At 38.8% G+C, this 144,179-nt stretch overlaps 3 protein-coding genes across 3 annotated transcripts; 2 read left to right on the forward strand and 1 right to left on the reverse strand.

Annotated features, from left to right (window-relative positions):
* Window positions 1–1,134: 1,134 nt before the first annotated feature.
* PKHD1L1 (PKHD1 like 1) lies at window positions 1,135–62,917 on the forward strand. The gene is made up of 76 exons (XM_089477260.1): window positions 1,135–1,381; window positions 2,199–2,279; window positions 5,860–6,004; window positions 6,739–6,850; window positions 9,009–9,066; window positions 10,727–10,820; window positions 11,623–11,676; window positions 12,467–12,540; window positions 12,626–12,668; window positions 13,317–13,387; window positions 14,158–14,268; window positions 14,871–14,960; window positions 15,396–15,658; window positions 16,327–16,418; window positions 18,399–18,558; window positions 18,748–18,877; window positions 19,418–19,561; window positions 19,995–20,152; window positions 20,257–20,370; window positions 21,076–21,234; window positions 22,002–22,123; window positions 22,464–22,618; window positions 23,532–23,680; window positions 25,183–25,330; window positions 25,684–25,841; window positions 26,344–26,466; window positions 26,914–27,019; window positions 27,438–27,557; window positions 27,816–27,940; window positions 29,333–29,465; window positions 29,697–29,886; window positions 30,672–30,811; window positions 31,353–31,457; window positions 32,120–32,308; window positions 32,773–32,943; window positions 33,269–33,483; window positions 33,635–34,619; window positions 35,039–35,284; window positions 35,524–35,673; window positions 36,063–36,237; window positions 36,801–36,957; window positions 37,046–37,202; window positions 37,780–37,859; window positions 38,129–38,258; window positions 38,869–38,998; window positions 39,324–39,565; window positions 39,807–39,943; window positions 40,768–41,797; window positions 42,069–42,260; window positions 42,554–42,705; window positions 43,063–43,222; window positions 43,695–43,920; window positions 44,662–44,750; window positions 45,332–45,477; window positions 45,599–45,728; window positions 45,843–45,961; window positions 47,974–48,103; window positions 49,403–49,576; window positions 50,139–50,242; window positions 51,059–51,185; window positions 51,841–51,962; window positions 52,088–52,178; window positions 52,624–52,772; window positions 52,972–53,094; window positions 53,749–53,860; window positions 54,170–54,286; window positions 56,532–56,697; window positions 57,915–58,147; window positions 58,676–58,843; window positions 59,221–59,378; window positions 59,826–59,961; window positions 60,755–61,099; window positions 61,467–61,618; window positions 61,964–62,113; window positions 62,217–62,373; window positions 62,712–62,917. Exons 1-76 carry the CDS (start codon window positions 1,135–1,137, stop codon window positions 62,915–62,917), a joined length of 12,702 nt encoding a protein of 4,233 aa, XP_089333386.1.
* A 26,305-nt stretch (window positions 62,918–89,222) lies between these two features.
* LOC149305633 (receptor-binding cancer antigen expressed on SiSo cells-like) lies at window positions 89,223–94,862 on the forward strand. Its single transcript, XM_089477401.1, has 6 exons — window positions 89,223–89,305; window positions 89,501–89,585; window positions 89,842–89,991; window positions 90,485–90,592; window positions 91,762–91,853; window positions 94,742–94,862. The coding sequence occupies exons 1-6, from the start codon at window positions 89,223–89,225 to the stop codon at window positions 94,860–94,862; spliced, it is 639 nt and encodes a 212-aa protein (XP_089333527.1).
* Window positions 94,863–98,841: 3,979 nt separating this feature from the next.
* On the reverse strand, window positions 98,842–115,927 carry LOC149305634 (syntabulin-like). Its single transcript, XM_089477262.1, has 8 exons — window positions 115,904–115,927; window positions 113,340–113,520; window positions 110,840–111,037; window positions 105,132–105,237; window positions 103,002–103,055; window positions 101,627–101,830; window positions 100,150–100,299; window positions 98,842–99,937 (listed from the first exon to the last, which is right to left on the reverse strand). The coding sequence occupies exons 1-8, from the start codon at window positions 115,925–115,927 to the stop codon at window positions 98,842–98,844; spliced, it is 2,013 nt and encodes a 670-aa protein (XP_089333388.1).
* Between the last annotated feature and the right edge of the window lie 28,252 nt (window positions 115,928–144,179).

The raw sequence follows: 144,179 nt of genomic DNA on the forward strand, positions 1-144,179 counted from the left end.
TGGAGCAGAAAGCCAAAAAAAGGGGAAAGCTTCACCAAGGCAACATAGTAAGCAGCACTGCGTTCCCGAGCTTCAGCCATATATTCTAGAAGAGCGAAAAACTTTGTGGAGGACTACTGCTTAAACTAATAATTATTAGCAGGAAGTTAGACATCTTTTATTTTTATAGGTATTCAAGGAAAAACATTTGTGAACTTTCTGGATATTTCAGTTTAACGCAGCAGTATCAATAATTTTGAAAAGGTGAGTGGACAATAATTATTTCACTAATATAAAGAAATTGTAAAAGTTTACAAACGAATAACATATTTCCGGGGTTTTATATGCATTATAATCCATAGATGTGTATAAGCTTTATCGATCTATTCATTTATCTACGTATCTGACAGAAAAGCAAATTACCGCTTTACCAAAAAGTAAAGTTACAAAGGAAAGACATCTGTCAAAAAGGGTGCAGATATTCCATCTCTCCTAATTCCAAATGTCGTTACAGGTACAGGATTGAATGATGTACTCATCTCAGGTATCACTTATCTAAAAGGTTACGGTAAGTTTTCATAAAAAATATTGGGACTATTTGTCTGGAAAGTATATTATGTATCTATCTATCCATCCATCCACCACAAATTATAAAAGACCATATGCAATGTGGGTTATCAGGGCCAGACTGGTGATGAAAAGTTGGTGGTTGGCGGCACTTTAAGGCCAGCAGTTGCCTGATGACATATCCAGCCTTGTGTAGAACCATGTAAAAGATGTAAATTTCCCCAACCATTATAGTAATAAACTATCCACTCAAGGGAAGTAGCGTTCATTGGATGAAATATAAGAAGTCTGTCTACAGCTGTACAATAGCTTATTAAAGACAATTACCGCTACTTAAGAAATGCATAACAAATTTAAGAATCTCATATTCTAACATTATTATTAAGGTAGTTATAGTAACTCTATTAGAAATCGTGGGTGTTCTATGTAACTATCGTTACTCGCTACTGCCCATAGAACATATTGTTTCACAAATTGTCACAGTTAATGCCCAAAGAAACCTCAAAGCAGCTGATCTGACACTTCTAAATCTGGTCCTATCAGTAACTCTTTGATGCACTGGTAGAAAACATCTACTCACCTACACTAATGAACATCTACTCACCTACACTAATGAACATCTACTCACCTACACTAATGAATATCTACTCACCTACACTAATGAATATCTACTCACCTACACTAATGAACATCTACTCACCTACACTAATGAACATCTACTCGCCTACACTAATGAACATCTACTCACCTACACTAATGAACATCTACTCACCTACACTAATGAACATCTACTCACCTACACTAATGAACATCTACTCACCTACACTAATGACAGGTGCAGATTATATCAATGTGTAAATACAAGTTTATTTTAAATTTTTTTCTGAGTTATTTAATTTTAGAATGTTTTTTCTTTGCAATTCAGCATATTATGTAACTTTTTTTTGTAGCCACTGGCTGGTGGTAGCCAAGCTCTGCTTGGATCATGAATATGTTCCTAGTTTACCTCTTTGCTGTCATCATTCAAGCCGCGTGTAAGTTTTTTATTATTATTATAACCTTTTATTTATTAAGCGCCAACAAATTACGCAGGGCTGTACAATTTAAATGGAGCTTAACACACTATAACAAATAGACTTTAACACATACAGATACATCAGGAGTTGAGAACCCTTGAGTCGCCATCGAGCCTCATGGTACTTTTACACAAGGTTCCAATCAGGAATGGCGGGCTTTTGAGAGACTCGCTTGAGGCTTTTCATGCTCTCCCGAATACAAATGCACAAGTCTAATAATAATGCAGTGGGAACTCGTCCCCTCATCCCACAAGAGCTCCCAGGTATGGTTATATGGTGTCATCTCCTGGCATTCTGCTTCAGTACATTGGGTGGTTGCTAGATGGGTAAGGTAGGTGAACCCAACACAGATACACACACACATATATATATATATAAATATATATATAAAATACATGCAAGAGATAGAGATTACAATATAGAATACAGCATTATATGTACAGCATTTTTTTCACCACTTTTAAAAGGTCTATAAAAATATGTCAAAGAAGATTTGTATGTTTTTAAAACGGACTTTAATCACCGATTATCTGCTCTACGCACTCTGAAACCCATTTCCTTTGTATTTCATTGCAGATGGACAAGTGAAAGTTTCCCAAATCATTCCAAGCTATGGAAGTGTTAACGGAGCGGTCAGAATTACAATTAAAGGACAGGGTGGGTACTGGAACAAAATTGTTCATAAATGCTACCTTTTTACCCTGCAGACCATACGAATTTTACACACAAAGTACAGTTGTAAAGATTCAGTAATGTTTAACTGCGTGTTTCGATGTCTCTTTCCCAAGTCCTGCACTTTAAAGTTGGGTTATACAATAAATCTAGTAAAGGTATTGGAAACATCATGAGTTTGCCCTCTGAGCAGTCACTTCCTACATGATACCCCCCCCCCCCCTCGTTAAGATATTTCCCCTGGTAATTGTTGTTGATTGATTCAGATAGCACTTTGTTCCTCTGAATTATAAATCTCCAGAAGAATAACACCAAAATAAAAAGAAACACAAGCTATTTTCTCATATATTTTCAGATTAGTGACCAGGATTTGAAACGGTCTATCTTCTGACTTGGCACAATCATGCTTGATCTGCAGTTCAGGGTCTTATTTTTAATTATTAAGCAGGGTGAGCTCGGCCCTTCTTGCAGGATATGCTCACTGTGGTTTGGCCCTTATAATATGTTTTAACATTTATTCCTAAAATAATAATAATAATAACAATATTATTATTATTATTATTATTATTATTATTATTTCATATTGGACCTAAGATGAAAGGTTACAAATAATAATAATAATAATAATAATAATGATACAATATTATTATTATTATTATCATTATTATTTCATGTTGGACCTAAGATGAACTGTTACAAATGGTAAAGAGGAATCTGCTCACGCTTTTAGAATCTTACAATCCTTTTTTTACTTAATGTACCCCATTTATGTCATTAAAGTAGGATGACCAGGTGTCTCTGTTAACCTCATAAGCATAAGCATAGTCTGTATTGGTTGCATGCTTTGCACCAAATTTAGGAAAAAATGGCTTTGGGAAAAACATTCTTTATTATGGCACTAAAAAGGCAAAGTAGAGCAGCCCTTAATTGTCTATATTACCAATCTATTTTTGTAATTGAAGCCTTGACCTTCTGCTATATTGGTTCAGGGGCTTGGATGTATGGAATTGATCTTTCATTGAGAGAGTGGTAGATAAATGGAACTACATTCCAGCAAGATGGTAGATGTCAATACAGTGAGAAAATAAAAACATCCATGGGATAGTCATATGGCTATTCTGAACAAAACACGCTTTAAGTTTTTACAGCAGGGCAGACTAGATGGGCTGAGTGGTTCTTATCTGCCGTCAAATTCTATGTTATTAATCAAATAGACTGCCCAAGCACTTACCGTATATTATTGATACCGCAGTATGGTTCAGTTTTCCTTTGAGTACATTTGTTTTAATGATCCATAGTTACCGAGTAATACTATGGTAATAAATGACTCCGTTCTATTCAGATAAGAGTAGAAAAACCTTAAAAATGTTCAAGAAGCTCCTGGAAATGTTCCATGCAGGCTCAATGTGGATGTCAGAGATAAGCCTGAAGTGATAGATAGTCATGTCATGGTGTGCTTGTACCGTAGCCTTTTCCTCTACACCCTTCTGGATAATTTCTTAAGATACTAAGATATATTTTACTTAAAGTATGATTCATTATTTAATTTTCTGAAAATATACAGTCATGAAATCCAGCATAATATGAATGCTACATTGCACAATACTGTTAAAGGAGAATTACTTTTAGCCGTAAATGGAGGTTTGACTCCTTCCCGTGCATGAAAACTGAGGACTTACTTGTGATGCGGCTGCTGTACCACCTGGAAATCTCACTTTAAATAGAAGCAGCTTCATTTTTGACTGTAATGCTATAAATAGGACACTATGGAAAAACGTATGCTTTGCATGAACATTTTGCCTGCTTTTAGTTTAATGCAAATAGCATTATTCCACCTATGACAATATGATGATGACTTTTGCAAGAATGAGTTGCCTTTGCTGTTGCCGCCAGCAGATCGCTGCATGCCCCTCACATGCCCCTTTCCAGACAAAGTCCTTCTTCTGGAACCCAATGAAATGTATTATTATCGTTCTAAATGCCCTAGAAAAATAAATACATAACATTCCAAAGCAGATAAGTATCATTTGAACCATCTAGTGTGTCTATGTCTCCTGTGTAACATCTTTAAACCACAGTCTATGTCTATCTTTGCCTCATCTTTAGCCAAATGCCTATCCCGTGCGTGTCTATTTACAGTATATGTTACTCAACTACATATTATTAATAGCTGTCAGTAAATCACAAAGTCACACACTAAAAAAAGGCAAATGACATTAGTGTTTGGAAATTTGAAATCTTGGCAGGAATGATGTTGGAGCATATAGCACCCATAGTTTTCACCTGTCCTAATATAAGTGGGGCAGTGACAATTTTTGGACATGGTACCACTGAGCTGCCTCAATGTGGGAATCATAGGCTGGTAAGGAGGAGCAGAAGATCTCCTCTGACCATCTTAAGCTTTTTTAGCACATACTTCAATCACATCTCCACCATGTCCTTCTTGTGGCACGCTAAAGGTGTGTGATGGGATATGACATATAAAGTATTTAGGGTCATGAGAATACCTTGAAATGAGAACCATTACCATCACAGGTTTTATGAGATTTATTAAAAAGAACTACTTATAGCTTGTGCTTTTGATTGAAATCAGTGTGATTGTTTTGGGGAAGTTTGATTTAAAAGTGAGTGATCATTTCAACAGACAATACGATTTACTCAATACTACAATTATGTTAAAAAACAAGAACGTAGAAAACTGCAAAATACATCAGGGAACAACACACAATGTCCACCAATACTCTCCATAGCTGAATTCCAATTAATGCAAAGCATTTGGCTGCATTTTTTTTTATTTTTTGTAAATTCTGTTTATTTATAGGTTTTCACAGACTAAGAGATACTATTACAGATGATAGATACAAAAGAGTAATAGCCCAAAGCTAACATAAGGGGCATTACAAAGGTGAAAGTTAGAGAGTATCCCCACATAGGGGTAGGCTGTTTTTGTGGTAAGTACAGAAGATAAGACCAGAAGAGGGGAAGGGGGAAAAAAGTGGAGGGGTCAGAGGAAAAGAGAGAGGGAACAAAGAACAGGCCAGGAGGAGAGAAGCGCCCAACTATAGACCTTATGCAGGGCCAGCCGAAGACTTAACGCCGCCTGGGGCGAAGTTTAAAATGCCGCCCCCGCCGACGCCAGGGGGGGGCGGCATTATCTACCCCCCCCCGGTACTTACCCTTAAACAGTCCTGCGGGGAGTCTCCCTGTGCTGCCACGGTGCCAGCTTGTAATGCTGAGCGCCGGAAATTCACGTCACTTCCGGCGCTCTGCATTACAAGCCGGCACAGAGACCGAACAGGGAAACTCGCCGCAGAGGAGAGTGCCGCCCCTTCTGAAGTGCCGCCTGGGGCAATTGCCCCAGTCGGCTCCATTGTAGGGCCGGCCCTGACCTTATGGAGAAAAGGTCAGCCATGGGGACCAGACTTTTTGGCATGACCTATGGGTGTTGTGGAACTGTGCTGTTAGTCAGTCCATCTCTACAACTTCTAAAATCAGACATTAGCTGCAATTTTAATACGTTTCAGGGCTACCTGCTAAGATTGATCATATATTTTCTTTTCTGTAGGCTTTGCCGAGGCAAACCAGTTTAATTATGGAGATGGAAGTGACAATTTAGGTAATAGCGTCCTGCTGGTATCAGCCGTGTCATCAATACCCTGTGACGTGGAGAAAGACGCGAGTCATGCGACCCAGATCACCTGCTACACCAGGTAATCATTTTCTTACCTGAGAATGCTCAAGGTTCATATTCCAATTTAGACTCCAATCCCACCAATGTCTATGAGCGAAGCTGGTAGTGAAGTCAAATAAAAGGCATTGCATAAATATGTAACATTCTGGGGACCTGTCATGTAAGTTATTCTTCCAATGTTGTGATAAAACTGATGAACCACTGGAAAGATTAACCCCTTAAGGACAATGGGCCGTCCCAAAACCCATTGAAAACAATGCATTTTGAGCTTGTACATGTACGGGCTTTGTCATTAAGGGGTTAAGGACAACTCTATATAAGCTCTACCCACACCACCTGGTTTTTTTCTTTAACCACTTGACATACAGTGCGTACATAATATCACAATTCACCCCTAAAGAGTAGCTTTAGGTTTTTAGAGGACCTAAGTAGAAATATTAGGTCAGTCACTTATTTTGCAATTAATAGTTTGCTTTAGAAAGAAACATTGTAGTCATTTGTGTTGAATGAGGAACACTCAGAGATTGTGTCACTTAGGCTAGAACTAAGTTCCAGCTGGTCATTGAGGAGACTCCGGACAAAACTGTATGTTCTAGTTTTTCCTTGATGGTAAGGCGTTTGGTCTCATCTCGCTACAGTGGTTGGCCTTGCCGTGGTTGGTTATGTACAGGTTGCAAACTATGAAAGATGCACATTACTGTTAATTGCACAATGAGAGAACACTGAAATTGATAACATCATTGCCTTTTGCAGACCAATGCCAGAAGACAGTTATGTTGTAAGGGTGAGTGTGGATGGATATCCAGTAGAAGACACTAACACCTGCGGGGGAAAGTTGCAAGACTACAACAACTGTGTATTTCAGGTATGGGTATTTTAGGTTAAATGACTTTTTATAAACTACTTTTTCTTGTAAAAAAAAAGATAAACGTTTGGAATAATTGACTGTAATGCATCATAAAGAATTTTATTGCACAGCCATTCACAGGAATCACAGTTAGACTTTGTAAAATAATGTGACATATAGCATCAAAACTTCAAAGCCCTTGTTCTCCACTTACTTGTCATCAAATATATTTTCTTTTTAATTAAAACCTCCCTACACTATGGAAAACTCTTTGTTTTTCATCAGCACCCTAGCTATAAACAAGGGGAAGGCTTTAACAATATCCACAACCAGTTCAAATGAATATGATAGGTGCTGTCCCAAAAATGTATTGTAATAAATTATTATTATAGTATTAAAATGGACATGACACTTTCAAAATATTTTCTCATCATATATTTGTACAGTGCTGTATTAAGGGTTTTCGGCTTTAATTTTAGGGGATAGGACTTTGCTTTTAAGTTTAGTATCCTGATTATGGGTTCTTGTCCTTAAACATTGTTGCTACTGCACACATCATACAGCTGCGGTGATGCAGAAGGGAGCTGTGTGATCCCATTCTAGACATATTTTACCCTAAATCCTCAGACGGTGATTATATTTTGGTAATAACTACAAAAGCATACCACGGCGCAGCAGAGGAATGCAGTCTATCAAGACACGACACTTGAAAATTGTTAAGTTTGACTCGATATATCCATTGATAGGGGTCATTTCATGCCCTTTGAAATAGTTATTTTCCACAATGATTTTTTTTTAAAGTTTTTATTTGCATGCTGAAAAAATAACTTTATATACACTCTATGGCCAAAAGTATGTGGACACCCTCCTATTTATTGAGTTTCGGTGTTTCTGTCATACTCATTGCTTAAACATTGGCTGTAAAATGGGTTATACTACAGAGCCACCTCGTAAAATATCTGCCCTGCAAGATTTACGTCGGCTATTATCGTGGTGTGGAGGTACCTAGGAGTGCCAACAGCTCAGCCATGAAGAGTTGGGACTTATACACTTATAGAGTGGGGGAGCAGAATGCTGATGTGGGTAGCGTGTAAAAATTGTTTGCCCTCTGTAGCATCGCTCAAATGGCCTCGGTAAGCATCAGGAGATTCATGAAATGGGTTTCCAAATTGGCTGAGCAGCTGCACACAAGCCAAAGATCACTATATGCAATGGCAAGCATCAGCTGGAGTGGCGTAAAGCACATCGCTACTGGACTCTGGAGCAGTGGAAACGTGTTATCTGGAGTTATCTGAAATCTGTGTTGGAAGATGAAAGGAGAACACTACCTACCGGAATGCATAGTGCCCAGTGTAAAGTTTGATGGAGCAGGGATAAGGGTCTTGGGCTGTTTTTTTTCAGGGTTTGGTCTCGGATCCTTAGTTCTAGAGATGGGTAATGTTAATGCTGCAGGATACAAAGACATTTTAAACAATTGTATAATTCCAACTTTTCGGCACTGGTTTGGGGAAGGCTGTTTCTCTAGCATGACTGTGCCACTGTGCACAAATCAAGCTCCATAAATGCATGGATAGCCAACAAACTCATATAGATGTGATGGTCAGTTGTCGACATACTTTTGGTCATATGGTATAAAAAAATATGTTGGTTTTAATTCAAGGAGTTTTTGCCAGCACTCACATGGGATTTACAAAAATGTTCTAGGTGGGACCAAATACCGTAATTATCAAATAGGATATGTCATCTTAGGCCCTAAACATCTCAGTATCTCAGCCCAAGACTCCCCCATTCTCTGCCATTTTTGTACAACCCACAGTTTTTTTTAACACACACACCTCATCCTTTGAGTAGGCCTGGACACACCACCCAGTTTCAACTTATATCCCACCAACAACCTTTTTATTATATTTCGAAATATTGTCTTAGTGTTTGGTGGCATACCAATAGCCTGTACTTCCAGAACATCTACAATGCAAAACCAGATCTTCCTGTACAAAGTGAAATGGCCCGGTGAAATATTCACTGTTTGGGCACCAGCAACTCTGAAATGTTGGTGCACCACTCAATGGCCCAAAACGTTCCCTCTTTTATTTTAGTGAAGACATCACTTTAACTAAGACTACATTTCTCTGTAACCAGACAGCATAATAATTTGTATTTTTGTCTTTTTTTGCAGGCATTCCTTTACATTACCCCAGTAATATCTAGTATATCACCATTAACCGGAACACCAGGTACATGCAATATCTCATTTAGAAAACTTGTGATTTTGGGGTTTTCGATATGTAATATTAGTTAATTTTGAGCTTCAATACCCCATTGGTCCAGTGAGCAGCTCCATTACGAGTATGCAAGATACCCTGCATTAGATGTCTTATATAATGGATTTTTCTTGCATTGAGTGTTGCGTGACTACAGTTGAATACGTGTATAACAAACAAAAAAACAACAAATATTTACCAGCAATGATATATGTGACTACAATAAGTGTTAATAGGAAGTGATGAGAACATTGTTTAATATCCAGTGATGGTTGGAATGCTCAGGCTTGGACTGGTAACAGTATTCCATGTTCACCCGATCTGCCATCGGGTGCTTGAGCCTTGGGTTATGTCATTTAGCAGCAGTTGCCCTTAAAGTGCCGGGCAATCCCCAGTGGTCACCGACAATGTTGACTATTCAGTAAAGCAAACAGGCTTTCAAATAGTCAATCTTCTTTTTCAACCTGTGGCTACGTTAAAAGGTGTTACTTGAAAAAAAAGGTCAAACTAGATTTTCTTATGCAAACAAACCCAAAGCTTTTAAATACAGACATTAACAAAGTTATTCTATGATCTGTCACAGACTGTAGCATTTCTTCAGAGACAGACAAGAGACAGACACTTCATTTGTATAAAGGACGCCAATGTGTCACATAAACAAGAAGGGTGTTTTTTATGGGATATACAAAGCATTCAGAAACAAATGTTTAGACAAGCTATTTAAAGTAACACCATATCAACACAACATCGTGCTTAATTATTGCATGTTGAGATTTTGTATTTGTTTTTCTCTCATCAACAAAATGTATTTTAATAAAAAGGTTTAGTATTGCGGAAGCCAATAACTGAATGGAGTTACACGCAATAATACAGAAAATCTCAAATACAGAAAAAATACATTTGGTACTTCATTTGGTACAACGTTTCAACATAAAGTCTTTCTCAATGGGCTTGTTCAATAATTTGTAAAAAGAAACTAATGTAAATTTCTTGTGGATCGGACCATCCAATTAGTCGCCAAGCTTATAAGACCTCATCTCAAACTTTGGAACAATATGGCTATTTATACACAAGCCTCAATGTTGTGTAATTTTGTCCAGAATGGAGAGCTGACATGTTTTCTTTTCAAAACCAAATACTGTGGTAAGCAGGGCTTTATTTAAAGGTCAGGTACAGGTACGCATGAGTGCTAGCAGAGACAAAACATAAGCAATAAATAAGTAAATTCCTGGTAGAAAGGCAATAACTGTAACTGGATGGGGTATGAAGTAAAATGACAATAATCACACTGTAGATCTGTTTGAAGTTATTTCAAAAAAGTAATTTTAATGTAACATTTAAAAAGCAACAAATGTTACAAAAGCATCCGAATAAAATACTTTTTTATACTCCTATTTTCATGGAGTGCCGGCGTTCCTTTATTTGATTGATCCCAGGAGCAATTAGAATGGATTATTAAATACTCCCGCCTATAGGTTCGGGGATTAAATGCTTTTTTAGGTTATCACTTTTTTTTTCAAGGAACATATGAAGGAATGAACAGAATCAAGAAGGAAAGTTAATATGAGTCTTGTTTGATGACTGTATTCGAATGAATCTTTCTAAGGCCAAAAACCATTCCGTTTTGTTACAGGCTCCATGGTAACAATCAGAGGCAGAATCTTCACTGATGTGTACGGGAGTAACACGGCCCTGAGTAGCAACGGCAGGGATGTTCGCATATTAAGGCAAGAAGCAAAGTATTTTTATGTACAATAGTAATGGTGAATTTTAGACTTGTGCATTAATATTAATACAAATTAAAATTTTAATGAAATTTAGCAATTTCTGCAAACGAGCAGGATCCCCAGTGAAAAAAAAGGAAAACGATGCAGAGACCCCTCTCTTATTCACTCGTATTCATGCTTCTTACACACTCATTCTCTCTCAATCTTTCACACTTTCATTCATACCCTCTCATGCTCTCTCTTAATGTCTCCCTACATTCTCCTCCAACTACTTCCATGTCCCTGTCTCAGTTTGTTCTCTCGCCTCTTCTTGTTCTTTTGTCATCTGTCTTCTTTGTCCGCTTCTCCCCTCTATCCACTCAGTTAACCTGGCCTCTCAGGGCACTTCCACAAAATGGCATAGCCTCTGGCACAACCTCTCCCCCTTTGGAGGAAAGAGAGAGAGGCTGTTCCCATGTGGAAGTACTCCAAGAGGCCAGAATAATGCAGACAGATTCACGGAGAAGAGAAGCGCAGGAATAATGTGAGAGATTGTGTGAAAGAGCATAAGCAAGTCTTAGAAAGTGTAAGTGAAGTGAGTGAAAATAAATGTATTTTCCGAATAGAAAAAGGCCCATGAACTTCGTCCAAACCAAAGAGCGAGATACAAAATCATTGTCTGAAAATGAATTGGTCAGAAACAGTCTAGCAGCAGCTTAGATCCTATATACATGTTTTCTGTTAGTGTATACATTAAAAGTGTAAACTATACTTATTAATTTGGCACTACATTTTTTATGATTAAGTTTTATTTTGGTTTCAGAGTTTACGCTGGTGGAATGCCTTGTGAACTACTCATGCCTAATTCAGACACGTTGTAAGTAGTGTTTATATATATATATATATATTTAACAAGTAGAATTAGAAATATTTCAGTGTCTTTTTATATTAAAATATTTGGCACAATAATATATATTTTTTCATAATAGTAAAATCTTAACACAGACTATGTTTAGTAAATATGATAAAAGGAACTCTTAACAAAATGCAAAACAAAATGTCTATACTTTCTATGTATATAATGTGTAAGCCAATAGAACAGGTTTTTGTATTTAAAAATTAAGTATTTAATTTTGTTTAGACATTCTCTTTAGAATGATAGGTAAGTAAACAATGGCAGATCTTTAATTTTATTCAGTTCTAATGGTTTAATCATATAAAAAAAGCAAAGGCTGCTTTTTTGGCATATTCGAATTAAGCTTTCTCTTTAAAATTCTGAATTATGCAAATGTTTTCATGTGGAAAGGGCGGTTTTAGAATTCAGGAGTAGCATGAATAATGTTTGTAATGCTGTATTTAGCTTTAGAACATTTTGTTTCATTCAGCACAATAAGAGAAATAGGACCAGAAAAGCCAATTTTTCAGTCAATGAGTTTTGGACTTTAAAATCCTGTTTGTTTGTTTTTTATTAAATTGTCATGTTTTTATATTGGAGCTTAGAGTAATCAAGAAGATGAGTAGATTTAAACTAAACAATTTTTTAGGTATACAGTCTAAGGGGATGGCATGAGATTTACAGAACTCTCTAGACGTACTTTTTGATGACTCAGTTGTAATGTAATTGATCTGGAAATATGGTTGCATAATTCATTTACATACTTTTCTAGATATGGACTGCAGCTTGATGGAATTGGTAGTGATTATGGGTCAATGATTTGCAAGTTTACAGGAACATATGTTGGTAAGATATCCATAGTTTTCTTTCATTTGGCTTAAAACGCAATAGTCAAAGGGTTTATGATTACATTTTACATATTCTTTTGCAGGGCAACACAATGTCAGCTTTATTCTGGACAGCAACTATGGAAGGTAAATTGCACTGAAGATAACATATATAAACATAATAGAATTCTATTTACATAACACATACCTTCTTAAAGTGCATTTCCTGGATTACTTTAAAGAAGGATCCTACTTGAATGATGGTCAAACCAAAGTAGGCATGTGACTTAGGTGCAGCTTCTCCTCACCTTCTATAAGACCTCCTTGAAAACTTTTCATCATCTTACTATGGAACCCCTATTCCATGAAACACCCTTTTGGTGAATTTATGTTGGACATGATTGGACACTGAGTGTGTTGTATCCCAAATATGTCCTGATCTACTTTGTTACTGGCCCACTTGTCTGGGTTTCCTCCTGGACCAAAAATTGCCTAAAGTTAACTTTTACGTGATAAGGGAGATTTTCAAAATACTGTAACACGATCAGGGCTGGATTTACCTTCCAGTTCCAGCTTTTAGGGGTTAAGGGAAAAAGTTTTTTATAGGTGGGATCAAGAAAAAAAATAGAGCATGAATGAAATTAGTGGATCATATGGCCTATAAATCTGTTGTCCTTGGTCCTGGAGTTGTCACTGCCTTTTGCTAAGTTCCCGTAGGATCTCAGGCTTGCAAGAACATAATTTACTAACAAATACTATTTTTAAATGACATTTATAGTTTATTTTACTTTACAGGAGTTTTCCAACAATATCCAATTATTTTGTGTCTTCTTTCAATAAGATTTCTATGTTCCAAACCTATGCAGGTATGTTTGCCACTTAAGAATAGAATGTCAGAAATCAAAATATTGAGTAATTAATGTATTGACCAGCTCAGAAACATGCACACATTGCCTTGAGATGGCAGTCGGATAGCTCTAGCCAACTTGAGTAGAGACCAACCTGCCAGGAATGGCAACAGATGCGGAATATGATGGCGCTTTATAGATCAATAAATAATAATAATGTTCAACCCAGCTTCGTCGAGTCTTGTTGAGTGTTTTTAAGTGAAGTCAGTGGAGTTAGCCAAGTAACTTGAGTGAAACCTCAAACCTTTTCATTCAGTGGGAGATATTTTTCCAACCGCATGTTTTAGTAATAGGAGAGGTTTTAATATGTAAGAGATTGTACACACACACCATAAAATAATAGGCAATTCCTCTCCTAACCTGAAAATCTAAAACTCGCCAACATATTAGTGCGCATGCCATGTAGAGGGTAACACAGATATAAGGTTCACTAAAATGTAATATGTAATGTGAAATTATTAATAAATCATGCTAAAATACGTGTCATTACTGTTATGTGCCTTATAATAATATTAGTACATTTATATTTTATTATTTGACAAATCTTGATCAACAGCAACTGTTTTGATTTTATATTTACATTTTTTAAATTTGGTCAAAGAACTGATTTACAGATTGGAAAAAAATAGCTACAGAAGTGTTGGCGAAATGAAACTTGATTGCTACTTTGTTTAATCAGTTTAAAATATTCTACATAAAAGTACATTCTTCACGTGTTTTTGTTCCAGAGATTACTGGCATATTTCCCTCCAGTGGAAGTGTAGAAGGGGGCACGGTTATTACAATCGATGGACGCTTCTTTGATCAGACAGATTCTCCAGCCAAGGTCCTTGTAGGAGGTATGTCTAACCCTGTCTGAAGCCAAGAAACACATGCGCAATGTGAACGGAATAAATAGGCCTGATTTGGCCTAGTCTGCATGGGTGCTAGACCCAGATCCAAGCTGGAAGTGGCAAAATTTCATCTCGTTCCATTATTAAGTCCCCTGGTCAAGCAAAAGTACCTGTCTCAGGGGGATGAGCCAGCTTGGCTGGTGTATAATTTCAGCAACCTGGGACAGGTATGGCTCAAACCCAGCTCACCTTGTACCGCAATATGGCTGGCTGGCCCATCTCTAATATTGTGCAATAATTAACATCAGCCCAAAATCTAAGAATACAATGGTTTGTTTTTTTGATCTAGGTATCTACCAAATGCCTATTTTGTTATCTCTGTCAATAGTGTAATTATAACTAAATCTAGGCTTCCAACTACTATGATAAGTACAAAGCGTCAATGTTGTATTTAAAGAACTATCATGTATATTTAATGCATTATTGGGGGAGTTAACATGCTATATAAAAATAAAAAAGTTGGCACATGTTGCCCAGGTATCTTTTTACTTTCTCAGATCATTGCAAGGTTTCTTAGTTTTTCTTGTTTTTCTTTATGATTTCTGCAGGTCAGGATTGCGTTATTATTGAACTAACGGATACAAGAATAACATGCAGAGCTCCGAGAAAGCCCCTCATTCTCCCTGCTCTGTACCCTGGTGCGTGATGTGAACAAGCATTCAATGACATATACACAGGCGACTGTTATGTTGTTTCTATTTGGTATTTAGTATGTTTAAACATTTTCAGTTTTGGGGCCCCTATTTTTAATGTGTGTTAAAAAAAATTATTGCATTTCATATAATGATAAATTCCAGCGACTTATAGCACGTAGCCACCCTGGGGGGGTTTCTCAGTGGCAGATCAATACAAAAGGATCGCTAGGGGAAGATAAACATATAGAAGCAGCTGGCGTTTGGGGGTCAACAATTAGTGTAGTAGTTGATGTCCCATAGACTGGCCAAAATTCATGGGACATCTAGTCCAATAGATAGTCTACAAGATCATAAAGTTTGTTTGTTTTGGGTTTTTTTTAACACTGTTTGAATCTGTGTTTTTTTAAATCAGATTTGTTTTCTTTTTAACATAAAAAGGTGGCAGGGGGCTGAAGTTAGAAAGATGGATCAACTCACAATCTTTGGACTTGGCCATAACATTTAACGAAAGCACTACTGGATATGTGGGAGCGATCTGGGTGGACAGCGCCTCAAAAACATGGCCAGATGAGAATTCCAGATTTATTGCTCGATTCAGCGGCTTCTTGGTGGCGCCAGAGACAGACTACTACAATTTCTACATCAAAGGATATGATAACTACGCTCTGTATTTCAGTGAATCCGGAAACCCCGCAGATAAGGTACTAGTCAATAAATAAGTTAATATTTATTTGTGCACTCAAAATCTGCAAGAACCACATGTGCGTTTCATAGTCTTCCATATGGCAGTAACACCCTTGTACAAGTGTACAAAGATACTCTAGCAACTCACTATAGTGTTGGCTGCATCAGCCTGCCCTATGTATAATATAAGAGGATGGTTGGGAACTTATAGACACAGAGGAATGGCCCAAATGTATTTGGCACCTAGGCTACTCACTCATTCGGCCATAAGCCAGTAAGTCTTTGGCACCACCTTCTGCATGATCTTACTCTATAGTACAGGAAAGAACCTAGACCTTAATGCCCATAGGCAGCCACTTCTATTACCTATACGAGAGGGCTGGCTCTGCCATCCTGACTCTGTCAAGGCTCATTGTCCATTCCTGTCTATCAGACACTAGCCAGAAGGACTGAATAGATGGAACATAAGAAGGACCAAGTCATGAAGGAATTATGGCTGTAGTTCCAGATTATTAGCAGTTTAGGCATTTGCCCTCCTGTTAGCCACAGACATCCCCTGTATAAAATTGTTTACTGTAATATGTGTTGCGCTACCCTTTTTAATGGTATCTATTTTAATGAATTATCTGTATGTACCTGTATATATGAAGCTGTAGAGGAATGCTATTGCATGTTTTTGTTACAGGTAAAAGTTGCATATGGCCAATACTCCTCTCCTTCTTATTATAACTATGGAAGTCAAAAGTCAGAACAGTTCCAGCTTCAAGAAGGAAAACCGTAAGTTTGTGTCTCTTGGCTATAATATGGATATAGTTTATTGGTGTATTCCCATAAAGCGTTATCACCAGTAATGGAATGCAGAGCTCAGGGAGAAATTTACTCCCCTGCAAATATTTTATTCCTTACTGGCAAGTATTAGGGTATCGAGAGGACATGTACTGTATAACTGTACGCCAAATCTTAACCACAAACACATACTCCTCATTCAAAGCAAAATGTTAAAGAAAATATTAGTGTAAAGAAAATAATATTAGTGAATGTGCAGATTACATTCATGCATGTTACATTATTTTTGAATTAAAAAGCACATGTAAAATTGTGCAGAATATTTCTAGTAGTTAAAACCTAAGAACTAGAGGGCATGTACACAACTATCCATTTTAATAGATTTAAAAGACTTTTTAAAAGAATAGAAAAATCCCAGGGCAAGTAACTCCTACAATTGGCTAACCGGCTAAAACTGACCTTTCAGCTCCTTAAATTTAAAATTCTACCCATGTGTGAGAGGGCACACCTTTCTTGATGCTCTTCCACTTTGACAAAACATTGTTTGTATGTCAACATTAATTGATGCCGTCTACTTGTTCCCTGCAAAAATTGTGAATAAGGCAACATTTGACATGGTTACGTAGTTGTTTCTGGGACTACAACTGTACTAAGAACAATACCAGTTTCAATGTCTTAAAACTACATTTTTATAAAAAAAATTAAATTAAAAAAAAAGTAGCTCCCTGGGCAGAAATCTTAATAACGAGAAATAACTGAGCCATTTACACATTTAACATGTTTAACTGAGAATCACAGCTCCGTGGAAGCAGATTTCATTTGAAAACAAGTGAGATTTAGGTAGTGCAAGAGTAGACTGGATGCAATGTATCTCGGTTACTAAATATTCACCACTTTTGAAATGGTTAAATTATAAAAAAACATTGTAAAAAATATTTTATTGTGTCTGAATCAGTGATATATTTTCTCCTTTATATGGTAAATGAATAGAGCTTTTCTTTATTCCTGCCATTTATGCAAATAAAGTAATCCCTGCTCATTACAGTTGCCACATTGAACTACCTGCTACAAATGTAAAAAATCTATCTATCTATCTCTCTATCTATCTAAATATATATATATATATTACATTATTTTCTTTTGACGTTGGCATAAAGCCCAGACACATATATTTTCAAATTTGATGAAAAACTGCTTTAAAAGAAAATGTCACATGGACCAGGTTCCATTAAAATACTTTGACGTGGCAGGTTTAATTCAGTAGTGATGTTTACTGTCCTAAATCCCAGAAGAAAGACTTTGCTATACTAATGATTCACATACAGTACAAAAGAGTTTAAAATCTGACCCCTTCCAATACCTGTGCATATTAAATTAACTATTTAAGTAAAGGGTAAAATTGTCTGCTCTGTGCATGTGCCGGGTGTCACTTTTACCGATCTAACATAAATCAGTCATGTTTAAAGGTAGTTTTTGTTCATCTAGAAATTCTAGCTAATATACATTTAAGATGTTGTAACATTTGGTGCACCCCGTTGCACTGCTTGGCTACAGATTTTTCCTAAAAAAAATCTCCATGTAGCCTTTTAAGCGGACACAAAACTGTTTTAAAACACGTAGTTGAATTGCAAACATTTTTTACCACCATGATCACAAACCATGTTTCTAGTGGAACCTTTAGTTAGCAGAGTAATACATTACCTTAGTGTATGTATATCTATATACGTGTATGTATATCTATATACGTATATATATATATATATATATATATATATATATATATATATATATATTGTGTTTACATGCAGTAATCACATTTTAACATTTGTTTGGAATTTATTTTTGTTAACGGTAATTATAATGTAAATCAGGTTTTTAACAAATATTTAAAAAAAAAAAAAAATAATTAAAAAAAAATATATATATATTATTACCTTGAATATTTATCACCTTGTATTTTTGTTTTTATAGCTATTATATTGAGTTTTACATCCTGAAAATGAATTCAGTGGCAACAGTAGATGTTGGCCTGTACAAAAAAGGCAGCTCCTATATCGAACAACAGACAAGAGATGCGGTTAATGAAATACAGAATATACAATCACAAGCAACTCAATTACAGGAAAAGCAAGTATGTACATAATGAACTACGGTATTTTATTTTTTCTCAATTAACTTCTATTTCTACATATTTTTTTCTTTACGTTTTGTGTGTTTAAAGAACAAAATGATGGTATTTAGTTGTTAAAAAACTTCCTGGAGTTATTCTCTTGCTACTGTACTTTTATTGTTATTTATAGTAAATTATTTATTTTTTCAGATTATTACTTTACAAAACTGGAACAAGTCAACATCTGTAGAGGAAGTGCAAACAATCACAGTTACAAAGTACTGCGAATTGGCTTGTTCAGCCCTAAACTTCAAATTAATCTATGACAGTGAGGCGACAGGTAAGGTGTTTTACAAATATGATGTCAGTTCTTTCACGATTTGTTCAACAAATAGACGTCCTCGTCACAGAGTTGAATGACTGTAAATCAGGATATTACACGCATTAAATTTAATAATTTAATATTGTTTAACGAGAGATCGGAAATAAAAGGATTAAATGGCATCAAGTCAGAGTCAACTCTTCCAACATTAATTCCAAGGCGAGCAAAGCAAGCCTTGTTATACCATCACTGAAATGGAAAAACATTTTTTTTTTGGTTTTTTTTTTCCAAATTTTTTTTTTAGCACGTTTTAAACAAAAAAAACATATTTTGTAACATATCCCTTTTTAGTATAATATGAAAAAACAGTAGGACACTTACCAATTACATTATTACAAAATGTTATGGAATATTTTAAGACAAGTTATTTTCAGGTTCAACACCGCCATAAAGTGGTACATCAGTGACGTCATCTATTGATTTAAAGTTCTTTTAACTATACAGGCTTGAAGCTCTCATTGCTCATGTATATTCATTTATTTTGCTTGCTCTCCGTAGATTATTTGTCCGCTGATGCCACCGCTAGTGAAGTTCAGTCTGCATTGAATAGTCTGTGGTCTCTTAAACCTGATAGCGTCCAAGTAACAATGGAAACGGCTGCCCAAAGCAATGTCTATCGTGTGACTTTCAATTCACAAAGAGGTGTGTGTGACCATAATATACCCTAACGGCTTCTAGATTGTAAGCTCCGCGGTGCAGTGCTGCAGAATATACCGTAATTGTGCTTTACATTCAAGACTTAAAAGTCATTGGAAAAAACAAAAATAAATTGGGATTCTAATAAAGTTTTCGGATTATTTTTACTTGAATCGTGTATTTTTCAAAGTGTAATATTTACAAAAAATCATATTTTTTGGATTTCTCATTGCTGTGTATTGATATTGACATTATTGATAATATTGAATGCATAGAAATTGTCATTGGATTTTGATTTGCAAGATGTATATATTAAGTTGAAATTCAACTCAAAAGTAATAGCAAAATAAAACAAAAACATTAAAAACCCTATTGTTATAGTTTGACAAATTTATACTTTATTACATTATTTCTCATGTTTCATTGTTTTTTTCTGTAGGGGATTTCAAGCTTCTTTCATATGAAATCCTTGAAGGAAGCAACATGACAGTGGATATTGTAGAGACTACTCCGGGGACACCAGACATGAATTCATTTACCTTAGTGTGGGATGGCATTTACTCCAAGCCTTTGCCACTAAATGCATCCTCTGGGGAGGTTTGTAGTGCAAGCTTACAATGTCATGCAACGGGATTGTGGCAGAAACTAAAAGTATCAGGTACTGCTTGTAGTTTCTATTAATGTTCCATTTCTAATCCTAGGTTCAAGAGGCAATATTGGATTTGGTTAGCTCTCAGTGTCCTGACGCAATTAATAATCAAACAGAAGGAACTGCAGTCAAATTCTTCAGGAATTATGAAACAGATTTCACACCGGTACGTATACCAACAAACAAACTGAGTGGACATTGTATGTCTGTGGCTCACTATTCACTAAAGTGGTTGGGCTTGGCACACAGGACAGGTAGTCAGACAATGCTGGTTCGGTACACGGAGCAAGTAGTCGGGAAGCCTGGTACGGAACACGGAGAAGGTTAGCAGGATGCAAAAAATGCTAGGCAGAGAGAAATCAAAATGTCAAGATAACTGGAGTTTCGGAATGCCAAACCCTCAAACCCAAATCAAGGACCACATTAGGGTATCTGTATGCTGCAACCTAGAACATTTAAACTATGGTGCTAAGCCTGCATCGCCCCCTAGTGCACATCACAGGGATGTCTCCTGGTCTGCTCCTGACCTGTCGTGACCGTGCAGGAGATCGACATTAAGTGAGCTAGCCCTAGCTTGGATGCCACAGAAGGGTCTCCTGGATGTGACGGCTTTGAGTGTATCTATCTATCTATCTATTTATCTATCTATCATAGAAGAAGCACAAGAATAAGAATGTAAACCATTTAAATATTTGGTTTAGTAAATGCTTACTTTTAAAATAACGGGACATGATAAACTAATAGTTTTTTGTTGCTGAGGTTAATTATGTACATACATGCTGTATAGCTCCCTTTAACAAATGATACGGTAATCTATCAAGTTCCTAGATAACTGCTTGCTAATAACAGTGTCTTCTGCTTCTGCCCACAGGTGGATCATTCCCGTGGAATTTTGACATCTGATACAGAAACCTTCTGTGGGCGTTTTTCTTTAAAGAATCCAGAAATGTTGTTTCATTTTGCAGATCTTAAACCCCCGACCACATCTCAAGTGTCCTATGGTTCCATTTCACTGACTATACACAGCAAGGTATGTTAACTAATTGAGTTAATTGAGGCATCCTAATTTCTTGGCATACTGACCAGCTCATACCATGCAACAGAAATTGAATGGGATGTTGTGTACATTTCTGATGACCCCATCTCCAGGAGGATATAGATACTATAGAAATAAGGGACACAGAAATATGGTTTGCTTGATAAAATATATGAAAAAAAGACGACATGCATAGAGAGGGAGGGGATGTGATCAAAACATTTAGTTGGGTAACGTAGTAATTTAGGCGAAAAAAACACGCGTGTTCATCAAGTTCAACCTTGTATTTTTCAAAGTGTAATATTAAAAAAAAAAATCATATTTTTTGGATTTCTCATTGCTGTGTATTGATTTTGACATTACTGATAATATTGAATGCATAGAAATTGTCAAATGTAGGATTTTTATTTGCAAGCTGTACTGTATGTAACTAAAAAGTAATATCAATATAACACAAAAAATAAAAACCCTTGCTGCTGATCCAGAAGAAGGCAGCCCGGGCAGTGCAGTGATTTCGAATTGTGCCTTCAAAAAGGAAAGAAATTACTTCTTAAGGCTTAAAGTAAAACTTTTACGATGAAACGCTTCTTAGAAATAAAACTGAGTTGCCAAGTTTGAAACATCATTCTCCATAGTATTCCTTCCCATTTCATACACAACACAATCTACATGATATCCTTCTTCCTATTTGACATGATATTGTCTTCTCTACTTAAACGGATGTAGAACAGCTAATGATATCTGATATATTCTGTTTGCAGCTGTGTTTTGCATATAAAGGATACTTGTCAAACTTCATTGGTATCAATTTTCAATATGAGGACTCCACTGGTACCAGCACAGTGAGCGGCCAGTTCGGTTATAACTTTGCTCAGGAAGAGAGGTAAGGACTGTTTCTATGAATTTTAGTGTTTTCCGTTAATTTTGGATTTATAGACCAATGTCTCTGCATCTTTCATCATATACTCTACATCTGAAGGTCAATATACCACCAATATTGCCAATACACTGCCTATACCTGCAGTGAATCAGCCATCACGTTATAATGCTTTACATATCTGTTATTTGGATTATACACAATGCACTCTTCTGTTTACCTGTTTAAATATTTTAGAATTATTTTTTAATATTGTTTTCAAGTGATCAGTGAAAATAAAACGTGTGTATATTTAAATATCACGCGGTCCATAAAGTCAACTAGAATTGTATTTTCTTTTTTGCAGTTGGACATACACCTGTATAGACATGCTGAGTCTTATAAGATCGAAATACTCAGGCAAAAACTTTCTTGTTAATTGGATTAGTTTACAGCCCTCGCAAAACTTATACATTGATGACCTGTACATTGGACAGATTGAAACAACTAATAATCTAAATGGTAAAGTTTTTTTTTTCCATTTATAACTTGAATATAAGTGTCTGCTTGTAATCTCTTCAAACAAAGGGGTTTATTCAATAAAGCTGCTGATGAATCGTGGTTTGAAAACAGTGAATTCATTATGCGTTATGAAGGGCTTGGGCTGGCCCTGCAGAATGCATAATTCAATTGACAAGGAGTCTTTCAAGAAGTCTCATTGACTTAGTTTTTACCCCAGCAGAAGGCCACTGGGGTTGTTCCTCATAACCTATAGTCAAGTTGGTGAGTAGCCAACTCCCACGTTATTGAATAATGCCCCGGTGTTAAACCAGTCTGCACATATTGGTTGCCTGTACCAATATCAATGAATGCTCCTGGACTGGCTATATGTGTTACCCTCCATGGGGCAGACATTCACCAAGACCCATTCATTTTGAGTGACTTGTAAATGAGGTAGGCAAGAATTATTCAGTGTAAGCAAACATGAATACCCCAAAACAGCAGCTACAGCGAGAGAAGACTAGGTATATAGTCTACATGCAGTTATCCATACCAGCAAAAATATACATGAGAAGAAGAGGAGCTGTACAGGACTGGGTGGAGAAACTATTATATATATTAATAATAATATATATTGGTAAAACTTGATGGGTAAGAAGGAAAGATGGTTGACATTTCCGTAGATGATGTACACTCTGTTAATAGGTTCTATAGTTTTGTGCTGATGACCTAGGTCATAGAAAAACCCCTTTACGACATATTGGTATCTGGTACTACTTGGTACTGAAGATTATACCTTCAAAATGAAAGGAGTTAACTTTGAACTTTAGGAAATAAACTTTAAAGACAGACCGTCAATGACAATACTGCTAAAGATGTGTCGGTTTTCACTAGCATTAGACTGTATTCATTTTCTTTCTTGTGTTTTGTATAGTTGTAAGAAGACGTCCAGCTTTAGCCAACAAAGGAATATTTATTAACAGTGTTAGCGTGACAAGTGGCCCTACAGATCAATATACCGTTACAATTCAACCATTTAACTGTGGATTTAATCTACCACTATTTTCAGTCGGCTTTGGAGAGGTAAGTACGGGATTGATATAATAAACATTATTAGGTTTGTTTTTCAGACCTGTTAATGAAAAATAGTAGAGCGATAGAGAGATCTGTTATCCCAGTCTCACCACGACAGTATTCACTTCCCAGTTCTCCCTGTTGCTAGTTTAACTGTGTATATGTAAATAATCTCAACGTTAGCATCTTTAACTATCATGGAGAATTCAGTAAACTCATTAGGGCTTTTCCTTAAGTAGCTCAGATTCCCCAAGATGAGACAACACAATTATTGTTCTGGATTATAATGGGACCAAGATAGCCCTTTAAGTTCTTTAGTGAACATCTGACATGAAAACTTTCTGGTATTTTCATTGCAGATCTATTTGCATCCTAACTGAGCCCTTCTGATATACATAGTGTAGTTCACAGAGAATGTTAATTAAAAGAAATGAGGCGGGAAAAGCCTGCAATTAAGTTTAAAAAGGAACTTGTATTATTCCATACTAGATAAAAATAAGGGTAATTAAATTAAAAGCACTCAGATAAGACTCGTATTATGTAATAAAAGAATTACCTAGTTTTTGCAAATTCTAAAGTGTCTAACTAACTAGTAGATTAAGTAATTCTATAAAAAAAAAACTATATCCCTATCTAACATGTAAGCCTACCAAAATATCAGCTGTAATGTGGACCAAAATGAGAGATATTTGGTCCTCACATAGAGATATTGGCACTTAACTCTCGCTACATTATTTCAAACCTTACACCAAACCGCTACATTATTTCAAACCTTACACCAAATCGTTACATTATTTCAAACCCTACACCAAATCGCTACATTATTTCAAACCTTACACCAAATTGTTACATTATTTCCAACCCTACACCAAATTGTTACATTATTTCAAACCCTACACCAAATCGTTACATTATTTCAAACCCTACACCAAATCGTTACATTATTTCAAACCCTACACCAAATCGTTACATTATTTCAAACCCTACACCAAATCGTTACATTATTTCAAACCCTACCCCAAATCGTTACATTATTTCAAACCTTACACCAAATCGTTACATTATTTCAAACCTTACACCAAATCGTTACATTATTTCAAACCTTACACCAAATCGTTACATTATTTCAAACCTTACACCAAATCGCTACATTATTTCAAACCTTACACCAAATCGCTACATTATTTCAAACCCTACACCAAATCGCTACATTATTTCAAACCCTACACCAAATCGCCACTAGTATAAACACTGATATACCTGTGCTAACTACCAGGCTGAAGTAAAACACTTGAGGAGAGTATTACCTTATGGTAAAGGAAAGAAATACATTCATTGAGGAGAGCTCTTTAGTATAGTTAGTAGGTTTGTTGGGTTGAAACATTTTTGTCTGTTTAAGCTTACTATTTGGGGCCAACATGACTCTGTTAACATGCATTCATTATTTTACAATTGTTATAAATATTAATACTAAAGATTTAAAGAAAAAACTATTATATAATTTTTAACAGAACACTGAAAATAACACTGAAAATGCAGCAACTTACAGAGCACCTTCATGGCCTCAAAATGCAGTTATTCAAATAAATAGGACGCAGGCGGCCTCACCACCCATAGGAGGAACGTTCAGTGTCCAAGCTTATGGAAAGGAAATTAAAGGTGAGAGAAGGGTTTCAATCACATTTCAGTTGATTCTAGGCATTGACTCCTCTGGTATAAATGAGGTTACTCGACTTTGGGCCGTTAATCAACTTTGATTATTCTAAGTATTCCCTGGTTAATTACTGATGTCCCATGTAGGCCAGAGCCCTCATAATTATTGCTATGTATGCCTATGACATTGAAGTTTTATAGATTGGCTTATGTCCCAACATCAACAAAGTGCACTGTAGTCAGGAACTATATTGTGTTTCCTTGAGAAATGTCCTATAACACCATAGAATAAATCTGCTCATAACGATAGCAGAAAGAGTCAAAGACCATGCAGTCAATTGCGCCATTTTTGTTTTCAGGACTAAAGGCTGACATTTCACGGACAGATTTGCAATACGCATTGCAGACCATCCCAGAGCTGGGTCAGGTATCTGTCTCCTCAAGGACCGGAGGATGCTCTGGATACACATGGCAAATCAAGTTCTTAACAGCTTCTGGCTACCAACCCCTTTTACAGGTATTGGATTATAGAAATAGATTAAGGTCGTCCTGGCCAGGGAGTAAGAAGGTCTAATGTCCCTTACGCAGCTCCAAGCCCTGTGGTCCCAAAAATGGGCAAATGGAGGACCTGAAATGTAAAGACCCGATGCACAACAATTACAAGCCATCCCTTACAAATTTACTTATGTTTTTATTTTTCAATCAGTACAATACTTTTTCAGTACATTACAGCGATTATTCTGGGACCATTTTTACAAATTCTCTGTCTTGCACTTTTTTTGTGCCTTAATCCTCCTTATGAGGAAATTCTATATTCCAAAACATGCATTCACTAAATTAAAGGCATATGGGACAATAGGCATTAAAGCCAGGTCAAAATGAATGTCCATAGTTAGGGATTCTGTTGGGGTACTATAGGCTGTTGCAAGATAATTACTTTGGACGATCAAAAAAATAATATTACTTGGAATAACACAAGCTTGTAAATGCTTCTAAATGTAAATCTTTCTCATGAACAGATAAATGACTCTACAGTTACGGGTGTTAATGCAAAAATATCAGCTGTAAAAGTGAGAGATGGTGGCTTATTCCGTCAACAACTCATTGGAGATATTTTGAGAACTCCACATGAGCAGCCACAGGTACAGTATTTAATTACACGTAAACAGAATTGATGCGGGCCAGAAATCCTGGGCTCCAGGACATTCAACCTCCTCAAAGATAGTCCTCAATGTCCCAGCAGTGCAGGTGTTCCGGATCTTCTCAGAGAAGCACAGAAGTATCGTTCAGTATTTATATAAAAAGTAACAGGCGTATTTATTTGTGTATCTTTATACCTATTAGGCTAATACGGTAGGTAGCTTCTGAATTGTGAATGTCCTCATGAAGAAAGCAACTAAATAAACGTTACAACAAGAATGCTTTTAAAGAAATACGGTTACCAGTGTCTCAGCTCCTCACAAAGCTTGACAAAAGTTTTTGAATAGTACAATCGGGCCGCTGCTCCTTATATTTCGTGCAAATAGCCCAGGTTCACATAAATGGATGATTGAAATCTGTGGACCAACTATCATACTCTTTATTTATAGGTTGAGGTCTACATCAATGGGATACCATCCAAGTGTTCTGGTAATTGTGGATTTAAATGGGTTGCTGAGCAAACTCCAGCAATTGAAAGCCTTAATGTTACTGCAGGTAAGTTGTACATTGTATGTTGAGAAAACGTAATACGCTACAGTAAACTTTCCAATAAGTAGATAGTGTGCCGTTTACCTTATTAATGGTCACTTAATAATGTTGGTACAAAATAGTATTAACGTACTAGATAGTATGAAGAATAGTTCTGCTGTTCTCTTCACCAGGGATATATTTCTTGACAGAAATATATCAACTTAGATTCATTAACCGATAAAATGTATCCCTGTTTTGTTTTTTGATCTACGCAAGGTACGAAGGTCCATTGCCTTACGCCAGCCTCAGCTTGTATGCTTTATTGTTTCCCAAATAAAACGTATTGCGAATAAGAGTTTTCTATTATGTGACGGAGAAAGACAAACTTATATATGTAAAACATTTGTAATTCTTGATGATGTATAATTGTGGTTTCTTCCAGGGTTGAATGAGGATGAGCAGGTGTTAATAATGAATGGTAAAGGATTCTCAGAGAGCTCAGTGAACGATACAACCTATGTAACAATCGGTGAAGTGAACTGTCCTATTATCAATGTGACTGGTAAGTGATTTTTTTTAATAAAAATGTTGCTACTTAACTCTAGAAGCAGTTTTTTTTACTTGGGTACCAACCACCAAGGAACATTTCTCCATATCTTCATATCCATTCCTATCATATTTATAGTATTGTCGATTACCAAATTATTTGTAACACTGATGAGGTATGTAACTTTTCGTAAGTATCATTGAACTAATATTCCATTCTATTATACCTATGTGTACAAGCTGATGAAATCAGATGCCTCATACAAAAATCAAGTGCGGGAACATTTCCGATCAGAGTATACGTCGCAGGAGCTGGATTTGCACCCTCCGGGGGAAACTTTACCTTCACGCACCAAATCACCATCACTTCGGTTTCACCATCTGCAGGAAGTCTTGCAGGTAAAATAAAATGTTTACTATTCTTCATATGAAATTCAAATTGCCAAAAAGTAAACCAATTTGAGCTTATTTTAAGAAAGAGGTGGATGTAAAGCCCGTTTCATTTTTACTTTAATCCAAATAAATTAATAGAATTCATACCCTGGATAAATTGATAAACAACAAATCAGGTAATAAATTAAATAAAAATAATGACTTTGTTACAATAAGTCACAAATACAACTATGGGTGGATGCATTTTTTTGTAATTCGGCCTATCCTTCTTCTCTCTGTAGGGGGTACTTTGGTAACAATAGGTGGAAGCGGTTTTAGCACCGACTCGGTCGTACAGTTTGGAGGCGCTGGCTGTGATGTAGAATTTGCTAGTCTGACTTTTATTCACTGCAGAACCCAAACAGTAAGTTGATAATGTGTCATTGTGGCAATTTAAGACTGTTTTTTTTATATGTTATTCTTCTAAACGTTGTGTGCATTAGATATGTGACCCACACTTTTGGCAGGGTAACATATTTTGTAGGTTTTTGTAAGAAGTTCGGTTTTGGAGTGATTTAGTTTTAGGAAATGTGCAGACATCCAGCCAAAGGCAAAGCAGTTACTTACACGATCAATAACAGAGAGATTGGGACAGGATAGGTAGATCTGGGTGTCATCGGTGTGCGGGTGTTATTGAAAGCCAAAGGTTGAGATTAGTTTGAAGACAAAGTGTTATCGGCAGTGTAACATTTTTGTATTTCATATATGTATTTAATGGGTGTTCTCTTTTTACTAATTTTAGTAATTAAGTCCTTTTTATATCGCCAAAGAAATTATTAAAACTGTGCTTATTCAGCCCTATATTGCTCAGTTATCACTGAGTGATACCAAGGTTTATTACTGGATATTATAGCATGCTAGTGATGGGTAACTATTTTTTATTATTTTATTATATTATTATATCTTTTGTTTATATAGCGGCAACAGATTCTGGAGTGTCCTACAATAGGTTATGCAGAAAATAGCAAATAAAACCAACCGTGGGGCAGAAAATCTAGAGGTATCTTACACTCTAATGGGAGGACAGAACTGATACACAGGGGTGAAATATTTGAGGAGCAATGGACTAGTAGAAAATATATTGCTAAAAACACAGGGAATCCATTGGGCACGTTGTGACTGGACATAAGTGTAATGCAAAGTGTAGAGAGTAACAAGAGGTACAGAGATAAGGCGCTAGAGATGGGATAGCATAGGTTGGCAGTGAAGCCTCCATCAAATTGGTGTAGGGTGGCATATCCCTAAATGTATTAAAAGTGCTAGTTGTCACCCTTTCTGGTTACTCTCATGTCTCCTATAAATGTTTATTAGAGGGAGATGGGAAACCTTTTAAATATGTTTTTCATCTTTTATTCCCAGGGATCAGAAGGATCTGTGGACATTGTTGTTTTTACCAATGGAATGAACAGAACCTTAGAACAGTCTTTTCTTTACAGCTCTTCGTATACACCAGTCATCACCGAACTTAGCCCAAACAGCGTTAATGTTTTGGGTAAGGTTTGCAACATTGGATGTGAATAAATGAATAGCAATTCTACAATAAAAAAACTATATTGCATAATCCTTTTGTAAGTTGTATTTTTCTAAAGGAAACATAGAAAGTGTTAGCAGATAAGAACCATTTGGCCCATCTAGTCTGCCCAACCAGAGAAGGAGAAGTAAAGGCCAAAAGAGAGCACTATCTTTAGTAAATAAAACTAACTTCACATTTTATCTTTTGTAGGAAACACAAGTTTGATTATTTCTGGATTTAACTTCAGCATCCAGTCGACAGAAAGTGCAGTTTTTATTGGAAAGAAACTTTGTAAAATACTTGAGTGGAACCCAACAAATATCACGTGCATCTTACCTTCACATCTACCTGGAACGTACACTGTCTTGGTACAGGTTGCAGATTGGGGCTTTGCATCAAGGTAAACACAACACAAAATCGTGTGCCATAACTATAGTATGGGCAGTACCCAAGGCCGGCCATCTTTAATGATAATGGGGCCCCGGGTGAGATCCTCCCAGTGGGCCATGAGTAATACTTTTCGACCAGCCATCTACTTTGATGATCACCTGGCCAGGTCACACATTATTATCTGTCAACCAGGAGAAAATAAATGATAGCATGGCTGTTGAGTAGAGCCAAGGGAAAACTCCTGTGAGCCCCTACGGTAAGCCTGGGCAGAGCAGCTGCCTCTTTTGTCCTGTCTTAATGATGGCTTTAGTAGTTTTAAATAAAAAGAGGTCATTTTAATTCAAACTCAATAAATTCAACATTGGTCCATTAAGTATAAAGACTACCGTAAGAGTATAACACATCCTAAAATGTAACACGATTTGGAGCTGTAAAAAAAAAACCTTCTTCAGGTTTTCCGCACCAATTCTTAAATATATTACAAATTTAAAAAGATATTAAAAAGGAAGCCAATCAGAAAGGTGAAATCCATGGGATTGATCATCAACGGGAGACACAAGAAATATACGGTAATTGATAGTCTTTTACTGAAACATTGTTAGAACTTTCGTATGGAGGGATGAAAATGTTAACAAAATATATAAGCAGGTTGTAATATGACCAGTGTTGAAATGTTAATATTAATATTATTAATTATTGCTTAATTTTGAAGGGGCCATGCTGATACATGCAACTATTTGTTTTGAATCAGTCAATAACATGGGTTAAAAAATATCTTTCTGGATTCTTTTTTAGTGAAGGGAATACATCCATTGAGTATATTCTACAAGTGAACAGCATCTTTCCGCAGTACGGATCTCTTTACGGCGGGACTGAGATCACATTAAAAGGGTCTGGATTTCATTCAGTCCCTGAAAATAATGAAGTTCGAATAGGTATTTTAGCTTTGTGTTATTGTAATAATGTTAGCTACTATAGATCATTAATTCAACTCTATTTGGTAGAAATGTTTGGAATTATAAAGGGTCGGGTTAGTGTAGTCTGTGCTTGGTGGAGATTACCGAAAGTGAAGCACGTGCTTGATCAAGGCTAATGCATTTGATAAGTGAAGCATTTGATTGTGAAAGTGATTGATTTTCAGACGTATTAGCGTGTCTGGATCATTGAAAATTTAGTCATTAGTTGTAGGTAATAACGTTTATTGGTTCAAGAGAAAGATGAACTATCCTATTAGCTTTGAGGACCTTAAAGTTTTTTTATATGAGTCTACACTGTTTTATATGTAAAACAGTAAAATAAAAGTGTCACATACAATAAATGGCTCTTCTCCTGGACAAATATGGCAATCATTTTCTGGATTGTCACAAAAGATTTTCCCAGTCTAGAAAAGGGGTTATACTTCAAGGTGTATTGTTTCGGCTGCTTTGTAAGTAACAACATTTATATTCTCATTGCCATACCTTATTTTTTTGTTAGGTTCTGTTCCATGCAATGTTACGTCCAGTTCAGCAAGTGAACTAACATGTGTTATTCAAAGGCCTGGAAAAATATACACTGTGACTAATAATGGAAAACATTCAGGTACGTATTACTTAGTTCTAGGTAGAATGACTCCAATGGATGCCAATGTCCAGAGGAGTTAAAAGGCAAAAGTCCCAATAAACCTCCCCACTGGTTCTGTCTCCTCTACGGTTGTTTCCCAGTCATAGTTCCAGAGTAACTTGGCAAGAATAGGAGACAATGCATTTATTCAAAGGACCATGTTTTGGAGGAACTGAAAATAAGAATAGATGAGGAGATTAATTCTGGGTTTTTATCATGCTTTTGGGTCCTCTAAACATAGAAACATGGGATTTGGCAGCAGATAAGAAACTTTCAGCCCCTCTAGAACATTTTTCCTGCTGTAAAATCTCTACATTTTATTCAATAATTGGTCTTGAATAGGGTTATGCCTATGTCAAGTATGTCTTATCCTCTTTTTGTCTTAAAAAAGACTTACATACATTTACACATATATTACAGCCCTGCATAAACATGATGAGGCCGCAGGCTGGTAGTAGAATTTACTTGTAGACTTTACTTATAGTACACATTTTATAAATTATGTATTGATAACAGAAAAAAATTATTAAGTATTTGGTGCTTGTGTGCATGGCGTATAGGAAGATAGAAATATTGGAAGTGGAGACATACTATATAAAAAATCAGTGTCTGAAAGTAATTTAAGAATATATTTATTGCAGTGTATGGAGTTGGATATGCTTGGACACCGTCGAGATTGGATATATTTCCTGGGGATACGGTGGTGTGGACCTGGGGGGCGCAGTCCTCTTTAATGAACATTGGATACAGAGTATTCTCTGTTTCTGATCCGGCAAATGTCACTTATGATGGTGAAGGATTTATCAGTGGAAAGAACAAGCTTTCATCAGGTATATCTCTGGTTTCCCAGAATCACGCACAAAAGCTGCTTAGGATGCACAAACTTCTACAGTAATGTTTCTTGTGTTCTATCAATACGTCAGATGGCCAACCTGCTAGGTTCTTTACCTCCTTTATCGTTCGTAAAGAACAGTAAACATTTGGTCTTGCTAAATTGATTGGAAAAAAACATACCCAAGTATGCAAGGTACAAATAAAATGTTAGATTTGGGTACAAGATATTGTTATTATCATAGCAACCAAGATAATGATTCAGTAAGATGGGACATTATTGGCTCCAGTGATAGTAACACTTTTTAACTTTGCCCCAGAATAACTTTTTATGCATAATTCCAACACAGGTTTAACAAAGGGTATTCACCATACAAGCCACAAATAATCAACCGATTCAAAACATTAAAAAACATTTGAAGTTATTGATATATTGAATCTAACCTTTTGATTGTATGTGTAGGTGTCTTCTCATACCAGTTCACGGCTCCCGGAGTCTATTACTACAGCAGTGGTTACGTCGACAATAGCGCAAGCATTTTCTTACAAGGCGTGATCTATGTGTCCCCGGGTGAGGATAATTATGGTGCGCTTCACTTATCTGTTAGCGGAATAGAAGCCAAGTACCTTCCAGGTAAAAAAAAAACAACTCCCTAAAATTGCTTTAGAAAAAAATATATATAAAAAAGAAAGTATAAAAGGAAACATTCAAAGGGAAGCTTTTGTGACTCTTCCATCTTTTCCTGTGTTAGCCCAATAAAAAGAAGGATTCCATGTTCAGTAACGTGTAAGTTTGCAAGAGAGTTGGATATTTCTAACCCCTGAGTTAATTCAGTAACTTTCGAGATATCTCACTTTGTTCATTTGTGTAATATATACATATTTCCATATAGTATAAGTGATTATGTTGAGTATAAGTGCTTACGAGCTAACTCTTGAGTCTTTTATGTTTTGAACAGCTCCTGCCTCATTCTATCCATCACCAAACTGTACATCACCGGACCCGGACTGTCCTCGGGTTTCTAACGTTTCCCTGAGTAACAGATCGATTTGGTTTGGGTTTTCAAAGTGCTACTCTCCATCTATAACCAGCATAACCCCATCTTCTGGAACAATATATGACTTAATAACCATCAATGGAACTGGCTTCAGTGATACCCCATGTGCTATTCAGGTACGTTAACAAAAAAGCTAGTGATCTAAATCAAATGTGATCTCACATTGTTCCACAAGGTGAGAAAGGTGATAAATGTAACTATTAATTTAATTAAATAAATAACAAACATAGCCGTAAATAATGTGGGTTTTATTTATTTATTTATCAGGTCTCCATTGGAAAATACCCTTGTAGGGTTACTTATTCTGATAAAAATTCAATCACGTGTCAACTAGATCCACAGAACGCCATGTCTGTTGGTGTTGCAGAAATCGTTTCAGTAACGGTCAACAACTACGGAAACGCCATCAACACAATAAGCAATGAAATGGGCCGACGCTTTGTCCTTTTGCCTCATATAGACTTTGTCCAACCCAGAAATGGATCTAATACAGGATACACCCGTTTAACCATACACGGCACAGGGCTTTCAGACAGCAGTAACAGCACCCGCATTGAAGGGCTTCGCTGTTCTATCGTATCTGTAAATTACACCGATATTTTATGTGACACAGAACCAGGTTACTTACAGGACATAGAAGTAAAAGTTGATGTACGTGGGATCCCTACTCAATGCAAAGGCTCCTGTTTCTTCTCCTACACTAATGAAGCCACCCCGGTCATTAACAATGTGAGCCCCACTGTCGTGCGGAACATTACTACTACATTTTATATAAATGGAACTGGCTTTGGCACAGATGCTGGTGACATTTTGGTTTACGTAGGAGACGTCAAGTCGGAGATAGTAGATGTTAATGACGCAGCTATTACCTGCTTTATCAAGCCTCTTCCAGTTGGCAACTATTCTGTAAAAGTTATAGTTCTAAGTAAAGGTTTGGCATCCGGAAGTTTCAGTGTGAATAGTCCTGCCGAGGCATCACTTCAAACAACATCTGGAAGCATAGAAGGAGGCACAGTTCTGGTGGTCCAAGGAAATGGATTTGAACCTCTTAGCACTACAGTGTTAGTTGGAGGAATTCCGTGCCCAATTATCTCAGTGGCTCCCGGTGAAATTCAATGTCTTACACCACCTACAACATCCGCACGTACTTCACCAGTCTCCATCACCGTAAGATCTATCACTTACCCAGCTCTAAGCTTCTCGTATTCAGAGACCGACACGCCTACAGTAACGTCCGTTGTTCCAGAAACAGGTATCAGTATTAATATTAAACAGATCTAGCCCTTCTTGACCTACTTTTTATTTAATAATATCTATTGATCTTGCTATTTTATTTCCTTAGCTTTTAGACATAGAATTAAAAAAATATTTTATAACATTATATTACCACTGAGCAGAATTATACAGTATCTGCATTTACTACTTTTACAATGCATGTCAAAATAATTTTCACTCATTATAATATTTCTAAAATGTAAAGGAAATAATGTTATTGATAGTTAACAATACACTAAGTTAATAATTCAGATACATATTTAAGTTTTTCATTATATATATATTATATGAAAGTTTACTTTAAGTAAACTTTAAAATAAGATTGTGTGAACCACGTCACAAAGCAGACGATGTTAGTTAAACTCCGAAGTTCCTGACCATATCTGTTGTGTATAGGACCAGTGGGAACGTTAATCACCATTTCTGGATCACGTTTTGGTGTGGATGCCGCACTGGTTTACGTGACTATCGGTGGCGCCGAATGTAACATAAGCAGCGTCTCAGACGACCAGCTTCAGTGTAATGTTGGAAATCATTCTGGAGGAACCTTCTCGGTCAGGCTGCAAAACGAGAAAGGATTTGCAAGATCGACTGCGAGTTTTAAATACGAACTTACAATGACAAACGTCTCCCCAAGTCAGGGTAAGTAACACAAAAACAGAAATCACACAGCCCATTTCAGCTTCATCCGTACTTAATAATTACATCATAACGACGTTGTTCTTCCCGGGTGATAATCTCACTGTGAGTTAATATCTCCGATCTTAATGCAAATCCATGTCATATCATATATTAAATATCATAATACTCTCTCTCTATATATATATTTATATATACACTATATATCAGTTTTATACAATGTTTTTATATAATGTTTTTAGGCAGCTTTGCTGGCGGATTAATAATCACAGTCACGGGGTCCGGTTTCGATCAGCAGACGTCTAGTGTATTTGTGTGCAACTCCGAATGCAAAGTGGACAGATTAGGATCAAATTCCAATTTCCTCTTATGTGAAGTTCCACCACAGAACGGTAAGTGACCAGACGTGTAAAAAAATTATTTCCCCATGAAATATGGTCACTGGCTGGTATTCAGGTCTAGATACCACGCTGCTTTACTGTGCTGTGCATTGAATTATGTATAGAAAATACCCTAAATAGTGCACGTTTGTGGGCTGATACCTGTAGGGTAAACAATAATTCCGCCGACTTACAATGAGAACAATGATGGCAACACAGCTCACACGTTACGGCATACAGACCACCATTCAACAGAAGGAATTGGGTGGTAATGTGGTAACTGATAGGTACAAATAACAAGGTATGCCCAGAAACTTTTCTCTAAGCTGTTCCCAAAAGGGAATTATTAAATTCACGATTTAGGTGAAAATGACCGGTATTTACCTTTTTTGTTTCTGCAGACACTAACACTACAATAACCTGCGATGTCCAAGTTGTCAATGGAAATGACACGGTCCAAATAAAAAATTCATTTTCTTATTTGTCAACATTAACTCCTGAGATATACGATATCAATCCCAAGAGGGGAGGAACAGCTGGGGGGACCCGACTAACCATCACGGGGTCCCAGTTCAGGTACTGGTTAAGACAATATTGAAATTAAATGTTCCCTAAAGTGTTTCACTGGCCAAAGGGTCCTCTGGGTGATTAAGAATAAGACATTCTATAGTTTACCATAATGCCGTATGATAAAAACTTAGTGTTTTTTCTAGTAGAATGGATAAGAAAAAAAGAGACAAAAACTATACCTTTACCTAATATTTAGCTGTAAATAGTAGGTGAAACAAAATGTTTTAAGTGATACTAGAAATAAAATAGAAACAAAACCAGAAACCACTTTAATAAAATTTTGTCTAAGATGCATGATGGTTCTATGTGGTGTGCTATGGGTAATTTGATGTGTATGCTACATCGTATAAGAATATTAAAGCAACAGCATATCACAATAAAGCCCAGGTAACCAGTGTGTCACATGTGGCTCAAAGGTCTCCACTTGACCTAGGACAATAAGCTAGAACAGATATATAGCTGTGAATAGAATGTAGCCAGACTCAATAAAAGGAAACTATTCTAATTACATGTCAAAAATATTGATTTTCTTAATATTAAAAAGATTTTCATTTTTTTCGCCTATTTAGCTCCAATGTGTCACTTATCACCGTCACTATAGCACAAGCAAAATGTGAGATCCAGTCAGTCAACAGCACGCACATTGTTTGTATTACAAGCGCCCAATCCCCTTCACAGGAAGCCAAGGTTAAAGTCCATATTGAAGGTCAAGGGTTGGCCAAGATGGTAAGGAACTCCTCATTATTGTTCCATCTTTAGATTGATAGCTACTGATAAGCAATTTAACTGATCATCTTATTATTATCCATTTCAGAACAACACTGAGTTTTTTTACATTGATGTCTGGTCATCCAAATATACATGGGGAGGAGAATCGCCACCTGAAGAAGGATCGCTGGCTGTCATTACAAAAGGACAAACAATTTTGTTAGACCAGAGTACTCCTGTTCTGAAGATGCTACTAATACAGGGTAAATTAATTAAATTAAGCTTATTACCAGTTGGGTAGAAAGATGCACATGGGTGTCTGCAGTTGGAGCAAAACAAGGGCCACCCAAATAGGTAAGGGGCAGATAAATACGTGACCATGGTAAGGTCAGCAGAGCCAAGGGTGAGCATGGTAAGGTCAGCAGAGCCAGGGATGACCATGGTAAGGTCAGCAGAGCCAGGGGTTACCATGGTAAGGTCAGCAGAGCCAGGGGTGAGCATGGTAAGGTCAGCAGAGCCAGGGGTTACCATGGTAAGGTCAGCAGAGCCAGGGGTGAGCATGGTAAGGTCAGCAGAGCCAGGGGTGACCATGGTAAGGTCAGCAGAGCCAGGGGTGACCATGGTAAGGTCAGCAGAGCCAGGGGTGAGCATGGTAAGGTCAGGAGAGCCAGGGGTGAGCATTTTACACTGTAGAATACTCAATAAATCTATTAATGGCCTTTAAAGATTAAAAGTAAAAACTACATTTCCATCACAGTTGGAAGATGAAAAGTTAGTAATCATAGTTTTACATCTCTGATTTGTTTGCTTTTTCCATTTTGCCTTTTTCCATTTTAATAGGAGGAACTTTGATATTTGATGAAGCTGATATTGAGCTGCAGTCAGAGAATATCCTTATTACAGACGGAGGAATACTACAGGTATTGTTCCAGCACAATTTGCAATGCACTTTAATTACACCAATATTGTACGGCATCGGGAATAAAAAGTATTTAGTTTTAATGTATATATACTTATAGATTGTATCATGTTTCCTATGTATATTTATATGAATGCCAATTTTAAGATGTTTAGAAGACAGGGTGGTAAGCAGTCCAACTTGCTTCTCAACAGCTGCCAAGGAGGAATTATAGTCCAATATTATCCAGAAGGACAACATTTACTCGTGATTGATTATTATTTTTTGTAGATTGGGACAGAAACAGATCCATTCAAGCACAAAGCAATCATCACCCTGCATGGACAGATACGCTCACCTGAATTACCCTTGTATGGAGCAAAAACATTAGCTGTGAGAGAAGGAACCCTGGATCTCCATGGTAAAACGTGGAATATCAACTAGACAATGACATATTTAATAATTCAGCCTTGTATAACAATATGTATTCAGAATTACACTAGACAGTAAGTTGATATAATTGGGTCGCTTCAATGCTCCTAACTAAACTTGGTTGTAGTCGCGATTAGAATGTATGGAGCAATTCAATCCGTCTTACTATATGCAAAATGAGCATTCTCAGCCAAAATTCATGTAAGGAAGAAACTACGGTATCACCTAATCACACCACAACATCCCCTGACACAGCAAATGTTATTTACAGTTGTTAGATGTGTTAACAGACTTATTCCGGGATCTCGGTCGATTAAAAAATGACTGAGCAGACGTCAGTTATCGAGTTGGCTTAAAAATATCTGGGAATTTAGCCAGCTCATATTAGAAACATGTGCGTCTAAACATATATCACAGATAAGAAACGTTTGGTTATCCAGCTGTTGTAAGACTTTAACAATGCTTAGACAGTTAATAACCACTGGGGGAATAATTCTAATCGCTGGCGCACGGCAAGAAGAAAAAAGATTGCAAGTGGCATTGACCTAAATTAGGATGAAATAAAGTGATAAGTTACTAAATGCTATTTTGTTGTATAGGGCTTCCAGTCCCAGTGACCTGGACCCGTCTGGCACAAACTGCTGAAGCAGGAACATTTACAATCATTTTACAAAAAAGTGTAACGTGGAAAGTTGGTGATGAAATTGTTATAGCATCAACGGGTCACAGGTAATTTAAGGAAAGGGATGTCTAGCTTTGCTATAATCTCCATCCATCTCAGTTGTAATTGTACGGTGTAAATTTTGTATAGTTTGTTATTTATCGTTTTAGTATACATAGTACTCACAGTATGCCTTTTGGGGTTCATTATGGGCAAAATAGCTAAATACATGAATCCTAAGCCCATTTTCTGATTGGAGCATAACCGAATTCATATTTGATCAGCATTCTTTTTTCTTAACTGAGAAATCCTTTAAGCATTCTGTGTCTAGTCTGGTAAGGACCCACTCATCTCTTTTCTGAATGTTTTTCTAAATGTTTATTTTATTTCCAGGCATAGCCAAAAAGAAAATGAAAAAAGGACAATTAAGTTCATTTCCCCAGATGGCACAAACTTGACGCTAACAGAGCCCTTGACCTACAAACATTTGGGGATATCAGTCACTTTACCTGACAACACTATCTTCGAAGCAAGGGCTGAAGTTGGCCTTCTGACAAGAAACATTGTTGTGAGAGGATCCAATAATGTGGAATGGAATGATAAAATCGAAGCTTGTCCAGATGGATTTGATACTGGTATTTGCATGCTATATTATCGTTACGTAACTTAAAGGTGTGGGACATGGGACAACCTTGGATTACAGAAATAATTAAGTTCTACGATCTGGATTTGATGCGCTCTACAATAAAGAAGTGGGCCGAGAATGGTCATAGTCATGGAGTAAATGGGATGGCTGTGGTGAAGGCTGCAGTGTGGTGAATCTGTTGGCTTGCTATATTCTTACCTAGTAACATTTCTGATTCTCCTCCTTTTTAGGTGAATTTGCGACACAAACATGTTTCCAGGGAAGGTTTGGGGAAGAAATAGGAAGCGACCAGTTTGGTGGCTGCATCATGTTCCATGCTCCAAAACCAAACAAACTCCTGTCCATTGGAAGAATAGAATATGTTGAGGTATGTAAAGAAACGTCGGCTCTTCTGTTCTTGTATCCATCTTACAGTCCAGAGATACGTTCAAATTATTAGTGCCATATTTTCTGTAGTCTGTGGAAGCCGTTAAAGGGCCAGTTATACAAAATAAAAAATGTGGCTCAAATATGTCTTTAAAGGGGCAGTGACGCAAAATGTATTTCTAAGGTGTATTCCCTTTGGATATCTACTTAACGCTCGCCTTCTACTTGCCAACTGGCACATATGTGCTCCCAGTGCGTTCCACCCTGGTAGCAGGATTCAGGAACAGAAATGTCAAAACATTTACCTTCTGGAACCAAAACTATTAAAGCATAAGCATCTTATTTTGCTACACTTGATTTAATATAATATCCCAAACAGAATATTATAGAAATTGCATTTATAGAATTATAGAATTTACTACACAAGTGCCTTAGTGATGAACATTTTTACATTACATGCATTTACTGTTTAGGGATTATGTAAAGATTCTTCAGGATACAGATATAGCCACACTTATTATATGGGGTATAAATAATAAGTGGCCATTAAAAGATTTTTTAGTGGACAGTACTGCTTTTTAGGTTATATATCATTAGGTAAACCCAAAGTTTCAAATCCTGTGTGGCGGTTGACGGACAGCTTGGGTATAAGTTGTGTTATAGGGTTGGAGAAGCATGAGTTGTGGGATGTTCATATTGGCATAAATTTATTTTATTTTGTTTAAATTAACATTGGGATATCCCTTAAACCAAAAGAATTATTTAAGATGTACAATTGTATTACGTTTTAACAGACTTAAAACATATTTAACTGTTATGTTCTAGATATTCCATGCTGGACAAGCCTTCAGACTAGGTCGTTATCCAATACACTGGCACTTAATGGGTGATCTCCAGTTTAAATCGTATGTGCGTGGGTGTGGAATTCATCAGACATACAACAGAGCGGTCACCATCCATAACACTCATCACCTTCTTATTGAAAATAATGTCATTTATGACATTATGGGGGGAGCATTTTTCATTGAAGATGGCATTGAGCACGGAAATGTCCTCCAGTACAACTTGGCTGTGTTTGTCCGCCAAAGCACTAGCCTGCTAAATGATGATGTCACTCCAGCAGCTTTTTGGGTTACAAATCCCAATAACACAATAAGGCACAACGCAGCAGCTGGGGGTACCCATTTTGGATTTTGGTACAGGATGCACAATAACCCAGATGGACCATCTTACGACCCATTAATCTGTCAGAAACGGGTCCCCCTTGGTGAATTCTATAACAACACTGTGCATTCTCAAGGGTGGTTTGGAATTTGGATCTTTGAAGAGTACTTCCCTATGGAAACTGGAAGTTGCTATTCCACAACACCAAAGCCTGCCATTTTTAACTCATTGACGACTTGGAATTGTCATAAAGGAGCAGAATGGGTGAATGGTGGTGCTCTTCAATTCCACAATTTCACAATGATAAATAACGAAGAGGCTGGCATAGAAACCAAGAGGGTAATTTCATCATATGTTGGTGGATGGGGAGAGACTACTGGAGCTTTGATTAAAAATGCGATAATAGTTGGCCATGTGGATGAACTTGGTCTTGGTTCCAATTACTGCACCTCCAGGGGTGTAGTACTTCCATTTGATGAAGGATTAACAGTTTCATCTGTCAAATTCATGAATTTTGATCGTCCAAACTGTGCTGCAATCGGAGTTACCGCCGTTATTGGGCTTTGTGCAGACAGATGTGGAGGCTGGAGTGCAAAATTTGGTGGCATACAGTATTTTACCTGCCCTAACAAAGCCGGATTTAGATGGGAGCACGAAGTTGTGTTAATCGATACAGATGGCACACTTGCAGGTAACAATTTACTTTTTGCTAATATGCAAATACAGTTCTAACACACAAACTACTGTGTAATTCTAAGAATAAGGGAATGTGATCATGGGACAAAAGGAGACAAGACTTCGTTGGAATAGCAGCTGCAGAAGAAACTATTTAGCAGACTATTTTCTAGTTATATTTTTTAATAAAACAGCAAAATAATCTGCCTACACTAACTTGGTGGAATAGCAATCTATAAATTATGTATAATTACATTTTAACATTATAATGATGTTTTTTTTTCTAGGGACACCGGGATATAAAGTGGTGCCTGAAAGCGGCTTGCTGGATCCCTTACAATGTAGAAAAGGGAAAGACTGGAGTGTTGGCTTCCCCGGATACATTTGCAACGCTACTGTCAGTTTTCATCGACTGGCCTTTAACAACCCACAACCTTCCTCCCTTGCTGGAAAGGATGTCATCATTTCAAACGCATTCGGTGGGTGATTAATAATACAAAGAGCTTTTGTATCTTAAGTATTTTACTCTGACATGTACTAAATGCATGCTCAGCAGAAACCTTTTGTTTAGGACCCCAAAATACATTTGATATCCCCCAAATGTAAAAAATTAAATAACCAAAGTTTAATATATATATATAAAAAATATTTTATATATATATATATATATATATATATATATATTTAAAGAGATAGAGATGTTCATGTTTTTCAGAGACAGCCCAGGCATGGATTGCAATGCAAACCGGTTAACTATTTGTGCTCTTTCCAGGTGTCAGCGCCATTCCCTACCTGGCAAAACGTTTGACTCATAAACCCGGGTGGATGGCTTTGTTACCAAACGCTAATTCTTTCAACTGGCATTTTAAGGATGTTGATTTTGTCACTAACATCTCCTACACCTCTACTTTCTACGGTTTTAAGGTAATGAATAGGAACAGTAAAACCATTTCTGAACAATGCTTTGTCAATGTAGATGTTTTGCTTTTGTAACATTGTGAACTGGTCATGGCTACAATGGTGTGGTTTTTGCCATTTAGTAAAAGTGATTGATTAATATTCATAGTAATATTTACAGAACATTACCAGACCCTTGCTTTGGGTATTAAGAAATAGGTATCTTTTCTTGACTTAACCCTTTAGTTGGCCTCAGTTTTCATTGCTCAGATCAGTAAACATAACATGAAACGATTACTTTTTGGGTAAGTTCCTAGCACTGTTATTGCTTAGCAAGTTTTGTCATTTTAAGAACACAATTAATCTATTTTATATATTTCATAGAGTGAAGACTATGTGCTTATATCGCACAATTTTACCCAGAGACCTGACATGTTTAACATTATTGATAAAAGGAATAGCTCTCAGAGTGAACTGAGCTATAGCAGCAACAGTAATGGCGACTGGTTCTTTAACAACAACACAACTACACTAACATATCTTGGTAAGTAATAAAGCCGTGTTAATGTTTCTAAGTAGCTTGTGTGCGCCCGTACAAATAGTAGACAATTACGCATATTTAAACATAGAACAAAGTATGAAATGACAAGATGAACATCATGGAAGGGCGGCTACTGGAGAACTTGTGTAATGGTATTTTTTAATTGCAAGAAGCAATATATATATATATATTGTACAATGTATGTATATATATATATAAATATATATTAGAGTGAACAGTGTGTAAATATAGAGTGGGAGCAGGTGGATCTCTATGGTTGTTCTTCATTCAGTTGTTTATTAGTTCTGGCTGCTTTTATAATGGTGAGGTTAGGAGAAGGATAAAATGTCCTGGACAAGAAATGAATTGGATAATGCTAACTTTGACACATTCTGCATTATTTCATATATACCGGTATTTGGTGAAACATTACATCTTATATTGCAATCGCAACAAATGGGTTTTATCTTTGCAGTGTCTGGGAAAAAGAAAGTCCAAAGACGTGCTATTGCAGGAACGTTGGATACCACCATGTCCAATATTAATGTTAAGTTACAAGTTTACCAGTGCTACTTCAAGGACTGCATCGCTCCTCCGCCATCAACTACAACACCTGCCAGACCCTCTAATTACGAGTATGTGTCAGTCCGTAGCGTAAATGACCGTTCCACTCCAGTGTCTATCTCTCTGTATTGGTTATGGTACTAACTAAAGCTTACATTGAATCAGGTTTTATTTAAATTTACAATTGGCACTTCAAAGTCTGATTTTTAACTTAATAGTTCATATAGTAAATTCAGCCTTCGTGTCCTCTTCTGTATAACTTTGCCCGGCTTGATAGTTTGGGTCAATTTCGAAGTTAACTTGATAGAAATGGGCAATTTCCTCACCAGTATAATTCTAGACCTAGCAATATAATGGAGCAGGAACAGTTTATACCCGTAGGGATTGATTTTTTTTATGTTTATGGAGATCTGTAGAGTTCGAATGAACCTGTCAGGAAATAGCAGCGTTATCACCATGTTAGGTAGCAGTAGGGATGCTTCAATATGTGGCTCAAGAGCCATAATTATAATTTAAATATGTTATTAACCCCTTAAGGACAACGAGCGGTCCCTAAACCCATTGAAAACAATGCATTTTGAGCCTGTACATGTACGGGCATTGTCATTAAGGGGTTAAACATGGAATACAACTGGACCAAGCATTTTGAAACAACAATCACCCACGTGTTTGCTAATTCTTGGGCAAAGGACAATAAAGTAGAATCAAAGTGAATAGTGTTTATGGATCACAGAAAGTAGAAGTTACATTCATGGTCATGGAACCGGTTACAAATCGTATTGTCAATTGACACACGTTGCCCCTTAGTCTATAACATGGTGAAATGTTGTCCTTAATGTTTACTATTGTATTATATGTTTATTTATTTATTTTGATAGCCAATGGTCCAACATTTCCTTCTGGCAATCATCAAAAGAAAACGATTACACTGTCCCAAAAGACGGATCGAATGTTGTGATCCCAGCAGGTACTTTCTGCTTACTAGATTCTACGATTTATAGTTTACTAAGCTTGATATCCCTTTGGGTTGCATTGAGGGTGCCACGTTTCCACCACAAATAACTAATTCATAGCCAGATGGAGAGGTAAGCTTTGTAACCTCAGCAATATGATGTATCATACAAACTTGCTAATATCCAACACGGCTGGCACATCTCATTGCGTGTTAGTTTGCGTGTTAGTTAGTTGATCTAGGGGATGTTATACACTTACCATAATAGCTACTCCTTGCTACCTCCCTCCCCACCCCAGAAGATTTGGAAATAATATATAATATAAATATCAATGGGAATCAAAAATTATACCTCATTACCTAAACCTGCTAAACAGAAATCTTACTGCAAATATCTGAATGATAAAGTAACTTAAATCTGATTTGGCAGCCTTTGGTTAAGACAAAATGTATTTTACCTTAAGACTATAACTGAGATTTTAATCCCATACTTATTTTGTTCTTCCCTGGATTCCTTTTAGGAATACTACAGGTTTTAGGGTTACGGGACGTGAATGTTCTTTTTTCACCATAGCTTATATGTCATTTTATTTCAGACAAATGGGTTGTAGCTGATGTCGATTTGCCATCATTAGAAAAACTAACTATTTATGGAGTCTTGGAGCTGAGAAACCTCACAAACATGAACCTGACAGCTACATATAAGACAACTATACTCAGTGCAACATACATATCCATACAGGTAAGAAATGCAATGGAAATATAGCTATTTCTGTGTTTAGTTCATTAAAAACTTTTATGTTTATAACTAATTTTTAAAAATTCAGATTCTCATTATGTATGATTTTTCCTGCTTTATATAGGGTGGAGCATTAATAGCGGGAAATGAGAATGATCCTTTCCAGGGTGAATTACATATAATACTGAAGGGAAACCATTCAACCCCTGAAATGCCATTGCGAGATGGACCAAACCAAGGATCAAAAGTGATTGGTAAACACAGAAACATGCATTAAAACAAAATACGGCAAGACATTTTAAGTGGGACGACTGCACATATTTTGTTGGGCAAACATGTATAAAGCGTCATGTATCTTTGAATTGTAGGGGTGTTTGGGCAGCTGGATCTCCATGGAATTCCTCGATCGGTCTATAAAACCAAGCTAGCCAACACCACACTAGCGGGATCCCCATACATCACATTGGTGGATGCTGTGGACTGGCAGGTAACTACTTACATTTGCTAGATAAATATGCAGGTGATAAAAAAACGTGAAATGTGTTCAATGTATGTTTCTTGTATAGTGAAAACAAAAATGGAGAGCCTAATACAAGCTGAAGCAGAGAGTAAGAAAATCATTTTTTTGGTGTTCATTTAAAGCTCTCCTTTTACGTTGGGAACAAAATACAGGGGTGGGGCTTTTTTTTATTTTTTTGAGAATTACGGGGTGATTTGTAAAGGTACCAGAATCTCATGATAGACACAATGCCTTAAATTATTAATCAATTGTATATAGAGAATTGTATGCCTTTGTGCATACTTTTGTTGCAGGTACAAGATATGGTGGCTAATTTTGGCCTTTTTCTGGGAAAAAAACCCTAAAACATTTATAAATGAGCTGTGCTTGTTTATATTGGGTGCTTGATGAAATTCTTGTTCACAAATCGAAAATTCCCTGACAATTCTGTTATGAAATTGGTTATACATTGGCACATTTAGAAATCGTCTAGCGCAGGGGTAGGCAATCTTCGGCTCTCCAGATGTGGGTGAACTACATTTCCCCTGATACTTTGCCAGCATTATGACTGTAAGAGCATTATGGGAGATGCAGTCCACAACATCAGGAGAGCCGAAGATTGCCTACCCCTGGCCTAGTGTCTCTCAACCACTTCTACAGCATACAAAAGAACATAGAGCTGGCACCCCTTATCAGCTAAGCACTCTATGCAGCAGTCTACTCATATATATATATATATACCGTATTTGCTCAATTATAAGACGACCCTGATTATAAGACGACCCCCCAAAATCTGAATATTAATTTATGAAAAAAAGGAAAAGCCTGAATATAAGACGACCCTATAGGAAAAAAGTTTTACCAGTAAATGTTAATTCATGTAAACTATGTGAACAATTGTTTGTTAAAAGCTATGATTGAGAAAAATATTTAGTTTTTGTTTTTATTTCCTTTTTTTCAACCTGCCCCCCCAGTTATGCACATCTGCCCCCAGGCTTGACACTCTGCCCCAGAAATGCCTTATACCTTCTAAATGCCACTGTGCCCCATGATATGCCTTTTGACCCCCCTATGTGCCACTCTGCCTCCAGAATTGCCTTATACCCCTATATGCCACTCTGGCATTTAGGGGGTTAAAAGGCATATTATGGGGCAGAATGGCATATAGGGAGGTATAAGGCATTTCAGGAGGCAGAGTGGCGCATAGAGGGTTAAAAGGCATTTCAGGAGGCAGAGTGGCGCATAGAGGGTTAAAAGGCATTTCTGGAGGCAGAGTGGCATTAAGGGGGTTAAAAGGCATTTCACGGAGCACTCTGCCTCCAGAAATGCCTTATGCCCCCCCCCATTTAACACTCCCTCCCTCCTCCAAACCTACCGATGCTTCTGAGTCCCCGGTGCTTAGTCCGGGCAGCGTGTAGAGCTCTACGCGCTTGAGCGGAAGTTGTTTACGTGAATCGCGTAGAGCTCTATACGCTACCTGAACTAAGCACCGGGGACTCAGAAGCACCGATAAGTTGGGGGAGGGGATAACACAGGAGGATCCGGGTCCCCTGCATCTGAGTCCCCGGTGCTTAGTCCGGGCAGCGTGTAGAGCTCTATGCGCTTGAGTGGAAGTTGTCTACACGAATCGTGTAGAGCTCTACACGCTGCCCGGACTAAGCACCGGGGACTCAGAAGCACCGGTAAATTGGGGGGGGGGGGGCATAACACAGGAGGAAGATCCAGGTCCCCTGTATCGCTGCGGGGGATCTGGATCTTATTCTCATAGTCAGACCTATTTGAGGTCTGATTATAAGACGACCCCGATTATAAGACGAGGGTTTTTTTTCAGAGCATTTGCTCTGGAAAAAACCTTGTCTTATAATCGGGCAAATACAGTATATGGTAATGCCAGTCCTGGAAATATATATATGTATATACTTGTTTACCAAGTTCAACTTCTCTGAGTAGTTCTACACATGTGAAGGCTGACTATCTTGTATTGTCCTCCCATTTTAAAGGTAGGAGAAGATATCCTCATCACGACCACCAGCTATGATGCCTGGCAGACAGAAACCAGAAAGATCATTGCTATTTCAGGGGATAAAACAAACCTCACCTTAAATGCCTCACTTACATTCACTCACACTGGTAAGTGTCAACGTTTCAGTTTAAATAAGGATTCAATCCCTCAAGATTGTAAGCTTGCGAGCCGGGGTCTCTCCGCCTAATGTACCGGTTTGTCTTAGTCTGTCAATTCTAGTCTTGTCAGACCAATTGAATATATGTATTGTATGAAGCGCTGCTTGAAAGTTGTTGGTGCTATATAAACAAAAGATAATCCAAAAGAAAATACTATAAACCAATTCTGCAGCGGGAAAGAGCTTAAGCTAAGAGTGATACTTGAAGTTGTGTGATTTTGTGTTATATACACTAGCAGATTCTGGGGCACTATTACAATGAAAGCACAATACGAGTTTAACAATAGCATAATTAATATAAGACATACTACTACACTAGTGTAAGAGGGTCCCGCGACCATACAGTCTATTAGGAGGTTGAAGGGGGGTTGAGACTGCGTAGAATGCTTTGGCAAATATTATTTTATTTTAGGGAAAGTCATATGCTTGTAACAGTCGCCTGAAGAACTTGAATGAGAAGGGAATAGATGGCATTAAATAGCAAGGGCTGCACTTAAGGGGTAAGCGGGTCTCAGAGTCCCAGGCGCCGGCATTGCCATTGCTTACCAATCTATCTCACATCTGTGGTTTTTCACTCCGCTCAAACCTGTGCACAGTTGTAAGGGGAGAACGGGAGCCTCGCCTTTTCATTTTCCAGATCCAGAACACATTGTATTCCATAAACAACTATAGCCCAAGATGCGGTGCTTAAACAGTGTCATGGTCATTGTCACCACAGACCCATCCCTTGGGGCCAGCACTGCCCAAGCCTCATCAGGAACCCTCTTTGCCTTCAAAAATGAAAAGGGTAAAAACACATGTTACCCATCAACCAAAACTAACAAGTAAACAATAGCTGTGTGTATACTTAAAATAGACAGATGGTTAGAATTAATTATAGAGATGCCTACGGCCACCAACAGCCTCACTATACATAAATGCAGATTTAAGTACTTGTTAGGTAAATGCATCTTTGACTTGCAAAAAAATTTTGTTGGGAGCACCAAGTGTCCATCGATGTTGGGGTGGCTCTCATAAGACCTTCAAGACTGTTGAGTGCCAGCGCTGGGGCTGGCAAGGACATACATTCATGAAATCCAAAAGAGTAGAGGGCTGGGTAAATATCCAAGATGTACGCAAAGGATTCAGATTAACCTTTCTTTGCATTTGGGACACAAAATTAATTCTAAGGTGTACCTTTAAATAAATGTCTTCCATCAATTTAACCTTTGATGTCTTCCATCAATTACCTTTTTTTTCTTTCTTGCAGGGGAAACATATCAGGTGCCGAATACAAACAAGACTTATACGTTGGCAGCTGATGTCGCTTTACTAAGCAGAAACATTAAAATAATTGGCCAAGATTACCCTGGATGGTACAAAGAGTCGTTTGGAGCTCGTGTGCTCGTCAGTTCATTTTTTGCCAATAATAAGGAATATAAAGGTATAGTAAACACTCTGCACCAAATGTGGTTTCTAATGCTTATTTTCAATAACATTCTGTAGAAAAATAAGTGCTTGTTTTGGAAGACGGAGACCAAGTTATGGAACATACCTGGTCTTGTCCTTCAAATTTTCTGGCCTTGGACAGCAAAAACAGTAAATTACCTAAGTAAGATAAAAAAAGAAGTGGAAAATTAGCCACATATATGGAGGAAATAGAATACACAATGAAGGGGGAACATAAGTAATATAGGTGAAGAACTAATCAGATGGAATGACATTAATAAGGAAGGAAGGTAAAGTTGTTAACTCTTTTGCGGTGCTTAGGAAAATCATTTAACCCCTTTAATAATACCGTGTGTATCTGCAGTTTTATGGATTAAAAGTCATTAAATGTGATCTGAGCTAAAGCATTTAAAAAAGGAGAGGTCACATGATTAGAAAAGAGGCAAGCAGAAAACACAAAGCTATTGAATTAAGATTAAATAAACATGATGTTTCTTTCCAGACTAATTTAAACTGTTCTTAAATATCTCAATTTTGTTTCCTTTGTGGAATTAAAGGAAGTGCAAGGATTGATAATGTGGAATTTTACCACAGTGGACAGCTGGCCTACTCAGATCCAACAGATCCTCGTTACTCCATAGCGTTCCTCAATCTGGGAGAGGTAATTATATTTTCTTACATGTCTAAATGATTTCAGCTCTAGAAATCAAAGAAGCTTTGCTTGTTCCTACTAACGTGTTTTTGAGTGAAATAATCTATATGACATATACATTTTGAAATGAGGACTTGGAAGTTTTTTTTTACCTCTTAACGTATAAATATAGGGGTCCAGTTAAAGGTTGCAAACAGTGCACTCCAGAACTTTACCGCTCTCACTGTAAAAAATGTCCCTCTCAGGAAGTGGAGAAAAAAATATAATTTTCTGGCCAGTACATAGGTGACTTTTTTTATGCAGAACTTTAACGGAATTGTACTTTGTTAATGTTCATTATGCATATTCAGGATTGTGCGGAGTGGAAACATTTGATGTCACCACGCTCTACTTCTTTGTTTAATTACATGTTGTGCCACATCTTATCAACACAATTCTGTTAATGAATATGGACACCATATCGTGTATTGCGCAGCAGCAGTAAAAAGTTGTATTACAGCATACAGTCCAAATATTATTTACTTAGGAGGGATTCTTCCTCTCTGGGGCTCTGATCCATCTGTCCCCTCTTCTTTGAGCTCATACTGTTTATCACAATGTAAAAATAAAAATGTATTATTTTCTAAATGCCTTACTCAGCTACATATATAGCTATAAATAGGGCATAAAATTACCAAAAAAGCCTCAACGAAGGCCTGTCACCTAGCCTTTCCTGTAGCCACCAAAACAAAACTCAGTATTACTTTTTGTAAAGAAACACATTATAGTAAAACGAGCAGTGGTGTTAGTTATGTGGATCATGCAATTCTGTTGTATATTTTTAAGGTTGCCGAAAACACATCGTACGTCAGAGGCTGTTCTTTCCATAATGGGTTTGCTCCGGCAATAGGAGTTTTTGCCACCAATGGACTGGATCTTGATGACAACATCGTACATTTCGCAGTGGGAGATGGTAATGTATTTGAAATAGTTTAATGCGTACGTAAATGGCAACTATCTTCATTAGCCCCATGGCTCTGTGTGTGGCAGCTGATTACCAGATCTCTGGAGAAGCCCTCTGATTTCTGGGTGGAAGAGTGGACTTTTTAACTCTCTGCCTGGTTCCCCTGCATCACCCCCACTTTTTCCCATTTTCCTTGCTACACATTTATTATTCCACCTTTACATCATTATCCCTTTACACGTTTTAACTAAAATTATTCAAGAAGCTATTTTGCTGATAGCAGATTCCTTGAAATTTACTTTTCGGACTTTAGATTGGCCACCAAACACTCAATTGAGTTTTCTTAAAGCAAACTATAAAATAATGTCCAAAGTAGTCCTAAAGTTGATTTAAATCACACAGGAACATGAAGCGTTTTAAAGACAAAATCCATATCTGTTGGGAAATAGAAATCAGTTTCTCTGTAAAGTTCTGAATCAGGAGCAATTTCATGGAACGAAATGTTCATGCAAACTGAAATACATTTACGAAACTGATATTTATTACACGTATGACCCATTGGTTGGGTCATACGTGTAATAAACTTATTAACCATTTCTGGACCAACTCTGCTTACTTTTACATGCCAGAGATATTGATTGGTAGTCTTTTATTCATCTTATAGGTATCAAGGTATGGGGAGAACGTATTAGAGTGAGAAGGAATCTTGTGGCTCTTGCTGCGTGGCCTGGATCATATCAGGACCGAGAGGAACCAAACAATATCGTTTGGAATGCTGGAATAGAGGTTGTTATAACCAATGTTCTAAATTATTTGTTTATAAACGAAAAAAATTTAAAAACAGCATTTATTGTGGTTCTGAAACAGAACTTAATGACTAACATTTCGTTTGCGTCTGTGTGTTTTTGTAGATCAATAAAGGCAGCGACATTGTACTACAGAATAACGTGGTTGCCGGTTTTGAAAGAATTGGTTATCGTATTGATGGTGAACCCTGCCCAGGTAGGAAGCCATAAACGCATATATATTTTTCCAAGAAATGTATGAAGAAAATGCATCGCGTGCATTATTGTCTTCTTTTGAGGCTAACATGATATAATATGTTCTGACACCTTATAGTAAACTCAAACATTAGAGAAAAACAAAAAAGTAGTATACGTGACTAGGTCAGTACAATGTAGAAGCTGACGGAACATTTTTACCCTGCGGTGTAAATATAAACAAGCAGACTTTGGTCGATCTGACAACACAGATTAAAATACACTGCTTTTCATTAACAATAATTTACACAGATCATATCTAAATTTCTCCACCGCTAGGTTTTGGGAAAAGGACTCAGGATTTTCTTCTTTTCTCTGATTTTCTTTATCACAGTGATGCCATATTATAAAATAGTTAATAGCGATATCCTTGTTTTGTCATATATCATCGTGTTCTGGCTTCACAGGTGCCAATAATGCCAACGAAGAATGGTTTAATAATGAAGCACATGGGGGGTTATATGGTGTGTATATGAACGAAGATGGTCTGTCTGGATGTTCACTCATAAGAAGGTTTCATCTGTGGAAGTGCTGGGATTATGGCATTTACACTCAGGTATTGTTGCTACCACATTACAGATAAATTAGCATATTCGAACGTGAAATAGGAACCAATGGCTTCAAAGAGACACAATTTGCCTTAACCATTAGAATTCCCACAGAGTATGAGATTTGTGGATGGCAAAAATGGTCATGTCATGCCCAATGATGATTTTCTTGCTTGCCTTTTTTAACCGAGAAATATTACTCTGCAGACAATCGACCGTGTGGAGATTTCCGAAGTGGTTCTGACAGACAACGGAATGGGAATATTTCCCATCATATTCAGCCCAGCGGCAACGTCTCACCAGACATCTAACAAAACAGTTAAAATCTCAGTAAGTTAAAGAAGGTTACTGTCGTAGGTGTAATGTTCACAATGGCAATGCAAAGATTTTTCAAATTATTATACCGTGGCTTATTGGTTCAGTTTTAACCTAGATGAAGAATAAACTGTCACATCTTAAATTGTAAATAAGAGGAAAACTCAGTTTCAGGGATTCCATTTCTTTAAATAACCATCTAAAGAAAGACGTATATATCTGAGAGGGGTGTTAACTACTGGCGAACCATTTGGGAAAATAGGCAGCTGGACCTTTCTAGGTTCCTTTAGTTGGGGAGCTGGGCGACTCACACCCTATAAAAACTCAGACAAAGTTCTTCTCATTTTGGCTTCATGGTAGTCCGTCTCGTGGGAAGAGGCTAGCAAAGCAGAGCATATGTGGGCTTATAAGAACTGTAGCCTAGTAAACAGATTGTGGCAAGAGAAGAACAGTTACATTGTGGATACATACGCAAGGTCCTAACCCATAAAGCAGATATCTGTACATGGTGGGGCCACAATATGGTGTCGCCATTTCTCTAATTGTGACCATTCCCAAATGGCAGAAAAACAGCAGGTTACATAAAATGAAGGTTTTAGACGGCCAAATAAAGGTTTGTATAATGAAATTATTTGAACGTTAACGATGAAAAATCATTTGTGGTTTCAGAATTCTCTGCTGGTTGGAAGCAGCCCCAAATTTGATTGCAAAGATGTTCTCAATGACAGTGATGTCAACATAAAGCTGACTCTTCAACACCGCAGCTCCAGGCCCTTGGCAGGTAATAGCATTGCTATTAAATGATTGTAATCCAGCCATTACCTAGTAGTTAATTTGGTGATCTTTGTTTTTATATGCTCTAACTACAAGGACTATTTTCCAAAACAAAAATTACACCTCTAAGCCATGTAAATATTGTAAAATACTCCAAAAAATCCACTACAACCAAAGTGTTTTGCTAAGCATCAAACTAAATGTAATTAAAAATGTATTGGATGGATGAGTTTAAGCAGTTTACTATAGTCATAATTTAATGTGTAATGGTGACAATAATAAATATAACATTATGTGCTGCATTTCTATTTTCCAGGTGGAAGAAGTGGAATTTGCTGGCCAACTTTTGCCTCTGCTCAAAACGGAGCGCCACTAAAGCCTCATGAAGGCATAATGAGCTATAATGCAATCAGTGGGTTAATGACTGTGCAAGGTAATACCATACTGCGGAAAATAAACAGGAATCTGCAAAATGTACCTAAACCTGAGAGCCTATCCATAAAAAAATAATTTTTAAGGATACACTGATGTATAATCAACAGGCTGGTGTGTAAATTGAAAACTCTATAAATTACGCTTGGAATTTGACACCCTGGGTTATCTTCCCAGAATTCTGTGTGTCATTTGAGAGTATGTTTCACTTGGCAAACTGGTGGCCATATAACAGGTAGCAAGTAAAAACCTGATTATAACTTGTGCATTCAGCAGTCTGCTAAACTGGTAACTGTAAGGCTAGGTTTTTGTCCTGCGTTTTTTTTCGTGATGAAAAACGCCAAGAAAACTGCCACTGCATTTTCCTGCGTTTTGGCGTTTTTTTCTGGAGTTTTTTCTGGCGTTTTAGCCTTTCTGTGGAAATTGCTTTTTTTGACCTTAGGCAGTTTTTTCAGCCTTTACAAGTTAGAAGTTTCACCCATTTACTTGGTAGAGTTCTACGCCCCGGCGGACCCTTTTGTCTCTTTTCTGTGGTTTGTAAGGCATGCTTTATTCCGAATGTCTGCTCCTCTAGGAAGATTGGCCCCAAATGATGCTGCAAATTGTTTGCTGTTGCTTTTGGCACGCAAGATCCAGTTGATGCGTCGCGTATGTTTGTTTGTAATGGCATGTTTGTTCCAAATGGTGTAGAATTCAATATGAACTTTGTTTTGTGTGAAACTGTTTGTTTCCAGCCTATTTCTCGTAGGACACACAGATACTGGGTCCATCCTCTGCACTGTAACTGTGGAAAAAACGCCATAAAAAACGCCAAGGCAATAAACCCACATGGCTTTTTCATGGCGTTTTTTCTCTCCCTTAGACTTCTATTGGAGAAAAACGCCAAGATTTCCTTGCAAAAAACGCCAGAGTGTCAACATGCTGTGATTTTGAAAAACTGCCACAGAGCCCAAAAAAGCAGAAAAACGCCAAAGAGGACTGAAAAAACGCCAGACAGAAAAACGCCAAGTGGATATGGCATTGTGCGATTTCCTATTGAAGAACAGCTAACATCTGTCTGCAGCGTTTTTTCACAAAAAAAACGCCAGGTGGCGCTATTGGCGTTTTTATGGGCGTTTTTAGCATAAAAAAACCAAGTGGAAACCTAGCCTAAGTCTAATAATAAGGAAACTTGTGATCTCTAAAACGTAACCTTTAAAAGATAATAATTACAATGGCCGTAGGAAAATATAAATAAAATATAAATACCAAACCCTAAATGGATATTCCCTGATCTAGCTAATCTACTGTAGGGAAAGAGTGAATAAAAATAATCCAATACATAAACTCAAAACCGCAGGCTCTGTATCCTAAGGAGCCAGTGGAGTAGACACCACTAGCTAATAGCCGAGTTCTCTATCTATATATTTTAAATATCTACACTAAGTATATTATTGAAATTCTAAAACATAAACTACTGGTAACTAAAACTAGGGCTGGCGGATTAAAATTTATATATTGGATTATTTCTTTTTTTTTAATTCCCCCTTTATCTGTAGTTGCTTAACCGGATCAGGGTATAGCTATTTTATTTATATTGTATTTATATTCTCCTATGGCCATTTTAATAATATATTAAAAGGTACATTTCTAGACATTATTTTCCAAACATAACTTACTGGAAGCTAACATCATAGTTGGATCTCCTATGGGAAAACTCTAGTTTGAAAATGAACTTGGCAATATGTCAAGTTCTAAAATTCTAAATGGAGCTGGAAGCAATAGTAGAGCTTATTTTACAAGCCAATAATGACGAACTGTGCCAGAATCAAAGCTAAATAGTAAGCATTGTATTTACCGTATTTTGCAGTATTTTGTACTGCTGTGTGAATGTGTGCCGTAGCTTGTTAAATTATAGAGGCAGTAAAAACAATTGTATTAATTATTTTTTATTATAATTATCTTTTATTAATATATAGGGCCAAAAAATGTATGCAGCGCTTCTTGCAATACATATATTCAAGGGGTATGACAAGACTAGAATTGACAGACTAAGACAAACCGATACATTAGGTGGAGAGGGCCCGGCTCGCAAGATTAATAACCTAATATTTTAGGGCTGCATCATGTGAAAATTGATGAATTCATAATATTTATGTCATTAACAACATGCTTTTTGTGACATTAAAACTACAAAGCTGTGTTATTTTACATAATGTATATATATATATATTGAACAAAAGAAAACTATTTTATTTGTATTGTAGATACAACCTTTGTGGGGTATAAAAGTGTATGCTCCGGAGAAACCAATGTGATGTTCATGACAAATCCACTCAATGAAGACTTACAGCATCCAATACATGTCTCCAGGATACAAATCTCTGACAGTTCAGACAATCAGAAAGTGTTTATTCATAGGCCGGATGTGTCGTAAGTTGTTGATTATAATGTAAAACCATTTGGAATCTATTATGATGATTAGAGGGGCATTGTCATCAACAATAGTTGACATTATACTTGGAATGAATCAATAGAGCATAAAAAACACAACTGGCGCTCATCTATACCTCTGCCTATTCCCTCTTCTCTTCCAAACATATAAAATGTATCAAGGTGTTAAAGGGACAAATTTAAAGTGCAAATTGTTTATTGCAAATATCTTGCGTGTTAAAGGTGCCTTTCCATCTACACTACTATTGTAACTAAATACTCTTATAGGTTGTGAAGTAGAAACTGAAAAACGTTTCCGTGATTAAATCCTTCAGATGAAGAAAAAAGTGACAGGCTTGCTTGCGTAACCTATATAAAAACACACAGGAGTCCCACATCTTTGAATGTGTTCCCCAAACATCATTGTTAGTTCTACCAATGTCAGGATTCCACCCTACTAGCCCGGACCATGGATGATTTATTTTGCTGTAGTCCTGCTGCTACCACTAGTGGCCACCCTCCCCCTCCCTCTGGAGTGATCAGGATCAGATTACCAGGTCAGCTGAGTCTGATCACCTGAGTAGAACCTGCCTTTTTTAACCTGCCCTGCCCTTTAGTCAGGGCCTTTGCATTGGAGTGTTTACCGCTCTGTTTTGGCCTTGAACCAGTGCCTGTACCTGGACTACCTGCATTCCTGCCTGTACCTGCATTCCTGCTGCCTGCCCTGCCAGTGGGCTTCCTGCCGTCAGCCCTGGCAGTGGGCATCCTGCCTAGAGACTTACTGCCTTTACTTACTGGTCCTATCACCTTCATCAATACAGTACCTTTCCAAGTATTCTGTTTGTGCTGTGTTTCATTGCGCCTGTCCGTACTATCCCACTTACCGTCATGCATAGTGGGGTACAAACGGAACCCCTTGTATCCCCTGCTACTGGGCTCCTACCCGACCTGCTTACCTGGGTCCTGACAACCAAGTCTAGGTTTATGTGGTTGGTGTATAGTTGTACAACATTAGGAGAGCTTAATGTTCCTCCATTCACGAAAATGAAATAAACCTGGTAGCCTAAATCCCATAAATGAGTGCCTGGCATTATCACTGCTATCTACAGTCTAAACCACGGTAAAGCTTGAAACCCCGACTCGCTTGTCATCATTTGAAGCACCTGGTCGGTATTTTATATCACTTCTCAGCCATATTCCTCCTGTGCCCGCTACAGGAAAGCGAACCCATCTGACTGTGTGGACATGGACTGTGATGCAAAGAAGAAATCGCTTCTGAAAGATCTAGATGGCTCTTTCCTCGGGAGCAAAGGCGCTATTATCCCTCAGTCAGAATATCAGTGGGATGGAGAGCCAAGCCACGGACTTGGTGACTATCGCATCCCTAAAGTGATGCTGACCCGCCTCAATGGAAGCCGTATTCCGGTCTCAGAGGTGGCACCATACAAAGGTATTCAACAGTTACATCCTATGCTATATACAGTATGTAATAGTTATGTATATTGGTCACCAGAATTAAGTGATCTGTTAGCGTAAAATGTGTGGTGGTCACCTCCCAATATCTTAGAATTAACACAGAAGCATAGATTTTGACAGCAGATTAGAACCATTCGGCCCATCTAAGTCATGCAATTATTTTGTGGAGTCCTTGATCTTGTCAGGATGCCTATCCCATGTGTGTGGAAATTCCCTAACTGTATTAACCTTTACCAGTTCTGGATCAATTGATTTTTTTCTTTAATCCTACAACCTACTAGTACCAGAATCTCCTTCCCCTCTGACACATGAGTTTACACCATTCACGAAAAGCCACTTTTCCAGAATTGATAAATAACACTAAAGGTATAGCTTGATTTCTCCTGTTCAAAGCAGATCTGACCTAAAATTGGAAAATATATATTTGTGGACAACAAGCGAGATCTTTTCTTTTATTATCACTTTATTTTCAAACTATTTTTTGTGTGCATTATATTTTAAGGCATAATTAGAGACTCCACGTGTGCATATATGTCAGCCTGGGGGAGTTACAGATGCAATGGATTAAATTATGAAATGCTGGTAATTGAGAGCCTTGATGCTGACACAGAGACAAGACGACTTTCACCTGTAGCTGTGTTAGGTGATGGATATGTAGACCTTATTAATGGTAAGCCATATTCTGTAAACTATTTTGACCAAAATCATATTTAAGCTGAGGCACATTTTCAAAAAAACAAGTTAATTTTCTTTGTTTTTAAACAACAAATGGTTAGTTTTACGTCTATAAAATGGTAAAACATGATGGAACTGTTTGATGATTATTTAATCTGTGATTTTCACCCACATTTTGACCGTGGCTTTTACTACTTCCTTAGCAGTATTGTTTGAGTTGTTGTCTTACCTCTGCCACCTCCTAAGATCTATCTACAGGCTTTTATACAATTGTAAAGTAACAGATAAGATGTAAGGTACATTTGAAAAAAGATTTAGTATTCCTCATGTAAAAACGTTCATAACTTGATTTTTAAACTTTTTTTACTTAAGGGCCCCAAGACCACGGATGGTGCTCTGGATACACTTGTCAGAGGAGAGTCTCATTGTTTCACTCTATAGTAGCAACAAATAAATCCTACGACATTTTCTTTACCAGCACCAGCCCTCAGAACCTTCGACTTATCCTACTGAACACCGACAGTACGAAGGTAAGAGTTTTGGACAGTGGGAGACGGCAGAAAAGTAGTGTTTCAAATAGCCCTCAGCATGATGTGACAGGAGTGAGCTGATCGGACAAACGAAGATCAGCTCACTCAATGTCCTTCCTTTTAGTGCAGGCAAAACGGTGAGATTCTCCTCCTGTAACTGTAGTTAAAATAGCGGCCACGGTAGCGGAGCGAATAAACTAATGAACAAAGATTTTCGTTTGTAACCTGAATGTTACTATAGTAAAACTATGAAAATTGGCCTAGCCTTCCCAGGGGGGGGGGTGTCCTGATCCCCCCCCAGTACTGAAAGGTTTAAGCTGAACCTACCCAGAAAGACCCACTTTAAATGAGTTGAATAACATGAGACATTTCATCACGCTCATTGAACTATGCATTATGAAGTGACAACTTTTTTTTATTTCTAATGTTTGTGACTATTTTCTGCAGGCTGTTCGAGTAGGAATTTTTTTCTCTAATCCTCAACGTCTGGATGTGTATGTGAATGGTACATATGTGTACCCATCTAATGCAGAATTTAAAGGCAATGGAAAGGATTTTACCTTACAGGCACCAATCTATGAAGGTCGGTATTCTGCTCATTATAGGCAATGAGCCACTTAATGTCTGTTGGTTAGTATGTTGGCTGAATCTATTTATTGTCATTTAAAGCTAGTTTCTGTTTTGCTTCCAATGTATTTTTAATTACTATTAATTGTGCAGCCACTTATTTTCTTACATGGTTTTGAATTAAAATAATTAAATCCCCTCTTATCCTCCCTTTGCTCTGAATAGAGTTCATCGCAGAAACACTATTCCGGACACATTAGCCCCTCTTGCTTGCACAACCACCATAGCGCTTACAAATACTGGGAACGTCTCTGGGTTAACTGCTGAATACAACCACAAAATGTAGAAAAACACTGGGTGCCTCACATGCAGATACCTCATTACAATTACTGTCCCAAACCAGTGGTGTCAGGAGTAAGTAAATCAATGGAGACAACACAGTTTGCTTCAATGATGATGACAAGAATGGGTCATACCTGCCTTTCTAAAACATAAGAGCTTAAGTTATATCGGCTATTTACATGCACTGTATATTGCTAAGAATAGTAATGCCTTAAACCTTTGCAGTCTGTAATTATGCATAATTGGTGGAAATGTGCTCTAAATTACTTATACAGTGTTACATTGCTGGCAGTATATGGGAGCATTAAGGTCTGTATCTCCTGCAAGGACATCAGCAAGTGAAGTGCTGGTCTCCTAATAATTACTCATATAATAACTTGAAATGTCAGGTTTATTTCACTGCACATCATCATTTTAGTTAACTTTTATTACATTTATTTTTTTTTTATTTTTTCCCCCCCAAAAAGGACAATACTTGCCTAAGCTCAATTCCACTACTTCAGGAGAAAACTATTTTGATAATGATTATAAAATGCTTTACATCTTGGTCAGAGGATCAACACCCATTGGAATCTATACATCTCCTCTGATTGTCATCGCCTTTAATATACCTGCAATGACAGCGGATCAGTTCTATGGAGAAAACCTTGTAAAGAATCTTGCCATTTTCCTGAAGATCCCAGCAAGCAAAATCCGCATTACAAAAATTGTGCAAGAAGGAAGTCGCAAGAGAAGAGCTGCAGGGGGACTCACTGTCTCAGTTGAAATTGCAGATACACCTTCTGAACAGAGAGACACTACAAATACCACAGGCAAGTATCCCTTTGAACGGATGGGCTAACTTGTAACTAGTTTGCCATCAAAGATCAAAATTAAAAGATGCTTCTCTCAAACATGAATAACGTGAGTTTTGAAGACTGGGGGTTAATATAGCCTGATGCTCTCTCTGAGAACCAAACGTTATTTTAGTATATCAGAAAGAATGTTCAACCAGTTGCCTTGGTGATCAGATCATTTTTTTCTTACTATTTATTGGTCTAGGGGATTTATGTATAAAGTTGGGTAACAAAAACTCAGAAACGAGAAAGAGATATGAAAACAGTCATTTGTATGATGTACACAATGTGTATTGTGTTATATAAAATGTATATAAATGTATTTAAACCCCATTCTTTATAGGTGGATTGACATACTCTGATTTTCAGTCAATGAGTAAAAACCTAGCAGGAGCTGCAATTAATGGAAGTCTCAGTTCCTACCTGAATGTTACAATCTCTTCCTTGGCGATTTCTGACCCAGTTCCCTCCCCATCTGATCCTGGCTGGAGTGAGGTAAATTACTATCGCCCATAACATTCTACAAATAATGCAATACACATTCTAATTTATTTGCGCTTGGCATTTACCCAATATATAAATACTATGCCATATGGCATATAGATATATACTGTACATAAACTTATTTCTGGCATTCTTTCATATTTTATTATACCGTAACTAAAGTAGTAGAAAATGTCAAGGATTTTCAAATCCATGTAATGGCCTAGTCCAGGCACATTGGAAATACATTAATTATAAAATATACCAGGTTTAACCAAGCTACATAGTTGTACACCAAAATTGCCCCCCTTACTTTTTTTGATGTTTCTTACTGAAATTAGCCAAACTATCTTACAGATCGCATCACAGACTATAAACAGAACCCAGCCTTTATCTGGAAATTATTTAGCCACTGTATCTTCACTTAAAGTGGTCCGTGAGCCTATTGCTGGAATACTTGGCCAAACATTTTCCCAGCAACCAGCAGTGATGGCACTGGATTCTAATGTAAGATTTTTTCTTGCTGCTTCCTTTAATACTGTATAATGATGCATTGATGACCATTTTGTATGAACCTACTTCAAAAATATTTTTTTTTTTAATTTTGTAGGGAAATTGTGTCTCTGTAAGTACAAGCTCACTGTCACTGACTGCCAAGCTCAAAGATGCCACTAACAACTATGTTAGTGGTGGATTAGGGGGAAACGTCACAATAATGTTCAGCAGCTGTTGGGCCAATTACACGGATCTTGTTCTCAAATTACCAGGTATTATTATTAATGTTCATTTGTTCTTATTTAACACACTGATATTGTGTAAATATCTAGGTTCCAAATATGCATTATTAAATAAGTAAATTGTTTTAACTGAATAATTTATTTTGAAAGGCCAGCTCCAAAGTGATTCTATAATAGGAGCAGAGTTATTCCTGTAGGATAATGTCCCAGAAAGTAACAGTGAACAAATTCCTTAGTAAATTAAATAGTAAATTCAACTGGGTGAACAACTTTTGCTCTATGATGTCCGGGGCCTCTCTGCTAATCCATTCCTGCTTTTCCTTAATAATTCTGCACAAAACATAATTTGCTATACCTTTTTGTTTCAGGCAAGGGTTACATTCTTGAATTTGTGCTGAACAATGTCTATGCACAGACGAAATCATTTAGTGTGAAAGAAGTCACGTCCACAACTACAAGCCCTAACCCTCCGAATGAAGGAAACTCCATTACAGCCATCCACAGCAGTTTCCAAATACTTCTGATTCTAGCTCTTCATTTAACAATTCTAAACCTCTTTATGGACATACAATGAAAAATGCAATGCACTGAAAGGTAAGTTCTTCCTCTGCTATACCAGTGATCCCAAAATAGTTGTGACTCTGAAATTCTTAAGAGACCAGAAAAGAGGTACATGTGTGGTCATCTGGCTATTGTGCCTCTGGGCTTTGTTCTAAGGCTGTAGCAGACATTTGCTCTAAAAGGGAATCTGTGTATACAGTGGACATAGAGGAAGGAAAAGGTGATCCTTGTTAGCATACATGTTCTATGGGGTGAAAAAATCATACACCACTTGTTTCAATTTACATCACCTTACCCAGGGTGTAGGTGAAGTTATATAGTTATTAAATGATCTTGTCATTAAGTTACATTGTTATTCTAGTTAGTATGATTTTTTTTTGTTTAAAAAAGGTTAATTTCATTTATGTGATTTTGTTTTTTTTATAGACCAGTCGAACCAAGGAAAAATGCCTCCACCCAAAAAAAAACAGAAGGATGTATTGCAAAAAAAGTCTGATGTAGTTGACTACTGTAACCTGTCATAACTTCAAATTATAATACTGTAATATCAAAAGAACAGAGTATAATTTATTAAATCTTAATTAGCATGTACTTTTGATATATGAGTCCTATTGATGCAAATTGCTAGCGGAGAAGAAAATACATTGTTTCCTTACGGATTTCAGCTTATATCTGTATTACCATTAGGGATGGTGATATGTACATTGCGTGTAGACATGTTTGTATGGCCCACTCTCTGGTGTATAATTTGATCTGAACATTTGCTGTCAGTATATTCCATAGATGAAAAAGATTCGCTACCTGACACAGATTGTATAATCAGTTTATGATAGGTTCTTTTGAGAATCGTAACAATGTAATAAAAAACTATAAGGAAAATAAATGATTACATAGAATTTAGCACATAATTGCTGTTTATTAGTTTTTAGTTGGGTGATAATCATAAAGAATTTGATATGTTTCACATGATTAAAAATGATTATAAGTTTTCCAAACAAAATGATGTATACAGTTTCATATTATAAAAATATATTTTTTCTCTCAATAAATATGTAAACTAAGTCAGTTTTTTTGTTCAATTAATGTAGATAAAACCATACAACGTGTAGGTTTTTAGTGAAAATAACAAATATTATTACAGTGCTGCAATGCAGGGAAACAAAGCATACAAAGAAGTCTTAGAAAGACAGAATTGGTATTACCTTTAAACCTTCTGGTATGATACACACACATAGTATGCATTTATAATTGACAACTACAATCTTACAAAAGTGAGTACACCCCTCACATTTTTGTAAATATTATTATATCTTTTCATGTGACAACACTTAAGAAATGACACTCTGCTACAATGTAAAGTAGTAAGTGTACAGCCTGTATAACAGGGTAAATTTGCTGTCCCCTCGCAATAACTCAACACGCAGCCATTAATGTCTAAACCTTGGCAACAAAAGTGAGTACACCCCTAAGTGGAAATGTTGAAATTGAGCCCAATTAGCCATTTCCTCTCCCCAGTGTCATCGTTGATCGCCTCCTAAACTCTTTTAAAATGTTGATGCCCTGGGGAGGGGCCACACATGGCCCCTGATGGCGATCTCGGTGTTGCTGAATGCCTCGACATCAAGACATAACAGCAACCCCGTTTAAGCTTGTTTAATGAAATGACATTTCAGACCGTTTTTGCGTGACATGCCTGGCCCGTCAAAGGACGTTAAGGGGTTAAATAGTTATGGGTTTTTTTGCACTGTTATCGGTGCAATATGGATATAGATCACTCAAGGGACCTCTTGAACATATGATGCCAGTGATGTCACAATTACATCATTTAGCTCACTCTATTGTTATTTTTATTTATTTTGTCCACTTGTGGGAAGAGGGAGAAACATTATTTTTCACTCTATTCCTTGTTACCCCCCCCTGCACTGGTCACACAGTGATCACCAAGCAAGTCTCAACAGACCTGAATTGGTGATTGCAGTGTGTGTGTGATCGGCCAGCAGGGGGGACATCATGTCCTCCGATGAACTTCCAGTTCACGTCTCCTGGAAGGGAATGCCTGTGCACGTGATCTGGTATTCCTTATGTAACGGCTTACAGACGCTCACCTTTGCAGACATTACACACAATCAGCTAGCCGAAAGCCAGCCTGATCTCCCATGTAGAGACAGGGAGAGTCCCTTCTGCTGCAAGAAAGTCAGTACATGTAGGGGACTGAAGTTTTCAAATTGGTTATCCACTTAATCTCAACTGCGCCAAAACTGCAGAACCCTCTTGGTGGAGTAGGGTTTCTTCAGAAGGGTGCCGCACTAGACGAGTGGCGTGCAGGAGGCTCAGGCGAATTTGTTCTCTCCGATGCACCGAGTCTAGATACCCCCGGAGTCCCACCAGAGGATGCATGTCTCCCCGAGGCCACAGAGTGGGCTCCACCAGGGCATATTTGCCAGTACCTCCAGAAATAGTTGCGCAGGACCCCGGAGAGAGTGGTACGCAACTAACTGGGAATGGGATAACGTCAGATCCCTGGATCCTCCAAACAGTAATGGGCTATCAGATAGATTTTCCTTTCCATTTCCTTTCCCTTTCAGGGGCATCCCCCTCTGCCAGAGGTTTTCAGTTCCATATTTCTGGTAAGAAAGCGGTCGGGAACATCTTTGCAGTTTATCACCATTTCAACATGGAGGGTATCCACCTACTACGGACCTGCTGTTGACAGGGGATCGGTTTATAGGATGTCAGGATCCGCAGGGATATGAACCAGCAACCTTATGGATTCCAGATGAATCAGCTATCCACTACTCCACCAAGTGGATCTTGGGTTTCTGTTTCCGTCTCTCCTTGTCCAGGTTATTCCTGCGTGCTCTTTACACCTGCCACTCGTTCAAGCAATTATCCTAACCTCAGTGCTAGAGCATTGTGTTCCTGGTTTTTGAATTGTTTGGTTTTGATTCCTGTCTGAGCAACGTGCGGTATCCAGGGTCCTTACACAAGCTTGGACCTAAAGGACACCTACCTAGCGGTCCCTATTCACCGGGTCCATTGGAGATTCCTCCAGTTTCACTGGCAAGGTCACATATGGCAATTTGAGACCCTCCCCTTCTGCCTCAGTTATGCCTTATGGTGCTTTACAAACTCCTCAAGCCGGCCATGGCTTTTTTCAGGGCGTGAGGGATTAGTCTACCCCGACAACATCCTCCCGTTTGCTCAGCAGAGGGCCACTCTTCTGGAACAGACGGACTTTGTCATCCGTTCCCTATACCACTTGGGTTTTGTGGTCAACTCCGCCAAGTCAGAGTTAATCCCTCGCCAGAAGATCCAATTTCCGGGATTCTAAATCGACTATGTGGCGTCTTCCCGGGCCCGCTTCATTATCGTGCCCTGCAAGGCCTCAAGGCTCAACACCTTAGGAGGGCTCCATAATATGATTAGCCAGTACGTCTGATGGAGGAGGTGCGGCTTCAGTGACTCAAGTCACAGAAGGTCTATGGTCAAGTGAGGCAAGAATAATGCACATCAACTGTCTCAAACTCATTGCGTGCTCCTTTGCCATACAGAGCCTGGTAAAGGATCGGACAGATTGTTGACCTCCTCCCGATAGATAATGTTTCGGCGGTGAGGTACATCAACCATTTAGTAAGGGGCACACTCCAAGCGCCTTACAGAGTTAACAAAAGAGATCTACGAGTTCTGCTTTGACCGCAACATTGTTCTGCGAGCGGAAAATCTCCAGGGGAGGACAACCAGTTAGTGAATTGGTTCTCCAGGCACTGGCGAGATTAGAGCGACTGAAAACTCCACATGCAGGTATTCGGGTTCCATTGTCTCTGGATCTCTTTGTGTCCAGGAGTCGTTTCTTCAGTTGGCTCCTAGACCTGGCAGCCCTGGTAACCAATGCATTCCTGCAGGAGTAGCCAGTATCGGGAGTGCACGCTGCTTCTAGTCTCTCCTTTGTGGCCCTCCCAGCCATGGTTCCTGGCTCTGCTGGAGACTGGATTGGTTGTCTGGATGACATCAGGGTCCCTGAGCGAGCCTCAGCTTATCGGACTGAGAGTCCGGGGCTCTGGGCACGCGCAAGTCTTATAGGGCGGTCTGGGCAGTCTGGCACAATTGGTGTGGATCCCCATATGGCCCGTTTTACTTTTATTCTGAATTATTTGGCTGACTTATTTATGAACAATCTATTCCGCTCAGCTATTTCTAGTGCTTATGTTGGTTTGTCAGGGGAGCCAATGGCAAGGACCTGTTGGTCTATTGTTTGCTAAGAGGCATGCGGCTGGCTAGGCCCCCGGCGCCAAAATACGATTCTCTGTGGGATGTTGCCATCGCGTTGAATATTCTTCGCTCATTTTGAGAGCAGCTGACTGGTCCCGTGTTTCCACGTTTCGTACATTTTATTTCAGCAATCAGTAGCTTTGGCGTTGGTTTCTCCATGTTAAAGCTGCATATATGAGCCTCCTCATACAGTCGTAGAGAGTTCCAGAATGTGGGAGCAGCATGACAGAATGTGTTGGAGCCAGATTTTGTGCACACTTTGGGTATTGAGAGACATATAAGAGACATATGTGTGGATCAAAGGGGGCGAGCAGGGATGCAGGGTGTTAATTGCTCTTTCAGGTAACAGGGTTCCTAGTCCTTTAGGGCTTTAAATGACAACACGCCTATCAAAGTGAATTCTCCATTTAATAGGAAGCCAATGGAGACCGTAGAATAGGTGTAATATAGCATGAGCGGGGTTGATTTGTTAATAGTCTGGCTGCTGCATTCTGAGCCAACTGCAGTTTGTGAAGTTCTTTTTCTGGGAAGCCTACATATGGTGCATTGCAATAATCCAGACAAGATGTCACAAATGCATGGGTTAGGGTGGCAGTATCCTCTGGTGGGATTAGGTGCCTTATCCTGGCTATATTCCTCAAGTGGAAGAGGGCAGACTTTGTTGCAGACAAAAATTTGACATTTAAGTGACAAACCACTGTCAAGGACTACTACTTCACTTGACCTGAGTAGCTCTGAACCCCCGAATTTTATGCCAGTTTGGTTAGTATTTCCTAGGATAGGCGCAGTTATCCTTTGTCCTCTGACCAACAGGACTTCTGTTTTATCAGGATTTACCTTTAACCAGCTAGCTTGCATCCATTCTAAGAGATCTGCTAAGCATCTGTTGAAAAGAGATATTGGATCCTTAGTTCCTGATGTAAAGGAAAGGTAAAGCTGCGTGTCATCTGCATAGCAGTGGTATCTTAATCCATGTTGTCTGATGATGTCCCTCAGTGGCAGCATGTATATGGCAAATAGAGTGGGAGATAGAATGGATCCTTGAGGTACTCCACACGTTAGTGGCGTGGAAGCTGAGGAACACATTCCTGATGAAACCCTCAGTGACATGTTTGTGAGGAAGGATTTAAACCATGTTAGAACTGTGCCTCCCAGCCTGCATAGGTCTTGCAGCCGCTCAATAAGAATCTTATGATCAATGGTGTCAAATGCTGCTGAAGGATCTAGAAGAATTAGGATTGAATAATCACCCTTGTCTCATGCCATCAGGAGGTCATTCAGAACACGAACCAGGGCAGTTTTGGCTATGGCGTTTTCTGAAGCCAGATTGGAAAGAATCAAAGATATTATTACTTGACAGATGGGCCTCTAGTTGCATTAATACAAATTTTCAATGATTTTTCCCAGAAAAGGGAGGTTAGAGACGGGCCTGTAGTTCGTTAAGCATTCTGGGCCTAAGGAAGGCTTTTTTAGAAGAGGTTTCACGATTGCTTCTTTCAGTAGGTCTGGAAAAACTCCAGAGTCCAGAGAACATTGGACTATTTTTGTAAAAACTGGGCCTACTGTTTCTGAGCATGCAGGGAGGAGATATGTAGGTGCATGATCTAAGTCACAGGTGGTTGCCCGCAGGTTTTGTGAGATTGAGATAATTTCTTCCTTGCCCAGGATGTTAAAACTTGTCCACGGGGTGGGGGAATTTGAACCTCCATTTTTGTACTTCTGTAATGCCTTTGGCTGTCCTTCTGCAATAGAGGTCCAGATGGAAGCTGTTATCTGAAAATTAGGCTGCAAAATCTTCTCATTTGAACTGTGTGAGATTTGTGGAGGTATGCAGGCAAGATGGCTTGCAGAGCCTTTCTATTGTGCGGAAGAGCTGGGCCGGTCTGTTGTGTGCAAGACTGATTTCACGAGACAGGAATGTAGATTTTTTCTTAGTTATTGTGAGTTGGTAATCGGTAATGTGCTTGGTTATTGCTCACCCTCTTATTATACTGTCGGACTAATAAATTGGGGTCTTTGCATGTGCCCAGTAATTCTGTGAAGGTTTGATAAAAAGATTAGTGAAGTCAAACCCTTTAATGAGCAACATTTGGCTAGCCTTGGAGGGGGGAGTTTGGTTAGCTCTAAGAAGATGGAAAAGTTTAAGCAGTGATGATCTGACCATACTACTGGGTTTATTTTTACAGCAGGGATTTCAAGTTCAAGTTGGAACACCAGATCGAGCATGTGGCCTCTTTTATGAGTGGCAGACGTGACAGTTTGTGTGCAGCCAAAACTACTGATCATGTTTAGGAGATCCTGCCCAAGTTGGGAAGCTGTGTCATCAATCCTGTCATTAAAGTCCCCCAGGATTAGCCATCTTGGGTGTTACAGGATTAGCCCTGTCACAAGATCTGCGAGTTCCTCTATGTATCCCTTCCCATCGCGATATTCTATTTTTTACCAAAAATACACAAAAACATCACTGCGCCGCCGGGTAGACCCATTATCAGTGGGATCAATTCCCTTACTAGCAACACCTTGCAGTATGTAGACTCTTTCCTACAAAGATACGTACGTCTCATTCCTTTGTACATTAAAGACACAAAGCATATACTCAATATTTTACAAAACATCCAAAGGCAGCCAGATTACTTGTGGAGCCACGACTGATGTGTCCTCTCTCTATACCAGGGGTGTCCAAGTTTTTTCTGCAGTGGGCCACTTCATCAGAATTGTATACGTGCGAGGGCCGCACTAATTTTTCACCGTGAGAAAATATAGCCTTTAATAAAATATGCAGATTAAAATAAAGTAAACGACACAAAACCTGGTTGGCTGGGCATGATAGGAGTGTGATTGCTGTCAACACTCATATAGAAATTAATGGTTATTGTATTTTTTTGTCCAATTTTTTATGCGTTAACCACACTTTTGTTAAAAGTAACACCACAATTGGACAAAAAAAATCAACAATATGACCTGGCATGATAGGAGTGTGATTGCTAACAGCAAACACACTCTTTTTATACCAGGCGACCAGTAAATGCTGGAACCTAGGCATGATGGGACTGTGACTGCTGTTAGCAGATTGCTGTTAGCAATCATACTCCTATCATCCCAAATCAGCCAGTACATGGTGGCTGTAAGTGCAGACCCCATACTGCTGGCAGCATCAATACACAAGGGGGGCAACTAGCCAGGTTTCAGCATGTACTGGCTGACCTGGCATGATAGGAGTGTGATTGCTAACAGCAAACACACTCTTTTTATACCCAGGGAACCAGTAAATGCTGGAACCTAGGCATGATGGGACTGTGACTGCTGTTAGCAGATTCCTGTTAGCTGTTAGCAATCACACTCCTATCATCCCAAGTCACCCAGTACATGCTGGTACAGTGTGGCTGTAAGTGATGTGCAGACCCCATACTGCTGGCAGCATCAATACACAAGGGGGCAGCTAGCCAGGTTTCAGCATGTACTGGCTGACTTGGCATGATAGGAGTGTGATTGCTAACAGCAATCACAGTCCCATCATGCCTAGATTCCAGCACTTACACATCCATGCTATCACACACACACAAATTCATTCATTCACAGATTCATTCCCTCAATCAGGCATACTCATTCAAACACCCACCCCCACCCCCACCCCCTTACCTGCACTACAGCTCTCGATGCCGCTCACAGACTTCGGCAGGGGGCGTGGCCTCCCGCTTCCTCTGTGCAGGACAATAAGACCTCCCACAAGTAAGCAGCAGCAGGGCTCTTGTGATCCTGGCTGCCGATCTCACGCGGGCCGCACCTCAAGGTCCCGCGGGCCGCATGTTGGACGCCCCTGCTCTATACCGTTATTCCTCACAACCTAGGAATAGAGGCCATAAGAAAGGTTCTACAAAGTGACGCCAATATGGACGCCTTACAAAGCCAATTTATTCTAAATTGTATAGATTTTATTCTTAAACACATTTTATTTACAACTTTGTGGCACCACCATGGGGACCAAATTTGCACCAAGCTATGCCAATTTATATGTGGCCGACTGGGAAGCTGATTCTATCTGGTCTAACAATCCATTTGGTGCAAATTTGGTCCTCTGGCGTCGCTACATTGACGACATATTCATTATTTGGAAGGGATCGATAGGTGAGTTAAATGAGTTTTTAAAATATGTGAATGAAAACCAACATAATTTACAATTTGCATCCTGTATCGATAAAAAGGAGATTCATTTTTTGGATCTCACACTCTACACATTAGACGATAAAATACAGTCTAAAACATATTTTAAGCCCACAGATGGGAATAGCTACATTGATTTTTCAAGTTGCCATCACCCTCTGTGGCTACAAAATATACCAAAGGGGCAATTAGCCCTTTTACGTAGAAACTGCACAGAAGATGCTGATTTTTGTATCCAAAGTCAATTACTTATGGATACGTTTAAAGAGAGGAAGTACCCCGATGAGCTATTATGGAGTAGTTTTAAATCCATAAAAGAAAAAAAAGGGATTTTTTCTTGAAAGACAAAAAATGTAAACCAGATAAGAAGTTTGATTTTGCATTTTTAACAAAATACAATGACAAGGCATTTGATATAAAAAAGGCCACTGCTAAATGCTGGCCCATTCTAAAGCAAGATAGTATTCTAAAAGAGTATCTTCCAGAAAAACCCAATGTCATTTATAAGAAATCAGAAAACCTAAAATCAATGTTGGCTCCAAGTGTTCTACCTGAGATAAAAGAAGTTAAAGAGAATGATAACACCTTATTCAAGAAAACTCCAGGCTTTTTTAAGATGTAGGAAGTGTAAACTGTGCACATCGTGTTACCGACAGAACAAAAAAAATCAGTAAATTTACATGCACAAACACTAAAAAAGAATATATAATTAAGCACTTTATTCACTGTAAGTCTAAAAAACATCATATATCTTCTTGAATGCAGCTGTGGGACCCAGTATATAGGCAGAACCACTAGAGTTTAAAATTAGAGGTCTTGAACATCTGGGTGGTATACATAATCAGAATCCCAAACACAGTGTCCCAAAACATTGTAATCAATGTAGAGATTTTTCCTTACCAGATTTTAAGGTTATAGGAATGGATGTTATCTCCCCTCACTGGAGAGGTGGAGACCTGCAACAAGAGCTAGCTAGGAAGGAGACGGAGTGGATTTTTTAATTCCAGACCCATAAAAGAGGTGGATTAAATACTGACCTTGACATCCTTGCGTTTATGACATAATAATATAATTTAAAAAAAACCAAAAAAACTTACCTTGCACGCAGCACTTTCTTCTTTATCGAGACTGCACTTTATTTCTCTTGATATTGCAGTTTTCTCTAGGAAATTGCACTTTAATATATTGCACTTTAATATTATGCACTGATGAAATTAAATCAAGTCTATTCTCTTTTTAAGTGATATGGTTATAAAACCAACTCCCAGATATTTGATAAGTAATTTTTTACTAATATAAAAATATTTTTTCATAAAAAATCAAATATATCTTAATATTCACTATAACTGAATATTCTTCTACATATATATAAAAAATTAGGTATAACCTAATATTCATTATTATTGATAATTGCTTATGACTATTGATAATTGCATATTTCATAATATTAAAATATAAGTGTTTATATAATCTGATAAGTATGTCTATATAAATTCTCTTAATCTACACAAAAAAGAGAATCCACATTCCAAATAAACACAAAAAAGAGTTTTTAGATATTTTTATTTGTTGATTTTTTATTGAGAAATATTTATGCTAAACGAATCTATGTATATGTGTATTCATCCTTCGAGATCGAGAAGGCAATTGACCTCTCTCTTTTTAATTCCGTACTATACGTTTTTGACTACAAGCGGTAGAGTTGCACGACGTGATCTAAGGACGTCCGGATGAATCCGAGATGTTCCGAGAGGACAGTTGCTTTTTTCATCCCTCACAACGTACGCGATGACGCAATTCCGTAGATCACGGCAACGACGATCAGATACGTTGACGGATAGCCGCACGGCATACGGGATGCCGTGATACAACTGAAACCCGGAAGTCTCCATGTACTTAACCCCTTAACGACATGTACGGGGTTGCCGTGCAACGAGATAACGACAATGCCCGTACATGTACGGGCTGCCGTTAAATAGCTGCATCACCGAGATCGCGGCATTTTCGCCGCGATCGGCGGCTTTGCAGCATCCACGGAAGCCTCACAAGTGAGGCTGACCGTGGATCCGGGGAGGAAAGCCCTCCCCAGAAGAAAAATGGCCGCCGGAATCGCTTCCTAAGCATAAACTGTGTTGCTGACATGCCTCGATATCGAGGCATGTCAGTAACAATACCCCCCTACCACGATCGCCTTGTGATTGCTCCGAAGAGCAACCACAAGCGCCATCCTGTAAATGACGTTGCCGTCATTCACAGGATGGCATTAACAATAGAAAATTAGTTCACAGAGGGTCTATCCAGACCCTCTTGAGAATCCTCAAGTTCCTCCTGCAGGATGAATGTAGGTACTGCATCCAACCATGCAAGGTCAATGGAGCCCAGCCCACTAATGAGACTAAAAAAAATAAATATATGGTAACATGTAAAAAGCCCCACTGTCACCGAAAAAAAAATTACAAATTAATAAGCAAGTCCTAAAATTCTTTATCTTTACAAAAATTCCAGCATGGAGTTAAAATATTGGCATTACAAATGCCCATAGGGTGTCTCGTATTAAAAAATGCATGAGTGGATGGGGTAAATTGGCCGGGTTCAAAGATGTCCCAAATATGGGACATGGGGGCAGTTGGACCAGATGTCTAAATGGCATAAAAATACACACCTCACAAAGGCGGCCTTTTACCTCCCAAATAACCCAACAAACCCATGCATGGGTGGTATCACTGCGCTCAGGAGATGTTACTGAACACATATTGGGGTGTTGTTTGACACGGACATATACCAGGAGCGATAAATTTATACCTGAAGTACAACATGTGTAAAAAAAATAAAAAAAAAATTACTACCACAAAGTTTGACAAAGACCGAAGGTAGAATTAGTGCACAGAAAGAGCTAAAATACTAGCATTTTAAATACCCTAGGGTGTTTAGTGTTCAAAAATATATGGTTTGATGGGTGAATTTGTTAGAATATTCTTCGTCTTGAATATCTAAGCTTCTCCAGTGATCAAACAGCAATCAAGACCACAGCTTCTATGTCTTATTAATAAGGTTTATTCGATAACAAATTATCAATTCATACAATACCAATGCTGGAACAAATGTTGATAAAAGGTACTGTAGGCTAAGTATCTTGGTGAGATGAAGATGAGAGCGTGGAAAGAGCGTGGAAAGAGACCTTGTCCTTGTAGTCATGCCAATTTATACCCCTTTACATTTGGTTAGGGTATACGTAAAGGAATCCTATTGGAACAGTAATAGGATACACCGGCATTCCACAGAAGACCCTCTAAACTACGTCACTTAATTGATACCATATGTTCCTAGCACTCAAGTTGCATTCAGGCCTAAAATGTGCAGAACAAAATAAAAGTATAAAAATGATTTCTTACACTTCCCCCTGTTTATGGTTATGTACCATAAATAAATGTTTGCTGTCCATTCATACAACATTCGTATCACATTCATATCACATTCAGTGAGTGCAGGAAGATATGTAAACGATAATATTATAAAAAAGAATCTGTGGAAGACTGATGCATCCTACGTCTTAAAGTTTCCCTTAATATCATCTCTCCTTGCTTTATCTTTTCTCGAATAGTTAAATATGATTTTCTTATTCTACATAATAAACATATTTGAAAAATAATACATATAAAAGACACAAATAAAACAATAATAAATGGATGTAACAAAACATTGGTGATAGCGGAGCCAACAGATGATTTTGCCATAATTTCTGTTGACTTAGCAAAGTTTTTCCACCAAGATGTACCTGAGACTATTGACCATTCATGTTCTATGTTTTTGAGTTTACCTTGCTCATGTTGAAATACAATCTGTGCTTCTTTTAATTGTTTTTGCAAGACATTTAAAAATCCTACATCTTTCCTTATCTCATTTGCCCACTTTTGCCATGGAAATTCACTTACTTGTGATAAATTAAACTGTAGTGGCAAAACATTTAATTTTTGAGAATTAATTTGAGAAACATTAATCTGAGTTCCATATATATAGATTGCTATTGGATCGCCATCAATACAATACAGACCTTTCGATAATATTTCTGTATGCGTACATTTAGGAAACATTGCTTTAATCAATTCCCCATTAGACATTACCTGTACACATACTCTACCTTTCTCTATAGGCGTTACAAGATCGTTAGATGTTTTCACACTTTGAATTGTACCTGAACATGAGCTCTGGTTATGAAAACATGAATGATATATAGTCTCAGCTTGATGAGACAAACAAATAATTTTGGACACAAAATGTAAACATGCAGACAAGTCTAACTGTTCCGGTTCTGACATATCTGTGGAAAAAACAAAATCAGGATACTCTAATTTATAAAATAATAATTGTGTACTACTGACAGGTATTCCCAATACTCTCATCGGGAATAATGTTTCTTCTTTACCTGCCATTGGTATTAAAGATGTACCTTTACACACATCATTACTACATCCTAACCATTTATTTACCCATAAATCAGTATGATTTCGAGCAAATGTAAATTCTTCAGGTAAACTACGTAGAATTCCTAGAGGAGTAATACCACCTTGGAATGCTTGTGCCATTATTTTGAAGTCAGTAGAATATTCAATTTGGATTTCCAAGCAAGCTCTGGCTACTTCTGATAAATCAGCATTAGTCATTAAAGCCATGGTTGCTTCCTGGAGGACTGCAGGTCCTATCACAGAAGCTGTTTTTATTATCATATTCTCCAAGATTTTGTTTAAACCTTGTTGAATATGTGTTTCTTTACTTCCTATTAACCCTGCAGTTTCCAAATCAGACTTTAGTGTCTTAATATCCATAGTATTAAGTATACTTTCTACTGTATTTACACCTGTTAAAATTCCTTGTATTACATTTCTCTTTTTCCTATTCAAATTTGTATTATTTCTACCAAACCAGTCATCAACACCTCTTTCCATATTTAATAAATATTTTTTGCATTGTGGAAATCTAGATGAAATTTTCCATTCTGATATATTAAAATTCCAAATTATTGTTATAAATTTACCATCTAAAAGGAGAGGTTTGGAATGGAGATAGTTTACCTGAAATGGACTTGATTCTTTAAAAATTTTGTTTTCACACACAGATATTGTTGGTGAGATGACAGTAACATTTACATCTACACATTTCCTTTCAAAATTTTTCAATCTTAAACAACACTGATAATTCCCCTTGTCATTGAGAGTAGGCTGGTCTTTATGATATGTAAATCTCTTCTCAGACCATTCTACTCTACCTACTAGACCTCTATGTATCATACTCGGATTTGCATTAGAAAAACTTCCCAGGAACTCATCACCCTTAATCCATGTCATTAAAGACTCAGGAGATAACACCGACTCAATACTACATGTCAACACTAATTGATCCCTTCCTTCTAGGATCTCTATAGAATTAGGAAATACTTCTATATTAGGAATAATCAAATCTGTTACAGTTATTGCCATTTCCACATTTACAAACTTTGAATCCCTAAATGCTTGTATTTTCCATACTATAGGTGTATTTGATATGTTATTTTGTAGTATTGTTCCTGGTTGCAGAAATTTATACCATACTTGTTCCGTGTATAATACCTTTGTTCTCGTTTCTCCATCTTTAGTTACTGCCAAACCTGGAGTATTTGGTGCTAGATCTCCAGACCAATTTACTATCACATCACCATGTATAACTACACTCAAGTACGCTACTTCATTTATAATATGATCCCAAGACCCAAATTTTTCATCATCTTGTGTGTAGGTCCCTTTAGTCCAACTAAATAAATGTTTAGGCCCTATCGTAACATTTAACCTTACATTACTTTGTCTAGTAAAGTTAATTCTAATGTTACATACTGATAAGTACCCTTTCATTACACCAAAACACACATGACCATTAAAATCATCAATTTCTCTCTTCTTTCTAATAATGTCTGGGAACACTCGAGTTTCGTTAATTTGGCTAGTTAGTTGTCGAATCTGCAGATCTTCAATTTGTGGATCCTCCTTAAAACAGTCAATCATCAGTATTGTCGTCATCAGAACTGCTATAAACAAAAAAGATTGTCTCTTCTTGAAAGTCAAATGTCTTTGCCATAAGGAACTTTTGTTGGAGTCTGCATCACCCATGGATCTGTTTTGTACACACTAGGGAAAACAAAATATACAATATCAATATTTAGTTATATACAATTTACATTGATCAGAATGAACCCAAAAACATTTTTGTCTGCGTTTGTTACTCGCATTATCCAATGGTCGTTGAACTTTTAACATTATCTTGCCCATTGTATCTATAATGTTATACGGGCCTTCCCAATTTGCCTCCCATGGACCAGTTTTCCTAAAAGTTTTTATCATGACCATACCCCCCTTTGAAAACTTTGAAAAATCTGGAGGTGCCATTTTCTGCATACGGGTTGCTGCAAATGGAAGGAGCTCTGCTAAGTTATCTTGCAACAATTGTAACCATTTTGTTTTAGTAATAGCATCTTTTTGTGGCGTGGACAAATATGGTTCATGAGGGAAAGCAAGTGGCATTTTTCTACCAGTCATAAGTTCAAATGGTGTATACTGTGTAGCTGATGATGTTGTACCTCTAATACCCATAAGAACAGCTGGGAGAGCTTCTACCCACGTATTACCTTTGTCAAGTAACATTTTTGCAAGTCTTGATTTCAATGTTCTGTTCATACGTTCCACAATACCAGATGATTGTGGGTGATATGGAACATGAAATAGTTGGTCTATTCCCAAAATTGCGCATAAAGACTGCATAACCTTACCAGTGAAATGAGTACCTCTATCGGATTCAAGCATTCTAGGAAAACCCCATCTGCTGAAGATATGACACCACAAAGCTTGTGCTGTACAAAAAGAATCATCTTTCCTTAATGGTATACATTCTACCCATTTAGAAAATACATCTACTACCACTAAGGCATATTTCAACCCATTTTTTCCTGCTGGTAATGGACCTATGAAATCTATTTGCAATGTAGACCATGGACCATCTGCTGGTGCTATGCGTTGCATTGGTGGTTTTTGTCCTTTGGGCCTAGGATTTACCTGTGCACAGATGAGACATGATTGCACTACTTGCTGTACTGTTTCTTCCATTTTTTCCCAATAAAATTTCTCCTTTAGTACTTCTAACAACCTCTTTTGTCCTATATGACCTAGGCTTTCATGATTATACTGTGTAAAGAAAGTCTTCAAATGTTCAGGCATAACAGGACGTAATTCTCCATTTTGGTCATGACACAAAACCCCGTTCTCATGAACAAATGGAGGTTTCGGATCAACCCGAGAGGCAGCAAGGGATGGATCCTTTGCTTGTTCCTCTGCAAATGAGGGAGACTGCGTACTTGCCTTTTTTACCAATGCTATGACTATAGGTTCAGTTTGATATACGGGTTCACCTGTTAAAGCTGCCCGTTTGGCTAACATGTCAGCTGTTTCATTCCCTACACTGTGAAAATCTTTGTCCTTTCTATGTGCTGGTACTTTAACTATGGCATGAAATTCTGGAACTTGAAAAGCAAGTTCAAATATAGCTTCAAGTGAATCTTTGTGTGTTAACACTTTGTTTGAAGCATCTACAAAGCCTCTTCTTTTCCATATTGGTAAATGTTCTGTCAATGATCTTACTACATATGAACTATCACTATAGATCACTAGGGGGCCTTTACTTTCTTTCTCCTCAATCTCCAATGCAGTTTTTACAGCTTCCAATTCTGCTCTTTGTGCTGAGAAGTGTCCTGGCAATTTATGTTCAATTGAATACCCTCTTTCTGGATACCAAATGGAATATCCTGTGTAATACTTTCCATCTGAACAAAATCTGGACCCATCAACAAATACAGATTCATCAAATTTTCCTACCTCCTTTCTGAAAACCGAAGGAAGATCATCTTCTAAGTTTACAATACACTCATGTGGTTTACCTTCATATTGCATAAGTTGTGGAAGCACATACTTAGCCTTATGATCCACCGTGATTCTTTTAGAAGACAATGCAACAACCACTGTGAAAATCTCTGATTTGAAACACCTGGTATACCCTTTTCAAGTAAAAGTTTCAAAGGTGTATGTGGTGTTTGGAGAATGATATCTTTAAACCCCACTATGTGCTCAGATGCCATTACAGCAAAATGCACTCCAACTAAATGCCTTGCACAAACATCCAATCCTCTTTCCACTGGGGAAAGAACCTTGGAAAAGTATCCTACAATTCTCCATGTTTCTTGTTGCAATTGTAAAAGTACTGCTGAGACAGCCGTCTCAGACGTATGTACTTGAATAGCAAACGGTGCAGTAGGATGTATGGTAGCTAAAGTAGGTGCCCTTTGCAGATCTTGTTTAAGAACTTCAAAAGAATTTTGATGCTCTTCCTGCCATGGACCAAAACAAGATTCATTATCTTTTAACAGGTCATATAAAGGTTTTGCTTTTTCAGCAAATCCTTCAATGAATTCCCTGGAAAAATTCATCAATCCCAAAAACTGTCTTAATGCCTTAAGTGATGTTGGTACTGGAAGTGAAGCAAGTGTTTTAATTCTTTCCTGTACTGGCTTTCTATGTCCTGGACCAATATGAACCCCTAAGTATTGTACTTCTGGTTGCATCAGTTTCACCTTACGTGTGTTCAATTTTAACCCAGATTCCTGCAACAGAGAAAATAATTCAGTCAAAAGAATCAAATGTTCTTCTTCAGTTTCAGTTTGCAGAAGCATGTCATCAACATATTGTAGCAAGCATTCTGGTTTAGAAAATTTAGACAAAACATTTGCCAATGCCTGGTGAAAATAAGTTGGTGAACTGTGAAATCCTTGGGGTAAAACAGTAAACACATATTGCTGATTCTGAAAAGTAAAAGCAAATTTATACTGACAGCTCTGCGTGAGAGGTACTGAAAAGAAACCATTACTCACATCTAACACAGTAAAAACTTTAGCATTTGCCAGTAGTCGTGACATCATATCTGGAGTATCTGCTACCACATGTGCTGAAGCTGGTGTGTATTTGTTTAATACTCTTAAATCAATAGTTAATCTCCATGAATCATCAGTTTTTTTAACAGGCCATAGAGGGTTGTTGCATGGACTGTTTGATTTCCTTACCACCCCTCTTTGTTCCAGATCATTTACCACACTTGCAATTGAATTTATTGCTTCTGGTGGAAACCTGTATTGTCGCTGAGCTGGAGGATCAGGTCCCTGTATATCAATCATTACATCTTTGAATCTCCCACATTCATTTTTACTTTGTGCCCAAAGTAAAGGAAATTTTTGTACTATCTCTTTAAGACATTGGTTATTACCAGTATATGGCCATTGTATTTCTGTAGAAATTGCCTCTACTGGACATACAAATCCCAAATCACCGTATTCTGAGGGATCTACCAACACTGGTTTTCTACCCTTAGCATCTTTCCAAATAGCCTTATTTCCAAGATCAACAATCCAACCTCTTTTCTGCATTACATCAGTACCAATAATATTATCAACATCCTTGCAATACCAAATATCAATTTTCGTTTTTAAATATCCTGGTATTTCTAAAGGAATATCTGATATTAATGTTGCAGTAGCACCACCTGTTTTGTCAAATCCTATAACAGTACATTTAGGTGCCTCGTGTGACAACGGTAACTTCAAGCTGGTTACACTTAGCTGTGCTCCTGTGTCAATCAAGAATTCAGTATCATGACCCTTTAGAAAACCCCGTACATGAGGTCTGCCACAACCATCCAAATAAACCGGAGCCAAAAATTCAAGTGGACGCGGGGGCAGGGTCTCAGACCGTCATTGTGGAACAAGTAATTTATCCTTAGCACTGCATGTGTTATCAACATAACTATGTCTGTTTTCTAAAGCAACATTATTTGCAGTAGCTACAATTTCCCTGACTTCTCTAATGAGTGGTGCATATGGAGATTCTCTCTGTGATGTAGTGTGTACTGGATTCCTTCTATCTATTTGGTCAGACGTGTGAATAAATCCATTTGATTTCCCTTGTCCTTTACATTGCATATCATAAAAAAGTTTACGACATTGTTTTTTAATGTGACCTGGTTTGTTACAATAGAAACACTGTATAGGTTCTTTGTTCCAAATCCTTTGTCCCCTGGGAGCCAACATGTGGTTCCTTTTAAACTCCTGAGGAGGGGAAGGGGGATGAAAGGAATTAACCCTTTCCTTTCTGTGTGTGTAAAAACTTTTGTTAATAGCAGCCACATTCATTTTAACCTTTTCATTTTTGCGTTCCCTTCTGATTTTATCAATAAACGCAGCAGCAGCCTCAAGTGTTTGCATATCCGAAGCAATTGCAATACTAGTAGGATCCAAATATTTAAACTTTTTAACAAACACTTGTATCATAGAAGCAGGACATTCATCATCAGAAATTTTAAAAACTATTCTATATGCCTGCTCAAATCTTAACAAAAAAGAAAATGGATCCTCTGAAATTGTAGGTTTCAGGTTTTCTAGTATGTCAAGTGTTGGATTTTCATTTCCAGTTGTAAACTTAATCAACTGTTGGAGTCTATCCTTATCTGTTCCATGGATGATTTCATCATCCTCCACTATAGGAGTACTTATTGGAGCTACTAATCTTCTACTCATGTATGTAGGCAACCAAATTTTAAATAATCTGTTTCGTTGTTCATTAGCCAAATTATGCTTCTCTGTATTCGATTCAAATACATCTGCATTACCAAATGCATCCAAATTAGAATTATACGGCGGTATTTCTTTAAGTAATTTCATTAATTCACTTTGTATTTGTAATTTTAATTTTGCTGCTTTATTTCTAAGCTTCTTCCTTTGCAGTTCCTGTTCTGAACTGACCTCTGGTTCATCCTCTACATTTTCTGGAATTAAGCTGTGTCTTTGTCTATCTCCCCTTGTAATTACACAAACTTGTTTCAAATCTTTCTGCAATTTTGTAATTAACAAATTCTTAATTTCTAAGCAATCCGACAAATCAGAAATCTCTTCAGTTAATAAATCACATTTAGGACATTCCTTTTCTATTGCACACACATTGTGCATCTCATTTTTAACCATGTCACTACTCTGTGAATTACTTTGACTAACATCATTATTAGTCAGATTAACACCACCATCAAGTAATGTATTAAAAATCTTAATCATTTTCATTACGTTTCTCAACTTTTGTTTCTCCTTATTCACAGAAAATATCTTTTTGTCTATCTTCTTATTTGCATCTTCACATTGACGCCATAAATCATGCCACAAAGCTGAATCACTAGCCGTATAAGGAACAAACGTAAATTCAAGTTTACTTCCGGAAGACAAAGTATTAATAAAATCCATACTTACCGTAGATCAGTTGCTTGCTCAATCTGCTCTCACTACGATACACGGTTCTGGAATGCTCTTGCTTCTCACCACGTGGTCTGGTAATGGTCTGGTAGTGTCGAATTACACTTTCTTCTGATCACACTGCTAGGTTTTTTTTTTTTTAGTCAGAGGATCTCTTTGATCTCTTCAGACAACTGCACACTATCCCCCCTTTGTCGGAAGAGGAAAAGTAAAAAACAAACGTGCAGTAAAGGCTCGCCGTAGAAAACTGACTAAAGACTGGCTGGCTCGTCAATTTGTTAGAATATTCTTTGTCTTGAATATCTAAGCTTCTCCAGTGATCAAACAGCAATCAAGACCACAGCTTCTATGTCTTATTAATAAGGTTTATTCGATAACAAATTATCAATTCATACAATACCAATGCTGGAACAAATGTTGATAAAAGGTACTGTAGGCTAAGTATCTTGGTGAGATGAAGATGAGAGCGTGGAAAGAGCGTGGAAAGAGACCTTGTCCTTGTAGTCATGCCAATTTATACCCCTTTACATTTGGTTAGGGTATACGTAAAGGAATCCTATTGGAACAGTAATAGGATACACCGGCATTCCACAGAAGACCCTCTAAACTACGTCACTTAATTGATACCATATGTTCCTAGCACTCAAGTTGCATTCAGGCCTAAAATGTGCAGAACAAAATAAAAGTATAAAAATGATTTCTTACAGAATTGCATTGGCCAGGCTCAAAGATACCCAAAATAGCACATGGGGGAAGAATTACCAGATTTGGGAAAAAATGGTTTTGAAATAGCAAAAACGTTACCTGTACTTGTTGCCCCGTAACGTGCAGAAAAAAAACATAAAAACATTGGGTATTTCTAAATGCAAAACAAAGAATATAACCTATTTAGCAGTTTTTTTCATTAGCTTTTATAGATGAGTAAAAGATTTTTTCAAGTAAAAAAGTCAGAAAGTTTTTTTTTTCTAAATTTTTCACTGTATTTTATACTTTTTTATAGTAAATGATATGATACAATCAAAATAATAATGACATATTCTTCTCCTGAAAAAAAAAAAATATAACTTGTGTGGGTTCAGTAAACGGGAAAGAAGAAAATTACAGCTAAACACGAGAAGCGCAAGAATGTTGTCAAAGGGTACAAAAAATAAAATCAGCCGTTGTCACGAAGGGGATAAAAAGCACCTACCTGGCCATTTATTGTTTAGCCATTCGCTATGTCAAAGTACCCCAAGTTTGGTGAGTCCTAAGTAATTTTGCATGGCTATATTAATTACCAAAGAGCTAAAGAGATATCAGACCATGCTGTCTTGAACTCCACCGCTCATTCAGGAGAATAGAATAGCGTTGATGTTTACTGAGACCAGTTGTTTCAGTAAAAGAAGGGCTTTCTAGCATGTATCGATTAGTTTAGTAGAAAGCCTCACCTATGCCCAGGGCAGCAGTGGGGACTATAACCCCACAAACAGGTGACTGGAGTCAAGCTATCAGACAGTTTCAAATCAGTGGTCATGCCATCAGACGCTTTTTCTTAAGATTAGCAAAATGTGCCTTAGACCTGGAAATGTGATAATAATCATATAATGTTACAATTTTTAGTGGATTTTGCAGAGTTCTCACACAAATATATCTCCCTGCAAAATTAGATACGTTTATTAAACAAATTAAAGGTAAATATCCGCTCATTTCTAGCAAATTACCTTTTATAACATTTCTGCATATATTACAAAATTCCACCGTTGGACCAACACATTTACACTGCACATATCTCACACACACCCCTATATAATATCTTACAATATGGTGCATTTTTACTGTGGAAATTTAAAGATATAGCACCCCAAATAGCAGTGCAGTACTTGATAAATGTCATATTTCAACATTCTACATGGAATTAAAAAAAAATCCCCCATTGGACCAATACAGTTACACTGCAGATATCTCAAACACATGCCCCTCTATTATTTCTGAGAATATGGTGCATTTTTACTGTGGAAATTTAAAGCTATAGCGCCCCAAATATCATCCCAGTAGACAGCAACTGGCATTTTTCAGCATTCTACAGAGGGTTAAAAAAAAATTCCCCATTGGACCAATACAGTTACACTGCACATATCTCAAACACAACCCCCTCTATTATTTCTGAGAATATGGTGCATTTTTACTGTGGAAATTTAAAGCTATAGCGCCCCAAATATCATCCCAGTAGACAGCAACTAGCATTTTTCAGCATTCTACAGAGGGTTAAAAAAAATTCCCCCATTGGACCAATAGCTTTAAATTTCCACAGTAAAAATGCACCATATTCTCAGAAATAATAGAGGGGGTTGTGTTTGAGATATGTGCAGTGTAACTGTATTGGTCCAATGGGGGATTTTTTTTTAATTCCATGTAGAATGTTGAAATATGACATTTATCAAGTACTGCACTGCTATTTGGGGTGCTATATCTTTAAATTTCCACAGTAAAAATGCACCATATTCTCAGAAATAATAGAGGGGCATGTGTTTGAGATATCTGCAGTGTAACTGTATTGGTCCAATGGGGGATTTTTTTTTAATTCCATGTAGAATGTTGAAATATGACATTTATCAAGTACTGCACTGCTATTTGGGGTGCTATATCTTTAAATTTCCACAGTAAAAATGCACCATATTGTAAGATATTATATAGGGGTGTGTGTGAGATATGTGCAGTGTAAATGTGTTGGTCCAACGGTGGAATTTTGTAATATATGCAGAAATGTTATAAAAGGTAATTTGCTAGAAATGAGCGGATATTTACCTTTAATTTGTTTAATAAACGTATCTAATTTTGCAGGGAGATATATTTGTGTGAGAACTAAAAATTGTAACATTATATGATTATTATCACATTTCCAGGTCTAAGGCATAAGGTCTGATAGCTTGACTCCAGTAAACAGGTGGCACATTCCAAAGCAAAAGGTGGGGAAGCATTTCGTAATACAAATACGAAATACCCCTGAACAAGCCAACGGAAAGGACACCAATGAAAAAAGGCAAAATGAGTAATCATCAGATTAATATAACTGTAAAGTGTCTACGTACTAACTGGGCTTTAGTCAGGGAGGCGCTGATATAGTTAATGCTGCATTTTGTGCCTAATTTCAATTTTGTACACAAAACGTTGTACGCCAAAACGCGCTATTTTGGCTGACAGAACACAGGAAGCTTTACTTCGCCTCGCACCCCTCGTTCTGCTGACTCCGCCCCGCGACGTAATATCGTCGACAGCGAGGCGACGTCATCAGCGTGCAAGCTGCTAACGTCCTCACGGGGAACGTCCGGGCCCATTCAGTTGCTTGTTCGCCTACTCTTCTTCAGCCAATGCAAGTCTTGTGCCGCGCACGTTCCTCTGTTATGGCTGCACTCTTCGCCACGGTCGCGCACACCGCCTGCTGAGCGGGCACGGACTGCTGGGTAATTGGAACATCCGGCTTCTGCTTCTGGGTTACATGTTGTGCAGAGCTGTCCAGAGAGTGGTTTGCAGGCGCATGCGCATCCGCGTTTCTTGTGTAAATTATCGCTTTTTGCTTTTAAGTGATGTGCATTGTAACGTCTGATAGCCCAGATGCTCCGCTCCAGCGCCTCACTGGTCCTCGGCAAGCTGAGATTCATGGGAGTCGCAATCATGGCTCCTGGCAATCCAAGCATAACACACTGGGACCCAGGGGTTTGCTGGTTGATCTGGTGCTTAGTATTCGGACTGTTAGGGCTTCCTGCACATGCAGTCCGGGCTATTAGTATATGAATTATAGGGGTGCAGTGCCTTGAATGCCTTCAGTTCAGGAGAAAAGACATGGATGTTTGTGTAGCCATTGTGTACAGATTATAAACATTAGATCCATTTTAAATGGCATCTAGAGACCCAGCCAGCAGGCCTTTGTTTAGCAAAGTGATACAATGTGTGTTCTTTTTTCCAGTGGTACAATTAGTGGGCTATGTATACATACAATCACGATGAAAGATGATTGTAATTGTGTGTATGTCTGTGCTATAATCCTAATTATAATTTCACCTTTTCCAAAATCATTTTGTACATAAAAAATGAAAGGAAGTTGAGATGTGGCTATAATTTCCTTGGTTGAACGACGTGACTGCTTGCTGATGTTTATAATTATAATCTTAAACACTGCATATATGTATTGTGTCTTGGCTACTTTTAAGTCCTACAGCTAGAGCAAAATGTTTTAATATGTACTCTTATTTGTTTCTCCTTCTCACAGTAAGAGCCTGTTGGTGTAGCAGGTGCTGTTACTATATGTATGTCCACTAACAGGCAGTTAAAGGGGGGGCGAGCATTATATAAACATTTGTTAATTGGGCCTAGGAGGCAGAATTGTGAGTAGCGTGCGTTCTTAATTCATTATAACATTGGGGCTTATCTACTAAAGAGGGAGTTGGCAGTTAGTTTGCTTTAACTAACTGGCATAACTATATATTATGAGGGGCAAACCCAAGTGGGTACCTGCTCAAAGGCAGCTAGTATAGCCCTGTATAATGCATGCTTTTGTCAGTATTTTTAAATTTCCTAAATGAACCTTGGATTATTCTGGGCCAGCTCAGTCGCTTTTTTAATGCATAGTAAATTCAGTGTGCTCGCCACTTCCACTTTAGTGAATAAATTCCATTGAAGAGTGCCTTCAGCATTCCAGTTGGTTTGGTTATGTTCGTAAAACGTGTGTGTGTGTGTGTAAACGTTTCTGTGCAATCCACAAGTGAATAGCGCATTCAAAATCCTCAGCAATTATGCCCTGGTGCTTCCAATGTGACCAAGTAGAAGATACTCACAAGACTTGTAAAAGTAATTCTTTCAGTCTGATAAGGAGACACATTATTTTTAATCATTGCAATAAGATTACTTTTATAAAAGTCCTGTATAGAGATATATATATATATATATATATATATGTATATATATTGTGTGTGTGTGTATATACACACACACAGCATCATACAGAACACTAATTTGTCTTTAATTTACATTGTTGTATATAGATCCTCATCCTATTTCCTATTCCCCTCTTAGGGTCCATAGGAAACGGTCTATCAGCCCTGCAGAACTGTGCATGAGGCTAGAGGGAACTGTGCTTCTTGGGTAATCAAAGACTTTCCTTTTTAACTTTCAAAATATACATTACTGGAATTACTTTATAGGTAAAGCTTTACTTTTATACATGTTTATGGAGAACATACATGGTACACGTCAAATAAATCACACGTACAAAAGCATGCCTGGTTAATAAATGGTAAATAAGGGTCCTATGTGTCTCCAGCATCACATCAATATTTTATTGGAGGAAAAACAAGGATGGATATACCGTATTTTTCGCTCCATAAGACGCAGTTTTTTTCCTCCCAAAGTAGGATGAAAAATCAGCCGCGTCTTATGGAGCGAAGATGCAGGCAGGGAGGGGGGGAGGGGGGGGGGCAACGATATACCGTATTTATCGGCGTATAACACGCACTTTTTTAACTAAAATCCGGAGCTTAAACCCTACCTGCGTGTTATACGCCGATAAATCCGGGGTCGCAACTGAGGCAGGCGGCGGCGGCCGCCAGCAGAGGAGTCCTGGATTTCTGCCAGTCAGGGGGGCCCAAGGGGTGCCGAGCGGTTGCTGAAGGCAACTCTCGGGCCCCCCTGCCTGACAGATATACAGGAATCCTTTGCTGGCGGCGGCCGCCGCCACTGCCGCCTGCCTCAGCGCTTCAACTCCTGTGTTGGAAGCGTTTGTCTCGGGTGCCGGCGCTTTACGCTGGGCGCCGGCATATGACGTCAGACGCCGGCGCTCAGCAGTGAAGCGCCGGCACCCGAGACAAACGCCTCACGCTTCCAACACAGGAGTTTAAGGTAAGTGACCGGGGCGGGGGGGGGAGATCCTGAGAAGGGGGGGTTAGGGAGTTAGAGGGGAGATACTGAGAAGGGGGGTTAGGGAGGGAGGTCTTACTGTGTGTGTGTGTCTTACTGTGTGTGTGTGTGTGTGTCTCACTGTGTCTGTGTGTGTCTTACTGTGTCTGTGTGTGTCTTACTGTGTGTGTGTCTCACTGTGTCTCACTGTGTCTGTGTGTGTCTTACTGTGTCTGTGTGTGTCTTACTGTGTGTGTCTTACTGTGTTCATAGCTTATTCAGTTATTGTAATAAATATTTTAGCCCATTTTTTAGCTCAAAATATTTTTTCCTTTTTTTTCTCCTCTAAAATCTAGGTGCGTCTTATCAGCAGGTGCGTCTTATAGAGCGAAAAATACGGTATATATATAGTCGTTCAGATGGGACTCTGACATGTAATTAGAAGGCCACCTTACCATCAGAGAAGCCAATGTAACTTGTTCTCGGGATCTGCATGATTTTGTCCTCTGTTTTTATCTCCTGTTGAGTTCATGATGGTTGTTGTATGGTTTGTGTGATATGTAACAGTGTAGGGTTTTGCCATCTTCTTGTCTGCCATGAAAATAAAGGCAGCACATTTAATAGACACTTTGTTTGTCTTTCTAGGTAAAGAGAGCTCAGGATGGCAATTACACAGTTTCGGTTGTTCAAGATTTGCACTTGCCTTGCATCTCTGCTTTCTTTCTTCAAAAGGCTAATATGCAGGTATCGTGCACAATGTACCCATAATAAGAAATCATATTTTTAAAAAACTCCACTAAAACACCTGTTTTCACTTGGATGTAAATATGCACAGGGACTCATACATATATTTTATAAGATTTGTACTGTACGAATATAATTACATAATATTAACTGTGTGCTCTGTAGACTTTTTATTTCTCCCTATTTCATTTTTAGATCTGGCCGAGGTAGAAAGCTAAGCGGCGATCAAATCACTCTGCCAACTGCTGTGGACTACGCTTCTGTACCAAAACAGGTGTGTGTCTAAAATATCCTTCCTAAGACATGAATTTCTATGGGGGCTAGAGTGGGCATAACTGGGAACCACACAGTGATATTATACAACCTATATACCTTGCCTCTGCCCTGGCTTGACTTGTGCCTCCAGCAGCTGACTCGCTTGGCTCAATCTCAAGTGAACAACAGTGTCCAGTTTTTGACCTTGCATGATGTTTCAAATTAGTACTAAATAAAAATGGCTTTTTATATAATTGCAATCACTTGATGTTTTAAATCAGGTAGAGGACTGGAGCTCATGGGATGATGAAGCTCCCACAAGTGTAAAGATAGAAGGTGGTAATGGCACCCTGTCTACTCAGAATTCAATGGAGCCAGAGGAGCCTGATTTCTTCAAAGATATGGCTCCGACGATCAGGAAAACACAAAAGGTGAGCTAAATGTAAATAATTTTTTTTAGGATGGTAGATAAATGGAACAGCCTCACATCAGAAGTGATAGAGGTACATAAATAACACAGTAAGTGAATAAAGCATAAAACTATCCTGAATCTAATACTACCAAGGGCTGCTCAAAGTCTCTTTTTATACCAAGAAAAATGTGCCCGTGAGCTTTTCCAGGCATTGCTTGTCCTGCTTAATACACAGCTGATATGGGGAGGTTTCTTGAAATTCATCTCAATGATTCATCTAGACATTGTGCAGGTAAGGTCAACTCCTTACAGGAGAAGCTCACTGTTTCATAATTTACAGTGAAATTAGGAATTTGGAATCATTTAAGAATTAGAGAATCCTTACATGTCATGACCCGCTCTTGTGGTTTGCTTTTCAATCAAATCATCTTCTGAAAATGCTGTTTGCAGATCTTTTTATATCCTGTTTCCTTCTTTTGCCTTCATTTATTGAGTGCTTTCTATTTATGTAGATTGTTATAAAGAAGAGAGAGACTGTAAATTTTAGTGTCCCAGATGGCAACTTTGGGTTTTCCAGTAGGCTGGCAGCCACTCAAGATATTCCTTTTGTTCACCAATCTGTAAGTATAATTTCATTTAGTGCTGATTGAATAATGGTGAAATGCTTTAAACACCACTTGTCTCCCATGATTCCTTAACCCTCTTGCGGCCAGGGATGTTTTATGTCATCCTCAAAATGATGGCCTGTCATAACCATGAAGATGGTGTAGAAAATCCTGTGTTGTGCGGTGAGTGTAGCAACATCATGTAAATGCCTAAACAGACATTCTGGCATTTGTTTCCTGCAGTAGCATCACAGGAAACATTGGACAGTATACGCTTCTGAGTCTGTCTCAACACACAGAAAGACGAATGGTGGGGGAGAGTGGAAAATACTTGAATTATCTTATTTTTTTTTTTATTTTTTTTCTTTAAAAAAAAAAACTATACAAGCATATTGAAGGCACTGGCTTCATTAGGGGTACTTGCTAGTTACTGGTTATCTCTAGTGATGTTGGACTGCTCTTTGAATTCTTAAATGGTGCACCTAATTGACCTTTGAAAGGTGTTTGGATAGCTCAACCAGGTGCTCTAAAATTTATAGAGCCATACTTCTAAATGAAGAAGAAAATGAATCAAAAGTAGACGGGCCCCATACATTATTCTTACGCACACACCTTATATTCCTCAGGGAGCATCGGTGTCTGGAAACCTCCATATTTCAACAGCAGCAAAAATAGGACTGGAGCTCTCCCAGTTCAGCAAAATTGCTGCTGGCTTCATTAAGCCCAAATAACACCTCTCTGTCTTGAGGGCTATATAATTGGTGGATTTTGTGTGTTTAACAATACATTTGGCAATTTTGTGAAACCAGGGAAGCTCCAGTCCTGTTTTTGCTGAGTTACCTGCAGGTTTCAAGAATTTTTACATTTGTGTTAATGTTATCCTTTTCGTTTATTTGTAAATTCAAATATGCAAGGGGATATCATCTATGGCTCCTTGGCTGCTATTGAATTTTTATCCCATCAACCTCCACTGCAATAGGCACTATTTTTATGTCTGAGTTTTCAAATGAGAGAAAAAAAAAAAACGGGTAAATAAATTGGTTAACAGAAAATAATCCAGAGCCATATGCTTCTCTTGAGTCAATGAACTAACTTAAAGTGCATTAAACCTAAAGGAGAGAAAAAAGACTCTTCCCACCTGGCAGTATGTGTGGACACTGAATGTGTGGATTCTTCTGTTTTAGGCAGAATTAGGCGATATGGAAACCTGGCCAGAGAACTCAAATGCTTGGGAAGAAGAGGAGGATGCTACTTGGCAAGCTGAAGATGTTCTCAGGTAGTGACAGTTAATTTTTCTTTCTTTCTCCCAAAATACAAATTTCTGTTCTAATCATCCAATATTTTAATTTACTTTTCCTTTAATTTGCAAATGTTTGCACTGGTAAGGATCGGTGATTGTCTGTCTCTTAAGTGCTGGATGTTAAAGCGCTGCTATCACTTAACAAATCCCACATGTTCTATACATTGTATTGGTGGTTCTACAACTTTATAGATCTCTGGACTGACCTCGTCTAAAGTATTGTGTAAGTTCTGGAGACCCAAAAAGGATATTGACATATTAGAGAGTTTCAAAGAGGGCTACCAAAATGATAATTTATTTGCATGATAAAAATGATCAGGAAAGACTAAAGGATCTCCATATGTATAGCTTGGAGGAAAGTAGAGGGGCAATGTGATAGATTACATCTTAACATCTGACCCTCTAGTACAGACTAAGGATGTTTTACTTTACAGAGAGGGTGGTAGATAAATGGAACAACCTCTCAGAAGTAGAGACTAATACAGTGAGGGAGTTTACAACATGCATGGGATAGACACAAAGCTATTCTGAATCTAAGGACTGACTAGGCTCAGTCTTTATTTCCGCAAAAATGGGTAGACCAGATGGCCTGAATGGTTCTTATTTACCATCAAATGGTTCTATGTTCAAGCTTTACTATTAAAACCATATGTCCCCTTTATTATAGTGGATTTGCTTGTATTTGCAAGGTACAGTCTATATTGCTGCATACTTTTCTTTTTTTCTTTTCTTTTTTTTTTTGCGGCTAAACAATGTGCTTTCTGTAATTTTGTATACAATAAAAAGTTAAATGCAGTATAGATTTAAGAGATGCATACAAAAACTCCCCTTGAGGTTTCAGATATGCAAATCAGATTCAGTTGTACATGTTCCTATGATGTTTACTTTATAAATGTATTACCTGTATGAAGCACCAACAGATTATGCAGTGCTGAACACATACATAAAATATACATTAATACATATAGACACAACAGGAGTTGGGAACACTGCCTGTGAGCTTGCTATCTAGCCTTATGGTATTTTTACACAGTTTCTGTCATAGAAGATCTTTGTGCTCTAAATGTGGGCTGACAATTTTCAGGGATTGCCTGAGTTAATCACATTGCCATTTTTCGAATTTGAATGTTTTACCTTTAGCCTTTTAGTTCAGGGGGTTATTGATGCCTCCTTAGGTTTCCTTGGTGGTTGTTAGCATTAAAAACTGTAAAAGTAAGGAGCTCAGGCTGTTTATAATTGAAGTTGTACAAACAGCCACTAGAGGGCTCCAAAAATCACTGTGTATGATTCATAATTTATTCTTAACCCCTTCAATCCCAGGGGTTTTTGGTACCTCCAAAGCCTAGAGCAATTTTGCCATTTTTGGGGTATGTCGGTTTAGCGATGATTCTCTTTTCCTGTGAGTAGTGTACCCATGTAAACTATATGTTGTTTTTTCAAGGAGAGATAGAGCTTTTGTTTGATACCATAGTTGGATGATTAGCTGAAAATTTAGAATGAGAAATTTAGTAAAAACTAGCGAAGATTAGGAAAATAAACATTTTATTTTTTTTTTACATTTTCCCTCTGAATCCTCACAAAATTAGGTAAAGTGATGGAAAATCCCCTCCAAGTTTATCAATTCAGGTGTCCTGATTTCAGAAATACCTAATTTATATAGATTTTCCAGACTTTCCCAGTACCAGGGAGCATACTATTAGGTGTACAATTTTGTATAATTTTTATGCCTATGGCTTAACGGGTTTGGGGGTTGTGAACGGGGGGCAGGAGGGTTGTGAACGGGGGCAGGAGGGTTATACTGGCTAGATGTTATGCTAGGGCAATGGGAAGTAAGATTTTTTTTATTTTATTTTTTATATATATTTATTTTTTTACACAGTAATGGTTAGAGGTCCTCCTAGGGACCTCCTGAACATGCCAGTGATGTCACAATATCACAGCTCATATTAATTTTTTTTTAGTATTATTTATATCATTATTTTAATGATTTATTTTATATTTTTTAAATGGTTTAACTTTTTTTTTTTTCTTTTCCATTTCAGGACGGGATGGGGAGTGAGAGACATGGTTTCTCACTCCCCGCCCCCGCGATCCCCCTGCACCGATCACACTGTGATCTCTATGCAGGTCCTCACAGACCTGCATAGAGATCACAGCGTCTCTGTGCCTCATCGGAAGGGCAGGATATCCCCGCATGCCGGAAGCTGTTACAGGAGATCGGGCAGCAGAAAGCCGGCGATGCCGGCTTCTGCTGCCAGGGGGAGTCCAGGCTGTCAAACGACAGCCTGGTCTCCCGTGCAGAGGCAGGGATGTGTCCCTGACGCTGCACGAAGGGCTGGACGTACCGGGACGTCCATAGGGGTTTCTTAGTGGGCGTTTTTTGGACGTCCCAGTACGTCTATAGGGGATTGAAGGGGTTAAACAAGCAAGTTCAGAATAACAAGTTTCTTTGCTGACATTTATCTAGCTCATAAATTTGTGGTTAATCTTTTATTTAAAATCCACTTAACTTGTATGTTAGCGAAAGCAGATGCATGACTAGCCTTCCTAATAAGAGAAACAGTCAAATCATTACTTCACATACATTAAAGGCTTTTTCCCCCCCAAGCTCTTTCTTAGGCTGATACCTTAGCATTATCATTTTTAAATGGTCCTTAATTTAATATAAATCATGCTCTGCATGGCCTTGGTGTAAAACTTTGCCAAATACCGTCAGGTGGTTATAGTTGGCTATCATGCCTTTGGCATAGTGGACACTTTCTGCTTTCTAAAAAGTTTTTCACTGATCCTTGAATGAAAAGGGTCACAATTGCCCTTTCATGCTTTTACTTCTTTAAAACAATAGTTACTCTTTTTTTCATCAGGCAGCAGAAGATGGCAGAAAGAGAGAAAAGAACAGCAGAACAACAAAGGAAGAAAATGGAGAAAGAATTACTACGGCAAATGAAAAAAGAGCAGAACAAAATTGGTGTTAAATTATCTTAACAGATGGCTGGCCGTGAATATGGAACTGAAAATGTTAAATCATACAAACATTTCCACATATTTCAGTTCATTCTGAGTACTGATGCTTCAAGGCAAGCTCATCGGATGTAAACCTGATCAGCGGGTGGTGGCAGGGACTTGCTGCACAACAGCTCACACTTCCTTTTTAAAAGCCAGGGACCTAACCCCAGGTCAAATTTGCCTCAGATTAATAGCGCATGGGACTTTAACATGAAAAAGGGTGTAAATATTTCAGTGGTGGAATCTACTGCTCCATTTTGCTTTCTGAAAATATGTAATTACATAATAAAGAATTTTAAAGAAATGGACTGGGTTTTTTTTTCTCTTAGCCAGCAAAGCTGATGTAGATCTATCACCTTATGAATATTACATACCATATTTATTGGCGTATAACACGCACTTTTATAACTAAAAGCTGAAACCCTACCTGCGTGTTATACTCTGATGAATCCTAGAGCTGCACAATTTGCAGCCACGTCTCCCTCGCTTCCGGTCCTGGGGAGGGGACGCATGTTATATGTCGATAAACAAGGTATGTAATTTCTGTATTACATAAATGTTCAGGAGTATGTTGTCTTAATTATGAATGTGAGCAAGCACTCACTTACTAGTTGATAAATGTTGAGTGCGTATTTCAGAGCTAATGCAGGAGTGTTGGGTATGTTCTTTATAAACATCTTCAATGGAGCATATGCTGGAATATATTGTTGCAACGCACTTAAAACAATGGGAAAGCCAGACATGGTGTTGGGCTTCCGTTGCATGCTTCCAGGTAGGACATTTTATTTTGCAACCGCAAGTAAGTCTACAGTTCTTTTTAATCAATTCTAATACATGGCTGCCAGGTGAAAAATATTTAAGCAAAAATGTTGTGTTAATACAAGTGTGTCGGTAATCTTTATGGGGGAACTTAATGTTTTCTTTTGCTTATAAGACAAAACCTTAGTGTATAATTAAATGCATCAGACATATATACCAACAGGTCTGCAGCAGGACTTGACATGCTATCTTGCTGTGGTCCCAAAGACTTGCATATCTTCTTCTCGGTACCATGGTGTAGCGATGTGTTCTGTGGCGCATCAAAGCGATATTAAAGTAGCGGGGACAAATGTAAATACTTGAATGATGAATGTGAGATGTGACTTAAATTTTTTTTTTTTTCTTTGCTAACCAAATACCATGGTAACTGGTGCTGATAACGAGGTAAAACAACGAATGCATGTTATACAAATTTATGAAAATAATCAAGGCAGTGTATCCTAGTAACCAGGTTGCCATAGAAACTAACCCTAGACAAGTTCATACTTTCAAAGATTGGTTGTAGACCAGCATATTAAATGTAATCAGTTTTTTTTTATGTAGCCAGAGACTGATTAGAATATTACATGGTAATCCACATAGATACTTGTGTTCTGGTAAATAACAAAACTGCCGTTGTGTTACTGGTGTGTTAACAAATGTGTATAATATCCTTAAACAGCGGGATTAAAAAAAAAAAGTCCCAGGGCTCTAGTGCGGACTGCTCTGACACTCAAGGACTTCTGGCAGTCGTGGGGCAAAGGCCCAGGCAGTAACTTCCCTTGTGGCAGATCCCAACATCCAAGTTTTTTTTAACTGAATGACGTGCCCTCCAACAGGTTGATGTTAAATGATTTAAAGAGTAATTTCAAAGTACCTCAAAAGAACCTATTACCTCCACAAATGGGTAATTTGAGCACCCGATGCCTTCCTTGGCTGTGGTAACCATTTCTTAAGTGCCCGCTGAGCCATACAGGTTATTTTATAGACCATAAAGGATAATCAATATACAAAACTGCTCCAGAGAGCTAGGATAAGCCTTTAAATTTGAATGATGCTGAAGCGTACATAAAGAGACTGGAAGCTATAATATTGATTACATAATGCAACTTAATGGAGGTTGAACAAATTCCCTTGAGAGGCATACGCATTAAGCAAGAAGGCAGTGGGCTAAGCAGTGAGAAAAAGTTACACACAAAGACCTCTGGTTTAGGCCATACATACTGGAAAACCCTTTTAGAACATTGATCGTTGTTAGTTCTACAAACTAAGTCTTCTACCTCTGATAACCTGTTTTAACTATAGCATCTGCTAGTGATACGGTCAACATATCTGAAGTTTCTCAATAAAAAGGATACATTAAAAAAAATTATATTGAAAATGGAAAAACTGCTAAATACTTAATTGAAAACCATCTATTGCTACTTATATCGTAACTTAATGTTCCATTTGTTGGTGACTGAACTTAAACCTGTACCCTAATTAACAGTCATAACCATGGCATTTTGTCCTATTATTCCCCAGAATTCTACTTTTTAGTTGCAATTGTGTTTTCCTTGCATTTTTAGCAAAGTACCGTGAAGATTGTTGTAAATCTAGTAAATCGCAAATATCAGACAAGATGACAGCTTACAACAATGCAAAGTTGGGGTTTTCATCTATAGCCCGACAGACATTAAAACATCAAGTTCATAGACATCATCAAACTTTCACATACCTGGTTTTAGCACTTTTTGGTGCCTTATTTAGTTCAGGAAATAAAGATTTTAAGAATCACAGTAATAAAAGTTGTGTGTAATTGTCTCACGCGTTTCAAGTGCCCAACATTATGAGAAAAATGATTTGGATCGTGGCCTCCTAATAAATACGCAGTGCTGCAGACGTTTAATAATTTAATAACAAAAAATGACCTTTGTGTGTTGGTGTAGAACCTAATGATCTTCCAACTTTCCTTCACCATGGATCTTGTCTGGAATAACTCCCCATGATCTTTTCTCTGAGAAGCAGGCCTTTGTCGGCGTAATCGGTCTCCCTTTTCACCTAACCGCTGGAACTGTCCCCTCAGAAAGGCCATCCTATCCTAAGGAAATCCCTTGTCCTTAAGGGGCTGCTCTCTTGCAAGCAAACACCTTTCTATCCTAGAGCCGTTTCCCTTCCAAGCACTCTGTAGCCACATCCATTAATTAAAATGTACCGGTAATTCAGAGCTCAGAGGGTAAACCACCATGTTTTAAAAAGTAACCTTGCGTGGTCAAAGTGTGTTGGATCTACATAGCCAGTACAAACTGTACACCAGAATTACTTTTATACACAGCCCTCAATGAGAACTCTGTATGAATGCCTAAGCTTACAAATATATAAGCTATTGTTTTTAATGTACCCATTACCATAAATGATTCCTTAGGTTTTAAAGCTCCAAACCAATATGTTTACCCAATTAAAAAATGCATTGATTACTTGGTAGATCTTTTTATTAGAATTTCTAGACTCCAGAAACACCTCTAGATACAATTCACCATGCTATTTCATGTTTGTAAACAGATTACAATAAACTCTAGAAATACAATAATATATCATTCAGCACAAACATGCGCCAACACGCTGCAACTGCCAATAAACACATACTTTTCATGTATGCAACAATAAATATTTCACATGTTACCAAACATACCAATAGCTGAAATGGGGACAGTTTCAAAATGTTAGGGGGGGGGGGTACATGGTTTGGGAGTGGTGTAGGTGGGACATCATTGACATCAATATTTCTTTCACAAAATACATCAAAAGAAGACTACATTAAGCAAGTGCAGTTAGAGGTCATTACATTTTTCTATATGCTTCTGTGCAAAGCCAATCAACATTAAGCATAGCCAAGCAATGCCACCAAGACCACTAATATGATATAGGATTTGTGACGTTAAGTACAATCCATAGCATGAGAAATTCACTAGTACGCTTTTTTCTCTTTTTTTTTCTTTTTTAATTGCTTTTGCAAAAATGATAAGCCAAAAAAAGCTAAAGTGAGTTAGGTGATAAAGTGCAAATGAAAATATTTTAGGTGCAATAGTGACTTTTTATATTATAAGTGCTCTTTGTAGCCACCAACATTTAGCATTTAAGGTGGGGGTTTGTTTTTAGTCTTATAACTGATGCAAAAGACCTAAATGTAAGGACGGTAGGGTGTACTTCTGAGGGAATGTAAGGCCAAAAGGCAACAACCACGCATCACGGTACCAATGTTGTATACAGGGTCAACATTTCCTCTTTGGGTGCCAAATGCCCACATTACTGTAGGGATTATGGGCACAGCCACCGCCATAAAATCTGTCAGAAAGCTATCACACCAGTGTTTCTTTGGTACAGAGACCTGAACAATCTCTCTGCGGGGTATTCCTGATAAAGGTCCATCAAAATCAAGTTCTTTCATAGCTCGATGTGCATTAGCAGTTGGCATAGCCTCTTGCAGACACTCAGGGGATAAAAGAATTGCAGAATTGGGGTCATCGGGTGTCAAGTCTATTAATGTTGTTGGCTCACTGGAACACTTCAAATGAAGACTGCGTAGAGAAAATGATCCAATTGGATTGTCATTGCGGCTCTTGAAAATCTTCAGCATGAGATTTTTAAGATCAAGACTATAAGGAACAATGTCTGTCTGAACAGCTTGCTCCATCAATAAGGGATCTTCAGAGCATTTCCATTTTGCCTTCTCTTTAACCTTCTCAAAACCAGTTGTTTCAAGGTTAGATTGCAGTGCAGTGGAATTCAGGTTAATCAAATCATTAAGTTTGCTTGTGGTCTCCATGATTTCATCATACACGTCATCTTTGTTTGCAAGGTCATCATTGATGAGAAGATCACAGTCTGCCATTTCTTCTGTTGCTTGGTCTTCCAACAAGAGTCCTTCTGACATTTTATCATAAATGGCACTCTCAGTCAGCGATGCGCCAGGTGAGTTACAGATATAATCCAGACAGGGCTCATCTTGGAATGATTCATCCTGGGCAATCTCCATGCTGCGCAACAATGTCTCCAGTTTCCGGTTTTGAATGTTTATATCAATGAAATACTTTTGTATCCCTTTATCCTTCTCAACCAGACTATTTTTCATTGTTTCAATAAACAATTTGAGCTGCTTAATTTCCTTCCTTGCTTCTTTTAGAGCAAGTTGTACTTCCACACGATGACACTCTTCTTCAATCCAGTCTTCTCTCATACGAGCCAACTGAGATTTAAGGTCCTCTATCTCTGCTTCCCTGCAGGGTAAAACATATTTTTATATTGTTTTCTCAAATGGTTGCCACTGGACCTTCATGTTGGTCCAGAAAGGGACAAATGAGGAAAATGTTAATATACAGGTAAAGAAACAAAAGCTAAAAATATTGAAAATAATGTAAGAATCATTCCCTGGGATTAAAATGCCAACAGTCCCATGATAATCAAACAAACAAAAAAAAGAATGAAATACCTATCTTCCAGAGTACTCTTGGATTCCTTTAGTTTTGCTTTTAAGTGCCGAATAGACACTTCTTTTTGCTGCAGTGGTGTCAAATATTGTTCAGGGCTAGGAGGCTTAATTCCATGGTTATCATCACAAGAGGTGTATTTCACTGAGCGCCTGTTAGGAAATAGAAAACAGTAATCAATCTATGATTGTAGATCAGTACGCTCAAAATTCTGAAACTCAATTCTATGGTCAAAAACATTTTAGCTTTACAGCAATGTTTAAAACCTAGTCTGGATACAGTGTACCAAAGAAAGTGGAGGAGAAAAATAGCTCATGACATTTTTTCCTGAATAAATAACGTCCTACTGGACAAAGACAATACTTATTCCATGTTAAGGTTTCCTTGTAATTCTACCAGTTAGAAATTATGCTTTGAATTTTAAAAAGAACCATTTTTTTCTCCCCATAAAAATTCTCTGTCGATTTACAGAATTGTGGTGTGGCATAGATAGGCATCTTTATTTCCCAAACTTAACTTACGACATTCATGTTATGGTTTGACAGGTGCACTGTCCTCTGAACAGGTTGTGATTTGCTTTTAAATCCAACAGACAGGCCGTATGGGCAATTATACAACTGGATTAGATAATTAATAGTGGCGACCTCTTCCATGACATGGAGTCTCCTTTTCCAGTATCAGATCAGGCCTACCCCGCAAAGGGTGGAGCCTCCACACACACACACTCTCTCCCCGACTGAAGGAACGAGGGAAAGGCTGTCTCAGTTAAGTGCCGTGGCTTCACCCTTTTGCAAAAGAACTCAAAGAAGCCAAAATAATGGAAACAGAGAATGAGAGGTACACAAAAGATTCTCTTTCTCCGTCTAATGTTCTTTTCTGGCCCCTTGGAGAACTTCCACAAAGCTCGAAGTTCCACAAACGGCAAAGCCATGCCCCTCACCACGGGGACAACCTCTCCCCAGTTTAACGAATCGGAGAAAATGGTGCACATGGGGGCTCCGTCTGGATAACGGCGCTGATATAGGAGAGAAGCAGACAAAGAAAAAGGATAACAGACGAGAGAAAAAGCGGAGATGCGGAAAGGTCGAAAAGGAGGCAGTGACACAGAAGCTGTCGGGAGACATTGACAGACAACTTGATAAACGAAAGTAATGAAATGCAAGTAAAAATTTGGAGCTCTCCGTTTCATCTTCATTTGGTTTGGTTGTGGTACAAATTAATGAAACTGGCACATTTCATTAAAATTCGTACAGATCCGAATGTTCAAGTCTGATCTATATAGTTTATGTTACATAATTTGGGAAAAATTGAAAAGCTAAAAATCAGTTAAAATTGACTATTGAATATCTACTACTCTTTAAGATGCATTTGCATTTACTCTCAAATCTTCTCACTTAGCATCTCATACCATTGTCATTGATAAGGTAAAATGCCAGTTTAACCAAAATATGAAATTATAAAACACATAGTAAACATTACCGCAGAGTGGGGCTGGTATCGCTTCCTTTATACGATCCAGAGTTGCTGCTACTAGCCGATGAAATTCCATAGCCATGGTGAGTGTTAACCTGGCTCAGCTGACTCCTGCACAGCACTGATAAAAGATCCTTGTCACGTGAGGCAGGAGGACTACTAGCTGGTTTTGCAGAAGAGCAAGTAGAGCCTCTTCCATGAGAGACACGACTGAAAGGATACAACAATTTTTTTTTATAAATTAGAATTAGATTTAAACGGTGTTCAAATACAAAAAAGTAAATCAAGAAAATTATATTGAATCATTTCATGGGCTCTGCATGCAAACAGCTCCAGCTCAAAATTAAAGATACTCAAAACAAGACATGGTGGACAGCAGTTAACAGTAAAAACATGTATTTGGAAGACAGTGAGTAAATGTGACAAGTAACGAAAGCTAAACCGTGACCACAAACTTCTGAACGGGTAAAAGTGATACAAAATTATGTTAACAAAACAAACACGAACAATAGAAAATAGTATTGTCTGTATGCAAATAGGAGATTTATTGCGGATGTAAAGATACGGAACATTTTGAATATAACATACATCAATTCCGTCAATTCATTATTTAAAAGTGTATTTAAAAGAAAGCCTGTCCCAAGGACAGCAGCAGGTGGGGAGTTTGATTGGGGTAATACACCTGACCGTAAAACATTTACGACTGCAATGATCTGTATCTACTTTTCAGATATCTGACAAAGGCCTTTTTAAGTGTCAGAGCTGTAGTAGGCTGGCTTACGCGTTGCAAGAACCATAGCCCTGACTGGGTCTCTGCAAGCTGGGACTGAGCCAGATGCATGTCTGGTTAATCGGCCTTAAGCAAATGCTGGCTCACCCGGCTATGTTTCCTTTGCACCACTAAAAAACGCTTTACCTAAATATATCTAGAGCAACTTAATCTGAAGATTATTTGGCACAGCACACTCAACATGACATCTGATTTGACACAGAAAAAGAAGTGTTCTGTCCCTACACAGGAATCTGAGAACAGAGAAAAGCCTTTGAACTGCTTAGTCTGCCAACTATTATTCTCAACTTTACGTTAAAAAGGATATGATTGCATTTTATGGCAAGTCATTATAGCAGACACCTAAGATCACGAGAAGATACCAAATTAGGTCTAGCTGAGATGCAGCAAACATCATTCTCTTCAAGATGGAACATGGTGGGGTTTTGAGGACTGTACACTGACCATCTCTACCTCTCTGCTTGTATAATTTGGAGGATGAGCGTACAACATTAATGAATTCACGAAAGTATGAAAAATGAACCGCACCAAACACTTCACAATGTCTGAATATGATTTATGTTTGTGTGTCATGGCGGCACATGCAGTCACCTCTCAGATGTGATCCGGGTGGCTCGTTTCTGAGAATCTGGTCTGTAGGGATGCCTTACAAAAAGCAGGACAAACAAGAAAGTGTATGTCTTATTAGTACTGTTAAAACGTTAAGAAGTTGACCCAAGTGTCTAGAAAGGCCCTTATACTGGGGATCACATTTATAGGACATTAAAAATATATATTGCTGGGACACACTGGAGCCATTGCTACCCTTCATGATGCAATTTCTTCAACAGACCACTTCATCACCGGCACCCCAGGACAGGCTATGCCACACCGACACCCAAACACACACACACCAGGACAGGCTATGCAACATCGACACCCAAACATACACACACCAGGACAGGCTCTGCCACACCGACACCCGCATCAGTATGGGTTAATCTACACAAAGCATAAAAACGCTTTCCATACTGGTTTGTTTTTTGTGCGTTTCCCCCCCATGTGTATTGATGCCTCAGCCAGGCCCCCTTTGGTTTTAAATGTATTCCCCCCCACACCCTTGTGTATTGCCCCATGTGCATTTGTGCCCCCAGCCAGCCCCCTTTGTGCATGTATGCCCCAACACCCTTGTGTATTGATTTATGTGATGTCACCAGCCCCCCTCCCTTGTGTATTGATGCCCCCTTTTGTACTGGTTAATGTACCCTTGTGTATTTCCCCCAGCCACCCACCTCCCTTTGTGTATTGCTTTATTAAAATAAAAGAAAAAACCCTCACATCCCATTGCCCTAACACAACATCTAAAAAAGTATAATCCCCCTGCCCCCGTTCACAACCCTCAAATCCAGAGTGGCATATAGGGGTATAAGGCATTTCTGGAGGCAGAGTGGCACATAGGGGGTCAAAAGGCATATGATGGGGCACAGTGGCATATAGGGTTAAAAGGCACATCATGGGGCACAGTGGCATTTAGAGGGTTAAAAGGCATATCATGGGGCACAGTGGCATATAGGGGGTATAAGGCATTTTTGGGGCAGATGTGCATTTTTCTCAATCATAGCTTTTATCAACAAAAAAAAATAGTTTCGATGAATTAACGTTTACTGGTAAAACTTTTTTCCTATAGAGTCATCTTATATTCAGGCCTTTTCTTTTTTTCCTAAATTAATATTCAGATTTGGGGGGGTCGTACTTTTGTGGGCACTTTTGGTTAATTCATCTAAAATCAGAGTTGCAATCCCATCATACCTAATGTAAAAATTCGACTAATAAGGTACACCTTATAGTATGTTCCCTATAAGAGCAGGGAATTTTCCATCACTTTACCTAATTTTATGAGGATTCAGAGGGGAAAATATATAAAAAAATTGTGTTTTTCTACATTTCACTGGTTTTTACTAAATTTCTCATCCTAAATTTTCAGCTAATTGTCTAACTACGGTATCAAAAGGAAGCCCTCTCTCTCCTTGAAAAAACTATATATATATATATATATATATATAATTGCCCCGGGATTTAAGGTACCAAAAAAAACCAGGGATTGAAGGGGTTAAATTATATTTATCTGTTTCAGAATTTGCATTTATGTAGAGAATGCATTACATCTATGGACTAAAGAGAAACTGGAAATACCGGTAATAGAGAGCCCACAAAGAAAGTAATATAAACACTGTTACATGAGTAATCTGTGCAAGAATGTATAATAAAAAAAACTAAATTATTTTAAAATTATAATAGAAATTAAGGGGTAGAGCCGATCTGGGAATTTATCAACTGTAAATTTATTTTGCAGGAGATAAAATCATTTTACTTCACTGTATAAATAATAGACATAAAAATGTTACCCGTCTCTGTAAGAATCATAAAGACACCTTATATCCTACCCTTGGGTTTTAACTTAGTAAACCGGGTACTGTTTTGCCATTCCAGGTTTTTTCTTTGGCCCGAGGGGCGCCGAGTGGTTTTCGCTTACCAAGCTGTCAGTACCCGCTCGGCGCCCCTCTCTCCTCTTCGGCGAGTCTTCCTGTTCGGTCTCGGTGCCGGCTTGTAATGCCGAGTGCCGGAAGACACCGAACAGGGAGACTCGCCGCAGGACTGCTGAAAGGTAAGTATGGGGGGGGGGCGCGGCATTTTAAAATTCACCCCAGGCGGCATTTTGCCTTGGGCCGCCCCTGTACTTACTTGCGGGAAAACGAAGCCTTTTTGCCTCCAGAGATAGCAGTTAAATGGACTTCTGGAGCAGATATACTGCCAGTACTGCTCGATGAACTGAAGTCAGCTTCACTTCCTATGCAAAACAACAACACAAAAAACATTAAATGTTAAGCTGCCAATTAAACATGAAAATCAGAAAACCGATGCATAGTTCAGCAATTATAAAATTCATAAGCACTGCTTGAAACAAAAAACTCATCAAATCACATCAGGGGAAAGCTGACAAACGCAGCTGCTTTATTTATTTTTTTATATTTAAAAGTTTTTATTGACAGACAGCGGAATCATATGTCACAGTACAATGGCGGATGTCTTCTGTCTTTCCAAACCACTTTCCAAATCCACAAGAGCATCTCCATTAACAACGATTTTATACCGCATGGCTGGCTGGATGCATTATATGTACTTCTCATGGGATCCGTAAACTATACAGTCCCTTAGTGAATTTTGGTTGCATCACAAACTTAATCTCCTGTGTTAATTGGCTAGGTTTACCGTTGCGGTAAATAATGCCAGCCCTCCTCTGATTCACATCTTATGTCAATATGGTTATTAGTAAAATAAATAAAAACCTCTCTGATGATATCAGCAGTAGAAGAAAAGGACAGATTCCATGGAATATTCTTGTTATTGGCGTTTACTTTTCCCCTCTTTAAGCACTGAGACTTTTATAAAGTTAAATAGTTCTTCGTTGTGGGATGAAGAGGGTTGTTCTATGAAGTCTTGTTATTTGGACCTTATGAAAAGCGGAGTATTCTAGAATGGTCTAGATTCAGTGACCATGCATAAGTCAACTAGGCCCAGGTTGGTAGGTACAAAGGGAAGGGAGTCACCCTGGTTCAAAACAAGGATGCAGGTCGCACTCTCAGGCAATCAAAGCCCCCAGTGCCCTGCCGAACAATGGGCCAGTTACAAGGGAGCGACCTATTTACGGTATGGATGCTGTTAAATCAGGCCAACACATTGTATACTTGGTGTATGTTACATAGGAATTACATTGAGCATATCAAAACACATGAACCCTGCTAAAGATCAACTGATTGTATGTTATGCTTTTCACTGTATAAGAGTATATATACTTTCTTTATGTGACTTTTTGTACACTACTCGTTTGGCTGTACTTATGGGTGTGCTGAACCGACGTTAATGTTGTATAACATCCTATTTCGCAGTATTGTGCTGTGATGTCTTCTGTTGCTTCTATTACTTCTATTACAATAAACGGAGAATTTACAAAAAAATAAATAAAAAAAAAAGATCAATTGATACCCACTTTTACCATAAAAAAAGTCACCATTTCCATTTTGTCTGCGGCATTGTATTGTATCCTCTACAGACATCAAATTAAGCTTAGATTTACTACATTTTACTAAAGGGAGAGTTTTATTTTAACACCTTGGCTTCACTATGCATTATGAAGATCTTGCTAGTGAAAGCTGCCAGTGTTGACCCTTCAACATGCAGAGTGAAGTGAGTCAAAAATACAACACTCCACCAGTATGCATAATATATAAGTTTGTTGTATTGTAATATCAATATACAATGTGGTGAAAAACATGCACATTTGAACATGTAAAATGGTCTAAAAGGGACGCTTATTTTAGGGGTGAAGTTGGAGGTGGGGCTTCAGCATGACTTAATATGAAGGTGACCCATGAGAAAAAGCAATATGAATGATGTCAAAAATAATTTTTAGATAGTTCTATGATCATCCCCCCCCCACTCTACCAACAAATATTTTGCTTGCTAGCTTAAAATCAATTGTCTTAAAAAAAAATGCTGAATTTTTAAATATGTTTTCCTGTGCTATTCTGCCAGGATTTGAAGCTATAAAACAAACTGTGCCTTAAGCAGCAAACCATTGATTGCAGTGATGCGCTGAATATATATCTGTTCCTTTTAATGCTTGTGTAACCATGGAGACAGACTTTAATAACTTCTTGTGCTTGCAGGTCAAGTAAGCAAATCTACACGACTCCATGACAACAGAAAAGGAGGCACAGCCTATCAGTGCAGCGTTCAGCAGCTGCTATGCAGAATACGAAACACCGAGGACGAAAAAAGGAGAAAAGCATTTGCATTCAGAGTTGTCCGCAACAAACTGCTCTTTCTATAATGCTGCTAAACCTGGAGATTTCGCAATGCTCAATTAAGCAAACAATACTGTAATTATTGATCAATATGCCATTATCTTTGACAAACTAGGGAGCAGACATCAACAGCATAGGACTAAAGATGATGAATCACATGCTTTGTGGTCAATGACCAAAAACTGTTTTTTAACCTAGAAAAGGTTTTTTTTTTTTTATGTAGATGTTATGGACCTAAAAATCCCACTGTTAGAAGGCCAACCCCAGGTGATCTAGTGTGAGAAAGGCTTCTTCAGTCAAGAACCCACGAGGGAGTAGGGAAGGTGCAGACGTGGCTGCATCCCAACACCAAAACACATGAACACCAACCCCACAGGACTATAACTACCACTGGTGCCAACAGAAGGTATTGATAAAGGTGCATTTAAAGCGGACTTCTTAATACCTTAGACTGCACATTATAAGATTGTTTAATAACAAAATCCACTCCTGAAGGGTTTCCATCAATAAGACAAGCAAGATTCATACAACAGTTCATTTTTCAACTGGCAAGTAACTCGTTTGCATTACCAATGCATGTATGTTTTGGGTTCCAATTGTATGTTTTTGAGGCTAAAAGTGATGTTTCCCTTCACTCCATTCACTTGCTTACTGTTTGAATATTACAAAATGTGGCAAAGGCATCAATATGTTAAAAAAAATAATAACTATTCAAAACAGAATACAAATAGAAAAAGAAAAAAAATCAAAGCGCTTATTTTTTTAATTTTTTAATTTTATTTTTTTTATTAAGAGCGTTTCTAAAACTGTATCCAATAAGTAACATTAAAACAAAAACAAACACATTGATAATTCATATTTCCCACATAACTGAGGTGCACTTACCTTTTAAAAGGTGGCGGTGCAAAGCCATTTAGCAAAAGAGGTACATGATTCAAATCTTTACAGGGTTTTAGGACAATCACAGCTGAGTCCAATAACCATCTGGCATCATCTGTATAGAGGCCAAAACGGCTGACATGAACCGAGCCATTGAAAGTGCAAGGAATTTGCAAAGTGTGCAATCCGAAATACATACTATAGAAAAGGTGAATGGATGTCATTGTAACAGATCAGCATCGTAGATATATCTGACTTGTTTAAATAAAATAAAAAAAAAAAAAAAAAATGATAGCCCAAAATTAAAACAATTGTCAAACTATCACAGCTGTATATATCAAATTGTGAAAGAAAATCTTCAATTAGGTACTTTTTATTTTTAATTTTTTAAATTAAATTCTTAAAATTGATAGTTAGCCATCGTTAATCTGTGTACATACATACTCAACATTGTAGGAGATATTTTAGACAAAGAATTTTCCATATGGAACAGACACTACTTAGTGTTTCACTGTATGAGCATCATACTTAAATGTTAACCCTATAATATACCATTTTACAGATTTCATTGTAGAAGCACATACAGCAAGGTGTCACATATCTAGAAATAATAAGAAAAAAAGTTAACTAACCTGGCCTATACCAGACGAAGCCCTGCTTCCACCAGACAGGGGAGCTGCATGTGGGCACTCCCACTACCCACAGCTGCCCACCCAGTTACCTCTAACAAAAGGGTGTTTTGGAGTTAATACCATCCCCATGCAAAGCCTCTACCACCAAAAGAGTGAGAGCTCCAGGTAGCCAAGGTAAGGCAATTTGGCCCCAGATTAGCCCCAGAGATGAAGATGTTAAAATGTTTGGTTTCAATGATAAGTTTAAAAAAGGTCAACGTGGGGATCTGCCAAAATCCTTGTTCATTGTACATCATGCGTGACCTTTACTAGAGCAGAATAGGCCGAGGTTAATCTGTACACTGAAGCACAATGACTAAATAAGGCTTTTTTGTACATATATTTGTGCCGAGGCTACCAACAATCGCATCTTTTCTCACCTTCTAAATAAGCCAAAGTCTATTTGTTTCACCTCGCACAACAAATAACTAATAAGAGCTGCAATCGAGTTCAACCTTTTGCTGGTAATGTTCTACATGAACCTTTAAATGTTATAACATCATACCAGCAATTTGAATAGCCAAGCAGTGACCTCCAGTAGTTCCATATAGCCTACGCACACGAAGAATAGCAGAACCAAGGTTTAAAGATACTGAAGACTTGGCACTTCAGTTACCAGACTGGCCATAATCCCAAACCAAAGCAGAAGACAAGACACTTAGATGAAGGGAATGTCTCCATGCAGTAAATAAGACCTGTATTTATACAGAATATAGTGGTACAGTTCAAATTTCAACTTACATGGCCCAGTGTATAATTAGCTTTAACGGATAGCGCGTTATTCCACTTATATAAAATATTGCACATATTTACATACATCACCTATATAGCACCTATGCTTTCTTGGCTGTGAAGTTTAGTGGCATCATAGAAGTAAACAAAATAAAATAAGGTAGACAGATTTCTCAGAACTGCACATAATATATATGTGCAGTTATGAGAAATATACATATATATTAAATAAATATATACATATATTAAAAAAAAAAAAAAAAAAAAAGGCACACCTACAAGTTTTGGCCAGGAGCGCAATCTTCCTTTTCATATTTAGTTTCTTCAGAATACCAATTCCCGAGCACAAAGCATACTTGTCAACAAAATTATTTTACTCATTCTAGCTTGTACAAGCTGTTACAAAAGCCTTCTTTGAAATGTTTTGTATGCAATGTACATGAGAATGTGTCCAAGATAAACAGTTAAAATGTAATCTGGCAACATGAGACTCGATTTTAAATGTAAATAGTTGTTTTGCAAGTTAAATCTTGAATGACCTTGTTATTTGTATCAACTTTCCATGTTAAAAAGCACAGAAACCCAGGTTTTCTGCATTCTGTGTTCGTTCCCACAGAGAAAAAAAACAAAAAGACTTCTGGTTAAAAGTTGGGGCGCGCCGAGTGGTTTTTCGCTTACCAAGTTGTCAGTACCCGCTCGGCGCCCCTCTCTCTCTCTCTCCTCTGCGGCGAGTCTCCCTGTTCGGTCTCGGTGCCGGGTTGTAATGCTGAGCGCCGGAAGACGTAATTTCAAGCATTACAAGCCGGCACCGAGACCGAACAGGGAGACACCGCAGGACTGCTGAAAGTTAAGTACGGGGGGGGGGTAGATAATAGGAACGGAGGGAGAGGAAGGGTAGATAATGGGGGGGGGGCGGCATTTTAAACTTTGCCCCAGGCGGCATTTTGTCTTGGGCCGGCCCTGTGTTCAATGCAACAAAAGATCCGAAAGAGGAGGGCACTAAATTCATTATCTGAAAACCAATGGATTAAAAAAAATCCTTTTAGGTTTGCATGGAAAAAGGCTATTAGTAATGCTTACCATAAACATGTAAACCACTTTTTGTAATAAGGGGGAGAGAGAGAGGGGGGGGGGAGAAAGGGAGAGGGAGAGGGAGAGAGATGTACCCTATGTAAAGAAATCAACAATTAAACATACAGATTTAACACAGATTTACTATCCCTTTAAACCACAGGGACTGCTCATGGGTTTAAAATATACGAAGAGGTTACAATTTCTCCTGTCAGTATTCAGAGGAATATACCTGTCTTCAGCAAAGATGTCTTTATTTCTTTCTTGAATCGGACGGTCTGGATATTTCCATCTGCAAATCTGCCTCCACCGACCTGTTTGTGGCGACAATCATCCTCACTGCCAGTACAAAAACCCACAGGGCTCACCCCAGCATCTGACGGGGTCTTTACGGGAGACACCGACTGACTACTAGGGCATCCAGTGTCATCTACAGAACAAGAAAAAAATGTAGGTTACATTTAAACCAATAAAACAGACATTTCACACACAATTAATTATTATACACACACGTTGTTATAGGATATTTTCTGGCATTCATTAGGGAAAATTAATGTCTTGTGTCTCCTACATACAAATTAGAACCAAGATGAACCATATCGGAAATGTCAGAAACATCAAATACAAGAAAAAAAATACCAAGTTTGTTTAGATTATATAAATACCAATGACAAATATACTAAAGGGTTTTTTTTTTTGTAAGACATTTCCATGCTGCAGTCACCGTTTTCCAAAGTCATTAAGTTTAGAAATGCGTCTTGGGAGTTTGCTGGAGAAAGTCATCCATTTATCCGAGTGTTCAGCCAGATGCGGCTGGCAGAATGTTTTCCACGCGGCTCGACATCTGATCCTAATGGCTGCTGTCCAAACTGAATGATGAAGGGAAAAGGAGGCCCGAGTGTCATATCCTAAACAGAGCGCCGTGCCACTAGGAGGCTGTTGCTGTGATCGCAAGAGACACACTCGCAAACGCATCCAGGAATGGTTTTGTTAAATTTGGACTCAGTATAATTATTTACATTTTAACGCCGAGCCTAGCTGGGCACTTTTGCTTGCCCTTTTTTCCAACAATGCAGCCCATCTGTTATGAAAACATCCAGCGGACTCTTACCATGGTAACAATTATACACACAACCTTATTTTCCTAAGAATCCGGGAGGCTCTGCCTTCATGCTGGTTGCTTCTCTTGCTTTTATTTTGTATCCAAAATAGATTGCGGCAGTAAACGAGAACCTGTTGGCCATCTAAACTACCTATATAGCCTTGTGGTACAAAGTCTACAATAAAGTTGTTGTTGTTGTTGTTGTTTTTTTTTATTATTTTATTTTATTTTTTAATGATTTATTTGCCGTTGCTGAGTGGATGCCACCAAATAAATACTAAAGATATAAAATGGTCTAAAAGAGATCCCATGATATATGATTGATGTATAACAGTGTTTGTGGGAAAAACAAAATAGGGTCTAGTCATGCTTTTTTTCTGTGCCTCTAACTCCTTCGGGCCTTTAGACTAACATCCTATAGTATCTTGGGGGTTTATTCACTAAATGTTAAGCTGCTGAATTGCAACGTTCCCTGCCACCCCGCAAATGTAGGTATGAATGGCTGGCTGGTTAGCCACTTATAAAACAATTTGGAGATTGTTTGTGTGTATAAAACACAAAAACCTAGGTTTATTTACGATACTGAACTAGTAAGTGTAAATATCATTAATACCCCCCTTGTGGTCAGAAAATGTTGGGCATTAAACCTTGAAAGTACCAACCAATGTTTCAGTATCACCTCAATCACCTCCCCATTACACGAGACTACAAGGAGAGATGCGTGGGAATAATCAACTGCTCGTCCACTTCTATACTTTAATTAATTATAGGAGTTCTAACCCCCTAAAAGCTAGAAGCCACTCACACTAAAGTATGGCAAACAAGGGAGCTTACTTAATATTATTTTTATGGAAAATACCTACAAAACATCTGTTACACCACAGCAGATATCTTCAACAGAACTGGAGATGTCCAATAAATCACACAAGCGCACCGTTGCCCCTTTGGGCATGACATTACACGGAGAACTGTGTCAATGTAACAGGAACAGTCATGATGAAATATATTTTGGCGATATTATTCCCTTAAGCGTGAAACGGGCATCTGAAAGTTTTGCTGCATTAAAAAACCCTCATGAAAAAAAACAGATGATAGGACCTCAGTTGTATCTTTACCCCACGTTTATTCGTTGTAACCCTGGCGCAATAAGAAAGCAGTCCTATGGCCTCATAGGGGCCACCAGAATTCACCTGCAAATTCTGTGCACACCCCATGTACTGATATGAAAGATTATTTTTATATATTATTATATATATCACCCACTTTACTTAATGTAATTTCCAGCGGTGGTAGATGGGGAATTTAAACATGCATGGTATAGATGTATATAGCTATCCAGTGACAAGTGATGTATTAATCCCTAGCCCTACACTAGGCCTGATGCACCCCACTGCCACCATCTTCACTACAGGGTACAGCCTTTACTGGGCCAGTTGGGAAGATAAGAGAGTAATGGTGCACAGATCACTATAATACACTTCGTGTTTAAAAGAGAGAACATTTGGCACAATAAATGGACCGTGGATTCCTGAAAAAATACTTAACTGGGTCTATATACATTTCGAAAGCTAAATCCCAGTGATTTATCAAACGTGATCAAGAAGCTGTTGAATAATTGAAGGATCTGTACCTGAACAGAAGCTGTTACTGCTTATGGTCCTTGCAGATCGACTCGAAGTCAAGTTAAAGCCTTTACTTTCTTCGTCAGAAAATGGGGACTCGGAAGATGGCGACACTTTCTGTTTTGGCAAATAGGGACGCAGGATCAAGCGAGGTATGCGGCTGCGAGCAATCTCCCTTTCTTGCATTTTCTATAAAAAAATATACGTTAGAATACGTTTCAATTTAGCCAAATTAAATGTATTAAACTATACATATAACTTTCTTGTTAACCAGCACATTTGCTAGTTTAAAAACCAAGGGACGGTTTTTAAAGGTTTCCTTTAGAATATGAATCGCCCCCCCCAATTATCTCCCCTTTAAGCAGGAAAAAATCTGCCATTAAGTTTTCTGTTTCTGTGAAGCAATCACCTTCCTCTAGAGAGGGACAATAACTCGAAAAGGGGGAAATAACAATGGAACACAACTGTCCCTTTGGCGAATAAACTCCAAAGAGTGACATTATATACATGTATGTTGAACCCCACACACACACACACACACACACACAAACCATGAAAAAAGGTGTCATGTTATTTCCAGATTATTTTATTGATTTATTTATTTATTTTAGGACATAGCTGTGGTAATCGGGGCAAAACAGTAGATGACCGAGGATTAAGAGAATTGTAACCAAACCACAGCCGATGGATCCCATGTGGATCAGCTGTGATTCTGGAAGACAAGACTGCCATAGTAAACTGTGTTACTTTAGTCTTTGTTCCACGGCTGCACATGCATTTGGTGGCCTATTTTTTTTTTTTATCCATTGTTGAAAAAAACAAACAAATGGAAAATCCAATAACCCACCACACAATCCAGAGCTCATTAAAACAATCAATGATTAGTTTCTATCTGTACTGAAAAGCACCAAATGGTCCTTCTTGCCCCCGGCATTTTGTAATCAAACCTAGTACCAACCACGTACAAATGTTATTGGAATCTGACTTTCAAGCCAAAGTGCAGTTCAATTAGACCCAAGTATACACAGCAGATACACAAAAACTAAAAGAGGCGTACGCCATCATCTAAAAGTAAAAGCCCAGATACCATCCACAATGGCAAAATTTGTACATACAGCTGTAACGAATGCTTGCCACACATACCAGAAGGTTGCCAGGAATGGGCTGGTAACATTTAATTGTACGGTCTTGCCAACAGCCCAGTAATAGCAGACAACACACTCTATTCCACTATCCATCCCAGTCTATAGAATATAGAAAGAACAAATAAAAAAAAATCATCCCTAATTCTATTTATTTCTGCCTAATATCCTTGTTGTGCTAAACACCCTGGTGGCCGTGTATGGAACTGCAAGTTAAGCGCAAAGAAGGGATTCAGGTAGTAGCCCAAAAATCTTATAAACAGAACGCTCCCCTGAAAAAAGGGGTATTAATCTATATTAACATTTCTTTCCCCTCATATAATTAATGTTTTTCTTTAATTTAGTTTTTTTCACTCTACCTACACCACCCCTGTAAATATCTGCATGCTTTTACCATACACAGGACTGGGATATGTATAACATATAAAACCAATTGCAAGGCCTTTGCATCCTTTCAGCTCTAGATAAAATAGCAAGCCTGGAACGTTGAACTGCATTGGGGCAAGAAAATCAGAAGGCATCCACAGAGGATCGCTATAGAACATGCACATATGTATAGCTATATATTTATTATGTGTATATTTACAGTTTTAATATAATTTAAAGGAATATCTACCGCTATCAGGTTTCTATTTGCTAGGTTTCATTTTTGGATTAGATAGATTATATATTCTAGTAGTAAAAAAAACAGTGATATTTTTACTATAGTTGGTTTATTTTTTTTAATTTCCTAAACATATATGTTCGGTTTCCCTATCTATTAGATAGATAACATATCTTCAGAAAATTAAGCAAATGAATAAAATTAAAAAAAAAAAAAAAACACTAAAATATACTATGACCAAAAACCTATTTATTTTGTATTTTACCCTGATTTTTGTTTCTATTAAAATATGATGTGTCGAACAGAATATATTATTTGTCAAACCAAATAAATAAACCCTTTTCTTGTTACATATTTTCAAACTTCATAATATTTTCGTCTCAGAATGTTTTGGCAACATTATTCCATATATACATGCATCATCATAAAGAAATACACACACATTGGTTTCCATTGATCTGCAAAAAGAGAGACACCACCGCCCCGAAACATAGGAATGGAAACACAGATATAATAAAGCTAATTGGGTGCAGCAGATGCTGCTAATATTTGGGAGTAGCCTTTCTGGTTTTTAAGTAACATCTAAAACAAGGATCTGAGAATGTTTCATAAAGTGAATCCATTGACCATCAGACATGCTGCCCTCTGGCATACAACAGGTTAAAAATACACAGTGTAATCAGTATAACGTAATACACACGAAGGAGGTTTATACCTTTCTGCATTACACATAGAATGTTAAAAATAAATTTAAAAAAAGCATTGCTCATTCCATTGGCGACTTAAGGGTTAAATATTTCATAATAGCAGCCCTGACATGACATACCTTGAGGTCCTGCTGTGGTCCCATGGTCCGCGCTCCAGACACTGGTCAAAGGGAGACAGTAAGGACGACACAATGTTCACCAGCATTCACAATCAAGCCAACCGATTGATTATTAATGATCACTGATTGTCTCCCAGCTTTTCTTCCTCCAAGCCCCCCATATAGCCCCCACTTCCACTTGTTGACAGCCCTGGTTCTGCCCCTTGCTTGGCTGGGCGTTCACCATAGGTTTCCCTTTAATGCCTCCTGTCTGCGGCTGCTGACACGTGGCTGCATCGCTACCCCTGTAACCTGTGTGTTCTATAGGAATATTTTAACTATTTGCCATATGTTTATTAACGCCACGTTTATAAGCTCTTATTCGTGTTCCCAGATCCCCTAATGACGATGATCATGGCTTCTACACCCATGGTTCTGATCAGCAGTCCCTCTCCATCCCTGGATCCCTTTTCTGATCACATAGCGTCTCCAGTACCCAAAGCACATTCCTGATCATCTCTTGCCCCTGCCCCCCAATTCCATGAACCCCATTCTCTCCAGCACCCCCAACCCCACGCATTACCTGAACTGGCTGCTCTCCGCTATGCTGCAGTGCAGTCCCCCCGCTAGTATCCTCCTCCTCCCCTCTCTCTCTCCAGCGCACACCTCACTGCCAGCGGCCGCGGATCTGCTTGTCTCCCCCAGATACAGGGCGCCGCGTCCCCCCTCTGCCTGCAGGCAGGTCACGTTGCTTGCGCTGCGCACATGATGCTCCCGGTCACCGGGGAATGACAGATCTATGATGGGGCGGATCAGAGAGACAAGCAGCAGGTGCCAAGATAGCACAGACTGGGCACACAGCAGGCTAGAACGTGTCATTCAGCTAATAACAGTCACCTTTGAGTGTAAAATACATTTTGTTTAAACTTTTAGTATCTACATTGTCATATTTATTTAAAAATCAACCTGGAACTGGTTGGTTTTGGGGGTTTATTCACTAAACGGTGGTAAATTTTGGTAAGACGATAACATTATCTGGCTGTGATGGTGGCCAAGCCCAGCAGGTTGTCTCCTAAGGGAGGACCCAGTTAATATGGTGAGATGAGATGAATACACCAGACTGGAGCAGTTGTGGGTTATTAAGGGTGTTCAATTTAAAGGGTTTAATTTTAATGCAAGATTTGGATTAAAGTTCACATTGTGTTACATTTATTTATATGGCGCCAGCAGGTTCCATAGTGCTGTTACAATAGCGGAACAGCGAAAATATTTAACGATAATGTTAAAATTGATAATGTACAGAAGAAAAAGAGGGCCGCACAAAGCAACATGATACATATTTGCAGACGTTACAAAATAAATATAATTCTGTAACCTTTCTGATAAATATGTATCACATTTGCTTCCATCCGCTGATTGATTCCCCGTAGACTCCGGGTTGCCCTAAACAACTGCTTACTCTTGGGAATGATTGTTGTTGACATACGGTATCTTCAACTGATTCCGGGCTATCGGTACACGTTATGTGGCTTAGGTGCCCTTTTTGACCATTGAGGTCCCTTGTCTCCTTCACATGCATCTGAAGGTCTGTTCTGTTGCATGCTGAGGAGCACAAATGAAGCTCTAGCTGTGTGTAATGATACTAATAACAACAATAACAATCATAATAATGTGTTTACAATAGATACTCCCACCTTAAATATGTAGGGCAGGGGTCTTTGATCTTTCATTTAATGGGTGCTACATACATACTTGCCAACTCGATTTTCTTGTGATTGCACTGGGATTTAGCAGCAGGTGTTGAGCGCAGGGCTAGTCGGGGAGATCACGGATATCCCTCTAACTGGCCCAAAATTAATGCTGTGTGCCGGTGAATCATGCTGAGCACTGCAATATGCCGTCATATGCTGGCACTCAGCATGGAAGCTACGCGTACAGCGAGGGAGTGATGAAGCAGAGGTCTGACGTGACAGACCCCCGCTTCCACCACAGCCTGCAGCAAAGGGCCTAAAGAAAAAGGAGGCAGAGGGAGAAAGGTAAGTGATGGGGAGAAAGGTAAGTGATGGGGAGAAAAGTAAGTGATGAGGCAGAGATGGGGCAGATGGAGAAAGATAACAGATCAGGGAGAAGGCTGGGGCGAAGCAGGGGAGAAAGGTGGAAAATTGGGGAGAAAAGAATGGTAGATGAGAAGGAGAGAGCTAAATAAGAGAGAAAATGGGGAGGCGAGATAAAAAGAAAAGACAGACAGTGAGAAAGGGAGAATAAAATGAGAAATAAGAGAGGTGGGTATAACAGGGGAGTGGGTAATGTGTAAAGCAAGAGAGCTGACCTAGGAAAATCTATTTATTTTAACATAAGTGGCATTCTAAAAAAATAATCTTTCTGGGCTGGGCCTGCCTCTCGATGGCACATTAGCCTGTTGAGCATGGACAGATGCCTAAAAGGTTCATGGCAATGGCAAGTCCCGTGGGTGCCATGGGAAGTCACTGTTAAATGTGCCATAATAACTAGGTGGAGCTAATGCTAATTAAGTGGGCAGAGCTTTGGGGCAGTGGGCGGGGTAAAGTTGCAAGTAAATAATTGATAGCTGTGCTGTAAAGTGTCCCTGGAATTTTTTTTTACCAAACATTGCCAAATATGTACACATGAGTAACGATCGAATTTGAGAGTTACCTTAAAATATATTGACGGCACTTTAGGGTTTAAGATACATTTTATAGATTCTATTCATGTGATTAATATTTATTTAGTGTTTAAATTTGCAGTTTAGTTGAGCTAGAAGAGATTGCGCCACCTTCTCCAGACATGAAGTGTGCTGGTTGTTTGAGAGCTACTAAGCAGTAGACCTATAGGGGACTATGCTGGGAAGGGAACAATTACCTTCTGCTCTGGTTTGCAGATTTTGGGTCACTGGCTTAAACCCCTGTTATGTATTTTCTTCTACACTGTATTTTAAACCAGAATGAAATCTCCTAATGCAAATCCGTGTGACTGAGCATCTTGGGAGTTGTAGTTCGGCAATCAGTAGAGGGTCACATGCTGTCCATGCCAGATTCAATCCATAAATCCAACTAGATGTTATCAGAGTGCTGTTTCAGTTGAGAATTGTTGGTTTTTTTATTACACAAAACCTTAAGCAGAACTGATACCGCTTTACAAATCTTTAATGTTAACGCCCAAAAGATAAATTTTGCGAACAAAAAATTTGGGCAGGACAAACCAGGCTTCACCTTTCACATTATATCTTTAATACACCTACAAAGTAAACAGCTGTATTACATAATGTGTTTAACTGTATAAACTGTGGCGTTTCAAGACGGGACACATTTTACCAGAATTAACTATTTTAACAAATATTTATTTAATATTTAATTATATAATATTTTAATATTTAATTTGAAAGAGAATAGTTTGAAATATTGATTACCCAAACCCCAATAAATTAAATTTTAATTGACAATGCCTCAATAGGACATAGTGATTGTGCTTCAGCGTACCACAGAGGCTTGATCGCTCGGTACCATGCGTTATCAAGAAAAAAACCTCAAAGAGCTTCTCCAGAAAAAAAGCTTGAAACGCCCTGTATAATGCATTGTTCAATCAATGAGAGTTCTTTACCTCACTGATTGCTCTGACAGCTCAGATCTTCTGCAGGAGGGATTAGCGTACTGAAGATTGTCAGTTCAAGTTGCAATTCTCCTGTAGACTCTCTTGCCAACTCCATCTATAGTGATTAAACCCCAGTGTTTACCCATCCATCTAGAGGACATAGTCTTAAATAAGATGGGCACATGTCTTAAAAGTAAAATCAGGAAATATTACTTTATTGAGAGGGTAGTGGATGCATGGAATAGCCTTCCAGTAGATGTCCGTGCAGTGGAGGAGTTTGAGCATGATTGGGAAAGGCATAAGGCTAGTCTAGATGTAAGATAAGTATCCGGAAACTGGGCAGACCTGATGGTCCAAATGGTTCTTATCTGCCGACCACAGTCTATGTTTCTTTCTACATCATACTGTAGGTACAGTCAGTATAAGCCCTGTTTACGGAGTCATAGAGCCTCCTTCTTTACAGTCTGTTATGCAGTAATGAGCTCAGAGGCTGACAGCCAACCAAATACAGCCACTGTTTTTTTTTCCCAGGACACACATCATTTTTGCACATTATACACATGGATGTGCCTTCTGTGCATTTCATTTTAAAAATTGTATCACCATAAAATTAACAGAAATACTTGCCAGGATGATTAATAAAAGGCTGAGTATTGTTAATGAAAGCATCTGTAAGTGTGATGAGCATAAATTTACATATCATCATGAAACCAGTAAACAGGGGAAGAAAAAAGTAAATAAACCTAACTACTGCCATCTGCTGGGTGTCTGTAGAATCTGCATGTGCATGAAAGGAAAGATGGGAACATAGATAAAAATACATAGTTGTATGGCACCTGTTATTTTTAATGTAGACACATACTTATGTAGTAATACTAATAATTACAAAATAATCTATTGAGCCCAAGTGTGGGCACCTGCATTTAAATGACATTTTGGAATGGAACGCTAGAGTAACGAAGAAAGTCAAGAGAAGCTGAATTTGTTTGCATTATAAACAAGGCGTCTTAGATGGGATATGATAATTATAGGAATACATATGGGGATAAAGCCAGGTGCTCACTGATCACATGTTTATGAAGAGGAATATGCAAAGAGCAAGAGATTATCCATTGAGGCTTATGGAAGTCAAGAAGAAATGTCTCCCGTGTCACAATTGGAAATTGCTTTGCTGGTTTTTTTGCACAGTAGATTCTGTGAGTAGGAGAATGTCTTTATTCTATACATTAGGTTGCAAATGGAAAAATGTAAAATAAATAAAACTAGCAGCCCCTTATCTTTAAACAGTCCTTGTGATGTTAACATTGGAAGACAGGTTTGGTCATATTCCTTGGGAACATTGACCTTATTGTGTCAATTCTACCTCTAAGGTGTGAATATGCAGTTTAGGAAAAAGAGAATATCATATGTCGTGATATCAAACAAAAGGCATTAAACTGAATACTGAAATATTTTGTATGTTTGTATACCAGACACACACATTTTGGTCTCATTTTTCATTTCATTTATGGTCCACAGCAAATCTTTCTTCGAGCCCTTTCAGCTCAGATAAAAATTTGTTGTCACTCGCCCTAATTCACTTACTCACTCTCGCCCCCCCTCTCTCACTCCCTCTCATTCTCTTACAGTCTCTCTCAATGTCTCCCTACTTCCTCTGCCAATTGCGTCCGTATTTCAGTCTGCTTTTCTGCTGCTCTGCTTTTCACTTTCCTTTTCTTGTTCTTTACTTCTTTTGTCTTCTTTCTTCTCTTTTGATCTACTTTTCCCGCTATTCACTGCATTATCCAGGACTTCCAGAGTGCTTCTGCAAAAAGACAAAGCTTCTGTGCACACCCTCTCCCCAATTGGAGACATGAGGAAAGGCTGTCCCCTTTGGGGCACATCGTGGCTTTGCCCTTTTACTCCAAGAGGCCAGAATTATGCAGACGGATTCGCGTAGAAAGAGATCCGTCTGCATTGATCTGACCTGGTGTGGTATTTCCTCAAGTTCTGTGAGAGAAAATTCTGGGACCCACATCAATGCTTTGTTGATGGACGCCTCCATATCTATGTATCCTGTTGTGGATCCAAATGGTGCCTTGGAACACATTATTTTATGGAGCAAATAATTGTAATTTTACTGAAAACACTAGCCTGCGGTACTGTCACAATGCCCAAACCCAGGAGCACACATTTTATTATTTTTTCTGAAGGTTTAATCACATGAAACTACACAGAAACAACAATGCACAGTAATGTTCAGTTTCTATGACAAAATGTTTCTAAAATGTCTACTTCCGTGTTGCTTGACAATTAAGTGCTCCTGGCGAAAATCAAAATTTTACTTGGATACAAAAAGTTTGAGTGTTGAATACTACTAGGGATGACTTTCCTAAAGCTGTATTCGGTTACAAATCTGTTTTGGTGGAGTTGGTGGAAGAGGAACTCCAAGAACCTACTTGGAGTAACATGAGTATCCCATATATTAATACCTATAGGCATTTTACTGCAGTGTATACAGTATATAGAATCTCTGACTTTGAGAATTGCTGTTTATTTTCCAAATGTGATTGGCTTAGATATACGACAGAAAAATACAAGGCCGGTGATTCTTAATATTCTAATGCATTCAGGGGTATAGGTCATATGGGAAATGTATTGCTTTCTCTTAAGTAGTCACGCTAGTTTTGCCCCATTTAAATAGTATTAGAGAGATCGAAGAAATAAACTTAAATAAACCTGTTCTACTTACGTTTGACCATCATTTACTATGGAAACGTGAGTTATTCTAGTGATCTGTTTGGCAAAGTGCAACTGCCTATTTAGAACATTTTGTGCTAATAGAAAAACTATTATAACATTTTCTATTAAAATTTGAATTTCAGAGAATAGATAACAGTGAAATATACAATCTGTCTAACAATGACAAATTCTGAAATATTCTTCAATATATAGCTGTATTGTATAACTTTTCTTATTTTGGTAAAACTTCAGTGTTTTGTAACTAAAAACCTCCTAAATGTCCAATACTATAATAGAAAAATAAAACGTACTCAATCATATAATGAAATTTCCAAAGTTAATACAAAACGTAATATATTTCAACAAGATATATCACCAAATCTCGTCATTTATTGAAACATAAAAGTTACAACAAATAGAGTACTTTATTTTTTATTTATTTTTTCTAGAATACGCTACAAGCTTGGTTTAAGGGAAGTTTTTTTTGTTGGCAAGTTCAAGGCTTTATGTGAGACATTTTATAACACAATTGTAGGCTGTTATAACATCTTTGTTACGCTCTAGAGATACCTCATGAAACTGTGTCAGAGCAATAAGAGCTTTTAAGTTTGATAGCCTGTTTGAGTCTGAAGCTTGATAAATCAGGAACAAAATGGAAAGATGTGAACTGAAACCTAAGTTGGACATTTTCTCCTTGTGCTAGAAATGTGAAAAGAACAGAAATAATAGAGAAGGTGACTTTACTGCTACTATGGACTCAGGCTTAGAAATAACTGATAAATTTCACAAGGAAGTTTCCATCCAAAGTGCATAAGTACAGGAAAAAAACAAAACACATCTTTAAGGACAATATTGATAAATGTTAAGTGATGAAGTTGGGATATAAAAATACAAAAAAGCAAAATATAGTCTTGGATGAAATGTGTTGTTGGTGATGCCAAAGAGAGATTTGGGAATAATCATTTCTGATGACTAGAGAGGCAACTCAACTAAACATTGGGGGGGGGAAAAGAAAGCAGCCTGCTGCTTCTATATGTCGAGGCATTAGGAGCAGAAAAAGGTGGTTTTACCATAAAGTACAGAAGGGAACTTTATTTCAAATATTAGAACGACAGGTCATAGTATAAAACTGGAGGTTTGGAGGTTAAGATGTAATGCAAGAGGGTAGTGAATACATGCTTTTCCACTTAGACAATAGTTTGGTAGAATTTAATACCTTGAGGGCATGTAGATATTCATGGGACAGGGATAATGATATCCTCATTTTAAGACATGATCAAGAACTGAATAGGATTTATGTTTTAACAGCAAGAAACACATGAGCATAAATGGACCAAATTATTTTTTCCTGCTATCAAATTCTGTTTTTGTAATTGTCAGGCCCCACTGGCCCTTACCTGCCATGGCCAGGTGTCCCCTCTGCCCTGTGTGTAGTAGGTGGAGGCCACATATTAAAGTAACCGTTTGCACCTGTGGAGGAGAAGAGCCTGGTTCCATAATTACTAGTTCTACATGGGTCAGCAGTTAAACAAGCAGAGGGGTATGTGTTACAGAAACATACCCCCTATGCCATTCAATCTGATACGGGCCTCAATCAAGATAGTGGAGGACCTTTTCCTCATTGCTCAAGTGGTCATTCGGCTTCAGTTTTCAGACCTACCCTCCTCTCTGTACTACAGTGTCTTCTTTGGATTACCCGATATTTGACCTGTTGCTTGCCTCTTGGATTTCTCTTTATGCCTTTGCCCTTGACTTCTGCTTAATCGACTCTTGATTGATTGCTGCTATTGATTCATTATTCCTATTCCTATTACTATTACTTGCGCCCTTGTGCTTCTGCCTCTACCTTGTGGGTTCTGCTTACCTACCACCGCATATTACCTGATAGGGGTGTCTGGCAAGAGGTAGCACCCTCTGCTTCTATGCTCCTAGACCAACCCTAAGACTAATATTCGTACGTTTAATCAAATAAACAATACTCTTGTTAATTATCAATGATGTGCTAATTACTTTGGACATATTACGAATGCCTGGGGGAGGAAATGATGAGAAAATTCAATGAAGTTCATAAGGCATATGTTTCTGTATTCTGTATAAAATTGTGGTAACCATTAATTAATAACAAGTTACTGTATAATGGTGTGTTGCTCACAATTTATTATTTTTGATCTTTGTACTTCAGTCTTGTAATTGAAGAATATTGTCCCATATTGTGAAGACCCGGCTCATCATGATTAGTTTACAACTGGTCCTTATATGGTTGGAGTAAATTTACAGAATTTACAGATGGCTTGTGTGTAAATATGCATGCTGATTAGGTGCATTTGCTTCTGAAATGTTACCTTTTAGAGCATGTATTTTAAAAAATATTTTTTTTTATCTTAAAAAGTATGTCACGCCAGACACATATTGCATGTATTATACTTTCATTCCAGCAGATGTCACTATAATACTCTTCATAAACTTTACCAAACTTGATTTGCTGCTTCAGATCGTGACATGATCTGAGACCTGAAGATCAATCCCATATCTTGCCTGGTGTCTGTAGATGAGTGTTTAATAATGCTTCTATTAGCCCCTTAATTTTAAGTGGAAGGGTAATGTAATGTAATATTGTCAGATATCAGGATGAACTGAACTAATCATCAGCTCCTAGTAAATCCAACTGATGATCACAAGTAATTTGCACTTAAGCTGGCCTTGTGTTCTAGATACCTTACTTAACCCCTTAAGGACCAGGCTGTTTTTTTTACCTTTTGTACCCTTTGGGACTGAGGTTGTTTTAACACTTTTGCGGCGCTCGTGTTTAGATGTCATTTTCTCCTCACTCATTTAGGGTACCCACAAGTTATATATTGTTTTTTTCATTCAGGACAAGAATGTCTTTCTTCAGATATATTATCTCATTTCCTATAAAAAAAAAAATATATATATAAAAATATAAAAATAAATTATATGTGTGACACAAAGATAATATGTACGCTTCACTTGCTGGTATTTTTGAAATTACATTTCCTGCCCATTTGCTCGGATGAAAATCGGGGGAATTTTTATTTTGGGAATAGCATTTTGCTATTTTAAAACCATTTTTTTTTTACATTTTTTTAAAATTTAAGTGAAAAAAGTGATCGTAGATCACTCTAAGCTTGTTTAATGAAACAACGTGTCAGACATGTCATTGGGCGTTAAGTGATAGTTTTTGCGTGATGTGCCTGACCCGTCAATGAACGTTAAGGGGTTAACAGCTGAAACTAATACAGAGACTGTCAGAAATAACAGCAACTGTGTTCCTGATATACAGCGATAGAATTTGCAATATCTGCCTTTCTATTTTTACAGTCTTTGTAAATATCTCACAACAAAAAGTGTTACTTTAAAAAGTGTTAAAAGGCACTCAATTAAGTGCTGAGATGCAGGAGGTACAGGACGTAAACACAGTTATTTCAGACTCCAGCTGTTAAGCTGAAAGTAAACTTTTTTTCTTGTACTAACTTTTTGTATTGCACAAAACAAAAGGAAGCAACTTAGTCTCCCAGATACGAAATATCCACCAGACATGTGCAAACAAATGATTCAGATGAATTTTCCGGTTAATTTTTGGCCCTCGTTTCTGGGCATTAAATTACGTTCCCGCATAAAACACACAAGTGTAAGCGTATCCAAATAATAAATTAATCAATTATATGTGTGACACAAAGATAATATGTACAAAGGTACCCTCCCAGCGATTTACTTGTTGGTATTTTTGAAATTACATTCCCTGCTCATTCGCTCGGACAAAATTCGGAGGCATTTTTAATTTGGGAACAAAATTTGTTGCTCAGTGCCCACTCTCATTAACTCTCACTTTTTCACTTTCTCTAAATGTTTTGCTACATTCTCTGCCAACCACTTCTGCCGACCACTTCTTCTTGTTCTTCGTGTTATATCTTCTCTCTTTTATCTTTGTCTGCATCTTGGTGGACGTAACCTGGAGCAAACTTCTGCCACAATGGCGGCGCTTCTGGTGACGTCCTCTAACCCGATCCTCCCATCGGGTGGGATAACGTCACTGAAAGCGTCAGGATTTTGGTGGAAGTTCACCTTAGGACAAAGTTGCTACAAGCTTACACAGAGGACGTACTATAAAATTAATAATTTTATTTAATCCTATTAAAAAAAGCATAGGCGGAGTTGTACAAATTTAGCCTCAATCCACCATATCCATCAGTGTGTGGTAGTCACCTGACGCATTTCATCCTTCCGACCGCCTAATTAATGACAGCTGCTGTGGGTAGGTCTTCCTTAACAAGGAAACATATACATCCTCCGCAACACTGTTGCCAGAGCAATAATTGCAATAAAAGATACATATATAGATATATAAAAAAAAAAGCTACAAATTCTGAAATCCTGGTGCATTGTGATACTATATAAAATAAATACATTCATTTTTTATTTATTTATTTATTTTTTTTCCCTTCTCTTTCTTTCTCTTTTTTCTCTTCTTCTCCCCCCCTTTTTGTTTCTCCCTTTTTTTCCCTTCCCCCGTGGCCTGCCTTCCTTCGCATGCCGCTCTTGACTCTACCCGCTCGACCCCCGTTCTCTCCTCTGCGGTTATATGGGCCGTATGACCGTGCAAGGATCCCCCTTGACAGGCTGCTCCATCCCTGGCGCCTCTACGCTGGTGGTTGCGCTCATTTAGCACTTAAGGCCACTAAGGCCATTCAGAGCTGAAGTCAGCAACCTTTGAGGCTCCTCACTCCCTCTCTTAGGTGTGCTATTTAAGACATGTGTCTGTCAGGGGTCTTCTGATGTTATCTTGTCGCTAGGCGGGTAATTGTCGGGGGGCGGATTGTCGGGATGCCATTGTTCTGATGTGTACCAACTTGGATGTCACGGTTTGTTTGCTCCCCTACCCTTTCTTTTCTGTATCCCACATATTTAGAAAATTTTGAAAATCTCAATAAACATTGATTTACCCTAAAATAAATACATTCATAATTCAAATGAGCATAACAATTTTCATAAATTGTACATGGATATAATAAACATGGATACAGTAGATCAAGGTTATATATGAAAATAAGAATAAAAAAGAATATATATATTTAAACTTCATAACTAATAAATTATGAATCTATACAACAATGATCAAACAAATAAATGCATAGCAGCCATATAAAAACCATTAGTTATCCCTGAGGAAGGGGATAGATCATTAATTATAGTTGGTGTCAAGTGTCTGATATCTAAGATTAAATAACAAAACCCACTATACGTCTTTATTAAGGTTTAATGAACATATAAATTAATTAAAGTAAATAGAATTATTGAAAAAAATACCCTTTAATGAAAACTGGGAGTTTAACCCTTTTGATTTTTTGGAACCTCAAAAGTTTCGTACCTTCACTATGTTGTTGAAATTTTTAGTGTTGCCCGCAGAACTCAGATGTTCACATATTTAGCATCTCAGTCCACATCCAGCACGTCCTACATATTGTTTTCTGCAAAAGTGGCAGGTAATTAAGCACATATAACATTACACGTATTGCAGTTCAAAAACTGAAAATTGCCTGCCAGGAGTTATAGAACAAAAACTGCAATGGTTGCTGCCACAAGAAGGGTGCATTTTCATTGTTCTGCCCGAATACTGAAGAAACGAACATGGCAAAACGTACACGAAGACGAAGAATCTCTGTGTTCATCTTGGTTTTCATTAGTATCTCCTAACGAATCTCCCTGGTCCCTTCCCCTTCTAGCCTACCTTATCTATGCAGCATCGCAGGGGTTAACGGAAGCGGAAATCCGTAGGTTCCCGCGAGGAGTTAAAGGTCTGTGCGAGTGACTCTATTGGTCGCCTGCAGGGGCCTCCTCTGGCATCAATTGGTTGATGCTAGAGGAGGCCCCTGGTGCTGACCAATAGAGTCGCTCTTGCGGACCTTTAACTCCTGACGGTGAAATTCTGCCTGTGGAGAACATTGGTCTCCCCACTCCAAGAGTTAAAGGTCCGTATGAGCGACTCTATGGGTATTGGTGAACAGGGCCGGCCCAAGGCAAAATGCCGCCTGGGGCGAATTTTAAAATGCCGCCCCCCCCTTATCTACCCTTCCTCTCCCTCCGTCCCTGCCGCCCCCCTCCATTATCTTCCCTTCCTCTCCCTCCGTCCCTGACAATGACAGTAATGACTTTTTTAAATAGAAATCTATAAATAAATAAATGATTGTTCCTTTATTTTTTTCATGGCAAATGGTGGTCTCAAACTGTATAGAGTCATAATTTTGTTGAAAGAGAACGACTTGCCTCTGACCTTTAGCATCTTCAAGACGAGGTAAATCATTTTCTCTGGAATAATGCTCAGTTTTCCTCCATAAGTGATAAACATAAATATACTACAGAAGTTCTAGAAACTTCTCATTTAAGTTGTAGTTTATGTAACATCTGAAAACTAGTTTTTATAAAGCAAAACATCATGTCCTGTATGGAGAATAAAAAGTCTGTAGTGTTCCATCTTTCCTTCTGTAAGTCTGAGATTATCATGACCTACATAAATTGCATGACTGTGGCCTCTGTGACTAAAACTCTTTTTATATCCACAATGAGGCCTACGGAGATTTCAAGTATGTTCAAGTTCACATCTAAGCAGCGTTTAAAGCATTGTAATGTTTTCTACAGTAATGTTCTCTATACTGGAACTATCTGTTCTCTATCAGTGACTGGAGAGGTATTGTTGGAACAAGGACAGAATTCTAATGCAATTATTTTTACAGTCACCTTCACTTCTTAAGCCACTTTGTATAGCAATACTATTACGCAGAGCAGAAGTTGCAAAACTTAACAAATGTAATGCATGAAATTCACAAGAAACATTTATAGAATTCATTAGCTCTAAGTTGTTTTTTCATTATTTATTGAAATTTGAAAATTGGATATACAGTTTTTTGTTTTTTTAAGTCAGGACAAAAGGGACAGTGGCCCAGGGCTAAGCATCTTCACATGGCCTACACAAAGTGTCTGTTATGGTCATCTGAAGTGGATGGACAAGATTCCCTACAGTTTTTTATTTTCATTTATTAGTGTGTATGTTTTAACGATCCATGACTTCCATGAGCATGGATGCTGGAGTCAAATCAAGACACCTCTGTTGAGGGGTGTGGTAAATGGTGAGAAGGGGCAGGACCTACCCTGGGAGTGGGTGGGGCTAGAGGCATGGTCCCACCCACCTTTCCTCAATTGATACCACACAACAGTGCCAGGAGGCTTCATGCAAGCTGCAATTGAGGTCTGTACCTCTCTGGGTTGGTCAAGTGAGATCAGAGGATGTCCTCAACTGGCCCATGCTCCCAACCATCCATAAAAAATCAGGATTTTCCTTATAAGTCCTGGACTGTTGGGAGTTTTATGGTTCACAGATTTTGCCTTCCTGGGTAGGAACCTCAATTGCTCAATAATTAACCTGGCACCTATTGATACAAAACCAGAGCCAGATTACCCATTAGATACACTGTGGGGAGGGAGTAAAAGTCATGCGCCTCGGTGCTCCAGAGTTTCCGAATCAAGAATTGCACAATTTAATGGTATAGTAAATTACTTATTTAACATTTCATAAATGTCACAAGGGCTCATTTGAATTTTATATTTATAACAAAATAAATATGGAAACAGGATCCCAGGCTGTGGAAATGCCTTTAATTGTCGCATTGACCTCAAATACTGCAAATAAAAGAGGAGTTTGACATTTAATTAACTACAGATCTTATACTTTCCCTTTCTTCCATAATACTTGCTTATACATTTAAACAGGATTTTTAATGAGGTGTGTACAATGCATTGAGTTTATTTTTAAAACAGAGGTTTGCCTGGTGCCTTGTCTGACGTATAATCGATTGTATTAAATTCAAAAAAAGGGACATTTTCTAACCACTTGCTCATTTTGGAATTAATGTCCCAGATGTTCCTGGGCGCAAATATTGAACTCAACCAACATACTGTTAAAAAGATATTGGATGAAGAATTTTCAAAATCAAGAACAGCTTTGTCAAAAGTAGACAAATCTTGTCAAAAGTATCCCATTAACTTATTTTCCCTGAAACCCTGCACTTCAAATAGTAGCCATGTTTCATGGCTCTGGCTTCTAGGCTTCATTTTTCCAAGAAAGGGTCACTTTCCAAGCAATACTCATTTCTATTCCGTTCATGTTCATTCCCTTAACTCATTTGAACCCCCTATGTTCTAAATTTAAATTAGCCACTTTGCACGTTCTTAAATTTCCTACTCTACTGTCGCCTCTGGCTGCTTCTCCACAACTTCAAGTGGCCATGTAGGGACCGTAGGTTCTATAGGAATCATAGCCTGGAAGAAAGCAACTGAGGGTTACACACTAAGAAAAAGTAACTTTAAAAGTTTGGAATCCAGTGAGATGAATTCTGCCAAAGCTAAGCAACCAATGTGCTAAAGTTTAGCAAAACCTCCTCTACATCAGCTTAATATTTCATAAACTAGGGGACATTTCTCCAACTAACAGACACTGTTTATGCTTTTGTTTGGATCCCATTTAATGGGCAGAATTACTGGTATATTAATAATTTATATATACATTTTATATATAAAAAGAGGAAAATGATATTTAGCCTGTATTTAAACATCAGTTATGAATTTCTTCTTATTTTCCCAAATGACTGCAAGAAATCAATTTCTAAAAGCTTTTAGATTTGATAATTAAAAATAAATAAAATTCCAACACTTCATTTATCTTTTTTTAATTATATAATCTAGATTTTAAAATAACATGTTTATATCCTATTACCTCGTAATTGAGTGGCAGATGCCTCTATGTTGCGTATATATGGCAAAAGCAAATTATTCCAGTATTTCAATTACATATACATAATAGTCAATTCCAGAATGCCCCGGTTAATGTAATTGAATGTATTAAGTTTATCTCTGTAAAGCATATCATCTCAATGTGCTTTTCGTATGCCATTAAACATATTTTTAATTTCTTGGAAAGTATGAATATATTTCCAGTATTTTCCAGCTGAAATTGATTTCTGTAGAATTATTTATTACCAATAATATTTATAAAAAATTTAAAGAAAAGTATATGAATAAGAGGCATATGCGGGGGATCAGACTGGTGACAGTGAGACGGTTCCGGCACCTTAAGGCCAGTGGCCCTTCTGATGACGCAAGTGTGGCCGATGGCTGGATATGCGTGTCCACACACTATGTTTTTATACTCATGTAGTATACCAATGGGTATATCCAGCCATCAGCATCAGAGGAGTGTCAGATGAGGTGAACACAGGGGGATTTCGAATTTGCGCAGCTTGTCAGATGGCCAGTCTGGGCCTGCTTTGGAGTTGAACTCAAATAGTGATGAATAATTTAGGTTCTTCTTACTTTGCACTAAATTAAAAAGAGAAATGCATAGAAAATGTGCAAAATAAGGAATGCTAAAGTGTTAAAATGTCTTTAACATATAAATAAAATACTTCTTATTAGTATGTAAAAAAAAAAGCTTCTTTTATTGGAACCCAAGGAACAATGTGATTGGAGGCATCTCCAATGGCTCAGAGAAATATTTAGTCATGCCCACTTCCTTCTCAGGTGTTGCCCACTCCCCATCATTTCTATGCCCTCTTTTTCTTTTCTACCAGTTTGTTACTGTGTATGACTTGTAAATGATCCTACTGATTGTAACGGCGCTGGCACTATATAAATAAATGTAATGTAACAATGAGATCATCTTCAAAGGTAGCAAGATTTTGATTCGATGCAGTCTTCCAAAGATCATGCTGGAGAAAATCCAAAACTGTCACTTGGGCGTTAAAAAATACATGAAAAGTACAAGAGAAGTAATGTTCTGAGCAAAAGAACCATTGCACCCACATCCAGCTAACTAAACGCCGTTTTCAATGGAATTCAAGAGGAGAAGACAACTATTAACCAGTAGTGGCACAGGACACCTTGTTTCTCTCTCTAACTCCCTCCATCACCATAAGAACCAATATATTTTGCATTTTGAGTTCGCCACACAAAATTAATCACGTCTTTTGACTTTTAGAGACAAGGATGAATTATTTGTACTTTTCAAGTAATTTGTGCATCTGAAGGAAGTTGCCTAAAAAACTGAATTTTTTGAGAGACAGGTCTGATACTTTATGGGGATAATGTTGTGAAATGTGCATGTATGAGTTTTCATTTGTATGAACAGGAAACTCTAGCTGCTTTCAATGATATAAATCAATGAGTGAAAAGTGTCTCCAAATTGTAGAGGAAACTCCTTTTTTTAACCAAAGCTTTGATCTACACCAAGAAGCAGCACAAATGTTTCTAAGAATATTTTATCAACTATGTTTTCCTCTGACCTTTTGCAAATATGGCCCTTGGTGTAATTCAAAATTTCACAGTCCAAAATTGATGCGCGGCACAAAGTATGAGATTTATTGAGGATGAAAGCACAGTAAAAATAGCAAATACCATGACATGGGGAACCTTATTTTATGTACACAGCAGTCAAATTGATTAAAATGGGAACAGATCCCAGTGGTTAAGGGCAAACAATTAAAAAAACAAAACATTGGAATATGTCTTAAAATCCTTTTATATTAATAATTTTATTATATGCATAAAACAACAGCGATGGTCTGGTTTAGCAGTTAAAATGTCAGCTGTCTGGCTTCAAGGACAACGTCATTTTCCTATAGATTGACCTTGCTCCATCTGTTTTATTCTGTGTCATAATACATCAATTTATACTTATTTTCGTCTTCCCTTTTTCTTAACCTCTATAATTCGCCCTCTCTTTCCTTTTTCATACTATTTTCAAATTTCTTCGATATTGACCAACAAAGAGGTTACTCATACTTTACTATGATGTTACTTTATTCTGTAATAAAGGCATAATTAGTCATTGGTGGAAGGTGTGCTACCAGTTTCTAAGCACAGATGTTTGTAACCTGCTTTTTCACAAAGTCATTCACAGTACTAATTCCAGATGGCTCTGTGGCTTGATTTTGGAACACAGGTAACTTTCAGGCTGGAGCAATACTTTGGATGGTGGGCTCACTTGTAGTGGTCTGACTGGGATCCATTTACTTACCACTTTAATGGACATTAAAACAGTTCAATAGCTAAAACATGTCCTAGCAATTTATGACCCTAGATGTGAATTTCAAGATGGGCAAAAGTGGATTTTGGAAGCTTAAAATACCAGTTAAGGAACATAAATCATCTTTCTTTACCTAATGTATCTTATGTCAATTCCAGTGTTGTCATACTCTTTTGATATATGGACTGTAAGAAGCACTGAATAATTTGTTGGGAGGTTCATGTTCTGCCACAAAAAAAACTACAGATAAAGATAAAAAAACAACTTTGCCCTTAAGACCATTTGTCACTAACCTTCTGGCTGAACTTCAGAACCGAGCAAAGTAGAAGGGATTTTTTGGTGTCTATGTTTTTCCACTGCTCAGCATTACAGAAGAGATTTCCTTTTATCGGTCTGCTGTTCTTTTATTTATTTTTTGATATTGAAGAAGGTGAACCAGAACAGTTTTATTGGAGAACCTTGCCAATATTACAAAAAAATATGAATATTTCCAAACTAGGATACTGAAAACAGGAATTTAATGCTAATGATGTTTGGAAATTAATCTCGCCTTACCCTGATATATGTTATTACAGTCTGCTGATAGTTATCACAGTTTTAATCCTCACAAATAAATTTGAATCTCCAAGCAAAAAAAAAACATAAAAGAGAAAAACAGCATCTTATTTGTAACTGGGGGAAAATTAATTATATAAAGTATGATTGTTCCATGACACTTTATTAACGTGTTACCATTACAAAGAAATCTAATTATAATTCAGAACTGGAAGAAAATTATCATAATTATCAGAACAATAGAACACTGATAACACTTCTTAAGTAATGCATGCATTTTAATCTTGTCAGCAGGCATGTTAAAGACACTGAAAAATGAAATAAAATGCACCACATGCATAAACAAATGGATATATTAGTAGACAATAAGAGGAAGGTGTATATGAAGGGATGTAACTGACATTTGTGACATAATCTTCAATATTCTGAGAACAGACTCGCCACAAGCATTACAAGTGATGTCATACAGAAGACTCTCAATACTAAGAATGCTCCAGATTTGGTACCAAGGATCCGAGTCAGCGGGTGGCAGCCATTGGGGGGATTAGCATTTGGCTCTCGGAGGCAGATGATTAGCAGGGATAACTGTTAGGCATCAGCAGAATAAATTGGTTCATTGGGGAGCTAAATTGCTGCATACTTTTTAATGTAGCAGGTAGACTTTAACTATCTCTCTGTCGCTATTACGCTGGTCTCTAAGGGAGGTCTTCACCGCAGAAGTTCTTCTGCCCAAGCTACTGCTGCTGAGAGAGGAGCTCCCGGCAACAGTAGTCCAGGACTTAGATGATCCCTACAGTGGAAAACCTCCCGCCAGCTGGAGATAGGCACTGAGCAAAAGCAGCAAGGCGCAGCACACAACAGGAACACGATGCAGGTAGTCAGACGAGCCAGGGGTCCGATACACTAAGTGGGTAGTCAGACGAGCCAGGGGTCAGATTCACTAAGCGCGTAGTCAGACGAGCCGGGTTGGTAAACAGAAGTCACAGGCAACGGTACCAAATCGTGGAGCAAAGGAGTGTCAGGCAAGCAAGGGTCAAAACACAATAAGGGACAGCAAGAGCAGCAATACACAAACTGTAAAGACCACAACAGGGTGCCTGTGAGAAGCACAACCGGCTTTTTAAAACTGGCGCCACTTCACAAGCCCCTCCCCGATAATAACCAAAACCACGCCTCCCGGCCGTCCATCAATTCCCCAGCAGCACGCAGCGTGCCTGAGAGGCAGACCGACGACCGGAGGACAGGTAAGAACGTAAGCTCCGGGAACTGCTGTTCCCTGAGCTGGTTCTCCCCTTCCTGGGACGATGATCCTGGGAACAGACCGATTCCCCAGATCGTCGTGTACCTCGGGCGGAGGGTTGTCCGCTGCCCGGGGAGATGGTTTCCCGGGACCCGCGGCCAACCCTCCTCCCGCTAATACCACATGTGCCGCGGGTGGAGGACTGCCCGCCGTCCTGAACGGCCGGCGTTTGTGAACCGCGGCCGGTCCTCCTCCCGGTGGCATCAGGAGCCGGAGAAGCGACATTACCCCCCCTTGAGGGCCGGCCATAGGCCGACACATCCCTGGTTTATGCGAGAATTTCCTATGAAACGCTCAAAGCAATGCAGGAGCATGTAAATGCCGAGCACGAACCCAAGACCTCTCTTCAGGACCATACCCCTTCCAATGAACCAGGTAAGAAACTAAATTCCCAACCTTCTTGGAATCCAGAATAGATCGCACCTCATATTCAACCTGGGAATCTACGACAGCAGGACGAGGACGGGGATCCAACCGGGTAAAACGGTTACAGGTGAGCGGTTTGAGCAGGGAAACATGAAAAACCCTGGGAATCTTAAGGGAGGAGGGGAGAACCAATTCATAAGCCACCAGGTTGATCTTGCGTCGAACCTGAAAAGGGCCAATGTAGCGAGGGGCAAGTTTCATAGAAAGGACTTTAAGCTTAAGGTTCTTAGTGGAAAGCCATACCCTATCGCCGTTCATAAAAGAGGGACCTAACCGGCGACGCCGATCAGCGTGACGCTTATATTTGTGGGCAGCATTAACCAGAGAACGGCGCACCCCGTCCCAAACTAACAGTAACTGCTTCATATACAGATCCATGGCAGGGCCTTGAGAATCAGCGAAAGAAGAAGGCAAAGAAGAAGGGTGAAAACCATACTTACAGAAAAAAGGACTAATTTTGGAGGACTCGTGAACCGTATTATTCCTAGCAAACTCAGCCCAAGGTAGAAGTAATGCCCAATTATCTTGGTGATCATTAATAAAAAGGTGTAAAAATTGTTCAAGAGTCTGGTTGGTTCTTTCCGAGATACCGTTAGTTTGGGGGTGATAGGCAGAGGAAAAGGCTAGGGAAATACCCAGAGAGGCACAGAAGGTCTTCCAAAACAGAGCCGTAAATTGCACACCCCGATCAGACACAATTTGAAGTGGGATACCATGCAGACGAACTACATGATTAACAAACACCGGGACTAACTCCGGAGCCGAGGGGAACTTAGGGAGGGGAACAAAATGAGCCATCTTGGAAAATCGGTCGACTATCACCCATATAACGGTAGAACCCTGGGAAGGGGGAAGATCAACAATAAAATCCATAGCTAAATATGACCATGGGCGGGAGGGCACAGGCAAGGGTTGAAGTAAACCTGAAGGCTTCGCATGAGAGCTTTTAGCAGTAGCGCACAAAGTACAAGCGGCGACGAAATCAACGCCGAAAGGTACGCTGAGCATTAGGATGACCAGTGGCCAGGGACGCATGTGCCCAGGACATAGTTTTCTCCCTGTCCCGCTCAGGCACAAACAGGGTATCCATGGGCCATTTACTGTGGACAGGAGCTTTGGACTGGGCCGAGAGGAAACGGGAAACCAAAGGAGAAAATAAGTGAGTGGAGACTGAGGCAACAATTTGAGATGGAGAAATGATAGGCACAGGCTCAGACTTAGTGTCCCGGTCGGAGACAAACTGCCTGGATAACGCATCCGCTTTGACATTTTTTTTTTTTTTTTTTTTTTTTTTTTTTTTTTTTTTTTACTTCAAATCTCCGTTTATTCAGGAAAAGCATAATAAGAAAAACATCACGTATCTTACATGCATGTAAATAGGCAGAGTCATCCCTGATAATACAATAATAAAGAAGGTAATCAGACACAACCTTATACAATAAGCATACCAGGGTCCGAGAGACTCCAACAGAAAGAAGAAACATTGTGTAATAACAGAGACGGATAGTATGCCCGTACATTGCCGTCGAGCAGAACGCACAGCACGGGAGGCGACACCCAAAAACAACAAATCAAGAACAGAAACAAGAGATACTCCAAGATGTCCACGCTAAAGTCATGCGAAAGACACGCTGACCGATGCCGTTAGCAAAAGCACATATGCAGATAAGGAAATAACCCTAGAAAACATCAGGGAGGACAAAGAGAGGCCCCATAACTACCAACGACCCCCCTCCGCCCTACGGACATACAGCAATAAAGCCTGGTGAGGCAACCCAGAAATACCACGGGAGCCATTTGAGGGTGTTATGGTATTCCTGACCTGTGGAGGAGGCCACCATATCCTCCAATCGCGCCACACAATTGACCCGAGACACCCACGCACTGATAGGAGGGGGGCCCGCCACCTTCCAAAACCGAGGGATCATTGCCTTTGCCGCCTGGACGAGATGGATCGTCAACGACTTCCTGTAAACACCAGGAGAGGATTGAACCTGATGCAATAATAGGGCACCCGGGGATGCCACGAAGCCAGGATCCGAGACCTCCCTTATCACCCGGACCACCATGTGCCAAAAACTGCGGATATCAGCACAGTCCCACCATAAATGAATGTAAGAGCCCTCCGCCAGCCCACACCTCCAACACAGTGGGGAAATCTGCGGTAAGAACATATGAAGTTCCGCAGGCACTTTATACCACCGAGAGAGCAGTTTATAAGAACATTCCTGTATTCTGGTTGAGACCGAACCTTTATGAACCAGGCCTATCATTGTGTCCCAATCAGACTCAGCAATAGAGGATCGGAGATCTCTCTCCCATAGGCTAAGAAAGAACGGCTTCGTAGACCCCTGGATGTTCAATAAGAGTGTATATAGTCTAGAGAGGAGGTGTGGAGGCTCAGTATCTGCTATACAGAATCGTTCAAACTCAGTCAGATCCCGACTGAGCTGAGGATTCGGCAACAACGTCTGCACATAATGTTTTAATCGGTGATAAAGGAAAGTCAAACGAAAGGGGTGCGAGTCCTGAGGGACTAGAGCACCCAGGGGTCGAAAGGAATCACCCTGTAGGATCTGACATACCCGAAGACATTTCAAGCGTTTGGGCACTAGCGAAAGTAAGAGATCCTGACTGACGTGAAGAGATAGGGCGGGATTATGCGTAAGAGGGAACAAAGGGCCCGGGATCGAGGTCAGCACCTGCTTGGCGGCTAATCGTCGAAGGACCTTAAGGGTCGGGGATATTGTGGGGTGGCAACGCGACAGAGGCGTACCATAACTGGCCGGGAGCCAAGGCGCCGCCGAAACATGACACCCCAGGAAGAAGCTCTCCAGCGAGATCCACTGCTTAGGAGCCCCTAAGGACCACTCAACTACCCTACGCAGGTGAGAAGCCATCCAGTAGCTCTCCAAACAGGGTAGTCCCAAACCGCCCCTGGACTTATGTCTGATGAGATGCTGGTAGGCGAGCCTCGGAGCCCGTGAACCCCAAACATAGTTCGAGAAAAGCCTACGACAGGAGGCGAAGTACGACCGCGGCAAAAAGACCGGCAGGGATTGAAATAGGTACAAGAATCTCGGGAGAACGTTCATCTTCAAAACCCCTACACGGCCAAACCAAGAGACATGGGGGACTGACCAACGGCGCAGATCGCCAGTCACTGACTGTAACAACGAGCCATAGTTAAGGGGAGTAAGTTTGGAGAGATCCGCGGGAAGCCACAGACCCAGATACTTGATCGCCGTAGCTTGCCAACGAAACGGAAAGGCCCTAGTTATCGCAGCCCTCATAGTGTCCGAAATATTAACCCCCAGGATCTCCGACTTCTGCAAATTAATTTTAAAATTGGACAACGCACCAAAGGCAGACAGTTCCGCCGTAATATACTTAAGAGAATGAAGAGGATTGCGGGTTATGCATAATAAATCATCCGCATAAATGGCCAATTTATGAGTGACTTTAGACACCTCACACCCAACAACGTCCTTATTGGAGCGGATCGCATGCGCCAGGGGCTCCATCGCCAGGATAAAAAGGAGGGGGGACAGCGGGCACCCCTGTCTAGTGCCGTTTTCAAGCCGGAATTGACGCGAGAGTACCCCATTAACCCTAATTTGGGCAGAAGGGGCGGCGTACAAGGCTTTCACCTGATTCAAGAAATGGCCCGAAATACCAACAGTCTCCAGGACCCTAAACAGAAAAGGCCAAGCCACTCTATCGAACGCCTTTTCGGCGTCCATGGAGACGAGAGCCAAAGGGAGCTTGCGCCCCTGTGCATATGCTAATAAATTAAGCAGCCGAATTGTGTTGTCCCTAGCCTCCCTCCCCGGGACAAAGCCCACCTGATCTTTGTGTATCAACAAGGGGATGTAAGTTTGCAGGCGCATGGCCATGACCTTAGCTAACAATTTGATGTCCGTGTTGATCAATGAAATAGGACGATAGCTCGGGCATTGCTCTGGATCCTTACCCGGCTTGGGGATGACAGAGATGTATGCCAAGTTAGTTTGCGGGTCCAAAGCAGCATTGGAGGCTAAGGAGTTAAACAGGGTCGCCAATTGAGGGCCCAATAGGGAGGCAAAGCGTTTATAATAGCACACGGTGAAACCATCAGGGCCTGGGGATTTGCCATTAGGAGTTAACTTTAAGGCTGCCGCTACCTCCCCCTCTGTTACCGGGGCATTAAGAGATTCCGTAGCCGCCGCCGGGAGACGGCACGGCAAATTCTTGGCTAGGTACGCATCAATGGAGTCAAGGTAAGTGGGATCCGAACTCGCCAATGAAGGTAAACTATAGAGGGACTTATAATAGGAATGGAAACACTCAGCTATCTTATTCGATTCAAAATGAGTAGCCCCCTTCTGGTCCTTAATTTTAGAAATAAAAGTGGAAGCTCTTTTAGCCCTGAGCGCCCGCGCCAGAAGTTTTCCGGGTTTGTCACCCAGTTCATAAAATAGCGACCTGGTCCGCAGAAAATTACGTTTAGTCGTGGTATCTAAAAGGGAGGCGAGTTGCTCCCGCAGGGCTTGCAATTGCAGGAGCACGTTGGGGTCCAGAGTAGACTTGTGGGATTGTTCCAAACTATAAATCTGAGTTGTCAAAGAGAGGGCGTGCGCCCTTTTCAAGCGTTTAAGGTGGGTACCGATTGTGATTAGGTGACCCCTAAGGACCGCCTTATGTGCTTCCCAAACCACCGGGAAGGACAAGGAGTCCGAGGAATTCTCCAAAAAGTAATTACGAATATGTGAAGAGAGGTCCGACAAGAAGGTAGGGTCATTAAGAATATTCTCGTTAAGCCTCCAAGACCACGGCCGCGAGGGGGAGGAGGTAAGTTTCAAGGCAAAATGTACAGGGGCATGGTCACTTAGCGACTGGATACCAATCGAGGACGTGTGGAGCTGAAGTAAATGTTGGTGGGAGAGGAACAGAGCGTCAATTCTAGTATACCTATCATGCGGGTGAGAGTAGAAGGTATAATCACGGGATGTGGGGTGTTGGGACCGCCAGACATCTACCAGCTGGTTGAGATGCAACCACTTCTTAACTTTCCGAATTTTGGAGAAAGGTATGTGAGAAGTACGTGCTGAGGAGTCCCTAACCGGATCAAGCATCATGTTGAGATCCCCCCCAAAGATAGTAATGCCGTCACGGAAATCACTCAATTTCGACAACATAGAACTGAGGAAGGAAGGCTGGTTTATATTAGGAGTATACACATTACCAAGGGTGACCTTATGGTTGCCTATCCAACCCTTTAAAAAAATTGCTCTGCCCTCTGAGTCCCTCCAGATGTCCAGAGGCCGAAAAGGTAAGGATTTATGAAGGAGAATGGCGACTCCCTTGGTCTTAGAAACCGCAGAACTAGAAAGGTACGCAAGCGTGAAGTGCTTGTCTGTGAGTTTGAATTCTTTGGACAACTTAAAATGTGTTTCTTGTAAAAATGCTATATGTGTTTTAGAAGACTTCAGTACGTGTAATACTTTGGACCGTTGTTGAGGCTTGTTTAAACCCCTGACATTCAGGGAAGTGACACGGATCAGGTCAGGCACCATTTAGTGGACATCTGGGGAAACCCACAGCTGAATGGACAGTCTCGGAGCGTCAGAATATAAAACAAAGTAACAAAACCAAAGAACCATGAATAGAGTCTTAAACATAGCAACAAAACAAAAGTAAAGACTCTGGATGCCATGGCATCAAATATTTGGCCAAAGACCTCAGGAGAGGTCGAAAACTGCTGCAGCACTCCATCAGGAGCGGAGCAGAAAGGCCCTGGGGGGAACAACAATCCAAACATGCTATGCAGGAATGTATATATAGCAGACCATCAACCTGGAGAGCGAGCGAGGAAGGTCTCCGCACCCTACCCAGGCACAATAAAGCAGGGACAGCGCCCCACACCGCACAACACAGACCCCATACGGCTAGCAGTGAGCAAAAAAAAAAAAATAAAAAACAGAACATACAGAGAGCTGCGCCATCTAAACGGTAAGCGGTCATAGGACCAAGAAGCAGCAGGTAAGTGGACGATACATGGACCACATGTAAAAATAATTCCAGGCGCGGGATAGAAATGACCGATGGCAGATACTCAGCGAAATGGCAAAAACCATCCACCCGCCCCAGCCCCATCGTGATGCGCCTCCGATGAAAGCAGCTCGAACTGTCCAGCCATGGTGAAAAGTCTGACAACAAAAATAAAATCGCCGGACGGAAACGAACAAAAGTAAATCAAAACGTCGCAGATAAGGATACGCACGGGTGCAAAACAAAAACGAACGCGTCGAAATCATAAGGCTGACGGACTGTTCCCGAGGACCGGGCAAGTTCAAGCGCGAGTGTCATCCACCGGACGATGTCTCTTCCTCCGTCCCGTCTTCGACGACCAGTCTTCCGAGGATTCCGCCACCGAAGGTGGCACCAGGAAAGATGGTTCCCAATCATCCACCTCGCAGGACGGGAGGCCCAAGGCATCAACAAAGGGCCGCACATCTCCGGGGTGCCGAATCACAAAAGAGTCCGGGCCCCGCCGCACTATGAGCGCGAACGGAAAGCCCCATTGATATGGGATGTTGGCGTCTCGGAGTGCCTGTGTGACCGGTCGTAAAAAGCGCCGAGCCCGCAAGGTCGCAGGGGAGAGATCCTGGTAGATAGCGAGGGTATGGGTATCCCAACGGAGCGTCGAAGCATCCCTGGCTCGCCTGATGATCTCCTCCTTCAAGGGGTAGCTCCTCAGACAGCACACAACATCCCGTGGCGGAGCAGTACCCGACGGCTTCTGACGTAAGGCCCTATGGGCCCTGTCAAATTCGACAGCAGAGTCCACCGGCCGCTGTAGGAGTTTGTTAAAAATCTCTCGCAGAACCGGCACAAGATCCGCATGGGAAACGGACTCTGGAAGGCCTCGGATCCGTAAGTTGTTTCGTCTGCCCCTATTATCGAGATCTTCCAGTTTTCGTGAGAGATGGGTGATAACAGTCGAGTGGTCACGCACTTGAGCCGTGAGAGCATCCACAGATTGGCAAATTTTCGGGTGCTCGTCCTCCAGGGCAGCCACGCGGTCGCCAATATGGCGGATGTCCACCTGAATAGCCGAGAGAGTCGCACGAATGCCGAGTGTAGCACGCTCGATAATGGCAGAGATGTCTTCCTTTGTAGGTAAGGACTCCAATTTCGACTGCCACACGCGACTCGAAGGCACCGGGTCAGAATCAGTCGAGACCAAAGGGAGTTCTCCCGTCACATCACTACCCGGGCTGGCCGGAGCAGAGGCAGGCCTGGGAAAGGAGTCTCGGGAGTCCTGGTCCGAAGATGGCTGAAAAAATGCTCGGACCGAGGTAAGGGTCTTTTCTTTCGAACCCGCAGCTTTAGGGGTAGCAGGAACCTTATTGTGTTTGCCCATGTCGGCGGTTTGCAGCAGTACCGAAGCTTATTTCGGGCAGGGTGCTCAGGAGCTCAACACTCACACGTCCATGCTGGTTGGAGTCCGGCCACGCCCCCCCCCCGCTTTGACATTTTTAGATCCAGGCCGGTAGGAAATGACGAACAGAAATCTGGAGAGGAACAACGACCACCTGGCTTGCCTAGGGTTCAGCCTTTTAGCATGAGTAAGGTATTCCAGATTCTTGAGGTCAGTTAGAATTGTGATAGGATTTCTTGCCCCTTCTAGAAGGTGTCTCCACTCCTGAACAGCCATAACAATACCCAAAAGTTCGCGGTTACCAACATCATAATTCATTTGAGCAGGAGAAAATTTCTTTGAGAAAAAGGCGCACGGATGAAGCTTGTCATGGAAGTCTTTCCTCTGAGAGAGAACCGCTCCAACTCCAACTTCGGAGGCATCAACCTCAACAATAAAAGGCTTAGAGGCATCTGGATGTCGCAATTGGGGCAGAAGCAAAGGCCTTCTTAAGGTGGGCAAAGGCCTGGATAGCCTCCCTTGACCAATTCTTGCAGTTAGAACCTTTCTTAGTCATGTTGGTGAGAGGAACTACGATTTTAGAAAAGTTCTGAATGAATTTCCTGTAATAATTCGCAAAACCGTTGAAGAGGACGTAATGCCTGAGGTTGAGGCGAATCCGAAATCGCCGAACGTTTCGCAGGATCCATTTTGAAGCCAGAGGCAGAAATGATGAGACGCGGGGAACCTCAAACTGGCACTTCTCAAGTTCGGCGTATAGGCGATGCTGGCGCAGGCGTTGCGGAACGATATGAACGTGAAGTCGATGCTACTGAATATCAGAGGAATGAATCAGGATATCATCCAAATATACGAGAGGCCTGAGAGGCAGACCAACGACCGGGGGACAGGTAAGAACGTAAGCTCCGGGAACTGGTGTTCCCTGAGCTGGTTCTCCCCTTCCTGGGACGACGATCCGGGGAACGGACCGATTCCCCAGATCGTCGTGTACCTCGGGCGGAGGGTTGTCCGCTGCCCGGGGAGATGGTTCACATGTGCCGCGGGTGGCGGACTGCCCGCCGTCCCGAACGGCCGGCGTTCGTGAACCGCGGCCGGTCCTCCTCCCGCCGGCATCAGGAGCCGGAGGAGTGAGACTCTCAAGTACAACAAAAACCCAGATGACAGCTGATCT

The sequence above is a fragment of the Sceloporus occidentalis genome, unplaced genomic scaffold (assembly GCF_023333645.1).
Source record: "Sceloporus occidentalis isolate IW3139 unplaced genomic scaffold, rSceOcc1.0.p SCAF_11, whole genome shotgun sequence".
Classification (NCBI taxonomy): domain Eukaryota; kingdom Metazoa; phylum Chordata; class Lepidosauria; order Squamata; family Phrynosomatidae; genus Sceloporus; species Sceloporus occidentalis.

Excerpts from the sequence above, each read along its gene's own strand:
- LOC149305634 (XM_089477262.1), bottom strand. The coding sequence starts at position 115,927 with ATGGGACCACAGCAGGACCTCAAG. Across the intron at positions 113,521-115,903 it reads GACCACAGCAGGACCTCAAG|AAAATGCAAGAAAGGGAGAT; the intron begins GTATGTCATGTC and ends ATTTTTTTATAG. Across the intron at positions 99,938-100,149 it reads AAGAGTACTCTGGAAGATAG|GGAAGCAGAGATAGAGGACC; the intron begins GTATTTCATTCT and ends TTTACCCTGCAG.
- LOC149305633 (XM_089477401.1), top strand. The coding sequence starts at position 89,223 with ATGGCAATTACACAGTTTCGGTTGTTCAAGATTTGCACTTGCCTTGCA. Across the intron at positions 89,992-90,484 it reads CGATCAGGAAAACACAAAAG|ATTGTTATAAAGAAGAGAGA; the intron begins GTGAGCTAAATG and ends CTATTTATGTAG. Across the intron at positions 91,854-94,741 it reads CAAGCTGAAGATGTTCTCAG|GCAGCAGAAGATGGCAGAAA; the intron begins GTAGTGACAGTT and ends TTTTTTCATCAG.
- PKHD1L1 (XM_089477260.1), top strand. The coding sequence starts at position 1,135 with ATGAACATCTACTCACCTACACTAATGAACATCTACTCACCTACACTA. Across the intron at positions 52,179-52,623 it reads TGATGGTGAACCCTGCCCAG|GTGCCAATAATGCCAACGAA; the intron begins GTAGGAAGCCAT and ends CTGGCTTCACAG. Across the intron at positions 58,148-58,675 it reads AGAGGTGGCACCATACAAAG|GCATAATTAGAGACTCCACG; the intron begins GTATTCAACAGT and ends TTATATTTTAAG.